Genomic DNA, 144,179 nt, shown 5'->3' on the forward strand with positions numbered 1-144,179 from the left:
ACAAGAAGAAGAAAGGGATTGGATGCACATTCTGGACTGGGAAAACAAACTGTAATTATCATGTACAGTAGAGATCTGGGCCATCTGCAGTCAGAATTCTGTAATGACTTCTCTGAGCTCTTACCACTTCTGAGTTGGCCGAAGTCTCTATAATACTGATGACATTGCTGCACTAAATTGTGTATTTGAGTATCACTTCTACTCTTCTGTAAATCCATGAAGATCAAAAAATACTTTGTTTCATATTTGAAATCTCAGTTGTGACACCATTGTGATTGCATCAAAAAGGTTATAGAAGAGATTAAAACAGAGAGAAGAGGAAAGGAATAAATAAAAAGAAAGGAAGAAAAGAAACATGCTAAGAGAGGTTAAAAAAAACTTCCCAGCACCACAGCAGGTTAATAATAGAGCTGGCAGAACTCAATTTTCATAAACCCAGACAACTGTACTTTGTTACTCTATGAGTATTCCTAAGTGACAACATAAAAATATTTAGAATGCTGGTTAGAAAAACAAAACTAATGAAACTGGAAAATGAAAAAAAAAAAAGAACTGCATTTCCCTTTTATTAGAATAGCTCATGGAAAGCATCAGGTTTGAATACGGTTTGTTTCAGGACTTCCAATTTTATCATGTGGTTTCAAGCTCCATTTGTTTGCAAGCCTCGGTTTTGCCTTCCTCTGGGTTCGATGTTATCTCCAGGTTGATCTCAAAGTACCAGCATGGCTGTGGATATTGTCCCAAGAAAGAGTGATTATTACTATCAAAACCTGCTATGAAAGATTAAGTCTGCATGCCTCTAAACACACAAATTCTCCTGCCTAAAAGATTGGGTCTTGCTGTTTGACTTACTCAGGGCCACCCAAAATACTCACGTGGTTCAAAATACCATGTTGGGTTTCTTAAAGAAAATGGTAGGAGTCTTAATAGGAAGGAGAACAAAGGATGCTGGACAGTAAAAACAACCACCAAGAAACACCTTCCCCCACTACAGTAGATTGTAATCTCTGTGTGGATGTTGACAGTGGCTTAATCAGATCATGTTTTGCCAGCGCATAGCATGCTGCCCATTAGTGATGTGTATTTGGTACCACGTAATTGTTTGCTGCTGCAGTTGCTCTTAATTTTCTCCTGACAATTTGGAACTACTCTGTTAGCTGCTTTCTTCTGAAATCATATCTTCTCACAGACTTGGTACAACCACCCATACAACATTTGGATCCCATATGATGAAAGCTCTATGTTTTAATTGCTAGGCCTAATGATATATTTAGTTTGTATCATAGAAATATCAAGTTAATTAAAGATAGTGAGTGATTAACAAAACTTGCTTTATAGGTCCTGTTCTGTAGATCTGAATGTCCACCTTGTGTCATGCTGTTGTTAACTTTTTCCCATTGAGTGCATTGTATGTTCTTAAGCTCCACATTTTTCCCTTTAATGCGTGCAGTGAGTAAGTCTGAATTAGAAGAGGTCTGTCTTGGTATACTGAATCCTCCACACCTTCTCTGAGACAAGGAAGCTAATAAACTTAAAAGTTGGTTTCCCTTTCTGCTAGATCCTGCTGGGCAACTGTAAACTATGGCACTATTTATGTCAACAAAGTATAATCAGCAAAGGGCTAATCCACATGCTATTACCCAGAGTTAACTGTAACAGATCAATTTCTATGTATAGTTTTGAAAACTTGTCAATATACAGCAGCCACAGAACCCCTGAGCTTAACCAGATGTGAGAATCTGGCTGGCGCTGTCAGTCCCTGAGGAGGCCTTGGCCAAGCTTGCAAAATCTTTGACCTTATTCTCACCCTCCAACAACAGGAGCAATAATCCAAACTGTTTTGTCTTTCTTGTATTGTAGCTCATTTTTTTTTTTTTCCTACAGAGGTGCAATTTCCGTTTTGTAATTTTTCTTTCTGCACTTTTTCTATCAATTTTTTTTTCTCGGAACTTGGTGAATAGAAGAAAATGCTTTTTATTTAATTCTTGAGCAAAAGTAGGATAGGAAGATAAAATGTCATCTTGGCAGGTTGAAATAAGTCAGGAAATGTGTGTTATAATACCTTACAGATATATAATATTTCAGTTTACAAATCTATCCTGTGTTCATCAGCTCAAACCTCAGCAGGTCTCAGTGGGATAGGAGGCTCAGAAAGTTGAAAAGTGTGCCTGATATCACGTGCGTGTGGTGGTTCAGGAATATATACCTAACACATACCTAGCATCACCTCCAACGCCTTTCCGCAGCTGTCTCCCTACAGGCCTTAGTATCACGCAGATCATGTGGAATAAGGTAAAACATATGCAATTATTTGCTTATTTTTAATTGCTGTTTCCATTTACTTGATTTACTGTTATGTTGTCTATACTGTTGATCTGAAGTATTATATTAGATAATATTTCTTTCTCAATAATTTTGCTTCACAAACATAGTTCTAACTCCTTCATACGCAAATAATTAAGCAACTTCAATAATATTTCCAAATCACATACTGAGGCTTCTCTGCGTATGGTGCTGAGTCATCAATGTTAACACTAATAATTAGAGTTCAAGGTGAGGGGCTGTCCAGGGGTCACACCACGAGAAGCTGTTTTGGGGTAAAATGACACAACCTGCACCACCTGCACTTAGTCAGAAGAAGAGCATTGAAATGGTGCCGTGAACAGCTGTGATCCTGGAATTAGAAAAAATAGAAGAAATAAATGATAATTTCCAGCTTTAAAATGTTAAGAACTCAAAGTGAAGCCAGAACTGATAGGGAGAGATGTATATGGATATTGGAATCTATCTGAGGCCAGTGGGTCCGGTTTGTGTCAATAAACCACGCTGACCTCTGTGGCAGCAGCCTTGGTAAATTGCAAAGACTCAGGCAGGATGACTTCCTGGTGCACTCCATGAGGATAAATCTTACACATAGATATCCCAGAAGTCCCACTTCTCCTCTGATCCAGTAAAGCGTGAGTGTCAGAAAGACACTAGTCCAGAAGTCACTGAAGGGATCATGTCGGTTCAGGCCAACAGTATCTAAAACATCTAAGTCATGGGTCCAGCATAGGAGAGACTGAAAGTATTCTAGAATATGCACAACTGTGGAGCAATTAGGCCATCTTTGACCTAACCTTTTCACAATACTGCTTGGCAGAGAGATGCTGCTTCCTAGAAAGAATATATAACTTCAGCTTCTCCTGGAATACCATTTAGCTTTCTCAGACATCAACTGTGTGAGACATGGATATCTCATGAAGTGTATTTAGATCATGACACATGTTAAACATGTTGGGATAAACATGTAAATGTGTGTTTCCCTCAATTCATTGAATGATTCAATTCCCTCCACATACTCAGTTAAAATATCAGTGCAAGAAGTGAACGGTGATGATAGATTAAAAACACTTGTGTCTACTTCCTTTATTATTTATTCTCCTCTAAAATAAAGAATAATAAATTAATTATATATTTGCCAGACTCTTGTGTGGATGGGTTAGGCCACATGACCTACTTCTGACTTAGCAGATCACTGGAGTACACTGCACCTCCAGGTACATTCTGGGAAACATTTTTCTCTTTAAGAAATAGATGTCACTGTAACCTACAAAGGACTGTGAAGGAGATGTGTATGTTCTTAGTCAAATCCTAAAATGGCAACTGGGTACCTATTGATACCTTTCATAATTCTTCTGAATCTCAGGTTCACTTCAAATTTATGGAACGTTCTGTTTGAATACCCATGTGTTCCCAACTATAGTCCTTACACGTGTATCTTAAGAGAGCTTCCTCTTTAGTATTGCGAGGTGACCTTCTTGTATTCATCATTAATTGAGGTGGGATACAAATTCCATAATGTCACCGAGTTCTTAACCCACTTATTTCACTGGGTTAAGAAATAAGCTTCATTAGAAAAACTAACAAGACAAGGGGCGGCAACAAAAGAGAAAAGACAAGTTCCTCTCATCGCTCATTTTATTTCTGGAGGGGTAATGCCCATGTCCTGACAGATGTGCCAGCCTCTGTTGCCTCCATACTCACATGCCAGGCAGGGAGCACCCTGTCCATCAGTCTGGGAAGGACTGCTTGGCCACTTGGTCGTCTGGGTTTGCATGGCAGCTGTTCAGTTATATTAACTCAGAAAGTAGGCTTCCAACACCCAGGAAACATGGAGGCCGCAGGAAGATGGTGGCCTTCCTGCTGGGAGGTCAAAACTACCATCCTGTAGGAGGTTGGCTTTGGGTGCTGCTCTTCCTGCTGGGAGGAGGAGGATGTCCGTGGTTCCCATTGGCTCATGGTCCAGGCAACACAGACCGAGTGCTAGAGTGATTTTTAGACAATCCTGCCTCTTGCTTCGTGACCTCTTGTACAATCTTATGATCTGAGTGCAGTCCTAGGATAATTCTCTTTAATGTAATAGTAATAGACTTTGTCCAATATTCAGGGATTATCTCTGTTCTAGAAATGACTATTTTTATTTTCATTTTTTAGATCCTTGAGAGTGAATTAATTGAAGCTAGGCAGTAACTTAACTTAATCCAGCAAAAATTTTGCTTAGAATTACAGTCTTCATCCCCTGGAGTAAAATGGCATTATTTGTTTCCTGCCCATGAGATAAATGACTCCAGAAAGATTCTCCAAGTCTCCGAGAGAACAGGATTCTGTACACAGAATCTAACATCAATCAAGTTTTGATTGGACATCATGGCAGTATTAGCTTAAATAAAATAATGGTGATACTTCAAATACACATCCTTAATCATAGAGAGATGATTTTGTGTAATAGTATTGGAAGAGGTGTCCAGGGACATTTAGAAAGTGAGATCAGATGGTCTTGTAATATTACAGATATGTTAATGCCCATTTTAACACATCTAAATTGGTGAAATTTCTATTGATTATGAGAAAAATGAATTTCCACAGGTCTTCATTCACATTTATGAATTCTACTAGTTCTTGTTCTTTCTTAATCTAGTATAATACTGGCATATGCCAAATGAATCATATGTTTTCATTTTGGCATTATATCTACTCTTATATTATGCTGTTTAATTTATATGTTCATCTACGAGAAAGCAATACATACGATTTTATAATTTGATAGGTACACTGATGTTCACTAAAAACATTATGAGTTCTCAAAAATATCAGCAATATGCTTTCTATGGTAATTTAACAACTCAGAACCTAAATTATAATTTGTTTTATTTAAAATTACAATAATTATTTTTATCTATGCACAGTTATTGTAAAGGAATGCTTTTATACATTATACAAACCTCTTCCTTTACTTTAAATTCTTTTATAAATCATATGAACAAATGAATTCCCATTCCCAATGTCTACTTTAAAAAAAAAGAATGTTCTCAATGAGGGAGAAAATCATCTCAAGGAAAGGGCAGCCATGATGCAAACTGGTGTGTGTGTTTGTGGCACCTGTGTGACGTATGAGGTGTGTGCAGTGGTTGTGGGTGTGGTGCACAATGTGTCTGTGGGGTGTGTATGTGGTGTGTGTGTGTAAATATACCCTAATTCTCCCATTGGCCCTAAGCGGCCAAAAGGTGAACAGCACGTATATGTAGTCAGAAGTACAAGAATTCTCAGGCAATGGATATATATGCAATAGATTGTTTAGTTCAATTTAAAGCTTCTGAATTGAGTCAAGGGTAAATATTTAAGAAGCACATTGTAAAAGAGTGGCACATTTGTCAATCTAGTTTATCTATTTTTAAAAATAATCATCTATTTAAAAGCCAATAAATATCAAAGTTAAGATTAATATTTCTATCTCTAGTAGATATGCATGAAAAATGTAGAAAGTGTATATAAAATGTAGAAAAAAGGAAAATGTAGGAAAAAGCACAGATACGCATGCACAAACAAACCATATATATGTTATATATATATATACACACACACTCATACACACACATATGTTACTGCTATAGGATTCATATCATTTTATTAAATTATCCTAGCTTAGAATTATTCTTATATACAAATATCCATGTAATCACAACATATATTTTATGTTATTTCAATATAACAATGCTTTTATTATTATTTTTCTATTAGGTAATCTTTACATGCATACAATAAATAGCTATTTCTTATTTCTATTAATTTTAAAAAATGTTGGTGCATTAGTATCACTGGCACTCATATAAACATAATAATACACTATTTTGTTATTGATACATTTTCACAAGAAGTTGTTCTTATTACTATCCCAAAGTATGACTTATTTGGGTTAAAGAAAAGTTTTAAAAACAAAGTAAAAAGTACTTTGCTTCTTTTTTAAAGATAATAATACTGTCTCTCTACATATCTTCTGTTCATCTATCTTTAGTAGAATGTTATCTTCATACAATATCTTTCAGAAATACTGTGGTTCATTGGAACAGTGTAGAAAGCCATTTCAGCACCTAATATGATGCATCGTAAATGCTTTTCAAATAATGCTGGTGATAAATGTGAAGCAGCTATAGTTTTGCAAAAGCTATTCCACATTTAAACATCCCAAAGAGTTTGTTTTTCTATTTTCCCTATGAGAAAATTCCTGCTGAAAGGCCTTAACTATGGCCAAGTTTTGGATGGCAGTCAACCTAAATTTTCTCTTTATTAATGTGGAGTGATTCAGGCTTTCTGATCTCAGCCTGAACATTTCTGCTCCAGCCTTGATATTTACATCCTGTAAGTACTTGTAAACAATTACCATATCCCCTACTTAGTTGTCTGTTAGCCAAGCTAAACAGATTGAGCTCTTTTAATCTTTTCTCATAAATCAATCTCTCCACTCCCTTAATTACTCCTGATGTTCAGTTTTGAACTTATTCCAGTATGCTCATCATATTTCTAATACTCAGTTTCCCAGAACCAAAGTAGTTTTTTAATGTATTCATGATAAAATTTTGCTTATTCAATTAAAATAACTGCAGTAGAAGATGTTTTCTGCGGTGTTTAGCTCTCTGTATGGTTGCAGAGCGGAAACACCACCATCACGAACTTCATTATTAAACCTATTTCTTTTTCACTCTTTATGGCCTTGTGCCAGACCACAGGGCTAGCATCTGAGAAGTAAAGGGTAATGGCTTTAAGATTACATGGGATGGGCAAGGAGACTGTTCATCTAATTAAGAAAAACAAAAAAGATACTGTTTCAAGATGTAAATAGGAGAATGAATTCATTTTCACACATTAGCTTGGCAAATAATTTCCCTTTAGGTATTGCAAGCCAAAACAAGTATTTCCCCAACAAATCAATTCACATTTAAAATAAAGCTCTACTATTATCAATGTATTTTTTGTTGCTGTTCTTGAAATAAATTGTTTTGTTGTTGTTGTTGTTGTTGTTGTTGTTTTAATGGAGACAAGGTTTCAGCCTATCGGTCAGGCTGCGGTGGAGTGCAATGGTGCAATTATGGCTCACTGTAGCCTCAAAGTACCAGTCTCAAGCAATCTTCCCATCTTAGCCTCCCAATAAGCTGGAACTACAGGCCCATGCCACCAAGCCCGGCTAATTTTTTAATTTTTTTGTAGAGGTGGTGTCCTGCTGTGTTGTCCAGGCTGGTCTCAAACTCTTGGCCTCAAGCGATTCTTCCTGCATAAACCGCCATGCCTGGCCTAAATAAATTCTTTATGAGAAATCAAAGCTATGATTTCGCTTTCAAATTATTGTGAACTTAACACAAGCCATTTAATATCACAAAAAGGAAAGAGAAGAAGAAAAGTTTGACTTGGCTGTGGTTCTGTAATGCAGCAGGCAGTGTACTAGGAGCCCCCAGGGTCTCACTTACTGCTGGTAACCCAGGGGGATGAAACTGACAAACATGAAGACCTGAATGAGGTTGCAGTGCAAGAAAGGCTCTGGGATGGCAACTTGCCACCAAGAATATTAGGAATGATTAAAAATGTAGAATTGAGTTGGCCCGGTGGCTTACGTTTGTAATCCCAGCACTTTGGAAAGCTGAGGTGGGCGGATCACCTGAGGTCAGGTGTTTGAAACCAGGCTAGACAACATGGTGAAACCCTGTCTCTACTGAAAACACAAAAAATAGCAGGGCATGGCGGTGCACCACCTGTAATCCCAGCTACTCGGGAGGCTGAGGCAGGAGAATCCCTTGAATCCGGGAGGCAGAAGTTGCAGTGAGCGGAGATCACACCACTGCACTCCAGTCTGGGCAACAGAGTGAGACTCCGTTTTTTTTTGTTTTTTGTTTTAAATGAAGTAGAATTATTTTATAAGTATCAGAATTTAATAAAGTCTTTATTATTTATTTATTTATTTTTGAGACCAAGTCTTGCTCTGTCTCACCCAGGATGGAGTGCAGTGGTGCAGTCTTGGCTCGCTGCAATGCCCACCTCCCAGGTTCAAGTGATTCTCCTGCTTCAGCCTCCCGAGTAGCTGGGACTACAAGCCTGCGTCACCATGCCCAGCTAATTTTTATTGTATTTTTTGTAGAGACAGGGTTTCACCATGTTGGCCAAGCTGGTCTTGAATTCCTGACCTCAAGTGATCCACCTGCCTTGGCCTCCCACAGTGCTGGGATTACAGTCATGAGCCACTGCACCCAACCAGTCATTATACTTTATTGTTAAACTCTGCTTTAGAAATTTTTTGAAGTCCCAGAGAGTTATAACCATTTAAAGAATCTAGTAACATAACTAGAAAATCCGAAAGAAATCCAAGCTGTGGGAAATGAAAGGGAGGTCTCTGACAACAATTTAGTTTAGTATAAAAATTTATTAAAATCATAGGAGCCTCCCCAGTGATTATTTCTAGAAGTCTGAAAAAGTCATCTTCCTACTTTCCTTTTCATGCTTCTTTAATTCTGTCACATATTTTGCTGGAGCTTTACAACTTTTCAAAGCATTTTCAGAGATTTCTAGTAATTTATTCAATGAATCAATATTTATAGAAAGCATGGTGAATGTTAATGATTATTTTTGGGGCTTGATATAAGTGGAAATACACCGTATAAGAAAGGCAATTATCGTAGAGGGAAATAATTCCTTCTCCAGGCTTGAAGGTGGCTCTGGGTGCACATTATTGATATCTTTTCTCAGCATGAGGTTTTAAGATTTACAAGTTGCATCATATCTCCACCTTCAGTTTATTACACTCCTTTACTCTTCCGGAATGTCTTAATTTTAGTCACATGAAGCGGACCCCAAGAGAAGGATCCAAAAGGAAGAAGTTGATTTTAGAGGTGATTTCAGGAAACATAGAAGGGAAACTTAGAGGTGGACGCTGGAAATAAAAGGAAGGTAAAAATGGGTTTGTTATACCTGTTTTCACAGTGGGTGACAGGAGCTTTAATCCTGTTAGGGAACTTGAAAGTCAGTGTAAAACAGGCACTTCAGAGTTATCCCTGTCCCAGGAGTGGGAAGAGACTCATTCTTAGAGAAGTGCAGCCTGGAGGGGTCAAATCACCAGCCCCTCTGGCCTGCCATATAAGCAAGAAAGTGGGGTGCAGAAACCAGAAAACCTCTCAGGAAAAGAAACGCAAGTGTTGGCAATGAGAACTCAGGCTGGTAGACACTGGCATGGAAGGGGTGAGGGATATGGGCAGCACCCATCCTTCTGCAGCACTCACCCGCCCTCCTGAGGCCACTCGTGTACCATGTTAAGGTCCTTCCACCCTGTCATCAGTTCCTCAAAGGGGTGGTCGGTCACATATGAGAACGAAAGAAATAAATGAGAAACGAAAACCTTTAGCAGGAAGTTTAATGGGACAAGCTACAGTTCCTGTTGCAGGCCTTGGAACTCCCAGCTGTAGAACCCCACCATGTCCAGAATTCCAGCAGTTCTAAGTCACTTGTGGATATGTCTGGCTAGGCTGAGAACATGAATGTGTAATGCTGTCTATTCCAAGTGAATGGAAATTGCTTCTGATTCTCCTTCCTGGTAGAGATTAAAAAGAACACATTTGCTGGATCAATACCTACATTCAAAGTGTGAGAGGGCATGTGGATTCAGTCAAGTAATGAGGGAACATCCAGCTAGCAGTTGCTATTGGAGTTACCACTTCAAGTTTACGGTTACTTGCTGGGATCTGGTACCATAGATTCATCTTGCGTCAACAGGGACCAGACCCGTGAATTAAATAGGGATAGGATCATGGCCACCATTTCTGAGCTCTGTAAGCCTTTGTATGTCTCTGTCATTCTATTTAGAATACAGGACTGATTCTGATTTACTAAATTGGTCAGGACTGGAGCAGGGGACAGGTACAGTTTTAGGGGATTCTTTTTGTACTATTGTATTATTATGTTACAGGTAAAGAAGCCAATGTGACTGAGGGTTTGACAAATGTAAGTATATTCATCTTGATCATAGGTGATCATAATTTCAGCCTAGTAATCAAGGCTGAAATTTACATCTTGCAGGATTGGTTCTGCAGGCCCACTGAAAGATCTATGATATGGACACGGCCCCAACTCTATTTATTGCCTGGTTCCCATAGCCTCCACTCTAACCAGAGGCCATGACACAATTGTGAATCTCCTGGTATAAGGGTCACTTCAGACCCTGTATCTAGCAGTCTAGATAACTCCTGTACTCTAGTAAATAGCTCCAGGGAAAAAAATGGATGAATTACTATTGCTCACATTTAGTGTGCTCCTGCATTGCAAGGCTTAAAAGTAGCTGTTTCCTCCTTTCATTGATAGGCTCTGAGTCTGAGAATTGTCTCAAGTCTGAAAACTCATTGAAGAATAGTAATTTTTCTAAGGGGTGACATTAGCTACTAGCCCATCTGCTGTTCAATATTTTTTGTTGCATAGATCAAGTAGCATCTGTTTGTCTTTCTACACTACTGCTAGGCTCCCCAGGGTCCATCAGACATCATCACAGATTGTGGGGTCAGGGGTTTGTGGTTACCGTTCTAGCCTCATTGCTCATTTCACAATTATGCCCACCTTGCTTTTGATGCTTGAGTGCAGCCACCAGCTCTATGACCACCTTCAACACAAGAAGCCCATTTGCACAGGGATACCTCTTGTCATCCAGCCTGGTCCACAAAGGAGAGACACCACTGAGCTTCTCAATGATGGCAGTGCCTCCTCACTAGGCTTTTCTTACTGCTTTAGTAAAGGGACTCTTTTATGGTCCCTTCCAGGACATACCATTACCTGGCGGGTTCTCATATTTTATCCAGTAAAGCAATTCTAGAATGCCTGCTCCTTGAACCCATTTCATTCCTTCCACAATACTCTCAAGAAAACGCCGGCTGGGCACGTTGGCTCACGCCTGTAATCCCAGCACTTTGGGAGGCCGAGGCAGGCGGATCACGAGGTCAGGAGATCGAGACCATCCTGGCTAACACGGTGAAACCCTGTCTCTACTAAAATACAAAAAAAAATTAGCCGGGCGTGGTGGCGGGCGCCTGTAGTCCCAGCTACTCGGGAGGCTGAGGCAGGAGAATAGCGTGAACCCAGGAGGCGGAGCTTGCAGTGAGCCGAAATCGCGCCAGGGCACTCCAGCCTGGGTGACAGAGCGAGACTCCGCCTCAAAAAGAAAAAAAAAAGAAAAAAGAAAAAAGAAAAAAGAAAACGCCAGGATCTCCCCATCACGTTTCCAAGCTTCAAGGAGCACTTCCTGCTGCACATTAATATCAGTTTAAGCATCCTTACCAGGAATTAAATAAGAGGTGTATTGGAATAAATGTGTCTCTCCAAACTTCATATGTTAAAATCCGAATCCTTAACCACATCATTAAGAAGTGGTTAGGTCATGAAGGTGGAGCCCTCATCAATGGTATTAGTGCCCTTATAAAAGAGATCCCAGAGAGCTCTCTCTGTCATATAGGGACCTGGTGAGAAGATGGAAGAGAATCCTCGTCAGAACGGAATTGTGCTGGCTGGCACCCTGATCTCAGACATTTAGCTTCCAGAACTGTGAGAAATCACATTTCTGTTGCTTATCAGCTTTACATCCTCTTCTCTCTTAATCTTGAGCACAAAACATCCATTCTAGGAATCCTTTTCCAGTTCTTGACCGCGTGTCATAGTGAAATGTGACACGATAATTGTGGAAAATCCTTGTTTCTCTGAACCTGGGATAAAGCTTCCCTCTGGATGCTGCTGAGCCTCTGAACCAGTGACTGGTCTAGAGCAGTGAGGAGGTGGGAAGGGGCAGTAGGAAGCTGGGGGCAGATATGGGAAACAGAAACATCATCTCATGAGGCAGTTGTCTCAGCGGAGGCCTTTCAATATCCTACACATGGAAGTTGCTGTGCTCTCACAAGTAGTAGTGAACCAATTCTAAACCAGAGAGCTCATGGGAACCTGGGTGTTCAAGGTTCTTAAGCCAATACACCCAGATGTCTCCACTCGGTGTCTCAGGGTTCCACTGCTTCCCTATCAAGACACCAACTTCAGTGTAGGAGGCTTGCTGGGCTTCAGTGTGCTGCCTTCTTTTTAATTATGTTATTTGCACAGTCAAGCCCTGGGGCTGTTTTTCCAGCAGGCTCTGCCCTCTGGTAACAGGAGATGAAGGTCCTTAAATTTTCCCGTGACTCTATGCCTGAAGTATAGGTAGATTGAGTCTGTAATTTTATTTTTTCAATGAGTTGATTGCATTTAACTGCAAATTTCTCCACAGTCTTCTGCAATGCCATGGTCTCCATATATCTTGAATGCTAGAGATCCTGCATGAACCAGTGAATTCCATCCCAATTCACCACAATTGAGTTTCTTATTAGTTGTGATGGTGAAGCATGCTAGTGTGTATCATTACTCTCTTTGAACACCAGTAAAGGGGTCCCTGTTGCCATCTTGCTAGCAAGCAGTCTAATTTTTAAATCTCATTCTGAGTACCTACTTCCTGTAGCTTTTTCTGCCACCAACTGTCTGAGATTAGTTACCACCAGAATAGAATCTGATCCGGGGACTCCATTGCAAACAGTTTATTCTGAGAGTGATTCCAAGAATCTTCAGTAGGGGAGTGGGAAAGTGAGAGAGTGGGGAAAAAGCATTTAATGAATTTTACTATCAAGCACTTTGCAATTGAGGGTAATAAGGGCCTGATCCCACCGGAGAAGTCTTGGGTGTTAGAGTCGAACGGCATCGCAGAATTATCCCATCTAAGGAGCAAAGAGAATAAAACATGCACATCAATTCCAACTGGTCTTTCGTTAAAGGCTGTTTTTGAGGGACATAGATTCCCTGGTACTTCAGGCATGAACTTGGTCTTCAGACACAAGAGAAACCAGCAGGTAAAGACAAGGAGGTGCTGGCATTTGGAAGCTGAGCTGATGTGCATGGAAGTACTAAGATCAAGGGAATCTGGGTAGGACACTGCCTTTTGGCTACACTTGGATAAAAGGCAACCTAAAAAGTAAAAATAGCGTGTTCTAAAATTACAACCTTATAGCCTTTGTATTCAAGCCTGCGATGCTAACATATATTTATCCATTCTATTCTTAGCGCTACTAAAATTTCATTTCAATAGACGCTTCTTATCATTAATAGTTACAAACTAGTTTTATATATACTACTTCCATTTGACTTGTCGTGTTATGAAAAGTCCTATAATTTAGAAAATTTCTGCAATCTATTGGAAGAATAATATAAAATATAAACATAACATCAAAAATAATAAAACTTCTTGCTAAATAGGAAGATGTAACCAGATTGAGAAAGCTTATGATGCTAGATAGAAAAGTAACAATTTAAGAGGTAAGACAAGCAATTTGCATATACGAATATGCCTGGCTGAAAACACACATATGAATACAGACGTGGACATACGTGGGTCTAGGTGTGTGTACATATATATAAATATAGATAACATTTCTGTGAAAAATTTAACTTTATCTTAGTTGGAAAAGAGAAAGAGAATATCACTTTAAGTTTGTGGTACTGATAAGGGAGATTTATACCATATTATGGTTATAAACACACACACAGACACAGACACACACACACGCACACACACACGCTCAGACGTAAATATACATAATTGTCCTCAAAATAAGAAGGGTTGAATATTCAGACCAACTGAGAAGTCGTTCTCTGTTGTTGAGATGCATTCTTAAAAATATATTTGCGTATCTGTTTATCAAAAATCAGTAAAATCAGACATATTATTTGCAAGGAATGGCATGTTCCTGAAATTTTATTTATCTGTATATTCACTTACATAAATGAAATATAAATAATTACATATAGCTATATATAGTTATATGTATAGATTCCTATTTAACTATATAACTTTCTGCTTATAGTTACTAAGTTTCCTGCGGGGGTTACATTTTAGCTTTAGAATTCCACTGAAAAAAATTCGAAAGACTTGGAAATCCTAGGGCTGCATTCAGCTGACAGTACAGAGACCATTACTAGCATTACTCGTCCTACTGTCCAAAAGACTTACAAATTCGATTGAGGCATCTCCACTTTCTATCCTGAAAACCACCCACCTATACATGACACTGTGGCAGCTCTTTGCCTAAGTGAAGGTGATTATCAGGTAATATCACTTGCAGTAGCTTGAAATCATTGGTGATGGATTTACATTTTAAAAGGCTGAATCAGATATGGAAAGCAATTTAGCACGGTCAATACAAAGTATATGTACATTGTCTTGTTTAATATGAAATTTTAATATAGTGTGGTGGCGGAATCTGTGCTGTTAGGTGATAATATTTGGCTAACAATAGCTGAGAGGGGAATTGCAGAAGCATAAAATGTCAGCTGGAGGAGACATCATAAAAATCTAATGAAGGAATTGCCTTTGGATAAGAGAAAAGTCCAGAAGTGTGGAGAGTGTGCTCAGAATACTGGTCTCTAAGATATATTTTCTGGAGTTTTTCAACACATACTTCATGCATGGCTAGCATGCACAGTGCCAATCCATTCTAATTCTCTGTGAATATCAACAAGAGTTTTACAAGACAGTGTCAAAGTAGGTTAGTTGAGAGTCATTATTCATCAAATAGCAATGAAGTCACCTAACTGAAACTTAAGGCAGATATCAGCGAGAGAAAACACCAGAAGAATACACATAAAAATACATCAGATCAAGGGTAAAAACAGGAATATCCAAGATGTAGGTCAGGATTTTCCCTTTCAAGGTAACAAACTGAGCACATTCTGCAACTCTTGCCCCTGGTAAAATAGCATAACATATTTAAATACAGAAATAAAACCATAATTGAGTTATAAGTGTTGGGAAGAAGAAACTGTCATCTCTGAGGCAGCATCAGCATGGATAGCACATTCCATGCTCAGTAGATGTGAGAGTCTAATGACTGTAGCACTAGGTGGTCTTAGGTATTGGAGAGGTCTATGAAGCACAGAGATCAAGCCAAAATCTACCTGAATGCATTGCATTGGCCAACGACAATAATATGAAAACAACGAAAGAAAAGTCAAATGAAATAGAAGATAGGTCCAGATGTTCCAAACCTCATCTAACACAGTAGTTCTCAACCAGAGGTGATTTGCCACTGGGCATTTGGCAGTGCCTAGAAACATACTTCATTGTCACAACTGAATAGAATAGTGGAGGTAGCTGCTGGCATTTAACAGGTAAAGACAAGAAATGCTGCTAAATATCTTACAATGCGCTGGGTGGCCCTCAACCCAAATAATTATTTGACCCAAAATGTCAGTAGTGTCATTTTTTTTTTTTAATGCTAGGAATTCTGGAAGAAAAAAAAAGTGCAATGAGTGGTAAGTGTATTATAGAAAATTATTAGATAATGTTATAGTCAACCTCCAAATTTAAGTTGTGTGACAAAAGAGAAACATACTTTTACTCAAATAACCATTCAATGCAGGTGATCTTGGGCAGTGAATAAGAGGCTTTTCTCCCTTGGTTGATTCAGGGATTCAGTCTCTTTCCATTTTGTAGCTCCTTTTTTTTTAATCAGGAATGGCCCAAGAATCCTGTGTCTGTAGCGAGATGAGGGGAAAGAGTAAGTGAATGTGGCATATCAGCTTCTTAAAAACCCACACGTCACTTCTGACAGGTACTGATGTGGATACTTCTAGTTGCAAGAGGCTTAGGATAGTTAGTTCCTGGATAAACAGCTATGTTGCAGTGAAACTCCCATACTATAGAAAGAGCATGGATTTTGGGAACAACTAGCTCAGTCAAGACTCCATCTGCCCCTCTTACAACAAAATAACTGCATGAGTTACTTTTTACTTGTACAGAGAACATTTTCCATCCTTTCCAAGGAAGACAAAGCAAAGTCCCATCCAGTGTCTGTGTCCAGATCAGCCTTGAGGTGGATGAGACGAATCATCAACTTCCTCATCTGTTCTACATGAAAGTTAGATGACACATCAGTCTCCCCATTGTTCTCACCACCAAAATCAAATTATAGAGTGATGGAGCTTCAGGTAATACTGCATAATACCCAGGAGTCACTAGGCCATATGAAATGTGCTATGCAGGCAGGGGGAGGGCCCCCTGCCCTTGCAATGAAGGAAGTTCCCTGACAAGTCTCTGAATCTGCTCTCTGTAAGGAAGTCTCATTGATTCCAAGATTCTTCCACTATACATCCTGTCTTCTGTTTCCAAACGCTGGGAACTTCCTCCTTGTTCAGTTTCTTCCTAGACCACATCTGAAAGAATACCATCTTGGAGAATGCCATCTTGGAGAATGGCAGTTTCCCAGCCTGATTTTGGGTTTTTCACCATCATAGGATTACTTGGGCCAGACTCATGGTATCCTTGGGAATATAATCCCCACAAATGCCATTGGCCTGAGCTATTTGCTTCTGTTTTCAGTAACCCCAGGTAAAGTCATTGTCTCTGTGTAAATCTCAAGTTGGCCAATTTCTTCCGCCTATGTTTTCTCTCTTGTAAACCTAAAGGAGACCACTTTGAAACCATTTAAAACAATTTGGTGAGAAGGAAACCATTAATCTGATCTTTGCCACAGGGCTTAGCTTCCCTGTTTAAGTGATGATTCCTCCCGGACCTTGCTGTTGAAAGTTTTTACTTTCAGCCTTATTCATTTCACTCTGGTATTCAGCCAGGTTCCAGTTTTACAATGTGCCGCATCTCTGCATTCTCTCTCTTTGGCCTTTACTTCTTATCTCAAACAAATTGACTTTTGCTCAATTTTATCTCTTGTTGCATCGAGAAGCTACCATCATGTGCAACTAATAGTTTTCTAACCTCGTATCTTGAATCTATGGGCTTGGCCAACAAGTGTTCTGATTTCCAAGTTATCACAGCTGGCAGCTATTGTAATGGGTCACCACACACATATTGTGACCAATCTTTATCTTCTCAGACCCTGGTATGTTTCCTGACTGTTCATCACTTGATTATTAAAGCGATACTGCATGTTTTCTTTTCTTTGTGTATTTGCACTCTGAGACCTATGGAGTAGTATGTAAGAAATAATAGTCACACTTAGATACATTAGACTACAATTCAGAATTTTGAAAATTAAAAAATACTAAAAGTTTTACAGAGCAAGAACAATAACAGCTCACAGTTATTTAGCCTTTTCTATTTGAAGGCCTAAATATCTCTTTTAACTACATAATTTAACCATTACAATGATCTGAGGAGGTAACTAATATTATCGTTACGTTACGGGCATGAAAACTAGGGCACAAATTATTTAAATAGCTTCCTCACATAATATGTATATATAGTAAGTGGTATATCCAAAATTCAAATTCTTAATTTTTAATCCTACTCTATGCTAATTTTTCTAGTACCTTCAAAGGAATAAGAATCAGATATATAACATATGCTTCATTATCTCCAGTGAATGCAGAAGACAGTTAAGAAATATTGTTAAAGTATCAAGGCATGATAAATTTTATCCTGTGTTTTATACACAGCTAAAGGAAAATTCATGTTTGAGAAAATATATTACTATTTTAGATATGTAAGGGATTCAAAAACATACCACAAAGGTTGGTTTAAATATCAGTAAATATAGATGTAATAAAAGATATACAATTATGCACTGCAAGGCAATTACATTTGACCTAAAAGCGTAGCTAACAACAATATGGTACAGTGTGAAGTAAGAAACTGAGAACAGGATATGTTATAGGTATTTAGTGTCTCTATATGGTTAGAAAAATATAAAAGTTAAACATGAAATATAAAGATGTGTTACTATTGAAAGAAGAAAAATCACATCTATAAAAATTCTTGGAACTGAGTGGGTGCTAAATAACTAAGTTAGGTGAATTATTTAATAAAATAGATGCAAATGCGACAAAAACAGATGGACCTTAATAAAGTTCAAAAGTCAGACTGTGTGGTGATCAGATGGTTGAGTATCCTGACAGACCCACACATACAGGGTGTGTGTATTGCATTCACTTACAAATTCTTGCCCACAGCTCTTCACTGAATGTTAAAAAGAAATATTGGTGGCAGAAGAAGAGAAGTAAGAGTGACCTCCTGTGAGGAAAATCTGAGGGCAGGACAGATAAACTGTAAAAACCCCTCCAGACACTCTACGTTTTACAGTGAAAACGTGTAGTGGCCACTTGCTGCTTTGGTGAAAGGTGACCATGCCAAGAAACACAAGGGCAAGCCCAGTGGGCCTCCTGGAGTGCCGGAGAATGGAGACATCCTTTGGGGCACTAAAGCCCAAGCTCTGCTAAGGGAAGGCCCTGATACTTGCCTCAAATGAGTTGAGTTGAATTCAAGCTGCACTAAATTTAAATCAGCAACAAAGCCCCAGTCTATCTCAATTAGAGACAATGTCTCAAATCAGCAAACCAGAGGCCTGATAAAAGACAAGCCATGGAATTTTCCAGACAATGTTATTTATTTAACTTCCTGCTGTTCTTGTAAACATTTAATCAACCATTACATGATTCCTAAAGAAGCAAGAAAATATAACTCACACTTAAAATTTCAACAGAACTAGTCACACAGATGATCAAGATATTGTAATTATCAGAGAAAAACTTTAAAATAATGATGTTACATATTTGAAAGGATTTAGTGAAAAAGATGGGTAATAGGTATGAACGTAGCGGCAAATTTAAGAAAACTTCTCTAACCATGCTTGACATAGTAAGCACTTCATAATTATTTGTTGATTACATTGAAAATAAAGATTAAATTTGTACCCTTCATGATAATCCTCTGAGCAATGGAATAAAATTCATATAATTATATCAGCAGTTCCCAACCTGTTTGACACCAGGAGCTGGTTTCGTGGAAGACAATTTTTCTACCGACTGGGGTGAGGAGGGGATGGTTTCAGGGTGATTCAAGTGCATTAAATTTATTATGCACTTTATGTCTATTATTATTACATTGTCACGTTTAATGAAATAATTATACAATTCACCATAATGTAGATTCAGTGGGAACCCTGAGCTTGTTTTCCTGAAACTAGATGGTCCTATCTGGGGGTGATGGAAAACAGTGACAGATCATCAGGCATTAGATTTTCATAAGAAGAATGCACCTAGATCCCTCACATGTGCAGTTCACCATAGGGTTCAGGGTCCTGTGAGAATCTAATGCCATGGCTGATGTGACAGGAGGTGGAGCTCAGGCGGTATTAGTATTACAAAGGGCAGTTAAGAGTGGCTTTGTAACTTTTGAATTTCCATTTAAAACTCTACATTACATTACCTTCTGTGAAATTTTTAAATCCCTTGACTTGATCTTTGTGAACTTTTCAAACTAACTCAACAGTTTCCTTGATTTAAAATAATGAATTTTTATTATTTTTTATTTTATTATTTTATTTTTTATTTTGTTATTTTATAATTTTTATTATAATAGAGGCAAAGTATAGGAAGGAAAGCCACTGATTTTTTACCTTCTTACTATCCATTCAGTCTTTCTCAAAGCCAGATAGAATTAGTCACTACCTTTTTAAGAAAGTTTAATGTTTTTGCTTTTTGAATGCTATTTTTTCCTACCATATATATTTTTATTTTATTTTTATATAAGGTGTATGGTAACCATAAGTTTCGTACCTACATATAAGACTAGTTAAGACCAAACTTAGCAATGACAGGCACTAATGTGTTGCAAATAGTTTTGTTTAATATGAAATAAAGATTCTGCAGTTTAGACATGCAGTGTATTAATGAAATTAACTTAAATCCATCTCAAAGCATGTGTTCTCAAGTATGGATGACCAAGGCACATTGATCTAGATGAGAAACACTTGTTATTCGAAGGTTCTCCTTCCTAGTTCTACCAAATGTTAAACTTGTCTTCTGTGTCACCCTGGAGCCAAATATTATTCAGACAGATCCTACAAGGATGATGTATTAGTCATTTCTCACACTGCTAATAAAGACATACCCGAGACTGCGTAATGTATAAAGGAAAGATGTTTAATTGACTCACAGTTCAACATGGCTGGGGAGGCCTCAGGAAACTTACAATCACGGCAGAAAGGGAAACAAACATGTCCTTCTTCACACAGTGGCAGCAAGGAGAAGCGCTGAGCAAAAGGGGCAAAAGTCCTTTATAAAACCATCAGATCTCCTAAGAACTCACTCACTATCACAAGAACAGCAGCATGGGGGTAACCACACCTATGATTCACTTACCTCCCACCAGGTCCCTCCTATGACATGTGGGGATTATGGGGACTGCAATTTAAGATGAGATTTGGGTGGGGACACAGCCAAACCATATCAGATAACATGATATTAATGTTAAGTCATCCAAAGACAATAAAGAAATTCAATATTATGAAATAAGACTCTATCTGAGATACTACTATGGTTATGAGAATAATTTGATTGAATGTGTGCATATGTGAGCGTGAGTGTGTGTGAGTGTGTGTGTGTATGCATAATTTAAAGGGAATTTTAAAAAGAAAGTTTCAAGTAAGTTTGGGTATTAATTAACTTAATTATTGTCATAAATTTAGAGAATTCCAAGGTGATGACTACTCGGCTAGTACTTCATAGTAGAAAGAGCACAAACTTTAGTGACTAACTTACATGGAATCCAATGCTTGTTGCACAGTACACCAGTTGTTTGACTTTGGACATATGACATAACCCTCTCATGCCTCAAATTCCACATTTAGAGCATGAGAAAAATAGTAAGTATAACATAATGTCTGGCATAGAGAAGAAGGCTCTTGGTAAGTGTTAGGTCATTTCCTCCCCCACTTTTGCTCTTCATGGAATAGGCAAGTCCTAGCAGTTTGGTTAAAACTCTTGGTTTCATTCATTTTTTTCACTTTGTAAAAATACTCAGATTCTCCTTAGTGCCTAAATTACTCAGTGAGTTAAAAGAAAGTGTCATTGAAACCTATGTTACATTTATGGATCTTTTAAGCATATAAGCACTGCAGTTATTTTATTTACAAAGATGCTATTATTAACCTACTATAAATCAAGCTTACAATGGCTCATTCTCAACTGCACAATGTAAAAGATAATAGAAGACATTATTAATCTTTACTTACATTGAGAGAAAAAAGGTCATATGTTCATTTGAGCTTACAGAGAGGGCATTGTGGCATATTGGAGTAGAATTTGGCTACCTTGCAGGTTAGTCCAAATGCATGTACCTGCCTCAGGACCCAGTGAGGCTTCCTGGTCCTCTTCTCTGATTTGGGGCCACCATACCTATGGTATAGGCTAACGATAAGCCTCTGTTTATAAAAAAAAAAATAGAACCTTAGCTATACAGAGATAGGAGAAACTTAGATAATAAGAACACCTCTGAATTTATACATGAAGGTCTGGAGTCATAAATAAGTAAAACGATTTGCCGGAGGTCACATGGCAGAATCAGGTAGGAAACTCCTGCATGCTAGTAACTCCTCTTTTTTCCACCATATCATACAGGAGAGTTTTCATTCTTTTTGTGTTCTTATGATTCCATGCACTGGAGCATGTAACAGAACTATTGAATCTTCTCAGACTATAGAAAATTTGAAGTCTTAACTTTGTTTTAATCTATGGTTTAGCTATATATTCAGAAGTCGTTATGGGCACTATAACTCCCTCTTTTACGCTGTAAAACATTTTACATGGTGCATATTTTATACAAAAACACAAAATAGGTGATCAGTAAAAATTGAAAGCTCGTTTAATTTTGAAATAAATTGTAGATGATATTCTCTTATAATAATGAAATACTTTCAAAATACCCCAAATTATTTTTATGCACTGAAAGTTAGTTGTATTGACTACAGCTCATAGCAAAAGTGCCACTGGCAAGAATTTGGAAATCTTTGTTATATAGGGGCTGTTTTAATATGTGTTGTAATGGTATTTGCACACAGCAATGCACTTGTAGAATATTACTAGCTTTAGGCTTTCTCTAACCCTGAACAAACTCAATTCCCAAGCTCCCAGAGCAATTTTTAAGCAGAAAGGGAGAAGGCAGATCTGAAGACATACACAGTAGTGATCCCATACTAGGTGAAAATCAGAATTGAAAATGGTAGGGTCAAACACTATTTAATAGTTGTGGCACAATATTCTGACCACTATTACTTTGACATGCTGGGGTGGAGGGTAAGCAAGGCTATCTCAGTGGAAAAGAGTACTGTCATTATGATGTGCTCCAGATTTCGAAGCAAAAACTTACATCATAGCAATATTAATAGTAAGGATACGCAATATTTATTAATCACTTACTATGTGCTTTTGCTGAAAAAGTGTTCTTTAGTTCTGAGATACGTTTAATCTTTGGAAGAAGTCTGTTTGATATACTATAAATTTTTCTATTTTTGTCCAGAATAATACATCTATTAATGGAAACATCAGGGACTAAAATACAATTATTTATAAATCCATAGTAATCAAATAATATAATATAGCATCTTTCTATATGAAGTCCCAGTAATCATTTTTGCCAATCTAAATATAAGAAAGAAAATAAAAATATGAATAATAAAAGCCATAAAAATATTACTTAATATTAGTGACTTGAGACATGGGCATATTTCTGGACTCTTGATGTTACATATGTCATAATTGCCCTGTTTTCTTGGGAAATAAAACTCTGAGGAAACTCATAAAAACATTTGTTTTATAGAAATATTTTGAGAATAAGAAAAATTTTGGTTTATTATTAGTTATATACACAGTCTAAGATATCAGAAATGTTTAAAATCATTTTAATTGTCTATATTTTCTATGTATTAGTCTACATTTTCTGAAAAGTTCATTTTATTCCATTTTTAAAAGCTTATAAATGAAAAATTTTAAAAGAGACACATTTAGTTGAGTATTGAATTCTGGAAGTAGATAATCCACAGGGAAAGCATGGACTAGTTCCATTGACATTTTACGGGTCCTATTGGATCTCAGTTACATAGTTCTTTTTTCGATCTTTAAGGGTTTTAATGGGTTTAGCAGATTAATAAAATTTGTTTTCTTCTAAATCTTTTAACCTTTCACTTTTTATTGCATGGTGCAGCACACACTGTTTTCACATAGAGGGCAGCTTCGTCCCTCTGAATTGCAGACTCTCTGCCATTTGTACAGCCTTCTCCAGACAGACAAAACTGAGCAGAGTCCAAAACATTATAATAACATTTGTCTCCGATGTTGATGAGGGCCAACACATATTAATTTGTCATTTGCCGCATATTATCAACCAGATTGCAGACTATTTCCAGACTGAGGCAGTTAAAAGCCTTTATTAAAAATGATGCTTCTGAAATCTAATTTATGTCAGCATGCATATATTTTTGTCTATTTTTTTGTGTGTTTTACAAGCTAATAATGTTTCAAAAGTGACAAACAGGAATGTTAGATTTATGAATCTATTTTTTAATTAATTTCTCTTATTACAAAGTCATTTTATTTCTCTTTTTGCTATTCCAGCCTTAAATATTTTAGAGGAAACCATACTACCAGGGGTACCATTACAGTAGTAGCTGGTAGTTACCATGACAATCGTAATTTTAAGGAACTCTGCCTCAGACCTTCATAGTGAGATAGTATCAAACAAATAGGATGCATAAAGGAATCAGGGTAAGTAATGCAATAAATATTTGAACAGAGCTTTTCTAATCCCACATATAGAAGCAAAGGGTAAGTGTGAAGTTTGTGTTTACATATGCGGCTATGCTAATATCTATAACAATGTTAATTTCCAAGTTATTAAAAATATATAAAGTTTTTTAATAAGGATAAGTGTGAATTGCAAAACAGTGCAGACTCAATCTATACATTCAACTTAAAATGTCTTCACAAAAACATTTTTGCTATAAAAGGGAAAGTAAGAAAATAAAAGGAAAAAGAAATCACATTTTAAACATTGAAGAAATATATGTCTGACAAATATTTTTACAAGCAAACTACATGACACCATCTGATATGTTGCTACATACTTGTATTGCGACATGAATAACCTATGACATTGGTTTTCGATTCCCTCAATATATGTTATTCACCCCGCTAATGTTACATTTTAAGGTCTGATTGTTGACTTCTTCTGGACTTCAGGCTTTGGTCCATATGCTATAAGTGCTATGAAGACTTAGAAGTACGGTCTTTGCATACTACAAGCTTAAAATATAATAAGGAAAAATACAAAAATAAATAACTATGGTATAATAAACCTTCCAAATTTATGGTACAAATAATAAGCAATATAGAAATCAGATGAAATTATCAAACTAGAATCTTTATTGTACAGGTCTGAGAAAATACTAAATGTCGGCTGGTGGCATCCGAAAAACTGAGCTTGATGCCTGTTGCTGCTACTTATTTTCATGTGTCATTTACAAAGTTCCTTTTTCTCTCTAAGCTTCATGCATTCATCAGATAGCAACCCTGTGTTGGTTTCCTCACGCAGTTATAACAGAGCACCACACACTGGAAGGTTTAAACAAGAGACATTTAGTTTCTTAAAATCCTGGAAAGCAGAAATCTGATATCACTGTGTTAGCAGGGTTGGTTTCTATTTTATTTTATTTTATTTTTTATTTTTTTATTTTATTTTATTATTTTATTTTATTTTATTTTATTTTATTTTTTGAGACGGAGTCTGGATCTGTCGCCCAGGCTGGAGTGCAGTGGCGTGATCTCGGCTCACTGCAAGCTCCGCCTCCCGGGTTCACGCCATTTTCCTGCCTCAGCCTCCCGAGCAACTGGGACTACTGGCGTCCGCCACCACGCCCAGCTAATTTTTCTATTTTTAGTAGAGACAGGGTTTCACCGTGTTAGCCAGGATGGTCTCGATCTCCTGACCTCGTGATCCACCCGCCTTGGCCTCCCAAAGTGCTGGGATTACAGGCGTGAGCCACCGTGCCCAGCCCAGGGTTGGTTTCTTCTGAGGCCTCTCTCCTTGGCTTGCAGATGGCTATCTTCTCCATGTCTTCATGTGGTCTTCCCGTGTGGTGCGTCTGTGTCTAAACCTCTTCTTCTTATAAGGACGCCAGTCATAGTAAGTTCAAGTCCATCCTAGCAGCCTCATTGTAACTTAATTACCTCTTTAAGGACCCAGCTGCAAATACAATCACATTCTGAGGTACTGGAGTTTAGCACTTTGATATATAAATTTGGGGGTAAAACAGCAGCTCATAAGAATCACTAATAGTACTCATGTCATATGAGTGTTGTTAAAATAGGATATTACTTGTGAAAATACATTGTAAACTTAAAATGGGTAATCAAGGTTAAATGGTGCTTAGGCAGGGTAGGCATCGACTGCTATCAAACACACAAAAATAGTAATTCTCAGGGACTTAAGACAATACAAATATGATACAAACCCATGAAAAATCCAATGTAGATGTTCCCAGTAAGCACACAATGAATTGAAGATGTAGGCTAGTTCCACCATGTTTTAAGGTCTTGCTGTCCTTTACTGAATTCTGTGCTTCCAGGCAAGAGGTGAAAAAAGATAGTATAGGAAATGTGTAGGGAGGACGTGTGAGAGGATCAGGCCCAGAAGTGGCAACCACCCTCCCACACACATTCCACATTCCATGAACAACAGTCCCGTGGTCCCAACCAGATATGAGGAGCCTGGGAAATATGGTCTAGTAGTGAACAAAGGAAGGAATAAAGAATATAGGTCTTCTTAATTGTGGTGAAAAATTAGTACGAAATTTTCCAAGAAAAATTAGCCAATCCTTGCCATAAAAATTGTCTGTACATTTATTTTAATTGGGCTTTGAAACATAAGTAGGCATCCAAAGATGAAAATGGGTCAGTGGTTACATTCTAAAGAAAATGATATGACCAATAGATAAAAAATGTATGATTCTTTAAATCAAGGAAGTACAACGTAGAGGTGAAAAGTCTGTAGCTAGGGGCTGGGGTTTATATCCTGCTTCTCCCATATTTTTAGCTGAGAAGCAATCCATTGTTAAATTCTCTAAGCTTCAGTTCCTTCCACAGTCAATTACCCACAGTATTACCTTATTGCTACTATAATATAACGTCTCATAGGTATTTTTGTTAGAATTAACATGGAGAATATGAGTAATTTGCACATCTCATGTTGTATTGTGAGCACTTAATTAAGATTCAATAATGTTGTGATGTTCCATGGCAACAGCGGACAAAGATCTACTGATAAACCAGTGTATTTTTTCATCTCTGTTTCCTAATTTGGTCGAAGTTAGTATCTTATTAACTGAAGAAGTTATAATGAAAACTGTGAAGATGAAGGCAGAACAAATAGCTTGGACGATCACGTTAGATGCTCACACTGAAGACCCAATCAAGTACTATTGCCACTAGTGGCTTGGCAATAGTACTTGATTGGATCTTAAGTTTTGAAAAATTTTAGTAGTTTATGGTTCAAGAGTTCTAGGGAAATTTCACAAAGATATTTTTCAAAATGGTGTCCAAAACTACATGTATTCATTCTGAGAGGAAACTTACCCAACTCATCTCACCCAGAACCCATGTCAATGAAAAGATTGACTTGCTTAATTAGACTCACACAGAGTTTTGATTCTGCTGTAAGGTAACCTCGAAGTCCAGTTGAATCTTTGACAAAATTCAAGCTAAAGAAATTTTGGAATTTCACTATGAATACTTCTTGGCATTAGTGATAACTGTTGGAGGCTAGACCTTTGTCCATAGACTGGCTAAAAAGTGAGTTAACTTCAAAAATAGCCCCTGAGAACATTCATTTGCTTGGGCACTTACCAGAGAAGCACTCAGGACTTGGACACGATTATAAATCAAAATGTCAACACTATGAATTCCATGTAGAAATAAAGAGGCAGCCAGAGTGGGCTCTGGAGCACAGCTGGTGGAGGCGTCACAAATCCGATGACCTTAAGCGTATGGCAACTGTTGTCTTCCAGCTGGGACTTCTGGGTGTCACTCAGTGCTGTTATCCCAAAGCAGATTACCACAATTAGCTCTCAAATCATTTAAGGCTCAAACTTCAGAAAATCTACATAAGCAAATGAGCATGTACCTAGAGACCGTATATTTAACAAAACACATGTTCGGCAATATTTCAAAACAGATCTATATAAATTTCCCAAACTTTGTATTGTAATGTAAAATATAACTTAGACCATTTCTACCTACCTAAATATTCCTAAGAGAATTCAAATTGTTAACTGAGTTTGGGGTGATTTCTGTATCTCTTAACTGTAACTGTGAATTTTAATATATATATTTTTTTTATTTTCCCAGTACTAGCAGTAGTAGGGATCAGTCAAATTAGCTAAACCAGATTGAGGAGTCAAAAACATTATAATTATAAAAGACTCAGTGGCTTTCGGGTTGCAAATGTTAAATTTACTCTCTGATTATCTATTATATGTTGTAAAGGTGTACATATATTTAGTAACATTTACCTTGTAAGAAATATCAAAAGACAATAATAAACATATTATAATAAAAAATCTCTCTTTTGGATAGTAAATGTTGCATTTATCCTCTGATTATCTATTAGATACTTAAAAGGTATATATAAATTTAGTAACATTTACCTAGTAAGAAATATCAGAAGACAAAAAAATAGTTAAGCGTATTAAGATAATAAAAAAACTCAATTAGTTTCTTCTAGATAGTAAATGTTAAATTTACTTTCTGATTAGCTATTATGTATTTAAAAGATATATTTAAATTGAGTAACATTTACCTAGTAAGAAATATCAAAAGACAAAAAAAAGTAGTTAACGCATGTGGAGCCATATCAAATGAAACTTTTAACATTGTATACTTCTATCAGGATAGTCAAAACATATATATTTTTAAAGTCTATTTTTGTCTTGTGTTGTGGGAAATGGTGGAAAATACATTCCAAATTTGAAGCTTATTAAGCAAAGCAAAATAGCATTGGCAGATGGATACGTTATCCTAAAAGCCGAGATAGCTGCTTTTTCTGGCTCAGGAGAAACTATCTTTTAGGCCAAAAAGTATATAGGCTTCAAATTTGTTCATTTAGGAAATACTTATTGAGTGTCTAGTGCCTGTTTGAGTTTTGTCAAGCCATTGGGAATATAAAAGTAAACAAAGCTCCTTAATGGAGCCTACCTTCTAACAGTGGCACAGTGAAAATAGATAGATAATTTTCTTTACAATTTCAGCATAATATGTCATGGTAAGCAAGCTCCCACCAAAATCTGTCCTTCTTTTTCAAATGTACATGGGGTGTGGCCCTTTCTCTCACACTGCAAGGTGGGCAAAGCCCATGTGTGCCTGCTTCTCAAGGCTTATAAGTTAGCTCCCTCCTCCATCCTCTCTTCAGCTGCTACCAAGGCAAGACTTGGAAAAAAAAGAAAAGAAAAGAAAAGAAAAAAACTGCAAATGAAATAAACCTCTCATCCTGAGTCCCCATGAAAAGAACAACCACCCAGTGACCAGAATTATTCACTTCGACCTAAAAGGTGAGAATAACATAAACTTATTAGACTCGAACCGTTATACATCAGGTGGTCTATTTATATTTCAGTTGAACTCAGTTAACTATTACACATGGGGAAAATATGACAGCATAAGGGGAAAAGGCATGCCTAGGCTGTTGGAGTGGGGAGGAATTTAATTTGGTCAGATAAGCCCTTCTCATAAAATGACGTTGATGAGTAATAGAAGATGGTCTAGGAGCCTTACCCTCCACTCGGGCACCAGGTGTCCCTTGTTCTCCACTCCCACCCCAAGGACAATGCTCCATCCCTTCGCCTCTCACTCTCCTTTTCATACGTCTCCCATGTACCCTTGCCACTGACACACTCCCATGTTATTATATAACTCACTTTAAAATTCCATTTATTCCCTCATTTTTTTTCCTGCAGGTACTGTCATTATGTCTACAACCGAAGTGCTAGAAAAGTCTGTCCATGTTTATTGCCTGTCCTTCCATTCTTCTACAGATGCTCTCTATTAAGTTTCTGTCAAGTATACCAAAGACTACTTAGTCTTATGACCACTTCTTGATCCTCACCCTAAAAAACCTGTCTGAGGCATCTGACAATTTTCTTCCTTGAAACGTTGACTTCAGTTAGTTTTCAGGATGCCACACTAACCTGGTTGTTGTTCTATTTTTCTTCCGATTTCTTCTCTTCTATTTGGCTTGTTACTCCTTATCTCCTTGTCCTTCTAATGTTGCACTACTCCAGTGCTCAGATCTTGAAAATTTTTTCTATCCTTCCTCATTCCCTAGTTTATTTCATTCTGTCTCATGAGTAGATATGCGCTCTGTCCTCTGATAATTATTCAATTGGAATTTCACACTTAGATCTTTCACAGGGGTGCTAGATTGGTGTAGCCATTTCCTACTATGTTCAAAACTGAGTCCCCAAGTTCCCTCTATCTGATTCTGTTGTAATTCTTCCATTCTTAGTTGTATTCATCCACCTTCCTGACATTATTAAGGCCCACAAATTTGATGTTGCCAGAGACTTCTCAATTTCATCACCCTCAGTCTCTTATTCTATTCCAATTTGTCAGTAAATCCTGGCAGCTTCAATATATAGAATTCAGGCACATTTCACCCTCCCAACTCACTATCGTCTCTTACCAAAATGCTATAATACCTCAGTCGTTTCCAACCTGAGCTCATTTCCACCATTTCACCTTGCAGTATCTTCTCAAAAATCAGCCACAGCAGTTCAACTAAAATGCCATTCCTCACTCCAATGTTTATAATGCCTTCTCAGCTCACTCAGAGTAAAATACAAAATCTTGCGACTCTAAACCCTACATGACTTAGTGTCATTTTGCCTCTTCTACTTCCTATTTTTTCTGCCATCCCTCTTGGGCACCAGGGCACTCTGGCACCTTGGAAGAGCCTCAGATTTAATTAAGTTTCCCCCAGGATTCACTTCTCATGGAAACCACAGATGTCAACATGGTGAGGGTTCTCACTTTCAGCAGGTGTATTCAAAACTCATCTTCCCAGTGAAGCTATCCTTGGCCACCCTATCTAAAACAGTAACTCTCAACTATGGCAGTTCATGCCCTGCCTCCCTGCTTTATTTATTCTTTAGTCCTTACTTTATTTATTTATTTATTCCTGTCCTTATTTATTTAGTCATTACTGTCTACAATGTAAGATCTTTGTACATAGACACAAGCTTGTTTATTGTTTCTGCTTGTTTATACACTGTGTGAAGGTAGAGTTGTCTGTTTTTTCACTTTTGTATTCCCAGTGTCTAGAACACAATGTCGTACATAGAAGATGCACAATAAATATTCATGGAATGATTGGCTGAAATAATTAGAAAATATTATAAATTGTGCATTTTATCATTGTAAATACTATATTTATATATCCAAAGATAACATCGTCATCTTTTTTTTCTATCTTGCTAAGTTATGAAATACCAAAATACTTTCAAAATGTATGAATGTATAGTTTTAGTCCATTGTGTTGAAGTTTGTATATCAAAATATCATAAAAATACAACAAACATTTAAAATAAATTCTTCCATTTTCTGTAAACCATTTTCCACCTATTACAGGCAGTAATGCTAGTATATCAGTGCTAAAATGCTAGATTCCAGGCTTTTTCCAAAGCAACTTTAAAAAGATGAGTGTCTGGTTATTCTTTTTTCCATGGGCTCCACTTCAGAAACAGAATTTAATCAAAATTGGCTTCCATAGTCCTGACATGATTGTATGCCATTTCCTAACCAACCTGACACCGTACGGGGTTTAAAATCATTCTGGGATTGGAGGATTCACTTTTCTATTCATCAATTATAATTTACAATAATAATGCTCCTGCCTTTGTAACTTACAATGGTTCTTTAAAAAATCACAAACTTTCTGAAATAATCAGGTTACCTTCTGAAGTTGCAGGGGTTTTTTTTCATTTAAGTGAACACTAAACATTCTGCTGTAGATGACATTTTCTAAATATATGTTTGGAGATAAAGGCATTTGTTCTCTTTGTTCTATACATGTGTTTTCTTTTTATGTCTGAAAATGAAAACACACAATTAAAATGCTTCTCAGTAAATTTATTACTGCCAAATTCATAAGTTAAATAAAAAATCACATATTTGGAAATGTCATTCATAGGTTATTTCACAGTAGCAAGTACAAAGGTATAAATGCCTGGCATTTAACAAGGTTCTATTCTTTCTTTAATTCCTTTTGATGTTGAGGTCTCTATAAAGATGAGAAAACCAACCTAAATGGATTTCACTTTAAAATCAAAATGAGTTGTGTCTGAAATTTTCTTGTATCTGTGACAGTTTAAATCCCTCCTGAACATTCTATACTTCTCTGGTTTTATCAAAAGAAACATGGCAAAGAGGTTAGAGTATTTTCACTCAATCAGATGATGGTAGTGAAATGGAAAGAGAGTAAGGATACTGTGTCCAGAAGTGGCTGTGTTTTACTGCTTTGTGGGCCCTGCAACCACTTTATGAAGGCTGAGGGAGGGAGTTTCAGAGTGCAGGTGGCTACCGGCTTGCCTTCAGTACCGACCTAAGCACTTACTCTGAAAAAGAGGCCAGGTGGCCCCCGAGGAATTATAGAAGGAAACCATGTAAAAGTTGAAATAAGAAAAGCCTAGGGAATAAATAAAAAAACATGTGTTCACAAGGGCGAGCACTCCAAGGAATGCCACCTCAGCAGAAATCTGGTAACTAGGCCAGGCAGAGAACGTTCTTCCTAGGTGAAATTATTCTTGCAAAAATCTTTCCTATCTCTCCCTTAACCTTCAATTCTGCTATATTTTTTAATGTTCAGAAAAAAAATTAAGTATAAATTTTAGAAACAGACTCAAATTCAGCAAATTTGATGTTACGTATTTATAAAGCCATTGACTGCAATTCCCCCAACTGGTTAATATATAATCCTCCTGATGAAATTGACAGGTAATTGATGTTTTTATTTTCAGTTTGAGCATTCATCTTAGTATCAGTGTAATTTAGACTACGCAATAATATAACTGCATTAATGAATAATTTTTTAATTATATTTTAACATTTCATATTCAAATTTTACAAGAATCCTTGATGAAATAGTCTCTTTTAATTTGCTTAGATTTATGGACATGATATTATGTGTCAGTTGAGGGAAAACAGCTCACCAAGCTTGACCTATGCTTAAGGCCTTGTGCTAATTAATCAAGAATAGGCTGCAGCTCCTCTTGCTAATGACCTCATCAACAATGGGTATAGTTTCAGGATAGAAAAAACAAAAGGTGAATCCTAATTATTATTTTTTTCAGTTTAATTTTCTCCTTGAATAGTGTGGGGAGGCTCTGGAAGCAGACTGGCTGAGTTCATAGTCTAAAAATAATAACTCATATTTACTGTGCCTTTGTCAATGACAGGCATATGTGAAATACTTTGTAAATGAATCATCTAATTAAATTATCACAGCAGTGCTAAGTGATAGAAACTATTACTATCCTCATTTTTTAGACAGACCAAATCTTAGCATGGCTGATTCACTTGTTCAAAGTGATATATCTAGTAATGGCGAGGTCAGGATATAAACCCAGGCATTCTGGTTCTGGACTCAGTACTCTGAATCTGAGTGCAGAAGATCATTGATACATGTTAGTTTCTTTCTAGCTATACAGTTTTCAAAACCCTTTTCAAAGCATGATTGTTTTTTATTCAAAGAATATTTTTTATTACATAAAATGTTATATATACAGTTGGGCTTTTATTTGTTGTCTACCTGGATCTTTCTGTTCTTCAATACACCAAAGGTAAGATTATGTTAAATATGGTGCATTTCTTTCCAGGCCCATTCGTCATTTGGTTATAAATGTATATGACCATCCATAGTACATTAAGAAATGTATATACATTCTTCAACTTGGTTTTGTTATCATTATGTCTTAAAATTTACTTTAGTTATCTATGTTAAATTATATAAATATGTCAAAGTTTACCCATTCTGCTATTAATATAAAATCAGATTCTTCATACATTTTACTAAAGTAACTGATTCTTTAATGAGCCTACTTTTCACTTTGATTTTTGCATATGCAAATTGTAGGCAAAAGTTCCTCATAGTTACTCAATCTATTTTTCCTGCAGGAACATTTCCTTGTATAGAGACATGACAATAAGTCTGTTAAGTAGGAGGGCATGTGCAGTCTTCTGCTAACTGGGAAAAGCCTGATAGTTCTCCCTAGTCTCAAGAGTAAAGAGCCTTTTTGGACTTGATTTCTGCCATATCATCACCATCAGTTTATATGTCAGATTTCTTGTTTGTTTTTTAAAAATATTTTCTGCCATTATAAAGGTTACAAAATAGTGTTCATTAGTGATTTATCGTATCTCTTCCTGATGACTGTGTAAGTTGAGAATCTTTTCTATTAGTTATTCAGGATTTCTTTTCTATAAACTCATTCATTCACTTATTTATTTAAGATCTGAAGGGAGTTAAGAGGAAATGCTAGATGAACACGAGAACATAATGGTAGTGATTTCAGGGGTGAGGTTGAAATCACAGAAATTACTGTGGGAATCATTAGCATAAACATGGCACTTAGTGTTATATAAATGATATCACACCAAGAATGAGTAGGGAGAGAGGAGAAAAGCTTCAAGGCTTCAGCCTCAATGCTTCAATATTACGAAGTCTCAGAAAAAGGAGGGATAGCCACTAGAGAGAGTGAGACAAACCAAAAAGAAGAAAAAATGAAGACAATTTGATGTTTAGGAAGGCAAGAGAATGCTCTCAGAATGAGGGAGAAATCATCTGGATAAACATAGCTGAGAAGACAAGAAAGAGGAGGACCAACATTTGATCATTTGAGTTGACATTTTGAAGACTGTGGATAAGAGCAGCTTTGGTGGAGTGGGGGAATTCAATGAGTACAGACACTTTTTTCATTCAGTTTTTCCTTTATTTTCCAGCTTTATTGTTACAATTGAGAAATAAAAACTGTATACATTTACTGTATACAACATGATCATTTTATATACATGTATACACACAGATTATGAAATGATTACTGAAACCAAGCTAATTAACGCATCCGTCACCTCATATAGTTTTGTGCATGTGTCAGAACACTTAAGACCTACTCTCTTAGCAAATTTCTAGTATATGATGCAGTATTACTAACTAGAATCACCATGCCACACATTAGAGCTCCAGAACTTATTCATCTTATAACTGAAAGTTTGTAGCCTTTGACCAACATCTCCCTATCCCCTACCCATACCAAGCCCTAGCCCCTGGCAACTACCATTTTACTATCTGCTTCTACAGGTTTGACTTTTTATATTCTGCATATAAGTGAGATCATATAGTATTTGCCCTTTGGTGTCGGGCTTATTTCACTTAGAATAAAATTCTCCAGGTTATATGAAGCACACTTTTTTTTTTCCAATTCATCCATCAGTGGACACGTAGATAATTTCCATATCCTGGCCATTGTGAATAATGTTGCAATAAGCTTGGGAATGCAGGTATCTGTTGAAGACACTGATTTCCATTTCATTTGGATGTATACACCCAGAAGTGGGATTACTGAATCATCTTGTTATTCTGTTTTGAATTTTTTGAGGAAACTCTTTACTGCTTTCCAAAATGGTTGCACTAATTTACGTTCCCATCAGCAGTGCACAAGGCTTTCCTTTTCTCCACATTCTTACCAACAACTTGTAATCCCTTGCCTTTTTGATAACATGTTCTATACATGTGTTTTATTTTTATAACACACTCACATCCTGACATGTGTGAGGAGATTTTTCGTTGTGTGTGTGTGTGTTTTTTTTTTTTTTTACATAAATAAGGTGTTATAATGAAAGGGACAATTTCAGGAAGGCATCATCAATGTGTGTATATTTCTTTTTTATTATTATTATACTTTAAGTTCTGGGATACACGTGCAGAACGTGCAGGTTTGTTACACAGGTATACACGTACCATGGTGGTTTGCTGCACTCATCAACCCGTCATCTACGTAAGATATTTCTCCTAATGCTATCCCTCCCCTAGCCTGCCACCCCTGACAGGCCCCTGTGTCTGATGTTCCCCTCCCTGTATCTATGTGTTCTCATTGTTCAACTCCCACTTATGAGTGAGAACATGTAGTGTTTGGTTTTCTGTTCTTGTGTTAGTTTGCTGAGAATGATGCTTTCTAGCTTCATCCAAGTCCCTGCAAAGGACAGGAAATCAACTTTTTTATGGCTGCCTAATATTCCATGGTGTATATGTGCCACATTTTCTTTATCCAATCTATCACTGATGGGCATTTGGGTTGGTTCCAAGCCTTTGCTATGGTGAACAGTGCTGCAATAAACATATGTGTGCATGTGCTTTTATAGTAGAATGATTTATAATCCTTTAGGTATATACCCAGTAATGGGATTCCTGGGTCAAACGGTAGTTCTGGTTCTAGATCCTTGAGGAATCGCCACTCTGTCTTCCCCAACAGTTGAACTAATTTACACTCCCACCAACAGTGTAAAAGTGTTCCTATTTCTTCACATCCTCTCCAGCATCTGTTGTTTCCTGACTTGTTGATGATCGCCATTCTAACTGGCTTGAGATGGTATCTCATTGTGGTTTTGATTTGCATTTCTCTAATGACCAGTGATGATGAGCTTTTTTTCATGTTTGTTGGTCGCATAAATGTCTTCTTCTGAGAAGTCTCTGTTCGTATCCTTCGCCCACTTTTTGATGGGGATGTTTGTTTTTTTCTTGTAAATTTGTTTAAGTGCCTTGTAGATTCTGAATATTAGCCCTATGTCAGATGGATAGATTGCAAACATTTTCTCCCATTCTGTAGGTTGCCTGTTCACTCTGATGACAGTTTCTTCTGCAGTGCAGAAGTTCTTTAGTTTAATTAGATCCCATTTGTCAATTTTGGCTTTCCCTGACATTGCTTTTGGTGTTTTAGTCATGAAGTCTTTGCCAATGCCTATGTCCTGAATGGTATTGCCTAGGTTTTCTTCTAGGGTTTTTACAGTTTTAGGTCTTACATTTAAGTCTTTAATCCACCTTGAGTTAATTTTTGTATAAGGTATAAGGAAAGAGTCCAGTTTCAGTTTTCTGCTTATGGCTAGCCAATTTTCCCAACACCATTTATTAAATAAGGACTCCTTTCCCCATTGCTTGCTTTTGTCAGGTTTTTCAAATATCGGATGGTTGTAGATGTGTAACATTATTTTTGAGGCCTGAGTTCTGCTCTATTGGTCTATATCTGTTTTTGTACCAGTACCATGCTTTTTTGGTTACTGTAGCCTTGTAGTATAGTTTGAATTCAGGTAGTGTGATGCCTCCAGCTTTGTTCTTTTTCCTTAGGATTGTCTTGGCTATACAGGCTCTTTTTTGGTTCCATATGAAATTTAAAATAGTTTTTTTCTAATCATTTGAAGAAAGTCAATGGTAGCTTGATGGGCATAGCATTGAATCTATAAATTACTTTGGGCAGTATGATCATTTTCACGATGTTGATTCTTCCTATCAATGAGCATGGAATGTTTTTTTTTATTTGTGTCCTCTTTGGGCAGTATGATCATTTTCATGATGTTGATTCTTCCTATCAATGAGCATGGAATTTTTTTTTTATTTGTGTCCTCTCTTATTTCCTTGAGCAGTGGCTTGTAGTTCTCCTTGAAGAGGTCCTTTACATCCTTTGTAAGTTGTATTCCTAGGTATTTTATTCTGTTTGTAGCAATTGTGAATGGGAGTTCACTTATGATTTGGCTCTCTGTTTGTCTATTATTGGTGTATAGGAATGCTTGCAACTTTTGCACATTGATTTTGTATCCTGATACTTTGCTGAAGTTCCTTATCAGCTTAAGGACATTTTGGGCTGAGATGATAGGGTTTTCTAAATATACACTCATGTCATCTGCTAACAGAGACAATTTGACTTCCTCTCTTCCTATTCGAATATCCTTTATTTCTTTCTCTTGCCTAATTGCCTTGGCCAGAACTTCCAATACTATTTTGAATAGAAGTGGTGAGAGAGGGCATCCTTGTCTTGTGCTGGTTTTCAAAGGGAATGCTTCCAGCTTTTGCCCATTCAGTATGATATTCCTGTGGGTTTGTCATAAAAAGTTCTTATTTTGAGATACGTTCCATCAATGCCTAGTTTATTGAGAGTTTTTAGCATGAAGGGGTGTTGAATTTTTTTGAAAGCCTTTTCTGCATCTATTGAGATAATTATGTGTTTTTTTCCACTGGTTCTGTTTATGTGATAGATTACATTTATTGATTTGCATATGTTGAACCAGCCTTGCATCCTAGAGATGAAGCTGAGTTGATTGTGGTGGACAAGCTTTTTGAGGTGCTGCTGGATTCGGTTTGTCAGTATTTTATTGAGGATTTTCGCATCGATGTTCATCAGGGATATTGGCCTGAAATTTTCTTTTTTTGTTGTGTCTCTGCCAGGTTTTGATATCAGGATGATGCCAGCATCATAAAATGAGTTAGGGAGAAGTCCCTCTTTTTCTATTGTTTGAAATAATTTCAGAAGGAATAGTACCAGCTCCTCTTTGTACCTGTGGTAGAATTCAGCTGTGAACCCATCTGGTCCTGGGCTTTTTTTGGTTGGTAGGCTATTAATTACTGCCTTAATTTCAGAACTTGTTATTGGTCTATTCAAGGATTCAACTTCTTCCTGGTTTAGTCTTTGGAGGGTGTATGTGTCCAGGAATTTATCCATTTCTTCTAGGTTTTCTAGACTATTTGCATAGAGGGGTTTATAGTATTTTCTGATGGTAGTTTGTATTTCTGTGGGATCAGTGATCTTCTCTTTATAATTTTTTTGTGTCTATTTGATTCTTCTCTCTTTTCTTCTTTATTAGTCTGGCTAGCAGTCTATCTATTTTGTTAATCTTTTCAAAAAACCAGCTCCTGGATTCATTGATTTTTTTGAAGGGTTTTTTGTGTCTCCATCTCCTTTAGTTCTGCTCTGATCTTAGTTATTTCTTGTCTTCTGCTAGCTTTTGAATTTGTTTGCTCTTGCTTCTCTAGTTCTCTCAATTGTGATATCAGGGTGTCAATTTTAGATCTTTCCTGCTTTTGCCTGTGGGCATTTAGTGCTATAAATTTCCCTTTAAACACTGCTTTAGCTGTGTCCCAGAGATTCTCATACATTGTGTCTTTGTTCTCATTGGTTTCAAATAACTTATTTATTTCTGCTTAATTTCAAGAGACGTGGAGTCAGGGTATTTTTAAAAACTTGTTGGTTTTCATAGTGGAAGAAGTGTATCATGGGATGATACAGTAAATATATAAGAAAGTTTATTTGCAGAAGCAACATTCTTGTGTAGGTGAGAAAGCATGAGAGCCACTGAAAAAACAAATGGTTAGCCTTAGAAAGCAGTAGAGATAGTCATCCATTGAGACGGAAATGAGGTCAGAGTATGTGACTATACAAGGGGAAGGTGGTAGGGTTGGGGATTATGTGGAAGTTATTTTCTGATTTTTCCACATTCACATTTAAGATACTTAATATTGCAAAACAAAATTGTTTACCTCAGATCCCTATTATCCATATGTAGTGTGGTAGCAATGTCCTTTCCAAGAGAAAGTTTATGAACAGAAGCTGTGACCATTTTCCAGGTATAAGATAAAGCATTGGAAAACCTTCTTAGATAAAAATCTGCCTTTTTCATAATATTTTTTGTGGGCAATAGAGCTATTTTCCTTAATATGAAGCTATCTGTGCTTCACTGGTAAGTAAGTGAGGAATTGAACACTGATGCTATTCCATAATAATGGTGTATATTGAAACAGATTGATAGAGCTTAAAATTGGAAACAGAATTTAAAAAAAACTTTGTGTCATTATTTTTTAATTTTCTTCAGGAAACATAACTATGTTCCCTAAGCTAATGGAACACCTTTGAATTTTCATACTTATTCAGAATTAATAATTACATATTTGATACGGTTTGGCTCTGTGTCCCTACCCAAATCTCATGTGGAATTGTAAATCCCCATGGGTCAAGGGAGTGACCTGGTGGTAGGTGGTTGGATCATGGGGGTGTATTTCCCCCATGTCATTCTTGTGATAGTGAGTGAGGTCTCATGGGATCTGATGGTTTAAACATATGGCACTTCCCCCCTCACTCACTCTCTCCTGCCGCCTTGTGATGAAGTTGCTTGCTTCCACTTTACCTTCCCCCATGATTGTAATCTTCCTGAAGCCTCCCCACCCATGTGGAACTGTGAGTCAGTTAAACCTCTTTCTTTATAAATTACCTGGGTAATTTATAGTAGTGTGAAAATTTATAGTAATTTATATATATAATATAGTGGGTAATTTATAGTAGTTCTTTATAGCAGTGTGAAAATGGACTAATTTCTTTCTGAAAGAAAATCCTCATTTTTGTAATGTGGAGAGATTAGTTATTTTTAATTCATAAATTGTTTATTAAATTACTAAAAATAATTATTTTTAAAGTAATTTTTTGGCATATTATTTTTTAAATGAACATATCAGTGCCAATAGGTAGTCTGAGGGAAGGATACAGAAATCCAGAGGTACTGATAATTATGTTGAGCTGTTCCTGGGTATATTGGAGTCTTCATTTCTCTATGCCAACCACACTGACATAACCTTGCTTAATAAATGGCTACAGACACAAAGACACTATATTCTTGCATCATCAGCCCTCTGCTGACATGCCTTATCACTGCAATTTGTCTCACCTTTCGTTGTGTGTACTATCTTTCTGAAGTTTTATCTAGTCAACTGCCATAAACTGCTGTTCTAAAACACATTTTTCACATCTAATGAGAAAGGTGATTTTGCAAAAGAAAGTTAATGGCCTCTGTGCTATGCCTTCTCTCCCTCAAACCTGCACAGCGGTAGCATCAAATGTCTTGAGATAGATAGAGCTGATATCATGTTTGCTTTGGATACCTTCAGAGCTACATAGTGTGACACAGCCTTGGAGAGGGAGGGAAAAAATGTAAGTATTATTTGGAACTCCGGGGAGGATGAAGAACTAAACTCACAACTGAAAATATGTAATAATCTACACTTGGCTACTAAATGTGGAGAGTGGTGATTTTTTTTCTTCTTTTTTCTTTCTCTTTCTCCCCTCCCTCCCTCCCACTCTCTCTTTCTTTCTTTCTTGCTTTCTTGCTCTTGCTCTCTCACCCAGGCTGCAGTGCAGTGGCAAAATCATGGCTCACTGCAGCCTCCACCTCCTGGGTTCAAGTGATTCTCCTGCCTCAGCCTCCGGAGTAGCTGGGATTACAGGCATTCACCACACCTGGACAACTTTTGTATTTTTAGTAGAGAAGGGGTTTCACTATATTTGCCAGGCTGGTCTTGAACTCCTGACCTCAAGTGATCCACTCGCCTTGGCCTCCCAAATTGTTGGGATTATAGGCATGAGCCACCACACCTGGCCGAGAGTGGTGATCTTTAATGTCCATTTGGTGGAAGAAAGAAATGGGAAAGAGAACTGATTGGGAGGAAACGAAACCGTTAAACCTCTTGCTTTAGCTCCTTGAGAGACAAGATGGACAGGCAGAAATGTTGTAGTGGACTCACCTCTACTTCCTGAGTGTGGAAACAGAAAAGAACACAGCGTAAGTGAAGGACATCATTCCCCTCTCATACTGCATCTTTGGTGAGTGGTCTCTGACGTTTGGCCACAGGACTCTTTCCTTACTTTTAGAGGCAATCCCGTAATCAAGTTCTTTTCACCTCTGATGCTTTTATGGTTCATGTTCACTTTCTCAGGCAAGGTTGAGAAGGAAACATGGTCATTTGTTCAGAAAGCTTTTTTGTTCTTTTTTTCTCTGTGGATTTGCCAGAACCATTGTGACAGGATTCAGCAACGGCAACTGATGATGCCCGACTGCCCCCTGCTCTTCTTTGCATCCCTACCTTTCCACCTGCTGATGCTGCTGGAGCCAACTTGGCTGTGAGGTCCTCAGGAAACGCCCATGGGAATCCCTGCAGGGTCCCCGTCTGTTCACCCGCCTCTTGGGAAGATCCAGTCGCACACCTCTTCGTCTCAACAACATCTGCAATCCATGGGCATAGCACAGGGTCCAGGCTCACTTTGCTCTTGCTCTGAGAATTCCCCAGTGACATGTTGCACTGCAGCCTTCGCCTTACATGCTTTATCTTAATGCCTTGATTCTCTCTGTCTCACTTATCTTTAATATTCTGACTAATTTGGAAAAAATCATGGCTTTATTTGGCCTTTAGAGTGTCCCCAAGGGTTATTCAAACAGTGAATGACTCCTCTCACGAGCCAGGAAAGTAGATATTGGAGTGTGGATTATATTCTGGAAGCACATCATTTCCCAGAGAACTTGACATCACTGTTTTTCAGATTTGAGTGTCTGTCTACCAGGTTTAATTTTTTAAAAGAAATTCTACTTGGGATAGCATGCTTGACCTTAAAGCATGACCTTACTTGTTATGAGAAGAATAGGGGATATTTTTTTCTAAGTTTCATTACATGATAGAATCTTGAATGGATATCTGTGTGAATCCAGTGGGACAATTTAAGGAGGGTTTTCAATACTTGAAAAATTGTAATAGACTGCATGAGTAAATCTGGCCAATTGCTGTATCAATGGGCTCCCTCTAAAAGGCTCTGTGAAAGACATTCTTCTCTCAGGCTCAGGGAGACTCATTGGCTACCAGAGTTTTCACCCATTTTGCCATCACTCAACAGCAAAGATTTCTCCCTATAGAAAATAGGGATCCAAGTATTTAGTCAGAAGATAAACAAGGAATACAAACATATGTTAAATAAAATCTCATAAGATATTTGGGAACATTTAGGGTAAAGGTAGATAAAATAATAAAAAAATACTTAAATGTTTTGGAAATGACTATAATTTTAAACACGTATAATTATTGGGTACTGGGTTTAATACCTGGGTGATGAAATAATTTGTACAACAAACACCCATGACACGTGTTTACCTATGTAACAGACTTTCACATGTACCCTTGAACCTAAAATAAAAGTTAAAAATGTGATGTAACAAAATATAGTGTACACTACAGAGCATTTTACCTCAAGGCATTTCTCTTCCTCGAAAGATGAAAGTTGCCCAAACAGGCCAAGGGCCTGGTGATTCTCTTAGGTTGGTACCTGCTATCCCCTGACCTTCTTTTCTAAGCTATTGTTAATGTTCTTTCAATTTAAGCTTCTTGGCTCCTTCGGTTTGGTGAGTTTGCTTCCATCCTTTCGTATTCATTGAGATCACGCATTACATTAGTGATTTGGTGGCTCCACATATGAAGGTCAGAGAGTAATTCATCAGAAATTGCTTACTTCTTGGGAAACTGCATCCTGCTTCCCAAATGCCTACTACGTATTCCGTTTGAGTGTCATGCAAATGTCACAAGCTCATTCTGCTTCTAGAGGAAAAAAAGTAGTCTTCAGTTTCTTACATAACACTTGTCAATAATTTCTATGATTCTGAGCTGTTCTGTAGCTCAGGAAGCACCATGGTTCAACCTCAATATTTTGGAACTTTGAAGTTTCTGTTAGTCTTGTTTGTTTCATGTTTGGCTACCTAGTTTTCATGGATTTTGCCATCGCCAGGCAGTACTTGCATAATGTGGAGAGCTAGTGCGGAGTTAGCCGGGAATCATCCTGGGGCTCCGTGGGGGTTAGGCAGGGGTTACATGCGGGGCTTGTTGGAGGCCTAACTTTTGCTGCATGTTTTACCATTGAGAGGTGAAGCCAGCTGGGCTTCTGGGTCTGGTGGAGACTTGGAGAACTTTTCTGTCTAGCTAAAGGATTGTAAACACACCAATCAGTGCTCTGTGTCTAGCTAAAAGTTTGTAAATGCACCAATCAGCACTCTGTAAAAACGGACGAATCAGCACTCTGTAAAATGGACCAATCAGCAGGATGTGGGCGGGGCCAAGTAAGGGAATAAAAGCTGGCCAACCCAGCCAGCAGTGGCAACCTGCTCTGGTCTGCTTTGAGGTTTGTTCTTCGGCTCTTCACCATAAATCTTGCTGCTGCTCACTGTTTGGGTCCGCACTACCTTTAAGAGCTGTAACACTCACTGCGAAGGTCTGCAGCTTCATTCCTGAAGTCAAGTGAGATCACGAACCCACCAGAAGGAAGGAACTCTGGACAGATGTGAACATCTGAAGGAACAAACTCTGGACACACCATCTTTAAGAACTGTAACACCACTAGGGTCTGTGGCTTTATTCTTGAAGTCAGTGAGACCAAGAACCCACCGGAAGGAACCAATTTTGGACACACCATGATGTGATGCAGAGTTGGGAGCAGCGGTTTTGGAGTGAACTAGCCCTGGGTTCAAGTTATGTTCTAGCAATTTCTTAGGTCTGATTTCTTAGAAGTAGGCCCTGTCTTGACAACTCATGGGCAAGTGATTTTGAGGAATTCCTTCTAGAAAAACCACTAAGGGAGTCAGGGGAAAGGGAGGGGGAAAGAAGGCAATTTCTGTTGTGAGCTCAGGTGAATTCCCAGCCCCACCTTACTCCACAGAGAGTTCCAAAGTACAACTTATACCTCAGAGTTTGCCTCACCTTAAACCAAGGGGCAGTGATTGTCTTGTTTCAGTTAAGAAAATGGGTACCTCCATTTTCTGTAAATGTAGGTGGCTCCTATCAAACACACCCATGGAAGAAAGAGCCAGGTGCCAGCTATCAAAAGCAAGGCACTCAAAAGACGGGGGGATGAACGGGCATGTAAGTGCGCATGGCATGCGAACACATACCATGCAAACGCACATGCACATATAAATATACAGAGACATCACACATGTACAGATACCACATGCATGCACATATGTATATGCACACACAGAGACATGTATACATGCACACTTTGCACACCAACAGATATGCACACAAGCATGCCATGCACACTATGCACATGCACACACACATGCAGATCACACAAACATGCATACGGTGCACATGTGTACACACTGATGTCCAATGATACAAAGGATCTGAGGGTGTCTGGCCAGAGCATTGTAGTGTCTACTACAACCAGTTAGTAGCTGTCATATTGGGGCATAGTTATTTAATTCATCCAGATTGCAATTCAAATCAAATATAAAAGCACATATTACCATGCCAGGCACGGAGTTGCAATTCAGTAAATGATAGCTTTTATTAGTACTGTTACCAAAAAAAAGCCTTATTTCTGTCTTTTCCTTCTGCCTTCCTTGTTATGTTCTTTCCCTCATTACTTCCTCCCCAGGCTTTTTTTAATTTTTTTTTCAGATCCATCCATTCCTTCCTATTTCCACAGGCTCATTCCAAGGTACATTCTTGAAATCCTACCAGGAGCCTCCAGCACCTTCCTAACTCATCTCCATGCGCCTAATACATGTTTTTCTAATCCACGTTGTACAATGCCTCGTGGCTGATTTGTATGCCTGTAATCACCCATCCCTATAATCAATCCCTGCATTAATTTTCCAGGTCACACAGTCCTCCTACATCCCTTGGTCTTGGTAATCAAGTATTGCTCTAGCATTAAAAATGGCCGAATTGAGTATTTCAACATTTCAGCCCCAATTTTCTCTGATGCTAAATTGGTTTTGATCTTTTGAAGAGACCCCATGATTGTTGACGTCCAAGACTAAATGCCTCCTTGGGCTTCCCCTCTATTCTTTTACCCCCCAACCCTCCATTTTTAGTCTAGGGGCCTGTTTTGAAAAACCAGGTCTTTATCTGGAGGGCCTGCATCCTGCAGAATGGTTCTAGTTAGTCACCTCTGCAGTGGCACTGTGAAGTTGGGAATCCCATTAAAGGAACATCCCAGGGGGTGTCAGCAATTTTCAGTCATGATTTATGCACTGCTCTGCTTCATCCAGCAACGCCATTCCTCACCCAAATTCTTCAACTTCCTGTACCAGCCTCACAGCTCCTTCCTCTGGATCTGATTGCCTTGCCAATTTGGCTTAAGTCACATTTTCTTCACTTTCTTATCAATAAATTCAGTGTATTTTCAGACTGTTGTAGTTAAATGCATGTATGTGATTGGTGAGGACTCATGATCTTCTTTAATGGAGGACCCTCCAGCTGGCCTACAGGACCTTAATGGGCAGGGCCAAGAAGTGAAATGATTACCGCATCCTACTTGCCTCTGTATACACAATACCCACCATCCTCCCTGTGCTTAGGACAGTTTGAAAATGCCTTTGAAAATTAAAACTGCAATTTAGTGTGAAAAAATGAGCATAACTCTATTTCTCTTTACCAATCCACAGTCCTTCTTGCCTGCCAGGTTAGACCAATGTTGTGTCCCCAGTTTTTAGCACAGAGCCCAGATGGCACATGTTGGGATCTCAGTACATGTTCATCCTTGAATGGATTAGTTGGTTTTTTTTTTTTTTTTTTTTTTCCCCACAGCCTAATTGCTCAACTTTACAGAATGCTAGGCCATCTACCTCTTAATTCTTCTGCCGAAAATCACTTAGCTCAACCACCATTTAACTGGACTGCTCTGTTTCGGTTACTAGAGTATTTTCAGATCATATCTTGCGTACTTGAGATAAGCATCTTCCTTAGCTGAAATTTACCTTCGGGTCAGCTTTTAGGGGTCTTCGGTTTTAATGAACTCTTGACCTCATAAAGTCATTAAGATTCTGGAAACTGGCCCCGTTTGATGTGTTTACAGATCACAACAGCCCTCTGAACCTAGTCGCTCTTAGTTTTATTTTGCACGTGCTTTCTGCTTTGTTAGTCACTTTTACTCACCAAACTTCACTGTAGCCAAAGGTCTTTAAACACAACTACTTATACATGCTGCATACTTCCACCTCCACAATAGACCTTGTACTTTATTAATATATAAGGTTTTTATGTTCCCTGTACAGATAAAGCACCTCACATTTTTTTCCAAGAGTCATGTAACATTTTGTTTTCTCTGTGAAACAGTCCCTCACCCCTGAAGTTGAAGTACAATGATATTTTTTCCTCTACTCTGCAATTTTACCTTGTTTAACAGCATTAAATTTTACCCTGTGTAGTTCTTCTTTCTTCGTTGATTCTTATCGTTTTCTTTCTTGAGAGCAGGGACCGTGAAGTTTTTTCTTTGTTGGATCACTCACTTGCTTTGGTGAGTGCTGGTAAATATCATTGAGTTAATGAATAAATAAATGAATGATCCTGCAAGTAGTCTAGATATACAAAAATATGAGAAAGATATGAAATTTTTAATAGTAGAGCTAATAATAAAGTTCTTGAATTAAGGGGAAAGTAGTTTTGAAATAAAAATTGTAAAGATAAATAGACCATTATCCATTTTGGTTACTTTATGTTGCAGATTTTAAAAATTTGGCTGGATCACCAAGAATGATGAATTTACATAGTGAGGTGTGTCATGATATCAGATGGCTCAGCTGGCAAAGCAGATTCAGGACAGGGAGATCAATACCATTATTGGTGTAAATGAAATAGGTTTATATTCTTCACTTAAGATTCTCCCACATATATGATTTTGCCCTTTTTTGGCTTCTTTGTAGAATTCAGCCTGGTTAAAATGGACTACTGAATTTTATTCTATTCTTTGCCTAACAAATCCAATAGCCATTGTGCTTATTTCAGGACAAACTTAAATTGTCAATTATGAGCAATAGTAGAGATATAGGTTTCAATCTCAGTAGAGCATACAGAACTCAGACAAGACAAGGCTGCTGCTGGTGTTCTTGACACACTGATGACCTGCAGGGTTTTGTTTTGTTTTTTTAAAAGTCTGGTTTCTTGACGTATACAACAGCTCACTACACTAATTTGAGATTTAGTTAAATATTATTACTTCAAATCTTCCTATTTTTATCTATGCTATCCTAATCTTCTAATTTTCTTTTTTGCTTAATGATTGCATGGTGTAATTATTTAAACATCTTTGTGAATTTTGGTCTCATTTTAGATTTACAAAATCTTTCTTACTCATTGATTCAAATATCAATTAGCTATTTCCACAATAATACTGTATAGCATCTATCCCATTCTGAATGACTTAAGGCAACCAAAACTTATCCTATGATCATGAGTCTGCAGGTTGACTATGGTTCAGTTTGATCATGTCTGTGATCTGCTGAATGGCTCCACTGCAGGTTACAGGTCAAATGTACATGACACCTGTTTACTACCTTTGATGAGCTTATTTACATAAAATTAAAAAGGTAGTGTGCAGTATGTTGGCCTTTAATTCCAATCATTAAAGAGAGAAAACAACCATGATAATATTAGTTTGTTTCCAGTGTCAAGAGCAAGAGATGTGTTGACATAAATGTAAATACTGCACCAGAAGAAATCTGGACCCTCTGATGCCACTTTTAAATGACATTACCCTTAATGCCTGTTTCAAAACGGCACTTTGGATCCAGTGTCCAAGATCTTATAAGCAGAATACTTCCCACTGGGTACACTGGAATGTATTTGCTTGTTTATTTCAATGATTCAAATTTATTAAAGAAATAAACACACTGTTTCTTTCAGTAGCAAACCTAAATGCCTTTGGAAGTGCATCATAATCATACAGTTGAATGATTTGTTGCCTGGAAAATGGATTGTCCTAATGTTACTAACTTCAACTTTCTTCTAGACCATTTACCCAATACAGTACTGGCTCTTATGAAACTTGTGAATAATCTGTGCTTCCAAGTGCCACAATTCCATCTCTATAGTATTTTTGACAGATGCCAACTGATTGACTCATTAGGTATTGATCAAATGTAGCAATTTCTCCATACATTCCTCATTTTGGAAATGTCTTGTAATATATACAGCTTAGCTACAAAATATATTCCAGAGAATGTCAGTTTAAAACACATATTGTAACAGAAGTGGCTATTGCTCACCCACATAGCACTGCTTCAGGCATAGTTAGGCATAGTTAAATCTATTAATCTATGGATCATTAGTTAGCTTTCGCACCATTTATATGGCCTACATAATAGAATCCTTGTTTAGCAGGAGAGCCAATGAAACAGAAGGTTGTATGAGCATTCTTCCTAAGACCAAACATCCTGAGCTAAGATGCAGAGCTCTGCAATCTCTGTCAACCTTAAACTACTCATTGTGTATACTTTTTTTTTTTTTTAGAGAGAGAGAGAGAGAGTTCTTATACTTTAACTCTATCACAATCTTTCTCCAACAATGTCTTCTAATTTTCCCAGTGTTAAGACTTCACCACAATCATCTAGGATATTCTTTCCTTGCTTTCTAGATGCTCCATTTACTGTGACTAACCAAATATTATTTCTTTTCAATTTTATGTGAAATTCAGCCTAATCCTCCAGGTTTCCTCTGTTCACATTAGTCCTCAGTGACAGCTGTTCCTTTACCAACTGTTGGCAACATCTTTCTCTCTTTCTTTTCTATTACTTTACTGTGTTTTGTTGTTGTTGTTTTGTTTTTTGTTTTCCTTACTCCTAGGTCAAAGGTTTCATGTAATGTTATATCTGTATGTATATGCGTGTGTGTGTTTTCATCACAGAATGTAACACATTTGTTGTTTTTGATTATTTAATAACTATTCCAGAATGAATGTTTTCACCCAGACTCTAAAAGTGGTAATGACACAATTTTCTGGAAAACATTTTTGTCTGGCAGAATGAGAAGATGGTATTTTTCTTTTCTTGAAATATCTTTCTAAATATACAAGGGTAACTGTAGTTCCATATTTGCAGAAAATTATTTTTTCCTCAAATTATAATCTCTGTTGACAAATATTTACTAGTTGTTACAAAAAAAGCACAACTCAGGTATAATTAAGTTTGTTCAATTCTAGTATCCAAATCTTCTTCAGTTCTTTTCCTCCTCTCCTCTCCTGCTATCCACACTGACTCAGGCCCTGACCTGTTTTGCGGCTATCTTAAAATCATCTCAAATAAGGCATTAGCTTCCTGCATCCCTTAATTTCAGAACATTTCCCACAAGCCATCATAGTTTTTCTATAAATGAAATATAAACATATGTATCACCAGCTTTTGTGTCCAGATTAATATGATCTTATTTCTATTATATCTTGTTTTCATTTTTTGGTGTATTAGATGGTTCTCATGCTGCCGATAAAGACATACCTGAGACTGAGTAATTTATAAAGACAAAGAGGTGTGATGGACTCACAGTTCCAGCTGGCTGGAGAGACCCCACAATCATGGCGGAAAGCAAAGGAGGAGCGAAGTCACGTCTTACATGGTGGCAGGCAAGAGAGTGTGTGCAGGGGAGCTACCCTTTATAAAATCATCAGATTTTCTGAGACGTATTCACTATCATGACAACAGCATGCGAACAACCCATCCCCATGATTCAGTTCCCTCCCACCGGGTCCCTCTCATGACATGTGGGGATTATGGGAGCTACAATTCAGGATGAGATTTGGGTGGGGCACAGCCAAACCATATCACTTGGCAAACCACTTTGGTACTTGTATTAGCTTGCCAAGGCTGCCATAAAAAATACCACAGAACCGGTGGCTTAAACAACAGAAATTTATTTTCTCATAGCTCTGTAGGCTGGAAGTCCAAGATCAAGGTGCCAGCATGTTTGGTGTCTTCTGAGACTTCTCTTTGGTTTGCAGATGGCTGCCTTTTCACTGTGTCCTTCTGTGTGCATGTTCTCCTGGGGTCTCTTCCTGCTACTGTAAGGACACTGGTCATATTGGATTAGGGCCTGCGACAATGGTCTTATTTTAACTTAACTGCTTATTTAAAGTCTCTATCTTCAGATATAGTCATACTGTGATGCACTAGGGTTTGGGGGGTTCAACATATCGGTTTTGAGGAGACACAGTTTAGGCCCTTCTATTACCATGTACTGAGAGTTTTTTAAAGTTTGCTACCTGAAACTCAGTAATTCCATTTTAAGGACTCCTGAAAGGAGTAATTCAAAATAGAGAGGAAAATGAAACGCTTCTTACAGAGTTATACTTAATGCATCATTATTATACCTGAGATAAAATTCAACATTACAATATACTTGTGTCTCTAGATTCTCCCCTGTAATCTACCACTCTATGTTCAACCACATGGGTCTTCTTCGAGTTCCAGGGATGACCTCACATTTAATCCACAAGGGCTTCACATTTGCCCTTTGCTCCTTCTGGCTTATTTCCTGTCACTTTTTTTCAACAAGATCTTATCTTATATTTAAGACCCCTTCTTCAACAAAATACTCCCTGATGGTCTCAATATAAATTAATTTCTTCATTACATCACTCCATAGTACCCTTCACTTTTATACCATTGAACTCATGGCAATTAGTAATTACAAAAGTAGTTGTACCATTATTTGTGTCAAGTTTGTTTCCTGCACTAGATTAGTAGATCCAGAGGGAAAAGGCTGCATCTTCTTTCTTCAACTGTACATCATAGGACCAAGCATATGTGAGGTACGAAACAGATATTTGCAGAGTGCATAAAAGCATGGCACCCACCCCACCCCACCCTGGCCCCATTTCTATTTGCTGAATCAATAAATAATCTCCAAGTTTTAGGTCAAATAATTCTGTATGATGTAATTTCTTTTTTGGCAAGGCAAATTAGATTCGTCCTCCTCAATTCCTTAATAACTTGCACACAGATCCTCCTTACACATCAGTTGTTTGGAAAAGAAAAGCTTTCTAAAGAGATAGGAGAACCATGACCGGGCAAACCAGAACTTTAATTTTTACATTTATTCTTACACTTTGTAAGAATGAATGCCAATTTCTTAGATATAAGACATGATCAATTTTCTTGGCCTTGATTTTAATACCTCTCTTGAGAAGAAGTAATAAAAATACAGTCTCACTAGGTCATTTTTCCTGAATTTGTGCCTGATCCTCTAGAAAAGAAGCAGTAATAAAAGACAAATTGAAAGTAAAGATAATGCTTTATTCAATTTCCATGGTGCAATGAACACTCCAAATATTCATTGCAGCCAGGCTGCTGAATAGGGAAGTAACACTAGGAGTGGGGCCTTTGGGTTGGCAAAAGCTATGCATTTAGAACCCACCAAATTGCCTACTGGTGTCCTTGGTAGAGAATGAATGACTTTGGCATTTTTCTGTGCAAGTCACACAGTGGACACTGGCAGCAGTAGTAGCAGCGGGATCTTTGACAGTCATAAGGGCCGTGATGGTCATTTCTGACTTTGAGAGTGACTAAAGACATCATGAGCTAGTTAGTAGAGGATAATGATGAGCATACGAAGAGTAGATGGAGAATTTTCCCTTCTGCTCCCCATCCCTGGCCACCCCATCCCATCCCATCACATGGCATCTCATTCCATCTTATTTCATCCATCTTAGTCTCATACCATTTCATCTTATCCCATCTCATCCCATCCCATCCCATTCCATCCCATCCCATCTCATCCCATCCCCTCTCCTCCCATCCCATCCCATCCCATCCTATCCCATTCTATCCCATCCCATTCCATACCCTCCCCTCCCCTCTTCCCCTCCACGACCCCCTCCCAGCCCATCCCATTCCATCCCATCCCATCCCATGGCACCTCATTCCATCTTATCTTGCCGATCTCATTCTCATAACATTTCATCTTATCCCATCCTATCCCATCCCATCCCTCCCCTCCCCTCCCATCCTATCCCATCCCATGGCAGCTCATTCCATCTTATCTTATCTCACCCATCTCATTCTCATACCATTTCATCTTATCCCATCCCATCCCATCCGATGGGATCTCATTCCATCTTATCACATCCATCCCATTCTCATACTATTCCATCTTTTCCCATCCCACCTTACCCTGTTTCATCTCATCTCTTTCTAACCCATCCCATTCCACACCCTCTACAGAGCTATATGGGAAGGATTTATTGAGACTGAACTTCCAGCCAATTTAGTGGATATGAAACAAAAAAAAATCTGGTAGGAGTTTTTGTTATTTTCTTATTTCTACCAACAAGATTATATGGCCTAGAAAACGCAAGTTATAAAGGAATATCTCTGTTACAGGTATTACAGATGTAACACAGATGTAAGCAACATCTAGAGTTATTGCAAAACTGGGCTTGACATAAGTAATTCTCATTTAGAATGAGAATTGTAGATATTTCTAAAGGTATTTGTTTAAAACCTGAAGAAATATCACTATAACCTGCATTCCAAATATTATAGCAATTCTGGTTGTACTTGTGCAAGAAAATCTCTGATACGTTGAGAAATCTGACATATTTCCTGGCCATTCTTGGCCCTGAATTTCTTGAGCTGAACTAATAATATCTGTTAATAACTAATCTACCTTTTCTCTATAGCATCGACGTGCACGAAATGTTTTCTCAATATCTTCCCTCTACAAAGCTCCGTATAAGATAGAGGGAAATTGGAGAGAGTTGTGATTGCATTGTAAGACCTGTTAACACTCAGAATTAGCTATTCTTGTTCTGGCAAGCCTGTTGATTATTACCAGAAAATTTTCACTTGTTCTGTTTCTCCCTGGTGTTCTCTCTCTCTCTGTCTCCTCTTTCAAACATTCTCCATAAGTGGACAGAGGCCATAATGAGATTTCTTCTCCAATATTTATAGTGGATGCCAGGCCACCTGAAGGGAAGGAGGAGCTACTACACTAAATAATATTTTGTCTTCACTGGCGTTAAATAGCAAATGTCCCCTTATTTTCTGCACTATTGACATGATTAGACATTTTGGGGTGAAAGGAAATAATTTTTTAGGCAGTTTTTTTAAAGTATCCTCATATATCATTGCTTAGCTTTCATTTTGTTTTGTCTTTTCTTTGATTTTTTTTTACATTTGAGCTATTAAAACATTAAAATTAGCTGTCAGCTGCATCAAAATAGTGTTGGTTTTTTAAGATGCTGAGAGCAGTGGGGAAGGGAGTGAGGGAGAGAGAGTCCCCTCCTTGAGGACACGCAGGCTTGCATGAGCTTTCTGTCCAGGAATCCCACTGGGTTCTGTGGTAAAGAGCAAGAAAACGTCCTCTTAGGGATCTGACATGAAAGGGAGAAATCTACCTTTGAGAAATATGCCCCGAGCATTCTCCCAAAGGACACGTCTGCAGATAAAGCAACTTTACCAGAGCCTTCTCTCTGCTGGAGAAGGGTACTACCTCTTCTACTCTCCACAACCAGCCCCCTCTAGCCTTCTTATCTCACTTTTGAGGGGAAGGAAGCAGGGGCACTGACCCCAAAAAAGATAAAATGTGTCCATCTTATTAAGGAATTGCCCAAGGTGAGAGCAATTACATTATAGTTAGACCCATGTCTAACTATATTTCCCTGGTGGAAGTAATATTTCCCTGGTTGAAGTAATTACTACATTTGAGCCCAACATCTTAAAGAGATACAAATATACCACTGTGTCAGTCAGGGTTCTCTAGAGGGAAGGGACTAATGGGACAGAGGTATATGTGAAAAGGAGTTTATTACAAGATCACAAGGTGAAGCTCCACAATAGGCCATCTGCAAGCTGAGGAGCCAGGAAGCCAGTCCGAGTCCCAAAACCTCAAAAGTAGAGAAGCCGACAGTGCAACCTTCAGTCTGTGGCCAAAGGCCTGAGAGCCCTGGCAAATCACTGGTGTAGGTCCAAGAGGCAAAAAGCTGAAGAACTTGGATTCTGCTGTTCAAGGGCAGGAAGCATCCAGCATGGGAGAAAGATGGAGGCCAGAAGACTTAGCCAGGCCAGCCCTTCCACGTTCCCCCACCTGCTTTTATCCTAACTGCACTGGCAGCTGATTGGATGGCACCCACCCATATTGCTAGTGGGTCTGCCTCTCCCAGTCCACTGACTCTAATGTGAATCTCTTTTGGCAACACCTTCACAGAACAGTACTTTGCCTCCTTCGGTCTAATCAAGTTGACACTCAATATTAACCATCACAACCACAAAACATAGAATATCTTCATTTGCCCTCCAAAATGATAGAATTTTAAAAGAGGTTCTCATTTTTTTTTTTTTTTACCAAAAATCAGTGTGTATGGCTTTTTGAGAAATAGAGGGGGTGTAGAGAGAGAGAGCAGGAGAGAGAAAGAGAGAGACAGAGAAAGACACAGTGAGAGTGAGAGTGAGAACTGAAGGAGTTGTGTTTCTTGTCTACATCCCAAAATTCGTGGAGATATTTGCACTGAATGTTTTCTCTAGAGAAGAATATGTAAATCTCTGGGTAAGTCAATGCATTCTAATATTAGGCCTAGTGGGTGGTTTTCATGTCTACATAGTGTGAGCATTTTACATTTGTTTATGTTGATGATGACTTGCCTAGCTAAAAGCATCAATATTGAAATACCAAGCCTTATTCTATGAGGCTCTGCAGGGGAAAGAAAAGAGAACACTAATTCAATAATGAAAAGAACAGCCTCCTTTTTTTGGACCTTGCCATGTACTCCTCCCTTATGTTGAGTATTGTGCACGTTCCATGCAAGGTTTTATGGAAACGTCAACAGGAATGTATAAGGCATGTACAATTTTTATCTCCAGTTCACAGATAAGAAAAGTGAGATGACTTATATTGATTGTACAGGGATATCCAGTTGCTAGGAGAAAGAGCCTAGGCTCAACGCAGATGTTCTGACTGTCACACGCGCCAAATTTTATCAAGTGACACAAAATAACATGACACAGAAAAGAGGCTAGACAGGTCGATGGACTGAATGATGCGTTGTGGAAATGGCATACATATAAATTTGGATTTGCTTGCTGAATAGAATTTGTGCAAATATATAAGTAGAGACATTTTTAGGTCTAGGATGTTTATCCCTAGTTTCCTAAAATTTATATTCACTGCTTGTATAAATTAGAAGTTGTCTCATGATCACTGAAAGGAACGTACAGGTGCATTTTAATTACATGAAACCACTAATATTGGGATTTAATGGACTAGTGGACTGATGATAAAATAATCAGGACATTTGGATTTTTTCATCATAATTTAACTGAATATAATAGCAAAAAATGGTCCTTCCTGCATTTCCGGGAAATTAAGCTATGGTGGTTTACAACTCATATGAAGGTTTTAGAAAACACAAATAGAATAACATCCATCCAGGAAAAAAGTTGAGCGCTTACCTGTGCATGTGTTTGTGTGTGGAGACATTCTCAGTTTCAGTTTATAGTGTGAAGAAGACATAGCTTTTCCTGTCTTAGCAGGAAAGTTACCCTACCTCTAAACATCTAATATCAATATGTTTAAACACAACAGGAGCTCACACTAAAATATATTTTAAATGTGTATTATGTTTTGAGTGACCAGAATTAATAGGACTGTTGTAGTTTTAAGAAAAACTGGCGCCGGGCGCGGTGGCTCATGCCTGTAATCCCAGCACTTTGGGAGGCCGAGGCAGGCGGATCACAAAGTCAGGAGATAAAGACCATCCTGGCTAACATGGTGAAACCCCGTCTCTACTAAAAATACAAAAAAATAGCCGGGCGTGGTGGCGGGCGCCTGTAGTCCCAGCTACTCAGGAGGCTGAGGCAGGAGAATGGCGTGAACCCGGGAGGCGGAGCTTGCAGTGAGCCAAGATGGCGCCACCGCACTCCAGCCTGGGTGACAGAGCGAGACTCCGTCTCAAAAAAAAAAAAAAGAAAAAAGAAAAACTGGCTAGATCTTAAGATTTGTGCATTTTTTTAAAAAAAGAGATACTTTGCCCTTTGTACTAAATATTATATTTGCAAAACCCATACAAATTATTTTCCATTTGGGATCAATTTTTTAAATATTTCATTAAAATAAAATGTCAATTCTATGTCTAAAACAATAAAAATAAAATTCACTGTTGCCTTTTAAAAGATCACAGGCTCATAAAAAAGTTTGTTTAAATTAAACATAAATCTTCTTCCCTCCTCCATCCTTTCATCCTTCACTCCCTTCAGCAAAGCAGAAAGCAAAACATGCCCCCGGCCCCACAATACCTCTCTACAGCACGGTATCACTGGCTTTTATGTTTACCCCCAGTTCTACTTGCTACATGCATATGCTTTATTTTCTTCTTTGTAGGAGTAAATCTCTGCGTATTTCAACAAAATCAATCAATTTGGTTTTAGCTTCTTTTATTTCCAGCCTTCCACCCCTCAACCCCAGCTGTGCCAGTCGGCACAGTAAGAACCTGAATAAAACTGGCAAAATAGAATTATCTTTGATGGGGAGTGAAGGAAGAGAGGCTGTGAAACTCAGATGTTAATGTTTTTCCTGTCACACTAGATTTCATTTTTCAAGTCTTTGTAACACGGCCTTCTTAAATTGCCAAGTTGGTATCTGTCTGCCTCCTGTGCCAAAATACTGAGCCCTAAGAAGTCAGGGCCTTACCTCATGCAAAAACACCGTGTTGCATTCCTGCATTCTTCCGTGGCAGGATTTAGGAAAGGAGCCTTCCTTTGAAAGATCAACTTAACTCAGACTTTTCCTGAAATCTTTATTTGGTTGTGATCCAGGTATGCAAGTAGAAAATGCCCCTTGTGATCTCTGAGGAAGTGAGGATGTGTGTGCATATTTGTGAAATATCCAAATGTGTGTATCAGGCTTTAAGTAATCTGTGACAGTTGCTGCTTTTTATCACTCAAGTGCTTAGAGATGGCTACAAAAATGCCAGCAGGAAGCAAAACCCACATGTCATGTTTTGTCCCTCTAACAGCTTGTATCCTTCTGTGTGCTGCTAACTGGACTGCATTTTCACATGCTCACTTTCTTGAGTTATATGGCTTAAAGTACAGGTAAATGTTTATAATTGAGTGGTAAGTGAACAATTACTGTAATATGGTGGGAATCGATAACCATTTGCTCGAATTTTCTCTATGACTCACAACAATCTATGACATCTGTTCAATGATGTATATTAAATTACTCTTCAGATGCAACTGAATTAAATTACCAATTTGTGTTTTATAACACAACTTGCCGGCTAGAGTTTTTTCCTTCAAAAGTCATCTTTTTTTTTTGTTTTCATTAACTTTGACATTTATATAAATATGAAGAAAGATGGTGCATATTTTTCTTAAATTAAAGCAGATTGGGTCTAAAACGGACGGTTCTCCTGCTAATTGCTGTTTTATTCTATCTGTGCAATCCCTTGGGTATTGTGGCTATCACAGAGAGGCTTTAAGCACAGGCATATGGATCCACTTACTAGGCTTCACACTAAATTTGTTCAGTGCTTGATCTTCCATCTCTCTAATGGCACTTTTTTTTTTTGTCACCAACACATTCATGGCCTACAGTTGACTGCTTTTATTGCTTTTAATTTAAGTCTGAAATAGAAAGTGTCTATTAATCAGCGAGTGAAGCCAATCATGAGTAAGGATTTTATAAATTCTTTACAAGATGGATAATAGTTACATCAATTGTCCCACCTTTGTCATCTTGGCAGAAAGACAATCATTTAAGTCATTAAGGGAACACCTGTAATCTGGAAATTTGGAAGGCAGCAACTATTTTGACAGGCCAGCTACATTTTTTTTTTTAGGAGCAAGAAGTGTATTTTAAAATTCATCATACTATGGTTGTTGTATTCACTTTTGCAGCACAGTCGAGGAGAAAATGGTGGGTGACTATTGTGTGTGTTCCTCTTAAATCAGAGTAGAGTCAACTAATCACTGAAAATGAATTAAAGGCTTTGAATGTTCTGTTCTCCCTTCTCTCTTTCTCTCTCTCTCTCTCTATATATATACACACACACACACACACACACACACACAATTTAGCTTTTAATTTTTATGGGTACATACAAGGTGTATATATTTATGGGGTACATGAGATATTTTAATACAAGCATACATTGTGGGTCTGTTATATATGGCTTTTATGTTGAGGTATGTCCCTTCTCTACCAAGTTCTTCTTAAAGGTTTTTATCATGAAGCAATGTTGAATTATATCAAATGGATTTTCAGCATCAATTGAAATGATCATATGGTTTTTGTCCTTTATTTTGTTGATATGATGTATCACATTGATTGATTTGCATATGTTGAGCCATCCTTGCAACCTAGGGATGAATCTCACTTGGTCATGATTAAGGCTATTTCTAATGTATTGTTGAATCTGATTTGCTAGTAGTTTGTTGAGGATTTTTGCATTAATTTTAATCAGAGATTGTGTCCTGTAGTTTTCTTTTTTAGATTTGTCTTTGGTTTTGGTACTAGGGTAATATTGGCTTCATAGAATGATTTTGGAAGTACTCCCTCCTCATCTATTATTCAGAATAGCTTGAATAGGATTAGTATTAATTCTTCTTTAAACGTTTGGAAGAATTCAGCAATAAAGCCATTGAATGCTGGGCTTTTCCTTACTGGAAGATTTTTTTATTATGGCTTCAATCTCATTATTTATTATTGGCGTGTCCCGGTTTTCCATTTCTTCATGGTTTGATGTTGGTTGGTCATATGTGTCTAAGAATTTGTCCATTTCTTTTAGATTTTCCAGTTTATTGTCATATAGTTGCTAACAGTAGCCACTAATGTACTTTTGACTTTCTGTGGTATCAATTTTAATGTTTCTTTTTTCATTTCAGATTTTATTTATTTAGGTCTTCTCTTTCTTTTTTCTTAGTTTGGCTTAAGGGTTTGTCAATTTTGTTTAACTTCTCAAAAAAACAACCTTTTGTTTCATTGATCTTTTGTATTTTTTTCATTTCAATTTCATCTCTGATCTACACTATTTCTTTTTTTTCTCTTAATTTTGGCTTTGGTTTGCCCTTGCTTTTCTAGTTCTTTAAGAGGCATTGTTAGGTTGTTTCTTTGAAATTCCTCTTCTTTTTTGATGCAGGCAGTTATAGCTATAAACTTCCCTCTTAGTACTGCTTCTGCTGTATTCCCATATGTTTTGGTATGTTGTGTTTCCATTATCATTTGTTTCAAATAAATTTTTGATTTCCTTCTTAATGTCTTCATTGACCTACTGGTCATTCCATAGCATATTGTTTAATTTCCATGTAATTATATATTATCCAAAATTCCTTTCATTATTGATTTCTAGTTTTATTCCATTGTGGTCAGAGAAGATAATTGATCCTATCTCATTTTTTGAATGTTTTAAGACTTGTTTTCTGACCTAACATATGGTCTATCCTTGAGAATGATCCATGTACTGAGAAGAAGAATGTGTATTCTGCAGCTGTTGGATGAAATATTCTGTAAATACCTATTAAGTTCATTTTGTCTATACTGCAGTTTAAATATGATGTTTCTTTTTGATTATCCCTCTGGAAGATCTGTCCTTTGCTGAGAGTGGGGTGTTGATATCTCCAACTATTATTGTATTGAGGTCTAACTCTCTCTTTAGCTCGAATAATATTTGCTTTATATATCTAGTGTTGCATGCATGTATATTTAAAATCGTTGGATTCTCTTGCTGAATTGACCTCTTTATGATTATATAGTGACCTTGTTTGTCTCTTCTTACAGTTTTTGTTTGTCTTGAATTCTATTTTGTCTAAATGTAGTTACGCCTGCTCTTTTTTGTTTTCCATTGGCAAGAAATATCTTTTTCTATCCCCTTATTTTCAGCCTATGTGTCTTTATAGGTGAGGTGATTTTCATGTAGACAGCATATTACTGGATCTTATTTTCTTTTAGTACATTCAGCCACATTATGTCTTTTGATTGAGAGGTTAGTCCATTTACATTCAATGTTGTTATTGATAAGGAATAACTTACTCCTGCCATTTTTTATTTGTATTTTTGTTGTTTTGTAGTCTTCTTTTCTTTCTTTCTTTCCTTCCTGTCTTCCTTTTAGTGAAGGTGATTTTTTTCTGGTGATATGATTTAGTTTCTTGCTTTTTATTTTTTGTGTATCTGTTGTATGCTTTTTGGTTTGAGGTTACCATGAGGCTTACAAATACTATCTTACAACCCAGTATTTTAAGCCGATAACAACTTAACACTGTTTACAGAAACAAACAAACAGAGAAACAAAAAGGAACCTAAAATAACTCTACATCTTAACTTCATCCCCCCTGCTTTTTAATGTTTTGTTTTTACCTATATCTTATTGTATTGCCTGTCTTGAAAAGTTGTTGTAGTGATTATTTTGACTGGCTCATTATTTTTACTGTCTTTCTTAAACACCACATTTAGAATGTTATAATATTCTATTCTTCCGTGTACTTACTATTACCAGTGAGTTTTGTATCATAATAATGAGTATTTCTTATTACTCATTAACATCATTTTCTTTCTGATTGAAGTAATCCCTTTAAGATTTCTTGTAGGACAGGTCTAGTGTTGATTAAATTCCTCAGTTTTCTTTTTTTGTGTGTGTGTGTGGGAAGGTCTTTATTTCTCCTTTATGTTTGAAGGATAATTTAACTGGATATACTCTTCTAAGATAAAAAATTCTTTCCTTCAGTCCTTAAAATATGTCATGCCACTATCTCCTGTCCTATAAGCTTTCCACTGAAAAGTTTGCTGCCTGACATAATGGAGCTCCAAAGTGTTAGTTGTTTCTATTATCTTGCTGCTTTTAGAATCTTTTCTTTATTCTTGATCTTTGAGCGTTTGATTATTAAATACCTTGATGCAGTCTTATTTAGGTTAAATCTTCTTGGTGTTCTATTACCTTCTTGTACTTGGATATTGTTATCTTTCTCTAGGTTTGGGGAGTTCTCTGTTATTATCCCTTTAAGTATAATTTCTAACTATCTCTTTCTCTATCTCCTCTTTAAGGCTAATGACTCTTAGATTTGCCCTTTTGAAGCTATTTTTTAGATTCTATAGGCACACTTCATTGCTTTTTATTCTTTTTTCTTTTGTCTCTTCTGAGTGTGTATTTTCAAATAGCCTTTGAACTCACTAATTCTTTCTTCTGCTTGACCAATTTGCTACTAAAAGACTATGATTCATTCTTCAGTATATCAATTGCATTTTTCAGCTCCAGAATTTCTGTTTGATTCTTTGTAGTTATTTCAATTTCTGTATTAAACTTATCTCATAGAATTCTGAATTCCTTCCCTGTGTTATCTTGAATTTCTTTGAATTTTCTCAATGCATCTATTTTGAATTCTCTTTCTGAAAGGTCACATATTTCTGTTTCTCCAGGATTGGTTCATGGTGCCTTATTAAGTTATTTTGATACAGTCATATTTTCCTGGATGGTCTTAATATTTGTAGATGTTCATCTGGGTCTGCACATTTACTGGTCTTTGCATTCTGGGTTTGTTTGTATCCATCCTACATGGAAAGGTTTTCCAAATATTTCAAAGGATGTGGGTCTTGTGATATAAGCTCTATCTGATTTAGGGGGGCACACCAAGCCCAGTAAAGTAATGCTGTGATCCTTGAAGACTTGTAGAGATATTGCCTTGATGGTTTTGGACAAGATCTCCAAGAATTCTTGGGATTACAAGTCAGAGACTTTTTTTTTTCCTACTCTTAGTTTCTCACAAACAAGCAGTATTTCTGGGTCTGTTCTGAGCCACCTGGAGCTGGAGGAGGAGTGACACAAGCCCTTCTATGGCCAGGACCACAGGGATTGTGCTGGGTCAGACCTGAAGCCAGCATAGCACTGTGTCTCACCCAAAGCCTGCTGTAACCACTCCCTGGCCACCACCTGTGTTCACTCAAGGTGCTGGGGCTCTACAATCATCAGGTGACAAAGCCAACCAGGCCTGTGTTCTTCTCTTTGGAGCCACAAGTTCTCCAGGCCTTGAGTGGGTCTAGAGGTGCTGTCTGGGAGTCAAGGACTAGAGTCAAAACCTTAGAAGTCTACCTGGTGTTCTATTGTACTGCAGCTGAGCTTACAATCAAACCACAGGATACAGTTCTCCCCAGTCTTCCCTCCCCTTTCCAAAAGCAAAGGAGTCTCACTCCATTGCCATCACCACCCCAGGCCACAAGGAGTACTGCCAGCCTACAAACAATGTTCCCTTAAGGCCCAAGGGCTCTTCAGTCATCTTGTGGTAAATACCATGTAGACTTTGACTCATCCTTCAGGGTAGTGAGATCCCCTCTGGCCCAGAGCAGATCCAGAAATGCCACCCAAAAACCAAGTCCTGGAATTGGGGACCCCAAATTCTGCTTGGTGCTCCACCACCACACCGTGGGCAAACTGGTTACTAAGATGGAAGACAATGCCCCCTTTACATTTTCCTCCACTTTTCTCAAGCAGATGGAGTCTTGTCCCATAGCTACCACAGCTTGTTATGTGCTAAGTCCCTATTGAAGCTCGCAAGTCTTAGAGTCTTACTCTAGGGCCAGGATGTCCTGCCTGGGTATTGCTTCTGGTTATTCAGGGCCCAGGGGCTCTTCAGTTAGCAGGTGTTGTATCCTACCAGGGCTAGGTCTTTCTCTTCAAGGCATTGGGTTCCCTTATGGCTCAAGGTGTGTCTAGACATTTTTTCTGGGATCTAAGGCCAGGAAAGAGAACCTTAAATTCTGACCAGTGCCCAATCCTGCTGTGGCTGAGCTGGTATCTAAGATGCAAGACAAAGTCCTCCCCACTCTTCCCTCTCCTCTCCTCAAGCAGAAAGAATGGGTCTTTTTCAGAGCTCTGATCTATGCAGCCTGGGGTTAAGGGAGAGGTGATGCCAGCACTCCCTTAGCCCATCTCAGTAGGTTGCATGATCCCCCACTGCACTGGCTCTGGCCCCTGTTCAAGCATTAGGTCTTGCATAGGAGTTGCAATCTTTGTGGCCTAGACTGTCTTTCAAGTTTATTTAAGACACCAGAGCACTTTAGCCCACAATGGTTAGACTTCTGGAAACTGAAGTTCCAATCACTGAGATCAGCTATTTCCCTTTAGCTAGGGCTGGTTTAAAGGCTTCCTCCATGGGTAGGCATCAGCTGCATTTGGGTTGATTTGCTTTCTGCTATAAAGGGGTAACACTGAGTTCAATGCCTCACAACTGCTGGACTCTCCCTTTCCCCAGCACACAGAATCATTCTCTGCACCATGCTGCTTCCAGGGGATGGGGGAAGGGTGGTGCCAATGATTCACAACTGTTTTTTTTTTTTTTTTTTTTTTTAACCTCTTCAGCACCTCTTTCACTGATTTCAAGTTTAAACCCATATTCTTATGAAGATGCTTTTTTGAGTGTAGGTAATTGTTAGATTGGGGTCCTTCCAGGTGAGGGGGAATTATCAGTGAAGCCTTCTGTTCCACCATCTTGCTCTGCTCCTCCTCTTAGTGTATTTTAAATGGCTTGATTTTTCACATTTCTCAATTGAGACTTATAGAATATAAACTGTTAGTTAAACACTCAGTGATCTATTTCCTTAAGTTTCTAAGAGAGAGAGAGAAATGAAGCATTGTCCCTTGTCTTTCTTTTTATGTGCTGGAAAGTCTTTTAAAATTCAAATTACATTTTATTCAGAGAAGAGATATCACAGCTTACTATAGTGATGATAAGTGTGTCCAACCCTACCCATATGCAGAGTTGTGTGGATTGAAATAAAATTATTAAATTACAATTTAGTGAAATCGATCTGAGGCCCTTAAGAGGTTCTACAGAGCTCAACTTACTTTCAGTTGTACAGGTAAAATGGTGGGATTTGGGTGGATGGTGAATTCGTTTTCCAAAAACTTTATTTCCAATAATAGCACAAGGAAATGCATCTCATGGAAAGAAGTGTATATTATTATTTAATGAGAAAGTCACCATTATTTAGAAATGCAGAAAGGAAGACTCCCTGGTAATATTCTATGGGCTGGAATTGGCAAGGAGAGGGTTGCTTCTTGGCCAAAGGAACACAGGAGTCCAGAATTTTTTAACTATCAAAACTTGAAACTATTACCACCTGTAAAACCTTGTGTCTGTGCCTTTTATCCCTGTTTCTTGATTTCCCCATCTTATACATGAAAGTGTTGAAATAAATTATTCCAAATTCCTTTCTGCCTTTAAAATATACTGACAATTCTGATTATTGTTCTTACTACCTCTTTCTTACTCTTTCTTTTCTTCTTTGCCTTGCTATAGTATTCCTAGAAGTCAAGAGTTGGAGAAAATGGGTATCCCAAGATAAAGTGGGAAAACCATGTATAAGAAACAATGTCTATGAGCACTCATTGGTTTTACAATGAGAGGCCAGGTAGCAGCTGCAGGGTTACCGTTCACTACTTTACACACCCTCTGCTGTCATCGCAGTATCTATCCTTGTTCTTGCCCAGCCACATCCTATCTCCCCTGTAGTTAGAATGTACTTCCCTGTCCACTATCAGATACGGTCACATAACCTGTTTTGGTCAGTAGAATGTTACAGATGTCAGATCTATGCAAAGACTTTAATGTGGTTTGTTGGATTAGACCATCTGAGTTAATGCCCAGGATGGAGGCTGCTCCTCCAAACTTGGTCAAGGAAAAAGAAGGTACATGGAACAGAACCACATCCTGAAGCAGAGCCGTGGTCCATGAACAGCCTACACATAGGGTAATCTTATGTGAAACCCTTATGTGAAATCTTAATTGAAATTCAATAAAATTGTAATGACCTACCATAGACCTGCCTCTCTTCTGGGTATTTCCCATGTATAGAAAAGGATGAGGACACCCCAGAGCCTTTCTTCCAGGAGGAAAGGAAAATACATAAAAGTTGGATGTAAGTGGTGCCGACTCAGCTCCTTGCTACCTGGGGTTTCTCTCTGTGCACAGTCATGAAGGGCAGGACAGATGGGATGAAGGAAATCTACAGGACACCTACCTGTTTTATACTCACTGAATATTCATCAACATATTCAACCCACGTGCTTACTTGAAACGTTTCCAAGTATGCATCCTCAGTGTACACATAAGCCATTTCCAGCAATGCAGGCCCATTCCGCCTTCCCTTGTTGTCAATTTTTATTCCTGTGCAAACCTCTCCCAAAACCCTCCTGTTGCTCTTACAAGGAGGATCTACCACTTACTTAGACAACCAGTAACATCATCAACCGGTTACTTCTTCTTTGATATTACTGATCTCATCTGTGATGCTTCTGTACTTAAATATCATTATAATGATGACAAGGACCCCTTATCCACATGGAGTGGGACAGATGCATTTTAGTTTCAACTGTATGCTCTGCTGTGTTTGGGCAAATCTAGCTGTGTAGTTGGCTCACCTGCAGGCCTGGTGTTACACAAATGCAGATATTTTTTAGTCTCCAGTGTTCTTACCTGGTTCCTCCCATCCTGATGACTGGTAAAAGTTTTTCTGAATCTCCTCATTTCACGTATTCCTATTTTATTCAAACAGGGAAATTGGTGAGAAGTGTAATTCTGCCCTACTTTTATTTTCCAAGCCAATAGATTATCCTTTTTAATCAATATTAGCCCCAAGCTCCGAACAACAATATATCTTTCAAAATATATTCTCTTTTATAGAGGAAAGCCCACAATTTAGGAATGAAATTGTTTTCTGGCTCTTATCTTAGGGAAGAGGAAAAGAAAAAAGGAACTATCTTTGACTTTATCCAATAAGGTAGGTCATCACCTAGCAAGGCCCTGAGAAAATGAAGCACAATATAGTCTAGGGGCAAAGATATAGAACAGTGTCAGGAGAACGATAAGTTTATGGTGGGGCAAAGAGTGATAACTGATGATTATCAATGTCTCCTAGTAATGAGGTCAGAATGAACCTAGAATGAACAGACATAGACATTAGATTTTTCACAGAACAATTTTTTATTTAATTGAAGCCCATTGTAGAAAATTATTCACTTTTTACTGTGTCAGGATATAGAGACAGTTACAGAGATTTGGGGATATAAATGTAATAGTGCTTTTTTTTTCCTTCTTTTGCTGCAGAAGAGTAAAAATTTTTCATAAAAAATGTGTAGACTAGTGTTTGGGAAATTCTTGGGCAGAATACTCTGAATGGGAGATAAAAAGGTAAGGATCCAAATATAAATCACGAGACAAAGATCTAAATAAAACTTCCAGTTTGTTAATAAAGGAACTCAACGCATTCAGCAGAAATTATTTTTAAATTGGGTCCTGCTTATATAAATCCCTCTTGAAAGAAGCACTCAACTCAGTCATTTCTAAGGCCTTTAGGTAGGTCTGTTGAATGAGTAAATTAAGCACAATCTAGTCAAACCAAAATATTCATAAAAATATTCCACTTTTACTAGATAAATGCAGACCATGTCCCTCAAATCAAAGCTGCACCCTTGTCAAACAATGGCAGACCAGAGTTGTTCTTAAATTAACAAAATATATTTGATTAATTGTAGGGTCATTCATTTGTCAGTAAGTCCACAATTCTTGATAGCAGTCCTTCTAACCAAATAATTTGGATGTGTGTGTCTACTATGTATGATGTCAGCCTTTGTTATTTGACAACACGTTCCGTTTCTAAATATCTTTTGTTTTCTTCAATAGATTTTAGAATTTTTCCAGGGGAAATTGGTGCCTTAGTAAATAAATAGGTAAAACAAGAATTATGACTGTTAGAATCCACATAATGAATGAGTCCAATGTACCATTACATATGGGAATCCTAAGCATGGCTATGTTAGTTATCCATCCATTCATTAAACAGTCAACAAAATGTACTGTGAACCTGCTATGTGCGCAGTCACTGACTTAGGGGCTGGGAATATTACAGTGAACAACATGTATACAAAACCCCTGCCTTCATGTTACTTGTGTAAGCTATCATGTCCTCAAAGGATCAATATTTAGGGTATTCCTACTTTGCTTAGCAGTCCTAAGAGAGTGTATGTGTATACACTACATCAATATTTTTGCCTTTTTTAAAGAATCACAATGTGTCAAACCCAGTGCTAACTGCTGGAGATAGAAGGAGGAAGATATTATGCTCTGATTCTTAATGGGGCTCATAATCAATTAGGTTTAATAAAATAATCACACTCCAATACAATGAGGACAACAATCAATTCCAGAGACAGCATAAGCAGAGACGAAGGGAAGAGTATATTAAAGGCAAGGGTCTATGTCAGTGAGGGCATCTCAGAAACTGACTTTCTTAGTTTTTAAGAATTGTTCTCTTTAAAAGTGTTTTAAATATGTAAAATATCTTCATGGTAAAGCCAAGGTAAATAAAGTCAATTCACAGAAATATAAATTTCATTTCTGTCCTGTCACCCACCCACACGTAGAACTTGTGAAAGTTGTCAGAATCAAAATGGAGCCACTTGTGTTAAAGACTGTGCCAAGTGGCATCAAGGACGGCCATGAATGGAGGGTTCTTATGCACAAATGCCTGATAGCAACAACTATCACAAAAGACTCTGCAAAAACCACAACCTTGTGAAAGAAAGGCCCACCAAAACCTTACTACACACAAAAAAACTTCTGTGAGGGCATCTGCACAGCAACTTCCTGTCTAACCTTGGACCGGCACCACCCTTGTTATGGATCCTTACAGCTAACAATAATTATCACAAAATAATTTTATAATCGTCTTCATTTTTCCTTTAAAAATATTTGTCTTCCTTTACCTACCTGAGTATGCATGTAGTTTACTATGGTATGTATATTGTCATTATAATGCCCATTTTCGAATAAATATCCTTTTCTTTTAGAGAGCCTCTCTCTGTTTTTTAATGTGACAAACTCAACTCTTAAGCTAAATCTTAAGGAAGTATTTTACAGCTTCCTCAAACAGTCATTGGTTCTGTTAAATATTCAGACTTCCAGGTCGAATGCAGACATGCTGAAGGGGTGTTAGATTCCACTATACTTAAGAATAAGACACTTGCTGAAAATGCAGTTTTTGGGGGATGCTCAAACACCCCTTGTCCACAGATTTTGGTAAGTTGGTTTAGACAGAGAAGTAATGTAGCAGTGATGGGGCAGGGTGGCTTAAAAGAGAGGCATTCCCTGGGCCCACTGCAGAGGTTAGGAATTGAACAATGAAACAGGCTTGGGAAGGCATTAAAGGGCATTTAAGCGGGAGAATGAGGTAGATTTGTATTTAAGCATTTTAGAAAGATGAATCTGGACTCCTTATGGAGCACAAATGAAATGATTCTTTAAGTTTGAAAGAAAGGGGACCAGAAAAGGAGCAGGCTCTGTGGTCCAGGGAAAAGAGGTGAAGGTCTGAGCCAGGGCAAAGAAAAAGAAGTGTTTCCCAGCTCAGCATCTCCTCCTCTTATCAGACACAAAAGTTTTCTTCAACCTAAAATTCCATTGACAAATCCAGCAATCACTTACAATTTTGATATTCAGGCTACTCTTGCAAATCATCTCTTCATGTGTTGTTTAAAAGCTTAACTTGTTATTTTAAATAGCACGTTCAATAGCTAGAAAATGAATTATTCAATCGGTAAATGTAAAATGAACTTTTTCTTGGAAATAAGCAAATAGCACATAGTTTCCTTTCACCTGATATTTCTTCTACCTGGTGTATAAATATGCTGTGATTGTAATTAGGTGCCTAGAGCATGTATTTAGTAATTATTATATACAAATACATATTCTAATAATTTCATTTTTTAAAATACAGTATTTGTATATTTCAAGCTCTTCAGGCATCAGCACACATCCAATTCTAATTTATATCGGCCAATTGATATATTATTTTTCACATCTATAAAATAAAGATAATATATGCATATGTAAGTTTGGCAAAATACCTAAATATGAGCAAGTATTGACCAAGACAGCCTTAATGTTCCCCTCAGGTTAACTAATCTTTAGACAGGTTTCTTTCTGACTATTGGACCCTGACCTCCTTTATCTTAGAGCATTTACTTAATAAAAAAACTTGGCAGTTGTAAATTTTTTTCTTTGCTCCTTTGGGATGTAAATCTTCTACAACTGAAGGATGCCTTTTACAAGGACCTGGGAGCCATCCTATGAAACGTAATCATCAAAAAAGACAAGGATCCCTATCACGCAGTATCTAGCGGTGGAGAGGAGCCTAAGTTCAAGAAGAGGCAACTAGAAAACATGGATGGCTAATTGCATTGACCAATTTTCTCCCTAATGTCTTCCAGCATTTTTCCCAGCAGTTCACCCCAGTGCTTAAAAACGCTGCCATCTTTTGTTTCCATGTAGTTGAGTTCAATCTTTCTCCTATTACAATGGTCTTGAATACATTTCCCTTGTCTCTTTAGCTGGTTCAGAGCAATTTTTCTTTTATAGTTCATTCGTGAACATGTAACAAGATACCCTCATTGTATACATATACTCTAGCTATACATACACACACATCTTATATGAAAACACTTTGTTATTTCATCTATTTTAGAAAAGAAAATAAGTAGTGTTTAATAATATTGTTTATGTCATTCTAAATCACAATACATCTATCATTTATTCAACAAACATTTATAAGGAATAAAGTCGGGGGAGCTCACTATACTATGCATAAATCAAAGGCAGCAATAAGGAACTTTGTTCTGTTTAAGAGAGCCTCATCCTTCACCCCACCATATCATCTGAGTTGGGAAAAGCAGAACCCTTGTATTATTGTCCTTTTGCTGATCTTGCTCTGGAGAGGTAAAAGAGAAAACCAGTTCTTTAAACATTTGTCTTCTCTTTAAATGCAGACATCTGGAACTATTTCTTAATTACCTGTCATTTTATTTCTATGACTCGAGGTTTGCAAATATCATCTTTAACAGTAAACCAACAACAACAACAAACTCCATAAGAAGTTTTGATTTGCTTTTTCGGTAGTTGCCTTTATGGAATTGTTTTCCCTGAAAAAAGTATTGAGGATACATGTTTTTCTTCTAAGCAATTTAGGGCCTGTTCAAAACCAAGTACAAAATTGTGCACAGGCGCTGACATCCTCACCTTGAAGATGTTGACCCTGACGTAATCCAACCCCTGATAAAAGAGAGAATTTTTATTTTGCTTTCTAATTCTTCTTGATTTAAAAACAAGTCCAAGGTAGGTAGTTAAGCTGTAATCGCTTCTAATGACTGTGACATTTAAGAACAATGACCCTCTACAATGAAACTATTTGGTCATTCATAATTAACCTTTTAGAAGCTTAAAGCCTCAATTACTTCAAGGAGAGACAGAACTTCAGAATACAAACATGTCTGTGCCTTCAGTGATAAATGGAACAGGATAATCTACCCAGTGACTTTCTGAAAGAAGAATATTTACTCAGGTGTGGAATGAATATCATATCAATAAACAATGAAAATGAGAATTGTTCATTAATTAACAATATTGAGTCTGAGTTAATTACTTAATTTTATGAAAGAATTTAAAAAATGAAAATCTCAAGGGAATTAACTTAAATGTGTAAATAGATTGGTCTATCAAAAATGTCTCACAGATATTTACTTAAGGAAATAATTTTGTTTTCTGTATATGTTCTTCAGTAAAAGAGGAATTTCTACTTCCAGATAAATGTCTAGTGAATTTGACTTGAATGTGCATTAGCATAAACAAATACATTTTTGTGTAATATAGATGGCATTTAATTTGTTTGTATTTCATAGATAGGTGCCTAAATTTTAGTGCTATATATAAGAAAATTCGTATTTAAGCATTTCTTGAATGTGTGTGTGTATTTATTCTTAGAAATATGACTCTAGAATGTGATAATTTAAATATTTCAATCATTGAATATCTTTACCTTTTTAATTTTTTTATGGGCTATCCATTACTTAAAAAACATAAGATCATATTATTCTTAATATTCAGAGCAGATAGGCTTAAGAAAGGCATATGAATGTCTAACATTATTACTAATATCTAAAACTTTCTGTACTGGTCACTGGTACAGTCTGTGTCTTCAATTGATGCCAAAGATTATTTGGTTTAATTTAATTTTGACATTTTATGCTATTAGTATATGTTGTCTGTACACTATGTGGAGTGCTGTGCTTGACACAATACAGAAAAAAAGCCCTTAAGCTGCTCAGGATGTTTGTTTTTACTCTCAGCTGCTGCCTGCTAAGTGATTATGGCTACCACTGATTTCATTAGAAAAAAAATTGATCATACTAAACAAATCATGGCATTTCCTCCTTTTTCCCAACATAGGATTGATATTTACAGTATTTATATGTGCATTTTCTTTTCAACTCTCATTATCATAACCCATTACCTTGCTAGATTTAGAAGACATCTGTATTTATAGGTCTGCATTAGATCAAGTTTTGCTTCTTTATGCCATCATAATGCTGTTTCTTGGCTGCTTTGTGAAAATCATTCATCAGATAGTGATTGTTTCATATAAGCAGAGCGGTATGTGTGGGATGAAAAGAGGTACCACCGGGAGTAGTCTCTGTATAATTGCTCAGAATATGCTACCTGAATTCCATTTGTCTTCCCGGGAGTTAGGTGATAAGAGAGATGCTTGTTTATGCATCACTCGCCTAGATCATATTGCAAGAACTAAGAATCATATTTGCAAGGACAATTTCAAAGTGCCTGGCAAGACTCACCATAGTTTTGGAATGAAAAGGATGTTTCCAGGATGCATGGATAATGTGTGTCATACACATTTTGATACAATTTTGTCGGGTGTTTTGTAATACCTTCGATGTAGAAAATTGCTCCTCCTCTCCTTTGCCTCCTTTCTGTCTGCCTCTGTCAGAGCCTTGCTGGATTCTTTGAGAAGCCCATATAAGTTGCAGCTGGCAGAAATAGCAAACTTCCTTGTGGGCCTTTGAAAGAAAAGTACTGCAAATAAAGGACGTAAAATAGTTCCCAGAATGCTGCCTAGATGGAATCGACATTAGCATCTCAATGCCACAATATTTTCACTATTTTATTGAAATCATATTAACCTTTTGCAAATTATAATGTAAAAAATAGAACTGTGTAATAGACATGAGGTTTTAGGTTTCATTTTCTAAACAGTGGCCATCAAAATTAATAATACCATGTGATGTAAAAGGCAAAAATACCCGGATAAATCTAGCGTCATTATTGGACATCAAGCTATACATACAATTTCCAGGAGAATTTAAAAATATAAAGTATGTGATTTAGAACCCTAGCAATGCAGGACAACATAAAAGAAAGCTATTTTAGGGGCATTATCAGAGACAAGTGAAACAAGAAGGTGCAGACAAGGAATCCTACTTAAAGAAACATAAGATTTTAGATGTAATCAACAATGTTATCACAAGCCATTTAATTAATACCACACAATTTAAATGGATCAAGTTGGTGTAAATAACAAAAGGGGGGGAAAAATAAGTTGATCTTACCAGAAACATGTAAGTTAGCCCTTTTATGCTCCCAAATGAAGAAAACTCACTGATTAACTGAAGCTGTAAGAAGAAGTATTAGAGACATACTTCACAGAAATATAAAATAAATAAAATCAAAGGAGTTTGCCACTGTGTATACAGACTTCCTGCAGCTGGTTAAAATAAGAAGTGATATTGAAATATATTCATAATAAGCATGTATTAATATTTCTATAGTTTTTTCTATTTTAAGTGTCTTTTGAAATATGCTGGATTTAAAAATCTAAAATACGTGATATATTTTAGTATGTTCGTATTACCAGGAATTGAGTCACAGAAAGTTTACATGACTTGCCTTAATCTTGCTTACACATCTGTCACCTCAATCATCTTGTAAGAACTAGGGTTTGTATTTGTAGGTATACAATCTCCGTATCAATAAATATAAGAAACAGAAGATAAATATCCAGGTAAACACTTGGAAAAAGGGAATAAAGTGTTCCCAGTTTGTTTAGTTAGAGGCAGTGGTTTCCACTGCAATTTTGAAATTTAAGAAATGGACTTTTAAAATGTTTTTTCAAATACAAGATTTTGACTGGTGTTATAAGCACTAAGTTTCCTTACCCAAGTTTCTACATAAATTGAGTACCAGGTGCAAACCACAAATATCATTGACAGTAATTTATTTGAATTTCCCCAAACAGATACTATAAACACAACTGAAAAGAAGCAGGCTATCATAGGCACATTTTGCAAGATTTACCGACTTACTCCTTTCTCTCCCCTTCTCTCCTCTGCTCCTCCTTCTCCCCACTTTATTCCTCCAAGTGTGGGTGCTGCTAATTGCCAAGTAATATTGGCAAATTAACCTCTATGAACTCCAGTTTTCTATGAAAAACAGAGGAAAATACTATCTCTTAATAGTGTCATTTGGGGCGTTTAAATAAGTTAAAACACCTGTGATAAATGTTGTTCATTCAGGTCGGGCCACCCAGGGTCCTCCGCTGGTTTGCTTGGTTTGCATTGGTTTATGCTTTTTTTTTCTGTATTGTGTCAAGCACAGTACTCCACATAGTGTAGAGACAAGCTGGTGCCTGAGGAGTCCCTTCCACGTGCTCCCTCCTGAGGCTTGCTCTAGAGGTGGTTGAATCTCCTCATAAGGAAAGGTCTAGAAGTTCCCTCCAGCTCATACAAAACCATGTTCTTTGTATCAAGGCAAAAACAGCTCTGAGGAGCTCCTGCTGGGATCTGGCTAAAAGCAGAACTGTGGCCAGGTGTGGTGGCTCACGCCTGTAATCCCAGCAGGTTGGGAGACCGAGGCCGGCAGATCACGAGGCCAGGAGTCCTTTCTTTAGCTTGCTTTTCTCACTAATTATTGAGTCTTTCCTGAGGGCCTTCGCTTTGCAAGGTGCATCATAAAAGCCCTGCTCCTAAGGAACCTGATCCAAGACACCGTGTACAACAGTGCAAACATTCCCTAGGACATTGTAAGTTCCTAATAAGTGTTTATTACTATTATCATTATGATTACAGGTTGAGTATCATTTATCCAACGTGCTTGAAATCAGAAGTGATTTGGATTTTGGACTTTTTCTGATTCTTGTAATATTTGTATAACCATAATAGGGTATCTTTGGGATGAGACCCAAGTCTAAACACAAAATGCATTTGTTTCATATACACTGTATACACATACTCTGAAGGTAATTATATACAATATTTTTAATAATTTTGTGCATGAGATAAAGTTTTGACTGCATTTTTAAATGCAATATGTCACATAAGGTCATGTGTGGAAATTTCAACTTGTCATGTAGGTGGTCAAAAATTTCTGATTGTGAAGCATTTCAGATTTCCGATTTTTGGATTTGGGATGCTCAACCTGTAATTCCTACTTCAAGTGAAAGCACTTGATGAACGCTACTATTTAATAAACACTGTGCATTGTGTGAGTCTCCTCCCTAGACATCAGTGACAAAGGCCAAGGCTTTGGAAAGCTCATAGTGGCTGCACTGCAGGCAGGAGTTGGAGATTAAATGAGGAATATCAGAAATTAGCAGCCTAAGGAAATACATTGGCCCATGCCTTTTAGGAAGATTGTTGTTAACTGAATTTTCATCTTATTTTTATAAAAACATCTGGTTAGGCATGAGATTATCTTTGATAAGCCAGTTAAATGTTCATAATACATGTACTTCTCCTGATTTTCATATTGTATTTGCCTATCAAAATCTTGGTATTTGTACTTCACTGATACCTTATTTAACTGGCATTTTCAAATCAGCTTCTTAGCACAATGGTGGCCTTGCTAAATGTCTTATCCAATTAACCAGTTGGCAGGATGAGTTTTTTGCACTAATGGTTTCTTTTTGGTGTTGTTGTTGTTTATGGCTTTGTCAACATGTCATGTTTTCCAAAATGTATCAAGATAAACTGTCTGAGAGGTTAAACCTTCCCAGTTCAATGCTTGTCACCAGCTGTCTTCCCAAGGAAATACTCAGGACAAGGACATAAGAATCACATGTTTCTAGAAAGTATATCTATTTGCTTTATCAAGATTTCAAAGACGTAAATGGAGTCTACTTAAGCTCAATGCACTGTGATTCCTTTCAGTAGAGATGTTTGCATAATATGTATAGTAATCCCTCAGGCAGAGGGCAAGATAAAAATGCTTACTGAGCTGAGCTCTGGGAAAGTGCACAAGAATTTATCTAAAGGTCAATGAATATTATAAGAAATGTTGTTTGTAACTAAATGTGGTTATGATAATGCAATTAAAAAATTATACCTAAAACTCAGATTTGAAAAAAAAAGAATCTGTAACATCTGATTTTGATCTTGACCGCCTCATCTACTAGAAAACATGAAGGGGGTTGAGCACAATTGGCTGCAACTGCGCTTTCTTCAACAAGGGTTGATCCCCTCCTGCCATGGGCATCCTTCCTTGGAAGCTCTCTTTCAGCCTACCGGACCCATGTTTTTCCTTATTGCTCTATCATTGCTAAATAATTCTTTATATATTAAAATTCCCTGTTCTATGTGATTCCTGTCTCCAGATTGGATACAGGCTTATCCAGTCTTTTCCTATCTTTTTACTTTAACCTACTTTTGCCTTGGTATTTAAAGTACTGTGTTACTTGTATGTGGCATATCATTAGGTCTTGCTTTTTTCTACAATTGACAAATTATGGGATGCTTAGATCAGATCTATTCAATTTGACTAGTGATTTGGTTAGGTTTTCATCTTCCATATCAATATATATTTATTATCAGTCCATTTGTTCTTTGATTCCTTTTTTCTCATTAATAGAATTTTTTTAAAAAATTATTTATTGGTTTGTTAACTTTAACTCTTTATTATTTTAATGGTTGTTTTAGGTTTAAGGGTATATTCATTTAAGTCATCACAGTCTATCTTAAATGATAGTTTCATGTATAGTACTAGAAGCTTACAATAGTATTACCTCCTTTCCACAGATTTGTGCTATTTTTCTGATATAACTTATTTCTGTTACGTATGTTATAAACCTTTTGCTATATGGTGGTTAACATTTGCTTAGTCAGTTATCTTTCAAATATTTAAATAAAAAATAAAATAAAAATAAAATAAAAAATAAAATTATAAAAATAAAAAAAAGTATCTCTTTGTACACTTAGGTACCATTGTCATTATTCTACATTCCTTTGTCTAGGTCCAGATTTCCAACTGGTATCATTGTCTTTCTTCCTGAAGAACTTGTTTTGACACTTTTTATAGTGCAGATGTGCTAATGAAAATTATCTGAGAATTTATATGTCTGGAAAATATTTGCCTTCAGCTATTGAAAAATTTTTCACTGAGTGTAGAATTCTAGAGTGTTGAGTCTAATGAGCATAGAATTTAAAGAGATTTTTGAACTGTATTATTTACTTTCTGGCAAAATCTAAAAAACAAAAACAACAAAAAAACCTATTGTCAACTTATTTTATTTCTTTTTTTCTCTGGCTCCTTTTAAGATTTTCTCTTCATCTTTGGTGTTAAGCAATTCAATTATCATTAATCTTGGTGTAGTATTCCTCATGTTTATAGAGGGCTCACTGTGCTTGGATTTGTGGGCTTTAATAATTTTCATCAAAATTGTAAAATTAAGCCATTGTTTATTCAAATATGTTTTCTCTCCTCTCTTCCTTTTTGGGGAATCCAATTACCTGTCTATTAGGCTTCTTAAAGTTGGTCCCATAACTCACTGATGCTATGTTCATATGTAATTTCTTCTTTGTTATTCACTTTACATATTAAGTATTATTTACTTTGTAAGTACATACATAGCACTTAAGTACAGTAAGTATTGTTGTGTCTTTAAATTCACTAGCCATATTCTGCAATATCTAATCTGCCATTAATCTCATCCAGTATATTATTTATCCTAGACGTTGTAGTTTCTATCTCTGAAAGTCCAATTTGGTTTTTTTTTAAATATCTTCCATGCTTACAGTTTATTTTTAGAGCATGTAAGATGCAATTTTTATAACTGTCCTAATGTACTTGTGATACTAGCAAGTTCTGGGTCAGATTTTTTGTTTCATTTTATTTTTAATTGACTGTATATATCTATGGGGTACAGTGTGATGTTTTAATACTTGTATACGTTGGGTATGATCAAATCATGCTAATTAGCATATCACCTGAAATATTTATTATTTTGTGATGAGAACATTTAAAATTTTCTCGTTTAACTATTTTGAAATATGCCATATATAAGTATTAACTAGAGTCACCGTGTTGTATAACAATACCTGAACTTATTGCTCCTGTCTAACTGAAACTTCAAACATATTGACCAACATCTCCCTTTCCTAGTTCACCACGAGCCCCCAGACCCTGGGAACCACCATTCTGCTTTCTACTTCCACGAGTTTGAATTTTGTAGGTTCCACGTATCAGTAAGATCATACAATATTTGTCTCTCTGTGCCTGGCTTGTTTGAATAACATAATGTCTTCTCGGTTCACATATGTTGTTGCAAATTACAGAATTTGCTGTTTTTTTTTTAAAGGCTGAATAATTTTTCATTGTGTATATATATCACATTGTTTTAATCCATTAAACCAGGGGTCCCCAAGCCCCAGACCACTTCTGGTCTATGGCCTGTTAGGAACTGGGCTGCATAGCAGGAGGTGCGTGGCAGCCCAGCGATCATGACTGCCTGAGCTTTGCCTCCTGTCAGATCAGTGGCAGCATTAGATTCTCATAGGAGTGCAAACCCTATTGTGAACTGTACATGAAAGGATTCCAGGTTGCACACGCTTTATGAGAATCTAATGCCTGATGATCTGAGGTAGAACAGTTTCATCCTGAAACCATTCCCTGACCCAACCCCATCCATGGAAATATTAACTTTCATGAAACCAGTCTCTGGTGCCAAAAAATTGGGGACCACTGCATTAATCCATTGATGGACACTTAGGTTGTTTCCATATCTTGGCTATGGTGAGTAATGCTGCAATAACCGTGGTAGTGCAGGTTTTCTTTTAACATACTGATTTCAATTCCTTTGGATATATAACCAGAAGTGGGATTGCTGGATCTTCTGTTAGTTCTATTTGTAGTTTTTAAAGAAACCTCTATACTGTTTTCCCGAAATGGCTCTACAAATTTACAATACCACCAACAGTATATAACAGTTCCCTTTTATTCACATTCTCACCAACACTTTTATCTTTTGAATAATAACTGTCTAACAGGTGTGAAGTGGTATCTCATTGTGGTTTTAGTTTGCATTTCTCTTATGACTAGAGATGTTGAACATTTTTTGGTTATCTTTTGGCCATCTATATGTCTTCTTTGATAAATGTCTATTTAAGACCTCTGCTTACTTTTTAATCATTATTTATTTTCTTGTTGGGTGTTTTGAGTTACTCGTATATGGACTGCAAATATTTTTTCCCAATCGGTGTCAGTTTTGATTGATTGGATATTCTCATTTTAAGTCATGTTTCCTTGCTGTTTTACATACATGCTAATGCTTGGTTAGAGTGAGATTTTGTGAATTTTACCGTGTTAGGGACTGGATTTTAAAGCATTTTTCTAAATATTATTGATCATCTTTCTGGATTGCAGTTTAGTTACAGAAATAATTTGATATATTTGGGTTTGCCTGTAATATTTGTTAGTAGGGCCAGAGCCATGTCTAGTCTAGGGCTAATGATTTCCCACTACTGATACAGAACTCCTCTCTGTGCTCTATGTAGCCCTGTGAACTCTGTGTTTTTCTGGTCTCCCTGGTAGAAACAGATACTATCGCCAGAACTATGTGAGTGCCTGGTAGTGTTTCCTCTCATTATTTTGAGTGATCCTTTTCACTGTCTTGGGAGTTTTCTCTTCAAGCGAGAGCTGCTCAGTACTCTGCTGAATGCTCAAAAGGAAACCTTTTGCAGATCAATAGAACTTTCTCTGTGCACCGCTCTCCTCTGGCCTGTGAAGTCTCCACTTTGGTCTCTGACTCTTTCTCCTCAAATGAGAAGGTGCAGTGTGCTCTGCCTGGGTTCTTCCTCCTTGATCATGGCCTGGTCACTCTTTCAAGAGAGTAAGCTGGGATAACTGTAGGACCCAACCTTGTCTGTTTCCTGTCCCACAATGTGTTAGAGTTCTATTGCTGCCATAACAAACTAACACAAACCTAGAGGCATAGAACAACACCCACTTATCACCTCACAGTTCTACAGGTCAGCCCAGGGATAGCAGGACTCATTTTGTTTTCTGCTTGCAGTCTCATTAGGCTGAAATTATGGTGTGGGCAGAGCATGGATCCTTTCTGGAGGATCTAGGAGACAATCTGTTCTCAGGCTCCTTCAGGTTCTTGGCCTGGTTTACTTTCATGTGGCTACAGAAGAGTTATTCTCAACATTTAGAGGCTTCTCCTGGCTCTGAGCCCCATTCAAAGTCAATCATAGTGGCTCAAATTTTATCTGGTTTCTAATCCTCTGCTGCCTCACTTCTCCTTCCTCTTCTGCTACCACATTGCTTATACTGACCCTTATGCCTTCTGCTGGAATTACACTGGGTCTCTCTGAAAAAACCAGGATGATATTCCTATCATAAACTTGGCTGATCAATAACTTTATCTGGAATGTTTCTACAATACCATATGTGTATTGTTTTTTGAATGAATAACTAGAAGACAGTGATCTTGAAGGGTCATCTTTAGAATTCTGGCTATCACATTCAGCAATCACTATCCTTTTTCTGATTTCCAATGCCTTGAAAATAATGGTTTCTTATTTTTTTTTTCTGTTTGATTGTTTGTTTGTTGCAGCAGCATTACAGACATATTTGCCATCACTCCATCTTGGACAGAAGTTGATCTCAATGGTCAGGCTGTTAGGAATTCTCTGTTATCTACCTTCTAAGATGGTGTCCTTCTGTTGCTATAAGAAGTGGAAAAGGGGTTGTTAACATGTTAGGAAACTTTGTCCTATTCTTAAGATTGTGCTTATCTCAGACATTAAATGTCTGGTTGAATCTAATTCCTGCTGCATTGATACCTGCACAGGTGCTGCTGGTCCCATTGGTTCTTTACATTGACACTGTGTTATTTTCTGTGCAAATCCATTGCCTTGGCTATTCAATCCTAATCTCTAATGTAGCATTATGCATACAACTGTGTTTTTGTTTTCATTGTTTGTTGTTTGTTCTAACCTTGGTTTACTACTAGAGAACTGAGACTCTGAGCAGACCCAAACCTTCTTCCCAACCTATTGGGATCTCTACTTGGAAACAGAAACTTCTGAAAATTCTAAATGCCACACAGCAGCTGTGGATAAAAGAATGTCACTTCAGGCAAGGCTGTATTTTACCTTGCCCCTCCCAGTGCTGTGGTATTTCTCCCACCTTGTTGGTGTGGACCATAAGATTGTAGAATTTCTCTTGAATGTTTGCAGCCTGGGGCCAGCTTCCTCTGCAGAAGACAAACACCCTAATTTCTTGGGTTGTGGTCATGGTCCAACTCTTAGTATGCTGGCTTATGATTTGTCTTCCTCCCACCAGTGTTAAAATCTTCTCTTGTTCCTGAACTAGAAAGAGGGACGTTTTTTGACTTCTTCCTGAGCATGAAAAACTTTTTTTTCCTCTAGTATGTCCTAATTATGATTTAGAATTTCTAGGCTTGCTTTGACTATGCAAAGAGGAATAAAAAGAAAGGTATATTGATAAATTTGAAATATATTTCATAAAATACCCCACAAAAACATTATAAAATTGCAATTTCTTCATGTGAACACATTAATACCTTTCTGTCCTCTCAAAGAATACCTATGGCATTTCTGCAACTAGACCAAGGCTTTAAACAAGTAAATTCCTAAGTAAATTACTTAGTAAAAGAAGTAAAATAGCAATATGACAGAAAGTAAGAAAAAACAGCACAGAAAATAAGTTGACCTCATTATTGAATTACTGAATTCAGACAGCAATGCAGCACAGAGAAAATAAAGACACCAGGACAGAGGCTTCTGGTAAAGAGTTTTCAGTGGCAAGAGTGACTGGACTCCAAAGCAGCCATCTTGGTCACCTGGAAAACAATCAGTTATTTTGTTTATGACAAGTAATGTACACTATTATTACTTCATTGAGAAAATTCCATTAAATGTTTCTCTATGGTTCAGCACTTCTTCAGACTGTAACCTTGTGCACTATGAGACACAACATAGAAGCAGGAAACCCAGTGTTCTCCTATTTACATGCTTTTAACTACATAGAGTTGTAATATTGGCTTCATTCTTGAAGTCAGTGAGACCAAGAACCCGCCAATTCTGGACGCAATATGAGCATGTGGGCAGACATATTGCATTCAAAAAACACTTTACTGGAAGTCACACAAATTTTTAAAATTCCATTTTTTCATAATAATCAATATAAACTTTGTAAGACCAGATTGGTATCTACTTAAAGTTGACATATAAGGAGAGAAAAATGAACCATAAGAATGCATTTTAACAGGGAAGAAAATCCTATCATGCAGCAATAGTATGGTGCTTTATTCTAACTGATTGAAGCAAGGTGAGAGATTTGAAGAATGGTGTCGTGCCCACATAGATCCATATTGTAGAAAAAAAGAAATGTTTAGTGTTCAGGGAGGTTGATGCTAGAGCTGGTATTCTTCCCTATTTTCAAATGCCAAAACTAGAAAGGGATTTAGAAATAAGCATCTAGAAACTGCACCCCCACCTCCATTATCATTAGTGTATGGTTAATCCATTGGAGGAATAAGAATGCATTTTAAGAAGCTTGTTTTCCCAACTCAGCAAAAGCTGTTTCCACACTTACATTGTCTATTGGCAAAAGTTTTTAATAATACTTATCTTTTGACATTTTATCCATTTGCCCTTTGAGTTTATTTGCACCAGCTCTGTGAACCCGTGTGATACAGAGCAATTTACTGGGTATTTGTTCTGTAAATCAAAACCACCTCAAAGGTGCTTTTGCAACTATATGGGACTGTACTTTTTTCTCCAAGATGCCTGTAGAAAAGAGACAACAGACAACCACAATGGAAAGATACAAGTGTAAATTATAGTCTAAGGTCATTTCCTACTTATGATTTCCTTTCTTCACTTATGTTAGAACAAAATCTGCAGTGTCACACACCTCAAAACACACATATAAGTATCAAATCAATAAGAGATACCTATGCAGCATATGCTTATTGTAAGGAGGTGGGAGAAACTTACTCTTTCAATTACTTTACAAACAAATTTGAAGGAGACTGTGTTAAATGGAATGAGCATAAACTGTTAATATGTTTTTCTTTCTTCCCTTTTACCATTCTTTCAAAAGAATAGAAAACACCCAGATGTATGCGCAGTACTGGCTGATTTCCAAACTCTGTCATCAGATTAGTATTCAACTTAGTGTTCAGGGGTTTAGCCATTATAATTAATCATTCCTCTAAGTGCAGAAAGATACTTAATACTCTGTCCTGACTCATTATTTAGATTTTTTGTTCTGTAGTGAAGGGCCTTAGAAAAAGATTAATTAAGTCAAACACTTTGGGGTTATTCTCCCATCATTGAAAAGAGGATTTACATACATAACTGGCATTAATGTTGGGCAATATTCCTCCTATAATGAAACAGATGACTCTCTAACTTAATTTATCCAGAAAAAAATAAGACACACCAGATTTAACTTAATGAGTGTTTCTAATATTTTACTGTTATTATGTAACTTTTTGTACTGCAGTAATAATCAAACAGTTTATATACTTTAGGACATACATGGTACGTTTTAGGAAAAACAAAGGCTTACTTCAGCTTGGAAATAACTAACTTCGTAACCAAGTTGTGGCATCATCCTCGCTGAATCTCATTCTCTCAGCTAAAATATGATGAGTTAGAGTGTATAATCTCTGTTGCTTATAATTCCGACATACTGTAATTCAATATATAACATATTTAGATCTGAAACAAGCTCAAAACATTGGAAATCCAGAAGGACAAAGTCTGGAACTTGCTATTGGGGTAAATGAAAAGATTACCCGTGTTAGTTTTGCCAGTGCTGGTTGAAAGTGTCTGAAATCTGTCCTTCAACATGGAAAGACAAATTACTTTTCAGTATTTCTGTTTCTATTTATGAAATATCCATTATTATGTTGAAATGACCCAGACACTCTTGCATAAAATAGGGAGGAGTCCATGCTATGAAAAGTGTCTTGCCCTAAAAAAATTCTCGATCCTCATTCTGTATATACTCAGAAATACTGTCATTGAGGTGGACTAGAGAGACACAAATAGCTTGTCCAACATTCTAGCCCTCTTATATTTTTCCATTATCATATTTATTTTTTCCAAAGTATAGTTCTTTACCTGGAATATTAATTCTTTACATACCTCAAGAGGGTCATCCAGCCACTTAATTAAACACATCGGTCTTTAAAATCCCTACTTTAGAGAATCCATCATCATCAACTATTTTTTTCCTGTGGCTTAATTTTTCTTTATAAACCCCATTTATCAAATCACAAAACATACATAGGTGTGAAAATGTTTATATTCTAAAGCCGTGTTGATGTTCTCAACCAGATGCATACCCTTTTTTTTACTTAAAAATGGAATTTCAGATAGGTTTATTCTTTGCCTATAAATCGAAGAACAAAGTATAAATCAATATTATATTAAATATGTGAACTTTTAAAAGTCTAAATAGTTGGAGTAACATCATGGCTTGTTCATTTGTTTTCAATTCAAATTTTGAAATGTTAGGTTCTTTATTGACCCTGGTCTATCCAGAAGAATCAGTTTGTCTAAATCACCAAAGATATTCAAAGATGAATCCAAGTTGAATTATTTCCCAGATGGAAAGATTATGGCTTAGGGAACTTAGTAGACAAGCTGCAGCAAATAGGTGGCTCTTTATCTCATGTGTATATTTTTCTGATCAATTAGATTATAACTTTTTAAATGCAGTGAGCAAATTTTATATTTCTTTAATAACCCATAAGACAAAGATTGGCAAACTTCTTTTCTATAAACGTGTAAATAATAAATATATTTCCATCTTCATGGGCCATACTGTCTCTGTTGCAATTACTATATTCTGCTGTTTTAAAGCAAAATCACCCATAGATAATATGTAAACAAATGAACATGGCTGTGTTCCACTAAAACTTAATCTACAAAGACAGTCAATTTGGCCTGTGAACAATAGTTTCTTGAGTTTCCCATATGGGCATAGTATTGCATAATAAAAATGAACTTAAATGTAAAATCAGTATAAGACTTTATTTTCTTTTAACAGTACCTGTTTTCATAACAATGATTTATTTTACCATTTTATATAACTGATTATGTAAGATCTACTAATGGCACACAAATCCACATCAAAAATACCTGTTAACATAAATATATGTAAACTAATGTCAACCATATACAAATACAACAATGTAAGAAAAGACTAGAAGGCCAATAGTAGCAGTGTAGTTATTGTAATACAGGAGTTTTATTGCTGTTTTCCAAAACTGCTTCAATGTACACTACATTTATTTTTATGAAAAAAGTAAATATTTTAATAATACAATAGATTGAGACTGTACTACATGAATTAACTATGTGTAAACATTAAAATAGATATTTATGGTTCATTACTGGGAAAACAATATTTTAAAATACATGAAAGGCATCCTAGTTAAGAAAAATACTTTCCTTACCATGCAATTATTTTAGAAGGTCTAATTCCAAATTATGATATCATATTACAATAATTCTAGGACTTTATGACTTAAAAACTTCTTCTGATTTTTAGCACTTTGGCAAGACTATTTGAAGTTATCCATAAAATCACGTACAGTAATCAGCCCTGTGTGGTTACTGTGAGTCAGAGGCACTGACTACTTCGTCATGAATTTCTTAACTTGAGTCTTTAATTTTTTTTTTTAAGCCAGGGTCTTGCTCTGTCTCCCAGGCAGGAGTGCAGTGGCACTATCTCACCTCACTGCAGACTCTAACTCCTGGGCTCAAGCGGCCCTCCAACATCAGCCTCCCAAGTAGCTGGGACTATAGGCATGTGCCACCATTCCGGCTAATTTTTTTTATTTTTTGTAGAGACAGGGTCTGCTCTGTTGCCCAGACTGGTCAGGACTCTTGGCCTCAGGCGATCTCCTGCCTCAGCCTCTTAAAATGCTGGGGTTACAGGGCCACCACACCCAGCCCAAGAGTTTTTAAAAGTTCTTTGTGTGCAAAAGTCCCTAAAGAATGCTGAGTTTGTTTTATGATTTTGTTATAACAATAAGAACTCAAAAAGTTACATCAGAAAATATTATTATAAAGTAATGTAAGAGGCTGAAATACATCATAATTTTCAGTGCATTAGAAATATATTAATGTAAGAATCTGTGATTTGAAAATAAATACAATGGACACACTGTAGCCATGGGTTCAACATCCAGGGATTCACCAACTGTACATTGTAAATATTTTTAAAATAGTAATACTACAATAAAAAATAATATAATAAAAAGCAATACCATGTAACAACCATTTGTATACATTTGCATTATATTATGTATTATAAGTAATCTAGAGATTATTTAAAGTATACAGGAGGATGTGTGTAGGTTATATGCGAATATACTACACCATTTTATATAAGGGACTGGAGCATCTGAAGATTTTGGGTATCTGCAGGACTCCTAGGACCAATTTTCCAAGGATACCAAGGGACTACTGTATGTCCACACATGCTTATTTTTGTGTTTGGACATTCACTCCTCACTGTACTCCGTAATTCCAAAATGTCCCTACTGGATATTGATTATTCAATTAGAATTCAAGTTACTGGAAAGAATGCCTGAATGAAACATCTTGAGTGTAAGAAAATACTTTTTCTGCAATAGAAGATGAAGGCTGTAGATTTTTCCAAGATTTTTTTATGACTCTAGAAAATAAAGATGAGGATTAACATCTTAGCTATGATCCTTTGAGCTTTAAGTAACCAATTCAACCTATGTGAGTTTCAATATAAAAAGGAATCTGTTATAAACGTATAGGTGTGTTCCACAAAATCTGAAGTCTAGTAGGTGTATCAAATTTTGACTAAAGGCTTGAGATATTATTGGCAATCTTGACAGTGCTCTCACTAAATCTCTTACCTGTGCTTGGCTTTATTCCTGTGTATCTGTTCCCCTACCACATCCTTTACTCACATTGGTAATCTGATTTTTCATCTTCTTTGTTTATATGACAAATTCGGGTTGTAAGAGGGGCAGTATGTACATGTCTTCAACTACATCCACACAGAAAGATACTGTTCCAAAATCCAGGGTACAAATTTAGATTAGGTCAGCCTATATGGATGTCCATCTCTGTACCAATCCACTATAGAATAGCTGGGACCATAACATCATGGGACACCTGCTCCTGTTATGACCATCCAGATTAGGAAGGTCAGCAGTCATCAGATATGAGGTCTGATAACTTGTTTGAAAAAAATAAAAATAAAAATTAGGGGGCAGATCATGAGGTCAGGAGATAGAGACCATCCTGGCTGACACGGTGAAACCCCGTCTCTACTAAAAATACAAAAAATTAGCTGGGCGTGGTGGTGGGCACCTGTAGTCCCAGCTACTCAGGAGGCTGAGGCAGGAGAATGGCGAGAACCCGGGAGGCAGAGCTTGCAGTGATCCAAGATCACACCACTGCCCTCCAGCCTGGGCGACAGAGCAAGACTCCGTCTCAAAAAAAAAAAAAAAAAAAAAAAAAGTTCTCTAATGTAGCATGTATTCTTTAAAAAACCGTCTCCTAAATTATTTGAGAATTCAAGAATGAAAGTACAAATTGAAAACTATCATTACTCCCAGTACCTGCATCCAGATATACCATTTATTAGGTGAGGAAATAACCTGTTTTCCATATAACTTAGTGAGAAATGTTATGAATGTCTTATTAGATTTCTTAAAAATGATGATACAGCATTTCTCATTTCTAATCTAATGCTTAATGTTACTGCATTTGTTAGCATGCAAACTTTTTTTTTCATTTTGGTGCCAAATCTCATTTGTTGATGGTATATTTTATTTTAATACAGAATTAGATATTTTTGTTACTATTTTATTGAGGAATTTTGTAATTATGCTCATAAGTGAGGTTGTTGTTTTCTTCTCAAACAAGTGAGATCATTCCATTTTTTTAAATGACTTCACTGTAATATTGATCTCATGTCCAAGGTCAATTTTTTACTTCATTTTACCTCTCAACAACAGCATTTGCTCAGCAAAGTTGTTTTTCCTTTTCATCACACTTTTTTCCAACTTGCTAATTTTGTCCATTTTTTTTCTCTTGCTAAACGGGCCACTCAACTTCAGTTTCCTAACCTAATCTTTGTGAACTCAGTCCCTGGATTCTTCATGTCTTCACCTACCTTCCTTTGGTAAATGTTTCAACTCATTTAGAAACTGAAATTTCTAAAACTTATATCTCCAACCTGGACCTCTCTCACAAACTGGTTCATCCAAGATATCCACTCGTATATAATTAAAACATATATTTTCTGTTTTCCTTTGTTGGGAACAGGCCCCTAAATCTGGCCATAAACAAAATCTCTGCAGCACTGTGACATGTTCCTGATAGCCACTGATGCCCACGCAAGGTGTTCCTAAGCCACAAACAATAGCATGAGTGATCAGCGCCTTAAGGACATGTTCCTGCTGCAGATAAATAGCCAGACCCCATCCCTTTGTTTCCCGTTTTAGTTAATCTATAATCTATAGAAACAATGCTTATCACTGGCTTGCTGTCAATAAATATGTAGGTGAAACTCCGTTCGTGGCTCTCGGCTCTCAAGGCTGTCAGCCCTCTGATTTCCCACTCCATACTCTATATTTCTGTGTGTGTGTCTTTAATTCCTCTAGACCGCTGGGTTATGGTCTCCACAACCGAGCTGGTCTTGGCATTCCTTAATGAATCTAAACATATTATTTTTCAAACCTGAGATAATTTGAAAAATTGTGTTTTGTGTCATGTTTATTTCATGTAACTACATTATAATTTCCTCATATTCACAAAGTAAATATCTGAAAGCACATTATAAATTGTACAAAATATTTGATCTCAATATCTTTTATTTGGTTCATCTAAAATGTTACTTTCAGACATTATAAAGAGTTGTCAGTTTTTCATATCATAAACAAAATTACAAATAACAGATTTATGAATATATCCTTGATGAAACCTAGCAGTCAGAAATTCTTAGAAAATAAATTCATGAATCATAGAAGAGTTTTAATTTTTTATACTGTGCAGTTTTAAAGACATTTCAACTAATTGAATTGCCCTGCAGAGTTAAAATTTATTGATAGCAGTATATGAGATTGCCAAAAATCTCACAAAAATATATGTAAAAATGTTAATACTTTTAAGAGTTATACATGAAATTACCTGTTGCTTAGTACTTATTATTGAAGGTTTTTTGCATGGATATTGGTAAGATATTTTTAATTTTTTTTTTTTTTTTTTTTTTTTTTTTTTTTTTTTGGCGATGGAGTCTCGCTTTGTCACCCAGGTTGAAGTGCAGTGCATCTCGGCTCACTGCAACCTCCACCACCCTGGTTCAAGAAATTCTCCTGCCTCAGCCTCCTGAGTAGCTGGGATTACAGGTGCATGCCACCACACCAGGCTAATTTTTTTGTATTTTTAGTAGAGACAGGGTTTCACCATGTTGGCCATACTGGTCTTGAACCTCTGACCTCAGGCAAACCGACCACCTCAGTCTCCCAAAGTGCTGGGATTAAGGTGCCCTTCCTTAATTTTTTGAAATACCCAATATTCAGGAACTGTGAAGAATCTTTAGATTTTACCTATAAATTAATATGCTAGCTTGTCACAGTTCCTGGATGCTGACAGTGAACATAAGATTCCTTAGCCAAAGACAAAGGACTTCATTACTCACAGCAATAGCAGAAATTACATAGACATCAAGAACCAGTCAACATTTGCACGTGGCAATGGACTGTGCTACAGGAAAGAAATCATGGTTATAGAACCCAAATATTTTATAAAGGGCAGTAAAACTGCCCAGCCTTCATCCAAAGGGAAACATTGTCTTTATCATATTGAACAGCAAACAAATTTTGTGTTTGCTTTAGGAGAAAGACTCTCTCTATCTTCCAAAGTTATTTGCCCAACACCTTTAAAAGATCGTCTAGAACAAATGCACTAAGGCCGCGTTTGTTTGCAAAGAGAGAGAGTCCCAAGGGGACCATGAAGAATGATCTCTCAACATTAGTCATAGATTTTGCCTGCAGAGGAGGAGCAAAGATAATGTTAGATTTTTTAATTTATTTTTTTCAAATGTCTTTCTAAACGTGTGTGACATTTTATTACCTATGAATGTCAAATCTATCAAAATTTGTCATACCCTTTTTAATTTTTATGTCTCACTATACTGAATATTTTATATTTTGTTAAATACACAAATTTTTTTTTAACTTTTTAAATTCTTTTTTTTTTTTTTTTTTTTTTTTGAGACAGAGTCTTACTCTGTCGTCCAGGCTGGAGTGCAGTGCAGCTATAGTGGCATGATCTCGGCTCACTGCAACCTCTGCCTCCCGGTTTCAAGCGATTCTCCTGCCTCAGCTTCCCAAGTAGCTGGGACTACAGGCACATGCCACCATGCCTGGCTAATTTTTGTATTTTTAGTAGAGACGGGGTTTCACCATGTTGGTCAGGTTGATCTCAAACTCCTGACTTGGTGATCTGCCCGCCTCGGCCTCCCAAATTGCTGGGATTACAGGCATGAACCACCATGCCAGGCCTAGGTTTTTAAATTCTTATTCTGCTTTTTGGCTTTAAAAAGGTACAGCCCATCTATGAGAGCAAACAGTTACCTACACTTTTATCTAGTTGACTTTCAGCTATTAATTTACTTTGGATTTCCGGTAGTGGCTTTTAACATCATTGTTTTCCAACAGTTATCCAATTGGTCAAGTGACATTTATTTAATAATTTGTAATTTCCCTTTGATTTGAAATAATTCCTTTATAATGACAATTTCACTGAGCTATACATTTCTCTCTTTCTGCATTTTAATCACACTATTGTGAATTTATAAACTATAAACTATATTAATACTGTTCAATTTTTTCAGTAAGTATTTGTTAGATGAGACACTGCACAAATGGGACAGGTGGTCACCAGTATAATTTTGGCCTTCAGAAGGCTGGCGATGAAATGGAAGGCATAAGGAAGAAATATATTTATGAAATATGGAAGCTACAGGTACTGATCATAACAGAGGCATCTAAACAACCCAGGATTGGATTGTATGTGCATTGTTGTGGCTCAGAGAGAACTTTACATGGAAGTAACATGTAAACTAGAGGGTAATTGAAGAGACTCTAACAGTGGAGGACACGGAGCACAGGTTTTCATTTGTCATGCCGGGGAAAGTAGGTGGGAAGTGGGAAGATCTGAGGGGTGTTAGACAACAAGGTCCAGATGGGCAGGCAACCACAGCACTTTGGATGAGGGAAATAAAAAGCCAGGAAAGCTTGTTTTCAAGCAGACGTTTATTCCTCAATTTGCATTTCCAAAGTTGACTCTTGGCATAGCACTGAGAGAAGGTGAGGTAAAGCTGAGAGCGGCTTCCTGGGAGGGTGTGGAGGATCTGGAGACAGCAGGAGCGGCATGAAGGCAGTTGTCATAATTCATGCAGAATTGGTGGGTAACTTTACCTAATTATTGAGAATGGAGATTTTTTTAAAAAGCAGACAGATTTAAACAATGATGAGGAAGTTGAAAGGGCAGGATTTGGGAATAGGCTAAATCCAGGGAGGAGCATAAAGGGAGAAAGTCTAGAGTGACATTCAGATTCTGCTTGGTTAGTAAAGATGATCATCGGTGTTAAAAATATTGAAAGGAAAAGGTCTGTGTGTATGTGAGAGGTGAATTTCCTTGTCATTATTTTTATATAAAAAGTGTCTATTATCATTCCTTAGTATTCCAAAAGCATTTTGAAATATTTCTGATTTTAAGTGCACACACACACTCTAAAAACCCCTCTCCCTCCCAAATCTAGGGAGATTTTTGTTGGGATTTCATAAAACTTAATGATCATTTAGTTATTATTGTTAATGTTACAGGAAAGGGGTCCCAATCCAGACCCCAAGAGAGGGTTTTTGGATCTCGTGCAAGAAAGAATTCAGGGCGAGTCCATAGAGTACAGTGAAAGCAAGTTTATTAGGAAAGTAAAGAAACAAAAGAATGGCTACTCCATAAACAGAGCAGCCCCGAGGGAGGCTGGTTGCCCATTTTTATGATTATTTCTTGATGATATGCTAATCAAGGGGTGGATTATTTATGCCTCCCCTTTGTAGACCATATAGGGTAACTTCCTGATGTTGCCATGGCATTTCTAAACTGTCATGGCACTAATGAGATGACCAGAAGTCACTCTCGTCACCATCTTGGTTTTGGTGGGTTTTGGCTGGCTTCTTTACTGCAAACTGTTTTATCAGCAAGGACTTTATGACCTGTATTTTGTGCTAACTTCCTATCTGATCCTGTGACTTAGAATGCCTTAACCATTGGGGAATGAATCCCAGCAGGTCTCAGCCTCATTTTATCCAGCTCCTATTTAAGATGGAGTTGCTCTGGTTCATATGCCTCTGACAATAACAGTCAATCTTTACATTCAAGGGTATGATATGTTTGCCTATTTATTGTTTCTATACTTCAATTGTGGTTTTTGTTGACAGTTTTATTTTCATCATATAAGCAATGGTCATTATTTTATAAAATCATTACTTTGTTTGTAATATGCAAAACATTTTTCAAATCAATTTTTATGGTTATTTCTGTTTCATAACATGTTGATTATGGTAAGTAAATTTCTATGTAATCACATTTCTTAATTCACACAAATTTTCTTTCTTTCTTTTTTTTTTTTTTTTTTGAGACAGAGTTTCACTCTTGTTGTCCAAGCTGGAGTGCAATGGCATGATCTTGGCTCACTGCAACCTCTGCCTCCCAGGTTCAAGCAATTCTTCTGCCTCAACCTCTCTAGTAGCTGGGATTACAGGTTCCCACCACCTTGCTCAGCTAATTTTTTTTGTATTTTTAGTAGAGATGAGGTTTCACTATGTTGGCCAGGCTAGTCTGAAACTCCTGACCTCAGGTGATCCACCCGCCTCAGTTGATTCACACAAATTTTCTAATAATATTTGTATTTATCTTTTGAGTTTTCTACTTAGAAAACTATAGCTACAGAATCTGCTAATAATAATACATTTATTTCTCTATTTCCAACAGGGATGCCTCAAATATCTATTTCTGCTATTATTCAGTTAATTAGAACTTTTCAGACATTGATAGGTAATAATGAAAATAGAATCATGACTTCCTCCTAGAATAAAGAAAACATCTTCCAAGTGTCAGAATGCTGTTGGCTGTTCTTTTGTCACAAGTACTGTATATTATGGTAAGAACTTGGCCTGCGCTTTCAGCTTCCTAAGAAAGTTCATAAACACCTTTTTCAGATTCTTTCACAATGATTTTATACTTTTCTCTTTGACTTTATAATGTAATGAACTCTATTAGTGCATTTATAATTATGGATTTTTTTTATTTCATGGATAAGACCTAATTGTTAATTACATATCCTAATACAGAGTTAAATTGTATTTATTACTATTATATTTAGGAGATTTATAACTATGTTCATGAAGAAAATATATATTTTACAATTTAAAAAATATATGTATGTATTTCAACATTTTTTGATCTTTCCAAAATGACTTTATTGCTATCTTTTGAAGGTACAAAAGTCAATTCTTAACCTTCACCTTGTTCACTAACAGTATTTAGAACTACTAAGCACTTCTTCCTTGTGAATACACTTTCTTCACTTGGCTTACAATATATCATTTTTACCTGATTTTCTTCAGTCCAAATTGCCAGTTCTTTGGCGTTCTTTTTCTGGTCTCTCAGCTTTCTGCTGATCCCTTCCCATGGGCAGGCCACAGGGCTGATTCTCCATAACTCTTTGTCCATCCCGTTCTCTGGGTTGACCTTTGATTTAAATAAATTATACATATATATGTATAGATAGATAGATAGATAGATATATGCTGAATACTTTCAACGTTTTTCTTTCTATTTTTTTTTTTTTTTAATCTTTGGACCTCCACATCTTAGTACTTTGATAACTTCTCGGATGTCTAATAGTTGCCTCAAACACAGCCTGTCCCAAACTAAAATGATATCCCTGCTCTAACAGTTTTGTATCCACAGATTCCCTTTTGTCAGTTAATGACAACTCAATTCTTCTCTTCTTGTTTTGTTTTTTTTCTTCTTTTGATTCACTTGGTTTTTGTCGTTTTAGTTTTGTTGAGGTATAATTGATGTCTAAAAAATTACACAAATTTAATGTAGACCTTATGATTTTGAACATATGCATACAACCATGATACTGTCACCACAGTCAAGGTCCTAAACATGTCCACCACCTCTAACTTTCCTTGTATTCGTGTGTGTGTGTGAGTGTGTGTGTCCATGCATGCACTCCAATGGCTTCCCGTTTAACTCAGAGTGAAAGCCCAGATTCTCTCTACTCCACGCTGGCCTCTAGCCTCTGTGAGCTCACAGCCTAAGCACCCCCTTCACTCACTGGGCTGCAGCCACACTCACTCCTTCTCTGTTCTGGTGCTGCTTCAGGATCTTTTGATTTACTGCTTTGCTTTCCAGAAAATATGTTTCCCCTAAATGATGAGAAGATTCTCTCCCTCATATCCTCTAAGTCTGTAATCAAGCAACATCTGATCAGCCTATTTTAAGATGCTACTCCCCAGAATAACCTCCCTCCTCCTCCAGCACTATCCTTCCCTGACTTGCTTTATTTTCCTCAAAAGCACTCATTTCCTTATATCATATGATATAATTTATTTAATTAAATTTGTTATCTATGGATAGACTTCAATAAAATGTAACCTTCATGAAGGTAGCGATTTAATAATTCCCGAATAAATTAATGAGTATTCTATTAAAAAGTGTTTCTAATGCCCCCCTCTCTAAAGGAATATTTATTATAAACAATATTAAATAAATTTGTTTTGAGAAATTTTTGTAAGAAGCAAATCTGTTTAATTTTATTTAACCATGTTATTTGCAAATGTATTGAATGCCAGAAGTGTTAAACTCCAAGAGATATGTTGGACAATTGCATTCTAGTGCAACGATTGTAGCTGCAACCTACAGATATTTACTCCTCACCACTGAAGGTAGTGACTCTTCAAAACATGATGTTATCACTACGTATACTTTAAGCATCTTGAGGGTTGACAAATACTTAAAAACCATTTGTGATGCAGTGTATTCGAATTTGTGTGCAGGTGCTGCTGGTGCCCCACCATATCTCTGTGCCCAACTGCTTCAGTGAATGCAGCCCGTCCTCTATCCAGCATTCGATTGTCTCTGACCAAGCAATATCTCTGGCCCACTTTGCCTGTAACTGAGGCCAGCTGAAAATACCTCATCACGTGACTACAAGACAGGGATGTTATTTGGAGACTTGTATTTTTTTCCTGTTCCTACAGTTCCCACAGTTCCCCAGGGCAGGTAACCTATAGTCATCCACCATCATAGCTGGCCGGATAACCCACCCTTTCTTGGATTCTTTTCTATCCTATCTCATGTCCCTATCTCTCTACCAATGTTACCTTCACTCTTCCCCTAATTACTTACCAGCCTTCCAAACCTCACCTCAGGATCTCCTTGAGAAGGAACTAAAACAGGAGTAATCATTACATATTTTTAAACCAAAGGTTACTGAAAAACATTTAGTGCTAACATCCCATTCTACAATTGAAGAAGTCTTTAATCTTTCCTATTACCTGTCTATTCTTTATGATCTTTTAATGGCTCATTCTTCTCGTCCATTTTTTCTTGTGTTCTACTTTTATCTCTCTGCCTTTCTGTATAAGAAACCTTTGAGAATGCCTGTACCATTTCAGTCCTGAAACCAATACTCAATAGTATTTTCAACCAGCAATCTTTTTTTTTTTTTTACTTTTCTTAAATTGAGTGTTTTCCTTGAAAGAATGGTTCTTGGTATTTATACAGTTTTCAATTCTTGGGTGGGGAAAGATAGACAATAGGAGTTGACTACGTAGATAAAAGAAGCATCTCGTTTTGTCAACATTTACAGATCAGTAAATGTACAGAGAGGTGAATTATTTTTTGAAGACCATAGTGTCTATTTGTCATCAGACGAGTATTAGTTCTTGTTTGCTCATATAGCTCTAAGCCATGTTAACTGTAACGTGCTATTTGTAAGATATTACAGACTACAAGGATCACAAGAAGAATTTCAGTTTAAATTTTGAGAAAAAGTAACGAAGGTTTTGGTAATATTATGTGACAGTATTCTGTGCATTTTTATGTGACCATTAACCTTCCACACACGTATGATTTCTCTTGCAGTTGATTTACAGATTATCTCTTTTTATTAGGGTTGCTTTCCTATTTTAAGATCAGACAATGGCATAAAAACATCTGTCACTTATGCAAGTAAATATTATAACCTGATTTCAACTCTACCTTTTAAATTTTATCTTGGGAAAAGGCAGATAATTATTTTGTAGAAATTGTCTATCCATGTGAATGGCTTTATGCATTGCATTTTTACATTGTTTTCTGAATATTATGATGTTTTCACATCTGAAAAAGCCTTTCTGGAAGAAATTGTCTTTCCAGGGCTAGCCAATTCTTAGACATAACAAGGCCCAGCCAAGAGCATGTCTTTGATATGCAAATAATTCATGAAAAGCCATATCTTCTCTATCTGACCTGCACACCTCAGGAGGCAATATTCTTCTACCTCAATCATTATAGGGACAGGTGCTAGGCAACTAGGAACCACCCCTAGCAGGTGTGTCCAGTCTTTTGGCTTCCCTGGGCCACATTGGAAGAATTGTTTTGGGCCACGTATAAAATACGCTCACACTAACCACAGCTGATGAGCTAAAAAAAATTGCATAAAACCCTCCATGTTTTAAGAAAGTTTATCAATTTGTGTTGGGCTGCCATCAGAGCCTTCCTGGGCTGCATGTGGCTCACGGGAAATGGGTTGGATGAACTTGGTAAAGCACAACAGAATTACGCAAACTAGCCATTCATAATATGTTCACCTTGGCCCACCTTGTGTTTCCCACAAAAACCCCAATAAAAGCAGTGGCCAGACCTTTCCCCTGGCTCTTGTCTTCTGCTTTATTAATGCCCTGGTGCCTTTACCAGGTAGTCTTCTTGGCGTGCCGTGCCTCTGTCTGTAGGACTTATCAGTGTGTTAAACTTTATGGTCCTGAGTCTTGTCTCTGCCTCATTTTGTGGGCACACTTGACTGAATGTATCATAAGAAAAAATATGAAACACTTTCCTATCTCAGAAGAGCTTGCCTCATACCACAGAAAGAGTAAAACAAGCACCATGTGAATTAGGGATGCTGGTGCAAGAACATCACCTCCATTGATTGTTAAGTAACAATTTTGATCTCACAGTTTCTTCACATGGAGAATGAGCCCCCAAATCCTACTCTAGTACATATTGAAGGTTTAAATAAATTAAGTAAATTCACTAAAAGTAAGTAAAATTAAGGGTCAGGTGCAGTGGCTCACACCTGTAATCCCTGCACTGTGGGAGGCTGAAACTGGAGGATTGCCTGAGGCTAGGAGTTCAAGACCAGCCTGGGCAACAAAGCGAGACCCCCATCTCCTAATAAAGGCTATTTTAAGTAAGTAAGATTAAATAAAAATACTGATGTAGTGGCTGGCAAATATTTGACTTCCAATACATTTGAATTCCTTTAATTCCTGTTTTTATACCTTATCCAAAATTTTTGTAAGCAGAAAACAGCTTAGTAGCTATTCTATGTTTTACGTGATGATACATGTTTAAGATTATCACTTTTTAAATTTTTAATTTTTGTGGGTACATAGTGAGTGTATATATTTATGAGGTACATGAGATGTTTTGATAGCGGCATGCAGTGTGTAATAATCACATCATGGAGAATGGGGTCTCCATCCCATCAAGCATTTATCCTTTATGTCTCAAACAATCCAATTATATTCTTTTAGTTATTTTAAATGTACAGTTAAATTATTACTGACTATAGTCACCCTGTTGTGCTTTCAAATTCTAGGCCTTATTCATTCTATTTTTTGTAACCTTTATCTATCCCCACCTCCCCCTCCCCCTCCCACTACCCTTCCCAGCCTCTAGTAACCGTCCTGCTCGCTATCTCTGTGGGTTCGATTGTTTTGATTTTTAGGTCCCATAAATAAGTGAGAACATGCAATGATGTTTGTCTTTCTGTGCCTGGCTTATATCATGTAACAAAATGACCTTTAGTTTCATCTGTGTTATTGTAAAAGCCTGAATCTTGTTCTTTTTTAATGGCTGAATAGAACTCATTGTGTATAAGTACCACATTTTCTTTTTTCATTCATCTGTTGATGGATATTTAGGTTGCTTCTAAATCTTGGCTATTTTGAACAGGGATGCCATAAACATGGGAGTGCAGATATCTCTTCAGTATATTGATTTCTTTTCTTTTTGGTATATATTCTACAAGGATCATATAATAGCTCTATTTTTAGATTTTTGAGGATCCTCCACACTCTTCTCCTTAGTGGTTGTACTAATTTACATTCCCATCAACAGTATAAGAGAGTTCCCTTTTCTCCAGATCCTCGCAAGCATTTATTATTGCTTATCTTTTGAGAAAAGGCACTTTAACTAGGGTGAGATGATATCTCATTGTAGCTTTGATTTGCATTTCTCTGATGACCAGTGATGTCGAGCACCTTTTCGTATGTGTATTTGCCATCTGTATGTCTTCTTTTGAGAAATGTCTACACATCTTTTGCCTTTTTTTTTTTTTTTTCCGATGGAGTCTGGCTCTGTCGCCCAGGCTGGAGTGCAGTGGTGACATCTCGGCTCACTGCAAGCTCTGTCCACGCCGTTCTCCTGCCTCAGCCTCCCGAGTAGCTGGGACTAAGGGCGCCCGCCACGAGGTCTGGCTAATTTTTTTGTATTTTTAGTAGAGACGGGGTTTCACCATGTTAGCCAGGATGGTCTCTATCTCCTGACCTCGTGATCCACCCGCCTCGGCCTCCCAAAGTGCTGGGATTACAGGCGTGAGCCACCAGGCCTGGCCTTTTGCCCATTTTTAAAATCAGATTATTCGATTTTTTCCAACAGAGTTTTTGAGCCTGTCTATTGTGGTTATTAATTTCTTATCAGATGGGCAATTCATTTCTATGGAAGTTTTCAAATATAAAGATGTTAACTGACCTGTATTGTCCCGGTTTGCATCTGAATAAAAATAAATATATTTGAGAAACAAAAGATTTCTAAATATTTTGTGAAAATAATAGATGGCTTTGGTCGTGAAGAGTTAATTCTTCTATAATCAGGAGAAATAAGAAATCATTTATAGAAGACTGGAAGATGACTTCTAAAACAAAGTAATAGAGGCATTAAAAACAACCTTAGAGAAGCTCAGGTTTAGAATTTTCTAAATTTCAGGGGGGAAATAAAGACACAGTGGGTTAAGTATCTCATTCATCTTGTTCAATCTTTGATAATTAGAGAACAGACTAAAGTTCAAGTGTTTTCAGATTTATATCACCGTTTTGTTGTTCCTATTGCTGTTGTGGTGGGAATGGTTTTTATTTTGTTCACCCCACACCCTGTTTCCAGGTTAATTGGAATTAAACAGCTTGGGAAAATTTAACTTTTTAAATAGTTTTAAAATTTGGATTCAAAGATACAAATCAGAATGCATCAACATAGAATAAACTGTCCTTTACTGTGATACTTCAAATCCCTCAAGCTTTAAGTAATCAAACTGTTCGCACGCAAAAATACATAATTATTTAAGTGAAAATTGATTGGGTAACACCTGTGTGAGACTTTTTTTTTTTTGCATAATTTAGGAGTTGATGACTATCTTTAAAAATGTAAGTCATGTTATTCAGTTCCAGGATAAATGTTTTAAACAACTCTAGGGAAATATTGAGCGATAGTGTGTATTAAATTTATTACTAGAACTCTTACACTGAATGCTACATGAGATGATTTAGTGTATCCTTTAGTAAGGAGATATCAGTGAAGAGAAAGCATAAATGAGTTTACAGCCTGCGACAGCTTGCAGAAACTCAAGCAGTGTACACATTACTTTAGTAAATCTTAAACACTGGCAAAGGCTTTTAAATTAACTCTTATAATTGGTCCAACCAAATAAACAATAGCTAGATGAATAAAGCTGGTTTTTACATTGTAGTCATATATGCTATATGACTAAATTAACTATCAATTTCAGTAAAAAATGGATGATAGTTAGAAAATATGGTGATGGTGCCACGATCCCTTGATTCCAAAACTGTGAGGTTGTGTAGTCACATGTTCTGGAGTCCCTTGAAAGGGTCTGGATGGAGGGCCTAGCAGGGCAACAAATCCCACCGGTGGTTTGGTCTCAGTGGGTGGCTGATGTAATTGGGTAGAAAATATGACAATTTTTTTTTTTTTTGAGACAGAGTCTTGCTCTGTTGCCCAGGCTGGAGTGCAATGGCTCTATCTTGGCTCACTGCAACCTCCACCTCCCAGGTTTAAGTGATTCTCCCACCTCAGCCTCCCAAGTAGCTGGGATTACAGGTGCCTGCCACCATGCCCGGCTAATTTTCGTATTTTTAGTAGAGACAGGGTTTCACCATGTTAGTCAGGCTGGTCTCGAACTCCAGACCTCAGGTGATCCACCCAACTCAGCCTCCCAAAGTGCTGGGATTATAGGCATGAGCCACCGCACCCAGCAAGCATTATTTTTTAATCCTGAAATTAAAAGATTACTTCCAGCATACAATGATTTATTTGACTGGGTATTTACTGACAAAAATTTTTTCTTGGCCAAACTTTAGTCAGGCTTCTGCATCTTCTGATAGACCCATCTGTGAACTTCCTGGTAAAATCTAATTTCAGCAAAAAAACCCTGCTAAGTCACTTTAGCAAGAACTCTCCATCCTTGATATCTGCTCAGATACCTCATCCTCCACCATACCCCAGGCGATGTTGGATCACCCTGGCCTGTTTTCAGCAAGAATGATGTCCGCTTGGCCTAACCAAATTCCCCTTGACTTTGATGTTATGTCTCTTTAATTTACTATCCACTGACCTCCACACTTATTTTTGGCTATAAATTCCCACTTGCTCATGCAGGATTCCAAGTTCAGCCAAATCACTCTCCCCCACTGCAGGATCCCACTGCAGGGGTCCCTATATCTTTTGAAATGGCTCTGAATAAAGCAGTCCTTTCTATGATTTGACAAGTATCATTTATTTATTTATTTATTTTTCTGTAACATTACTGATATGGTTTGGTTGTGTCCCCACCCAAATCTCACATTGAATTGCAATAATCCCCAGGTGTCAAGGGCGGGGTTAGGTGGAGATAATTGAGTCTTGGGGATGATTTTCCCCATACTGTTCCCCATACTGTTCTCATGAGATCTGATGGTTTTATAAAGGGGAGTTCCCCTGTACACATTCTCTTTCCTGCCACCAGGTAAGAAGTGCCTTTGCTTCTCCTTTGCTTTCTGCAATGACTGTGAGTCCTCCCCAGCCATGTGGAACTCTGAGTCCATTAAACCTTTTTCCTTTATAAATTACCCAGCCTCAGGTATCTCTTTATTAGCAGCATGAGAACAGACTAATACAATTACCATGGTATTGACTGCCATTCAAAGCCAATCATTTATTGTTTATTACCATATGGTTAAGAAATAGATAATTTTTTCAAGTACTTAAAACCTACTAGTTTTCTTAAAATTAATATACAAACTTCAGTGATCAGGAAACAATTATCTTAGTTCCTTAAAATTGCAAAAATATTTCTATCTAATTATTACAAATGTTTGGTTTTACCTTCCTAAAACGTTTTTTTTTTTTCTATTTTGACTGAGATTGGAGTGATTGTTTGAAATTTTTAGACTAAAGGGAGAAAGCATCAGTATACAGTATATTCAAATGCAGGCCACTACTCTGTGGTATACTCTGATAATGAAGACGGACGAGTTAAGTTGCTAAATATTGTAAAGTAGAACAAAGAAGATTTGAAACCATTTGGTGATAAAGAATATTCTCTATTACTTAGAAAACGTAAAAAAAAATCGATTTCCAAATATGTTTGTATGAATGTGTATGATTCTGTAATAGAAGAATATGAAAATGTTAACTATTAACAGTGTACCTACCAAAATAGGTGCTTATTATATTCTATTGAATTAAGAGATTTACACTTTTGATATATTAGAGATACACAATCCCAGAATAAGCTGGTTCTATCAGTTGAAGCCTCCACGACAGCTTTTGCACCTCGTTGAGAGAGTGAGGGAGAAGCTTCTAGACAATAGTGGCGGTAGTCGAGTACTGATGAGATCTCTTCTCACAGCAGCCGAGACATGGGATCAAACTCAGTGTCCATCAATGGACAAATAGAAAAAGAAAATGTGTTATGCAGTAATATTCAGCCTGAAAAAAAAGAAGAAAATCCTGTCATTTGTGACAACACGGATGAACCTGGGGGAAGTGATGCTAAGTGAAATGCATGAGACACAGAAAGACAAATCCTGCGTGATTACACTTATGTGGAATCTAACAAAGTTGAACTCATAGAAATCCAGAATAAAGTGGTGGTTACCAGGACCTGGAGGAGGAGGGGGTTGAAGAGATGTTGGTCAAAGGATACAAAATTTCAGTTGGAGAAATAAATTCAAGAGTTCTATTATATACGATGGTGGCTATAGTTAATAAGAATGTATTGTATCTGAAAAATCACTGAGTAGATTTTAAGTTTTCTCACCACACACACACACACACACACACACACAAAATAAGTATGTGATGTAATGCATATATTAGCATATGTTAATTAGCTCAATTTAGCCATTCCACAGTGTATACATATTCCAAAACATCATGTTATATGTGATAACTATATACATTTTTTGTTAATTTTAAAAAATGAGAATAACAAAACCCCACTAAAACTCCAAACAGATTATAACCACTAAAAGAAATCATGATAGATGAGCTTGGGGACAAATCACCAATGCACACTACCAGAGTGGTATCAACGTTCCTTCAGGAGGAAAGAGAAAGAGGCAATTTGACATGTGACGAACATGAGACCTGGATCACTCCCAGATTACAACCCGGCCTCCAATGGAGGTGGGCAGGCAAGTTATACATAGTTTCCCATCATACTCTAAATTGTGTATAATTACCATGAATCCATGGTTTAAGATGAGGCAGCTGGGGGAATCTGAAGTCTATAAAACCTCCAAAATGCCTTCCACAAGAAAGCCCAACATTGACGAGAGACCACTTGAAAAAGACTCTAAATTTATCAGAACCAAAGCAATAGGGTCAAAGGAAAGATACAGTCATGTTTAAAATGAGCAAAGGAAAATGCAAGACAATTTCAAATGGTAAGTGACCCTATCTTAAAGAATTGCTGAAAATTATACAAGAGCCTGTGGGAGCTGTGAACTTTAAAAATCTTTCCTGAACCCACCCCATCTTCTGAAAATTTTGTGAAACTAAATTCAGGTGAAAACAACGAGAAAAATCTCAATGAAATTCTATACTGTGTCTTTATAGAAAGAAAAGAAGAAAGAAACCTCCAATAAGATATGCCACAGAAGAAATGGAAATGTCAGTGAAATTTCAAAACAAGCTAAAATAAATTAAGAAAAGGATGAAATATATGAAACCTGCATATATCTAAGTTAAAAATAAAATGAGGTGATAGTGCACCAAAAACAATTTGATTTGAAATAAATGAATACAATTATTTTTAAAATGAGGACTAACGAAGGCATGCAGACAATGCCTTCAGAGAAAGGAAGAAAAATTTTAAAATCATAGAAAAATGAGAGAGAGCAAACGGATTAAAGAAAAAGTGCCTTGTATAGAAGAATATGTTTAAGGAATGTCAAATCAATCTATAATAGGTTACCTCATTTATAAAAGCCAAAGCAATAAATAAATAAATGTAAAATTGTAAAGTTCCTCAGAAGTATATTCTATATGTAAGATATGAAGATGTATCTATGTATATATATGTATACTTTTTTTTTTTTTTAAATAGAGACAAGGTCCCACTCTGTTGCCCAGGCTAGTCTCAGACTTCTCCAGGGATCAAGTGATCCTCCTGTCTTGGCCTCCCAAAGTGCTGGGATTAGAAGTGGGAGCCACCCCTCCCAGCCTAAATATGTCTCCCTTTAAAATACTTGTTTGTTGTCCTTGATATGTATGATTTTTGTTTCAAGAGGAACCTTTGAATCCTTCCTTTATTTCCCAATTCTCTTAACTCTTAACATTAAATTTGTTGCCCAAAGATGTTTATTCTTTCACCAGGCTCCTGGCATGTATCTCTTTTGAGTTTTATTTTAATACAAATAAAGCTCTATTTGTCCAGCATACTCGAAGCTTTAGACAAATCATTCATTTAATAAACATATATTGAGCTTCCCTAAGTGTGTGTGAAACTGCAATAAAAAAGATACAGCGCCCCAGCCTTCATGTATCTATCTCCCACCTAGTGAGGATGTGTTGTCATTATTCATTTGCTCTGTAATTATCCGAACCTTTGCAAACATTGTGATTTCCTCCAGGGTGTCTGATACCCTGCTACGGCAGCTGAAGCTGCTTCCACTTGGAGCATTCTACAGTATGAGACAGAGTCCAGGTTTCAGAACACTTGGTCTGTAACATTATCTCTGGCTCATACTAAATATATAACTTAATCTTCCTAAGCCTCATTTCCTCTGCTGTAAGGAAGCCATAATAATATTTTCCTCTATGGGTTTATTGTGGGGATTAATAGGGCAACATATGAAAATGCTTTGTAAACTTAAAGCACCATAGAGGTTTAAGGTTACACTACTGTTGAAAATTTCCACATCAAACTCAATGCGTCTAGTATGGAATTTATTTAATAGTCATTCAAAAAGCATTTAATGAGTGCCTGCTAGCTTCCAGGCTGGGTTTTAGTTGTTGCTTTTCCTTATAACCACTCCCTCTCAACTCTAATATTTCTCTCATGTGCTAAGGCCCATATTTTTGCCCTCATAGCTGTCATCTGTTTATTTGTACATTTTTAAAGACTCAATGTCACTTTAAATCATTTCTTCTTAATTATCAGTATCCAGTATTCCTGGCTCGCTGACGTTTTCTTTGTGAAGTATCTGACATCTCTTCTGCATTTCTTTTATTTCTGCATCAATTTAAGGAAACCACAAAAGACACCTCTTAATGATTGTACAATTATGTTTAAAAATCACCCTATTGTTTTCAAAATGAAACAAACATGTTTTAACTATCCACTTTTACCAAATTTGCTAGTAGAGTGACTTATGGCAAAATATATTTAAAAACTCAGCAATAGAACAAACATGGAAAGTACTTTTAATATCTAATATCTACAGCACAGCTAGAAGGGTAGGTATGCCAAACTTTGGGCATGTGTATAAGTAACAATATTCTCATAGAGCAAACTAAACATAGATATAGAGAATTTTGCATAATGACCCAAAAGAGAATCCCTGGTGTTCAGCGTGGCTCCCTTTCATTATTGACCCAGAAGGTGAAAAGAAATTCACAGAAGGTAAAAGTCAGTAGACATGAGCTTTTCTCTTCACTGGGGCTATCAATACGTACACGAAGGTGAAATAGTGCTTTGCTGTGGGCTGGAATTTAAATGAGATGCAAAAGCTGAGGGAGATGGGTGAGAAGGCCCTCCTTAAAATCAGAGGTAAGAAATACCTTTCGGCAGGACTCAGTGCAAAAATATCAGGCCATTGACACACATATACCCACAAACACAATTTAAACATGAATAAATATCTGGACACTGAAGGATAAAAGTAGTGCTAGAGATTCATAAGGGTTTTGTAGAATTAAAGACATGCTGTCCCCAAATCTACCTTTTTTTTCCAAGAGAAGGAGTCTCAAGAGAACCTCTCTAAGATAGAGTCCTGGTCAGGTGAGTCCCAGGGAATCTGCATTCTCTGTGAAAGTTACAGTCGGGAGATAATAAGGGTGTCAGGCTTAAAAAAAAGCCTACAAAAGAAAACAACAAAAATAAAAAAAACAAAGAGCAGTATGAGCAGAAACAATCTACTGTTTCCTCTTTAACACAACAAGGATTCCTGAGTGCTCATGGACTCAAAAGTGAAAGATAACTCATCTCAAACCACCTTGAAAAAGTGAGGTGGTCATAGCCAAGAGCATTGCCTTTGGGTGAAGAACACCTAGAAATACGTGTCTATGACTATATGAGCAAATAGCCATCACTCAGGGCCATCTATGTAAAATACCAAAACTGGGAAAGAAGAAATCACAAATGACATAGGACTGATAATGAGGAAATTAGGAAATTTTGATATAGAATCTATTAAAATAATTGTTTAAAATGCCATTGCTTAGTTCTATAAAACTAAGTTTGCAATCCTAAATGAATTCAATAATTTTCTAGGAAAATATAAATTAACCAGCCTTACTTCTACAAGAAATAGAGAAAATTATAAAGAACTACATCCAAATAAGTACCAGGCATAGCAAATTTCAAAGCATATTCCACCAACTATTTAAGACATAAATAGTCTTAGTATATCAAATAAAATATCTAGGAATACATTTAACATGAAAAGTAAGATATTTGCATTAATAAAATGTAAAACATCACTTTTCCTCTACTGGAGAATTGAAACAGAAAAAAAACCTTTAATTCTTAAAACTGAAGCTAAGATTATGCTGACATTTTAAAAAGCTCAAAAAGATAGGACAAAGAAAATCACAGACCAATCATTCTTTTGAATAGCAATGAAAAAAATTTCAAGTAGGAAACAGAATCCAGCTTCAACATGGTTTTGATACCTCATAAGCAAGTAGGGTTTACGATAGTAATGCAAAGATGCTTTGGACTTAGAATATTTTATTGGACATACTAATAAATAGAACTTTAAAAAGATCTCATTATATACTCAACATGCAGTTTAAAATGCATCACCCATTCTTTATATAAAGTTAAAAAATGGATAATTACTTTTATAATGGGTAAAATGTATTATCTCTTTAAAGAAAATACATTTTATTATTTTCTTTACATTTCTTTACATTTCTTTACATTACAATAAAATACATTTATTATTTATAATGGGTAAAATGTATTATCTCTTTAAAGAAAATATAAAAATTCCTATAACAACATGATCATAATATTAGAAAGCATACAAGATCTTTGTGAAAGTATTCTCTTTAAATTAGGAATCATAGAATATCTTCTTCATCATCCTCATCATCACCATCTTCTTATTACTATAAGCATTGTTCAGGATGTACAGACACTTGAAACGAAAGAATAAAAAGCCTCATAAAAAACATAAATTTTTAGCAAAAAAAAAAAAATGTAGAAGGGAATGAAATGGACATTTTTGACCTGAAAAAAAAAAAAAAAGTTCAGTGATTTGGCTCAACAGCATAATGGAGGGGACAGAGAAGAGAATCGGTCACCTAGAAGATGGGGCAGTAGAAATTACCCAATTTGAAGAACAGAGAGAGAATAGACTGGAAAAAAAAATGAACAGAGACTACGGACTAGTGGTACAGTAACAAAATATTTAATACACATGGTTTTCAGAGTTCTAGAGGAAGAGAAGAAAGTGGGACCAACAAAGTTTCAAAGACTTAATCAGTGAAAGCTTCCATGTTTGTCAAGAGATTAAATTTACATATTACAGAAACTGACCAAACCGAAATAGAACACACCCAAAGAAATCAATCAATGCCAATGTACGTCATAGTTGTTTTTTTTTTTTTTTTTTTTGGAGACGAAGTGTTGCTCTGTCACCCAGGCTGGAGTTCAGTGGTGTGATCTCGGCTCACTGCCACCTCCGCTTCCTTGGTTCAAGCAATTCCCCTCCCTCAGCCTCCCGAGTAACTGGGATTACAGGTGCCCACCACCATGCCTGGCTAATTTTTGTATTTTTAGAAGAGATGAGGTTTCACCATGTTAGCTAGGCTGGTCTCGAACTCCTGACCTCCAATGATCCACCTGCCTCGGAGACCCAAAGTGCTGGGATTACAGGTGTGAGCCACTGCGCCGGGCCGCACATCACTATTAATCTGCTGAAAACAGAAGACAGAGAAAATAATAATGAAGAATGCCAGAGAAAAGTGACAACTCGCCCATAAGGAAAACACAATAAGAATAACCATGGATCTCTCAGCTGAAACTGTGGAGGCCAGAATGAAGAGAGACCTAGTTTTCAGATGTTGAAAGGAAAGAATTGTTCACCCAGAATCCTATAACCAGTGAAAATATCTTCCGGAATGAAAAGGAAATTAGGATATTTTCAGATGTAGAAAAACTAATAATTGTTCACCAAGCTTCTTATTCTAAAGTGCATATGACAAGGCGAAGGGTCTGGAACAGCTAAAACAATCTTGTTAAAGAACAAATTGGGAGGAAATATTCTACCCAATATTACTTATGGCTATAGTAATCAAGACAGTGTGATCTTGGCTGAGGGACAGACATATGGACCAAGTATCAGAATAGCAAACACAGAAATAAACCCACACTATTATTTCCCAACTGATTTTTAACAAAGGCGTAAAAGCCATCTAATGGAGAAAGCCCTTTCAACACATGGTGGTGTTCCAACACATGGACATCCATAGGCCAAAAAAAAAAAAAAAAAGAAAATTTGACTTAAGTCTTACATCTTATACAAAAATTACCTCAAAATGGATCATAGAATTAAATGTAAAATGTAAAACTTTTAAAACTTTCAGTTGAAAAATAGAACATTTATGGGATACAGGACTAGGCAGAGAGTTCTTACACCTGACAACAGGATGAAAGAAACAAGCTACAGAGTGGGAGAAAATATTTGCAAATCACTTATTTAACAAATGACTAGTATCTAGAATTTATAAACAGCTCTCAAAATTTAACAATAGAAACATCAAACAGTCCAATCAGAACATGGCAAAAGTCATAAAGAGACATTTCCCTGAAGAAAAAATACAGATGGCAATTGAGCACATGAAAAGAAGCTCAATATCATTAGCCTTTAGGGTAATGAAAATAGAAACCACAAGGAGATGTCACCACATACCTATCAGAATGGCTAACAGTAAAACAAACAAATAAACAATACCAAACCCTGATAAGGAAGGAGAGGAACTGAATCACTCATACGTTGCTAGTGAGAATGTAAAATCATAAAGCCACTCTGAAAAACAGTATGTCAGTTTCTTAAAACACTAGACAACCAGGCAATTGCACTCCTGAGCACTTATCCAAGAATATTGAAGACATGTTCACATAACAAGCTGTACACAAATGTTTATAAGTCTTATTCATATAACAAAAACTGAAAATAATCCAGCTGTCCTTCAATAAATGAATTATTAAATAAACCATGGTGTGTTCACACCATAGACCACTACTCAGCAATGCAAACAACAGACTATGGATACACGTGACAACAAAGCTGAGTCTCCGGAGACTTATGCTCAGAGAAGAAGCCCAAAAGGCCTTACACTCTGTGATTCTGTTTATATCATATTCTTGAGATAAATTATAGAGCTGAAGTAGAGATTAGTGGTCTCAGTGGGACCAAAGGTGAGGCAGGAGACACTGGGTGTGGCTACAGAAGAACAACAGAAAAGACGTTATGATGTAAATATTTTGTACTTTGTATTAATATCAATATGCTGGTTGTGATATTGTATTACAGTTTTGCAAGATGCTATCATTTGGAGAAACTGGGTAAAGAGTACATAGGTTCCCTTCATATTATTCCTTATAGCTATAGTTGAATCAAAGATGATCCCCCCAAAATATTTTTAATAAGTCAGAAGGGAAGTATTTTGAAAAATTTATTATTTTAAGGTATTATATTTTTACCTGGAAAGATGATAAATAAGATACAAATTAATTTAGATTAAAATATAACTCATTTAATTGCCCAGCTACAAAGTTATATATCTTTTATGTAGATAAACAGTGAAATAGAATATATAATCAATATAATTAAAGAATAAACACTGGTCAAGAATTTTTAAAACACTCCAGAAGGACACAATCTTGCAATAAATCAAATATATTATGTTCTAGAAAATGAAATCTCATTATATTGTAAAACATCTCTTTTCCCTAAATCAATATATATATTTTATGTACTTCCAATAAAAATGTCAATTAAAATCTGTTTAAAACATCGGTGGGATTATGAAGTCCTTCTGAAAAACAAATAGGGTAATACTTCTCATAATGAAAGATAATTTTAATATTTGGTAAATTTTTTTCTTATTAAAGAGTGTTAGTGACACGTGTGTGTGTGTGTGTGTTTGTGTGTGTGAAGAGACAGGAAGAGAGGGAGAAAGAAAGGTAAAAGCAAGAAAAGTTTGAGAACTAACCAATAATACTGTAATACATTATGTAATTAGTATATGTAAGACATTTCAAGTCATAGAGAAAAGATCTCTTATTAAATAGCATGGCAACATTTGAGTTAAAAAATACATTTTAATTTCTATTTTACAACTTCTATTAAAAGAAATTCCAGAATTATTGAATAATGAAAGAAACACATAACTAAAGTACAATAAAATAAATGTAGCATATTTAATTTTAATTTACTTTGTCAGTGGGTAGGTCTTTTTCAACAACATACAAATTCCAGAAGGTATGGTACAACGATGATTCATAAATTCAAACTAAATAATTTTTAAATGCAATCATTGTTTAAAAGCATGACAGCTGGGGACAACTGACCATTTAATGCCCAGTCTCTGAGGCATACTGCATGCCTACTGGAGAAGAATTGTTCCTCATGCACATGTGTCTTCTGGTTGAATCTGGATGACCTAATCCAGATGGGGTTCTGCTGGGTGGCTCTGTTGCAGCCTGCAGACCAGCGGGGCTTGGATTCTGGCTGTGGTCGGGCTAAGGTCTCTCCATACGTTTATTATGGTGACCAGGGTAGGAGGACAGTGGCAGTAGTGATTAGAAGAAACCTCTTCTAATTGTGGATCACAAAAGGCCAGTATTTTAGAATAATCTTTTAAACAAATTTTAGTTCTTCACTGTTGTCACATCTACTAACTCATCTTTGGCCAAAATGAGTCATGTTGACAAGGACAGAGTTAAAGGGCAAAGAAGTACACTCTCTCCTGATGAAGAGAGCGCAGAGTTTCCATGTGTTAAGACTAACCAGGAGAACTGAAAAGTGTGGACTAATTTCAGCTTTTGAAAGTGAGCGTGAATTTGCAATTCATATTATATTAAAAAGGGAATGTTCTGTGTATATAGTTTCTACAGATCCATTGGAATTAAAGCGCAAAAGGAAAATTAACAAAAGATATGACTAGACAGTTTTCAGAAGATAGTCTTTAATTATATGCAAATATGTTGTATTTCATTCATAGTAAGATAAATATAAAAATTTGGCAAAGATTTGCTAAATGAAAAACAAAATAGAGCTACCTTTTATTGTAATATGTGAGGCATTCTCATACATTACTGATGGGCTGGTATGCTGGCATAGCTACAGAGGAAATTTACATAAACATTTACATATATGGTTTATCTACATCGTTTACATATGTATGTTTAAAATGCACATAATCTTAGACCTAGGAATTTTTTTCTTTATACATATTTATCCTACACATATATTTCCACATTTGCTAAATAATTCTACACAAAGTCATTCATAGCTATGGTTTATTTTAAACAGTAGAAGATTAGAAACATCTAAATAATTTTCCACTTCTGACTGGTGATTTAAACCATGATGTATCTACACAACTATATTCAGCCTTTAGAAAAAAAAAGTGGCCTGCTTTGCGTGTACTGAGGTAGAATGATCTTCCCTGCATATTAGAAGTGTGGAAAGCAGCATGAGAATTGAGTTTATAGTAGCCTCATATTTTTGTAGGAAAACAAAGCAACAGAGAATAATTTTTGGTTTGTTGAAAAGTGGGTAAATTTGTAGAATATGCCTGAAGAATAAATAAGAAATGAATAAAAATGCTGTCTCAGGAAAGGGAAACTTGGAAGCAATTAGCAGCTGTCACTGAGGTGAAAGCTGAGAAAATGTTATTCCCATCAGGAACCATCTGAAGAACCTGGATTCTGTTTTTAAGCATTTCAGGAAAATGTGTCAGTATGTGTATACCTAAAATTTTGACTGTAGACCTTGTGGTAGTTTTCTGTTTCTGATCTGATTTAACCTGATAGTGCTGACATGCTTTTCATATATTTTATGATATATGCATCTGAGAAAAATAGTAGACATTTTTGTATGTAGATTCCCACTGGCCATTCTTTCATTTTTTAAAAATTACCCAGAATTATTCCACTGATGATTTTAATAATGATGACAATTCTGATTATAATAATTTTCTTGCTATCTTTCTGCCTTAGAAAATTATCTGCTCCAAAATTTTATAATACTCTAATTACTTCATTATAATCTTCTAAAGATGTCAGACATAGCAATTGAAAGGAGACTTTAACAAGAATAATTATTTTCTTTTCGAGGAATTTCTCCCACTTCAGATTTGTTGACCCATTTTCTTGAAAGAAGATGGACATAATGAACTAAACTATCCGGTATTTTAAAACTATAGTTTTCTCTTGATATGCTAAAACATAAAATACATTTCACTCAAGCCCTTGTTCCCTCTTAAGATGTTACATTTCTTTTAACAGGACTTTGTCATTACTGTCTGCTACTGGCTTATTTATTTGGGCTTCTATTTTATACGATCTAAGTGAAGTTAAAGGAACTTGGTCCAGTTACTTCTGTAGTCTGTTATAGAAAATCTTAAAGAATAATGAAATAATTTAGAAAGAAATAATGATGACTGAGTGGTCTAAATTCTTCTGTGGATTAAGTGATAAATCAACAACTTTGTGACCTTGAGGAATGTATTGAAGTTTTTTATGCCTCAGTTTCCTCACTTATAAAATGTAGATAATAATGACTTCTTAGACTTGTGAGACACAGATGAAATATATTAGAACAATGCCTGAGGAGAAAATAATTAGTAGCTAATATCGTTATTTTTATCAAAATTCTTCTTAAATGTTACTATGACACTTTTCATTTCTTCTGCCAGGTCTTGTATTTATCTCAAAAGAAAGGTTTGTAAATTTAAATAATTCATTACAACCAGTTTAGGCTTAATAATGAACTGAATAATGAACTCTGCTTTTATAACATTTAGGACTTCTTATTTGGATGGATGGATAGATAGATGATAGGTAGGTAGATAGATAGATAGATACATACATACATACATACATACTATACATTAACTTGGTAAATTAATATACTATCATATAATTGCTGTTCATCTCTCCAGCTTCTATCTCAGATATTTTCTGCCCTGCTGATACTTCAGTATTCTATTATCTTATTTAAGCCACTAGAGGAAGTGAACAGGTGTAAGAAAATGATTTTTGTAGTTTTCCATAAAAAATTAGTTTATCTTCTTTCCCTTTCTTTAATGAGTAAATACACATTTGGGTTTCAGTAAACTTGTGAATTTGAGCAACAATCTTCCAAGCAATTTCATCAGGTGGTCTTGAATGTTCTTAAAGAATAGTTCTGGCTTCAAAAGTGGCAAGATATTTTTGGAAAGAATAGGGACACAAGGAAATATTAATAGAAACATTAGTACTGCACTTGAAAGAATTATCTACTAGAAGCAGAAATCCAGGAATTCAGAGGGAGATAGTTGTGTTCCAATAACTCCGTAATCCACTCACCAGTAAGAAAACATCCAAAGCAGAACAATAACTTCTACCTTTGCAACACACGTTCAATTTTATACAAGTTATTATATTTAATCTTATTAAAATTTTAGTGTGAATTAGTGTGCACATTTCGTAGATGGGAAATTGAATTCAGAGGATTTCAGTGATTAAATATTTCCTTGAAGTCTCCCTGAAAGTAGGTTTAAAACTTAACAGATTATAGTTTTTGATGTAGACCTCAAATAATTGAATGATGAACATTGGTGGGGAAAATAAATATAAGGGAAGAAAAAATAGGATTCACTTAAACTATATTTAGTACTACCATAGTACTAATCATAAGAAATAAGTTTCTTGTAAATAGTAATAGTCTAAACTCAAAGATACTACACTAAGTAGAAAAACACTTTATTCTAAAGTTAACGAGTAAATGTGAAAAGTTATTATAATACCATCTTCTATATAATGCAAATCAGATTACATTACATGTATCTTATATTCATTCAACACAGAATTGATAATACAGATAATTAGGTATATGTTAATGTGTAAACACTCATTTATATAACAATTTTATATTCATAAGCACATAATTATAGAATAATTTTGCCTTCCAGTAGAAATATGTATTATGTTGTTTACTTCTCAGTAAGAAAAAAAAACTTGTTAGAATTTTTTAAAAGCTCAAAAAAATTGCTAGGAATCCCATAGTATGAGAACCTCATTGTCATTAAGTATTCAGATTGAAAGTGCATTTACTTTACAGAACCAAAAGCCAGTGACAGCCACAGGATACTTGAAAGGAAAGGAAAGATAGTCTTTGGATCACTGAGGATGCATCATATTAAACCAAGCATCTTTCTATTATGAAGAACTGAAAGCCCTTGTTGCAAAGTCAGAGCCATGCAGGAAAGGCTAACACTAGCCTTGAAACTCTGAATCAAAAAACAAAGACAACTGCAAATTAAAACAAGATTTGTTGGGAGTTTTGCTAAGCATTCTCCAATTAAATAGAGGGAGCAAAAAATAATGAGAACTGACCTATTTACAAGAAAGTTGATTAGAAACTAAATATAGAACACAGACTAAAGTATCCACTAACAAATTTAGCACTGAATTCTAAATACAGACTCATGGTCTCAGAGGGAAATCAAAAAACTATTAAATTAACATAAGGCAGATTTTATAGTGTAAATTGTTAAATTTATAAGACATTTTCCCAGTGGTTTATCTCACAATGCCTGGTTCAATAATGCAACAGAAATTACCTAAAAACAATACTTCTAATAGTAATAAAAACAAATCTTTAACATAGTTTATACACTGGACTGAAAGCTCATCTGTTTTTCATGGAGCCACTAACCACCAATGACGGTGAATAAGCCACTTCACTTTCTTCCTCCCATGTCTGGAATGCGCTCTCTAGAAGGTGAGCAGAGTCGATTAGAAAAACAGGAAGTACCTAATACTGAGAGTCTATGCTTTATGATAAACGGGCTGGTAGAGAGGCTCTGATTTAGTGTCACTGCTTTTCTTGTCAAAGTAAACATCAGGACATTAGCAAAAGTAGTGTGGGCAGGGCTTTAAGAGTCTATCTAAGCTGCCCAATAGTTCTCACCTTATAAACCGATCTTGTTTTTTAACAAGTGGTGCTTTCTAAATAACTTCTTTTCCCCAAATATTTACCTTTCTTTCTTGTAATCCCATTTTCTTCTTCTCATGGAATCTTGCAAAAGAGGACAAGGACCCTCCATTTGACAAACAAACTTGTTTTCAATTTTTTCCCTCAAAGTTGCCAATGCATGAGATTATTATTTGTTTAATAATAAAATATTAGATCGTTGGCCAACATATTAAAATTCCCTCACTTTTTCCTCCACAAATGTTATTCCACTTATGCTAGGTGCCCAGCACTTGGGATAACAAAAATGTTGCAAGCCAGATACAGATTTTAGTAGGTCTCTATGGCAGCATCATTTTACCTGCTTCCAGGAGGATGAGGAAATTTACCTGTCTATGAAGCTTTTTAGGAACAGGACTTGAGGCTTCAGGGCCCTGATGGTTTCCTTGAGTACTCTAGGAATTCATTAGTCTTGGCCAAAAGAAAAAAATAGCACTCTTTTTTCTTTTCTTTTTCTGAAAACAAGCTTTTCTATATTAAATGGAACAAGTTCCTTTATGCGATTTTCAATGAGTCCATGTTGGCCTCTGATAGATGGATAGACATAAATCAATATTATTACAATTTGACTTGGAATCTCAATTATGTTGATAAATAGAGGTGCAGGAAGTATCTGAAAGTTCCCAGGCTTTCAGCTACGTTGTCCCAAAATTATTAATTATTATTTTTACTTTCTGATCTGCAAACCATTCCTAGGAAAATAATTTAAAATAACATGTTTATTATCAAATTTAATAGCTTGTGGAAATGCAGCTAAGCAACCCATGTTTGTGAGATAGATACATAATAGATGGATGGATGAATGGATGGATGGTTGGATGGATGGATGGATGGATAGATAGAGAGAAGATAGATACATGATAGATAGATGGACAGAGATGAGAGAGAGAACAGGGAAGTGCCAACTCTTGAAAAGTAAATCTAGGCAACAAATGATCTCCTTTCCAATTCATTACTGGGAACATTTGTTTTATCATATGTAGTCACCTGTAAAGGGTATTGAATTAGTATTTAATTTCCAGTAAAGCCACTGAAAGAAACACCAAATATTTTTCTCTTGGAGATTGTTTTATTTAGGCTACACATTTTAACGTATTACATTTGCTTACAGTGTTTTCTGATTTAACCTAGACAGAACAAACAAATAAGGAACTTAGCCTCTCAATTCCTATTTAATTTTGAGATAAAGCAAGTGAAGTTTATATACCTGTTTAGGCAACAGTGAATATTAAGACATATGCATCACATTTGTGTCAAATACTTACATGCTAGGATAGTGGTAGATAGATATCAGTCTCTGATACTCTAATGTTTTTATTCTGTACTATCATAAAACTTTTGAATCAATATTGGATTTTGTGGGGGTGAGACTGGGTACATTGTTTAAATTCCATTATTAAACAGAAGATCGTCTTTAAGCTCTAGAAAGAGATTTCATATCTACAAACACAGTGAATTAAAAACATTGATGTATCTGTTTATCTGAGTGCACTTGTACTTAAAGAACAAAACTTTAATTTGATATTTTACTCTATATATAGGGCTAACATGGTAAATTCAGTTGACTATATTTAGCTTGATATATATTGACTCAATCAAAATGTGCCAAATTACACTTCCCTTTGTGAGTGAAAATAATTATGCTTTACAAAAAAAAAATGACCTATCATGGCGCTACAATGATGGGAACTGGGGACTTTTGAAGTTAATAGTATAGAACTTGAGTTATTTATTTAATTGGTTCCAGTCTACTGCAGTGTTTAACAAGCTCAGATAAATGGGCTAATCTTTCACAATTAGTCTATTAAAGTCTGGTTATTTTTAAAACTTTTATCAGTTGTAATCACAGGGTTTCCTAAGGCAGAAATTGTCTAGCACCTTTATACATAGAGGACATTTAATTTGCTCTTTGGCTATTTGCTCTATGAACTTTTCCTTTAGCACAAGGAATTTCATAATAACAACAGACATCTGAAAATCCAGATGGCTTCAATGAATAAAATAAGTTAATCAGTTATTAGTGACTAAAAGGGATCCTTAATTTCTATTGAATAAGCATTTCCTATTTTAAAATGTGTAACATCACCACACAATATAAAACGTAATGCAGTGACAACTTTTAGACGGGGCTCATAATGGACATTAATCTGTAGCATGTTTATTCTTGCATGAGGATGCTATATTATACCAAGTTTATTCTAAATATGGGATTTTCACTTATTTAATCCCAAGTGGAACCACATGTTTAAACTTTTATACTTTTATGACTTATTGAAGGAAAAAAACATTTATGAATTCATGGTTTGAAAATCTAAACTTTCATTTTATATAGTCAGTCACAACCAACTTTATACAATGGATGCATGGAAATAATTGACACACTGTCACCTGAAGGTCAGACATAATAACTAAATATGTTTTCCAGTAGAGATTAAATGCTCAGAGCACAGGTTTAATGACTTGTGATCTTCTAATTGATCCCTGGCCCCTTCCTCTCTCTCTTAACTGTCTGTGACCTTTGACAGACACAGTGTCGTATTCAGTCCACCGTTTTTCCAGTTTTATGTCTCCTCTAAAGGCACTTGCAGTTGTGCTTTTTTTCTTCCTACTCATGTGTGAACTCTTTTTCAACATGTGTGCTTGTAACTTTGTGCTACTAGATTTTGATGAAGTTTCAAAATAAAACTTCTCCTTACTCTGATTGCCTAATAGATATTTGAAAATGAAGTTGATTTTCTAATTTGGTTACATTCATTCCAGCAGCTAAACTCACACATATGCTCCTGTACTCTTCACATTAGACTCCCTTGAAAGCTGAAATGCATGAACATTTAAAGAAATACTCAACAACACTACCAATTTTAATGTGATTAAATTCAGTGATGGCAATTTAAAAATAACAAGTGCATTGTCTGCTAACCCTCTAAGAGCAAGAATAACTCAAAGTTTGTGCCTGTGGTTAAATTGATTTAAGAATAAGAATAATTGTAGTTCTAAGGGTGATGATAATAATATAGAAAAAGAGAATAGAGGACATATTAAATTATCCATTATGAAGCATTTTAAATATCATTACTGACATTTAAATGAGAGATCTCTGATACAAGATGGTGAATTCAATTATAATTAAATGTATAAAATAATTGAATAACAGCAACATTAAGACTAATAAGAAAATTACATACTCACACTTTTTAAAAAGTGGAAGAAAAATCTCCATTGACCAAATATATGCTTCCATATCTGGTATCTTTAGCAGCATATGAGTGATTAAGGTCTAGAACTTAATCATGGTGCACGTGCAGGGTCTTGACCAAAACAATGGGGCCTGTGAGAAGGGGGCTAGGAACTCAAGAACCTGTAAAAGAACTGCTAGAGTCAAATTTTTATAAGATAGTGGAGGAAATGCTTAAGATGACCCTTTAATGCTGCTGTTCAATCCCATAACTTGCCTGAATAAAATTCTTTAAAGAAAATGTCAACTATTATCAAACACATGAGGAAGACCAACTACTGGTCTTCCAGTAATTTCAATGTACAGAAGACAATGTGATGAGAATAACCAGAGAAGCAATAGGCAATGTGTCAGAAGGGAAAACAACAAATATATCATAGTTGGAGAAGGAAGAAGTATTTGAAATGGGAGTTTATGGTCATAGGTATTATCTTTATCTATAGTGTTCTAATATGATATAAAAAGAATATCCATATTTTAGAAGTATGCATATGTATGTGTGTCCTTATACATATGTAATGTATATTTGATACAATGTATTAAAATATGATATAAAATAATATCCATATTTTAGAAGTATACATATGTATGTGTGTCCTTATATATGTAATATATATTTGATACAATGTATTAAAATATGATATAAAAGAATATCCATATTTTAGAAGTATACATATGTGTGTCCTTATACATATGTAATGTGTATTTTATACAATGTATTAAAATATTGGCAGTAATTGACACTGGATGGTAGTTTATTTGAATAATTATTAATTTCTAATTAGCCTCAGTAAATATGAAGTTAATGAGGAAACAGGAGATGAGAAGTCTGTGACCTCCTATTATGCTTAGAGACCCAAAGAAGCCATGAATCTTTTTAATATAACAGATTGGAAACAGCTCCTAGACTTTTATAATATGCTAACATTTATATTTAAAATGCGACACTTAATATTATTCTCCCATTTTAAGAAAATGAGTAGCAGATCTTCAGTTTTGACATCACTTTATTGATGGAGAGAGAAAGTTGGGCATTTTTCTTTTAGGTACTGTCAAAGTAGCATACTTTACATGGTCTACTTGTAGCATGTGCATTTTATAACTTCTGAAAAAAGAAACGGAATCAGTACTTGCAATGTCCAATTTGCTCTTTGGAAGTTATCAACTTACTTATAAATTATTATGGCATAACCTTTAAAGTAATTAACAGGGTGCCTTTCTATACTTATTTTCTCATGAGAAACTGTTGACTTTTTTGGCCTTAAAATTTAGACAACAACGTCATTGTTTCAACTATGAAGTTTATTCTTTTGTCTGATCAAAGAGATAGAATAAATGGTTGAGAAAGCACATACTAAACCCCCAGGCACCTCTATTGCCTCAGGTCGAAGATTTCGGGAAACAGATCCTGTACTTTAGTAGGGATAATGTAATTATTTCAACTCAGGAAAAACTGTATTAGAAATATAAACTCTATGTTATAGAATTTTCAATAAAATGTAGTCATTATATTTAAATGAGACTATGAATATATGCATAATGTGGAGCTTTAAAATTCACAATTACATGCTTTTTACTGTATTTTATTATTATTTTGGAAGGCCTTCCTGTGCAAGATAGCCTATTAGCTACAGTTAAGTAAATTGAGGACTTTGTTACAGTTAAGTAAATTGAGAACTTTCCAGAGCCAGAGGAACACTGTTTCTCAAAGTATATTTCCCAGAACACTCACTGAAGAAGATAATAATATATATTCTGGTGAGCTGTGATGTTATCATAATTGTCAAAAAAATTTCACACTGTTCAGCTCATATTGGACATCTCTGAAAAGATACATCATCATCATCAACACACAAAAACACACACGTTCTTTATCATCTTTTTAACTTTAACTTAGCATTTTCAAAATTTTCTTATCGAGAGAGATTTGTCTTAGCTTTGACTGTCATAACAAAATATCATAGACTGTGTGACTTAAATAACAGAAATACGTATTCTCACAGTTCTGGAGGCTACAAGTCCAAGATGAAGATGGTGGCCAATTCTGTACCTAGTGAGGGCTCTCTTCCCAGCTTGTAGACAGTCATCTTTAACACCTTTATCGTTGAATGAATAATATGTTCAGGTGGGGCAAATATCAAACAATATTTAAAAACAGATAGAATATCTTTTTCCATTCAACATAATTATCAGACCCAAAATACAAACACAAATGAAAACAAACAAATCAATGTATGTGCCACTCCTTCACTTACAACTTATAAGCCCTTTCCATCTTCACAATATTATCTATTAATATTTGATTTTTTTTTTACCATAGTTTGTTGAATCTGCTCTGCCATAGAGACTGTGTCTACTCTTTTGCTTGGTAAAAGCAAAAGTTTCGGTGAAAATACTTGCACGTATTTCCACATAATTGTTAAATTTCTAGAATTTTAATTGCTAGATAAAAGTTACATGCATGCACCATATTTTTCACAGATAATTGCCAAACTGCCTCTGTGGGGTTATAATATAGGCAATTACTGGCTTCAAGACACTATGTTATTAAATTTTTATGTTTTTGCCAATGTGATAGGTAAAATTGTGTATCTGTGTGGTTTTAATGTGCGTTTTTCTTATGAGCATGCCTGGTGCTCTCTTCAAATAAGAGGGTTTCTGTTTTTGTTTGTTTTTGAATCGGCAACATTTACTACTTATTCTATTGGGTGGTCAATCTTTTATTGTACATTTACAATAGCTATACATAGTTCAGGGAAATTGGTCTTTTGACATTAATATGAGATGAATCAACTTAATCTTTATTCCCTGACTTCTTGGTTAAATCACAGGAGAAAAGCCTTTCTTATTTTAAATGCTTATAATAATTCACATAGGTAGTACTTTGATGATTTTATTTTTAACATTTAAAATTTTGATCCATTAACAATCATCTTTGATTATAGCAGGAAATATGGATGCAAATTTATTATTTTGCCAGAAGGCTAAACAACGCTGTGTGCACTATTTTAAACCAAATGTCAAATTTTCTTAGCTTCCAAAACATTCATTTGATATGCCAACAAATACTAATTCCTATGTTTATTTAGGTTTATCTCTGGACTGCTAGTATGTTCCTTCTTCTACTAGTCCATTACTTTGCTATACCAGAATCACCACATTTTATGTTTTTTAGTTTATACAGTATGTTTCCATTTAGGCTAGTTGTAGTGACTACTTACTATTCTTTTTTTCCTAGAGTTTCCCTTGGTGTTATTATTTGTTTATTTTCTTCCATATAAACTTAAAAATCAAACAGTTAAAAATAATTTCTCTTGATATTGTAATCAGGATATTGTTAAATTTATGAGTTAACTAAGGGAGAATTATTTCACAATGTTGAAAATCTTATCCAACATCATTTTATGTCATTTCTCTTGTTTAAGGTATGTTTTGTGCTGATAAGAAGCTTTTTAAAATTTACTTCATATAGTCCTTGGAGTATCATTTTATACCTTGTTATTTTATATAAATAAGCACATGCATTTGTATTTGTGTTCATATACATTTATGTTTATATATATATTTAATACATATCGTATAACTAAATGTAAAATATATATAAAATTATTTTAAAAATGAATGTTGAGTTTAATGAATTCTTAAAGAGTGAATGCCCAGATGGCTGATCTATAAATCAAGTATATTTTATAGAGATGTTGGTATGGCTTGGTTCTGTGTCGTCCCGACCCAAATCTCATGTGAAATTGTGATCCTCAATGTCGCAGGAGGGGCCTGGTGGAAGGTGATTGGGTCACGCGGGCGGATGTCCCCCTTGCTGTTTTAGAGATAGTGAGTTCTCTCGAGATCTGGTTGTTTAAGTGTGTAGCACCTCTTCCTTTGCTCTCTCTCCTGCTCTTCCATGGGCAGATATGCCTGCTTCCCTTTGACTTTTGCCCACCACTGTAAGTTTCCCGAAGGCTTCCTAGCCATGCTTCCGGTTCAGCCTGCAGACCATGAGCCAATTAAATCTATTTTCTTTATGAATTACCCAGTCTCAGGTAGTTCTTTATAACAATGTGAGAACAGATTAATGCAGATGTATATAGCTCAGCTCTAGATTTAGAGCACAATGGCTGTAGTTCATTTATTTTAATTACTGTATACTATACATTTCATGAATGCACCACAATTTTGTGGATGACCATTTAAATAGTTTCCAATATTTGATTTTTATGAGCCATGCCATTATAAATGTTTCTGTACAACATTCCAATCCACATGCGCATAAACTCTTTCAATACATATACCTAGGAACACAATTACTAGAATTATAGGGTCTGGGCAGCTTTAAATATACACAAGTCCAGTGTTTTCCATGATTTCTATTCAAGACCTTATATTTGAACTACAGTCCTCTCCAACAAGTGTTTATTTGCCATTACCATAAAGTCTAAAACAAACAAATCCCAAATTGACTCTTTCGTCTTTTCTCACATCGGAGCCTTCTACAGTGCTTCCTCTCTCAATGATCAAAGCCAGTAACCTCTGAATCATTCCTGACGGCTCCTTCTACCTCTCTGCCTTTATTGTCACATTTTGTTGATTTTCCTCCTCTATATCTTTAAATGTGTCCACTTCTTTCCAAATTTGTGACCAAACCCCTGATTTAGGCTCCCAACTTCTATTGCTTACAATGCTGATGCTTGCCTCTAAAGAGTTCCTACCGTATCTTTTCTTGACAACCCTCATCTCTTCATAATATAATCTTATACATAATATAATGTAGGAAAACATTATATTATGTGACCTATGATGTTAAATTGTATGTATAATGTTTCCCTATATATGCATTTATATATAATGAATGCATATATGTATATAAATGCATATATATTTATAAATAAGTGCATATACATTTTTATATATAAATGCATATATGTATATATAAATGTATATATAAATGCATATAAATGTATATATATGTATGTGTATATATATGGTATCACATAGAGTATATTTAATAAAAAAGCTTTCTTAGTGGCCAGGCATGGTGGCTCATGCCTGTAACCCCAACACTTTGGGAGGCCGAGTGGGGGGCGGATCACCTGAGGTTTGGAGTTCTAGACCAGCCTGACCAACATGGAGAAACCCTGTCTCTACTAAAAAGTACAAAATTAGCCGGGTGTGGTGGCACATGCCTGTAATTCCGGCTACTTGGGAGGCTGAAGCAATAGAATCGTTCAAACCTGGGAGGCAGAGGTTAAGATGAGCCGAGATCATGCCATTGCACTCCAGCCTGGGCAACAAGAGCGAAACTCCATCTCAAAAAAAAAAAAACAAAAAAAACCTTTCTTAGAATTTAGACATAGATTTTTATTGTATGCCTCTTGTGCATACAAAATAAGAAAATAAGTGAAATAAGTTTAAGTTATGATGTTAACTTCATATTGAGTTCAAGTCTCCCAAATCACCTTGCTACTCAGAAATATCAGTGCCATATATTTTCACACAACATCATAGCATCTACCTTCAAGACAGTTGGGGGTGCAGCATTATCAGCAGACTGATAAATTGATGTCTGACACCAAAACAATAGTCCTTTTTGATGCATAAATTTTTTACACCAGTTCTTAATGGCTTTACATTTTTTCATCTATCTAGCTATTTGAAAGTTTATCTTGACATCAATTCCATTGTTTGCTGTGCTATTTGCAGTACTAACTCAAGCAAGATGCAGTAGAGTTTTATCAGCATATGGATATCTTACTTCCTTAGGACTCATAAAGCACTTTCTTGCTACTTTGGAAGAGAATGTGAAATTGTAATCATTCCTCCAATGACAAATATTTCCTTCACTGATACTAAATTTACTTCCTGCTGCTTGAGTTCCATGCTTTTCTATAGAACCAATAACTTATTGTTTTAATGCTGACTCATAGTATGAGTTTTTAAATATATTTTAGTTGACAAATATCCTAATGTAGAACCAAAAATATTCAAGTCAGTTAAAAATGACACTATAACAAACTCTGACCTATGTCTTTCTAGGCTAAGAAGAAATACATGCTGCCTTTGGCTTACTTGATGACAATCGTAAGACACATTCTGAGTTCACACATATTAAAATGTGAAAATGTGTACATCTCATATTTGATAAAATCTGGCATTTTAAAATTTATAATGTTTACCAGGTTCATGCCAGTGCACAAAAGTAAATACAAAGGATCAAAGAATGAGTATGTAAGAAAAAAAATCAAGCGAAGCAAAAGATTATCATTAAGACAAAACATGAAATGATTCAGCTTGCTTTTAATTCCCTTTATTTTTATATGGCTTACATGCAAATCTCTTCCAAAGAAGCACTTACTGATTGATAATCCTGATCTAAGTGTTCTTAAGTGGTTGTAAGTAAATTTCAAAACTTACAAATCACTGCAAAGAGTCTCAACTGTCTTTCATTATCCACTGATGAAAGACGGGGTATGATGTTAGTGCCCTGCCTGGGTGAGTAACATGACCCTGTTGGGGTACATGAAGACGCTCCTTTGTCAGATCCTCCAGGCTCAGGATTTCTCTCGCAGGGTGCTTTGTTTTGTGAAGTCTGTGAATAAAAAAATAAGTTAAAAAAGGTATACAAAATATCTCAATGCTAATTCCAAACAGTAACATTTTCCTGGCCGGGTGCGGTGGCTCACGCCTGTAATCCCAGCTCTTTGGAAAGCGGAGGCGGGTGGATCACGAGGTCAGGAGATCGAGACCATCCTGGCCAACACGGTGAAACCCCGTCTCTATTAAAAATACAAAAAATTAGCCGGGCGTGGCGGCGGGCGCCTCTAGTCCCAGCTACTCGGCAGACTGAGGAGGAGAATGGCGTGAACCCGGGAGGCGAAATCACGCCGCTGCACTCCAGGCTGGGCGACAGAGCGAGACTCCATCTCAAAAAAAAAAAAAAAAAATTTCCCTACAGTCATAATGTCAATGATTCTGAAATGAAGCAGTCAACTTTGCTAGGATAAAAATTTGCCATTCAGTAGCCAACTGTGCCTATCACAGCCACCCAGCCTTAGCAGTAGGACAACGAATAGCAGCAAGACAGGCCGAGGAAGCCTCGCTTTGGGATGATGCCTGTGGTAGAAGTCACGAGATAAAATGAAGATAAGGATGGAGGTGTTCCCAGGAGCCGTGAAAAATGCGGGGAAAAACAGAAGCACTGTGTCCCCTGACTTCAGAGGAGGGCACACAGGGGATATGAGACACACAAATTCTCACTTGCCTGCAGTAGCTGCAACTCTCACTCTGTACATTATGCTCACCTTTTTAAACACAGCATCCATCAAAATTCCCAGTACATTGTAGGTGCTATTCTATTTTGAGTGATGTTTAACATTGGTTGAGATGATATTTAAGAAAAATTTGAAAAGGCAAGTAAGTAACTCCTGTCCGTTTGTATATTAAAACATTTTAAACAACAAAACTAAAATATTGTAGGCTGGTGTGGTAGCTCGCATTTGTAATCCCAGCACTCTGGGAGGCCAGAGCAGGAGGATCACTTGAGCCCAAGAGTTTGAGACCTGCCTTGCCAACATAGTGAGACCGTCTTTACGAAATAAAAAATAATTAGCCAGGTGTGGTGATGCACGCCTGTGGTCCCAGCTACTTGGGGGGCTGAGGTAGGAGGATTGCTTGAGCCCAGGAAATAGAGGCTGCAGTGAGCTATGGCTGTACCACTGTACTCTAGTCTGGGTGACAGAAACACTATCTCCAAAACAACAACAACAACAAAAATGTGACACTTAGGTAAATCATTTAGATACATACATGAAATATAATAAACAGGAGTTAAAAACACCCAGGGCTATACATGACCTGAAAATTTTAAAAAGAAAACTTTATTCAACAATGCGGATAAAAGCTGAAAAACTTTGGCTAATTGGAGAAAAATAATCCAATTAGAGTTTTACAGCACAAAATATGAAAAATAAATTTGCAGGTAAATATAAAGTGTAGAATGAGAAAAAAATTAGGCCAGTCGACAAAAAGAATGATTGTATCTTCAGAATATGATTTCTTTTTTTAAATCAATACAAATATCTTCAGATAAACTTCAAGCTACTTTCAAAATTATCTTTCCTGAGATATAAATTATATACAGTAAAATTCATGTTTTAAAATGTACAATTCGATGGTTTTTAGTATATTAGCACAGTTGTGCAACCATCACTGTTATCTGATTGCACAATACTCTTCTCATCCTATTACCAGGTATTTCTATTTCCTGCCCTTCTATAGCCTAAGAGTCATTAATCAAGCTTCTATCTCTATTGCAGACATTTCATCATATAATATGTGGCCTTCTATGTCTCTCTTCTTTCACTTAGCATAACATTTGCAAGTTTCACCAAAGTGTAGTATGTATAAGTACTTCATACCTAATTACGGCTGAATGACATGTATATACTACATTTGTTTATCCACTCACTAATTGATAAGCATTCATGTTATTTCCACTTTGCCTATTATAAAACATGCTACAATAAACATTCAGGTACAAGTGTTTGTGTATACACAGATATAGACCTAGGAGTAAAATTGCTGGTTATATGGAAACTTTAAGTGTTTGAAGAACTGTTTTCTGAAGCAGCCTCTGTAACTTTTTTTTTTTTTTTTTTTTTTTTTGAGACCGAGTCTTGCTGTGTCTCAGGCTGTAATGCAGTGGCGTGATCTCGGCTCACTGCAACCTCTGCCTCCCGGGTTCAAGCAATTCTCCTGCCTCAGCCTCCCGAGTAGCTGGGATTACAGGAATGCACCACCGTGCCTGGCCAGTTTTTTGTATTTTTAGTAGAGACACGGTTTCACCATACTGGTGTAATGTGTATAGGCCAGGCTTGTCTCGAACTCCTGACCTTGTGATCCACCCGCCTCGACCTCCCAAGTTGCTGGGATTACAGGCGTGAGCCACCAAACCTGGAGCTTGTACCACTTTTCATACTCACCATCAATGAAGTTGAATTATACTTTTTCCGTATTCTCACTGACATTTGTAATTCTTTGCCTTTTTGATCACAGTTATCTAGGTTGGAGTGGAGTGATTATATTGAAGTTTTGGTTTGCATTCTCCTAATAACTAATGATATTGAGCATCTTTATATGTGCTTATTGACCATTTGTTTTTCTTCTTTGAAGAAATGTCTATTCAAATAATGTAGTATTCTTCAAATATGATCAATATGTCTCTAGTTGTCAGCCTACGTTATAAAATTTGAAAACATAAATCATTGTTCTACTTTTTTATGAACTATGCAACAGTGTAGCTGAGTAATTGATGAGATAAATTGATATTTACCAGTATGATCCAGCAAAAAAAAATAAAAATTAAATTATTTTGAAACTGCTCATGAATAAATGAATCTAGGCAACAAGTGGGTGCATGGCACAATGAGAGATAATAAGAAATTAGATACCCGCTGATGGAAAATGTCTCCACTTAAGAAATAGTCTTCTCCAAAAAGTGAAACAGTCTATTCAAACCTCTACACTTAACTACAGATTTCAAGGAAATATAGAAGAAAGAAAATATCAAATTATACTTTAAAAATAACATCAGCAAAACTCAGATCTTGTGAAACTCTGCAAGACATATGACCAAGTTTATTCAACAAAAAATTATGCAAGACAATTTAAATGAGAGGGATGATACATTTCAGTATTTAAAAGAGACTTGTCAATTGAGCTAAAAAAAAAAGTTGTCAAATAAAATACACACTATCAAGAGATTGTTAACATCAAGCTTTCCTAATAATATCAAGGTTGTCAGCAATCAAGTGTCTCAGAAAAAGCAGGGTAAGTCTGGAAATTTGGAATGGGCTCCACATTTCCTTCCTTTCTGTGTTAGAAAGATAGTGTCCTGCGCAGAGAAACAGACTAGATTTCCAAGTGAGGTTTGTAGAATTACTTCACATGACATGGCTTTGCTGGGAACCATCCACACAGCAGCTCTCACTGGTTGGAGTCAGGTGTTTGGGGATTTCCTAATCTAGTGTTGCATGCTGGTGTTTCTACAGATCTGCAGTTTTGGAGGCAGCCCTGACCCAAGACTTCACTAAAAATGGCCTTCCTGGTGCTTTCTGCAAGGCCCTAGCACTCTAGGCCTGTGGTGGGCGTGGTAGACTAGAAGGTCTCTGAAATGCCTTCCTGGTCAGTCTCTCGTTGTGTTGACAAATAGCACCTGGCTTTCTTCAGTTCATACTAATACTCATCAAATGCAGCTTGGGCCATACTCTTAGTTTTCTCTCCTTAAAAAAAAAAAAAAAAAAAAAAAAAAGGCTTTTTTTTGACCATTTGTTTATGCTGGAGTGCAGTGGCGCAATCTTGGCTCGCTGCAAACTCCACCTCCTGGGTTCAAGCAATTCTCCTGCCTCAGCCTCACTAGTAGTTGGGATTACAGGTGCACACCACCATGCTCTACTAATTTTTGTATTTTTAGTAGAGACAAGGTTTCACCATGTTGGCCAGGCTGGTCTCGAACTCCTGATCTCAAATGATCTACCTGCTTCAGCTTCCCAAAATGCTCGGATTACAGAAAAACCTTAAACAACAACAACAACAACAAACTTTTTTTTTTACAAGGCTGTTATTTTTTGAAATCTTTGCATTTTGCTTCCCTTTGAATAATAAATTCTCTATTTAATGATTTCTTTCTACTCACAGTTTACTATAAGTCGATAAAAGAAGCCATGTGACACCCAGAACACTTTGCTGCTTAGAGATTTCTTCCACCAAATGTCCGAGTTCGTTTGCTCGTCAGGTCTGCCCTCCACAAAGTCCTAGGACATGGACATAACTCAGCCCAATTATTTGCCACGTTGTAACAAGGATGGCCTTTCCTCCAGTTTCCTGTAGGATATTTCTCATTTTTGTCTAAGACCTCTTATTTCTGCCAGCAGTCTGGTCAAAACCACTTAGGTATCACTAAGAAGACAGAGGCTTTCCCTGTAGCTCTCCTCTTCTCCTGAATCCTCACTAGAATTGCTCTTAATGCTTCTTTCATAGCAATCTAGGCACTTTCTCTTCTGCATTTCAAAAGGGTTTCAACCTGTACCCACTACCCAGTTCCAAAGACACTTCACATTTTTAGGTATTTGTTAAAGCAACCCTCTACTCCTCTGGTACCAGTTTTTGCCTTAGTCTATTTTGTGCTGCTATAACAAGACACCTGAGTGTGGGTAATTTCTAAAGGACAGAAATTTATTTTCTCCCAGTTCTGGAGACTGAGAAGTCCTAGATGAAGGCACTGGCAGATTTGGCTGCCTGGTGAGGGCTGCTCTCTGCTTTTAACATGGTGCTTTGTTGCTGCATCCTCCAACGGGAGAAATGCTGTGTCCTAAGATGGCAGAAGGTGAAAAGTGAGTGAGCTAAAGGGCTGCAGGAAGCCTCTTTTATAAGGGCAACTGATCCCATTCAGGAGGGAGGTGCCCCCATGGCCCAATTACCTCTTGAACATTCTACCTCTTAATACTATCACATTGACAACACCTGCATTTCAGAGGTGACACATTCAAACCACAGCAATAATTACTCATGCAAACCACAGCCATAAGTATTCTGTCATACTTACTGCTTGAATTTATTATTCTGTCACTTTGATTTAAATTATAGTATATGCTTTAGACATGAACCAATATTGAACATTTATGTTTACCTTGAAGTCAAAACAAATCCCACCACACTTCTTCCAATATCTTTTTAAAATCAAACAAAAATGCTTTTTCAAAAAATAAGCTGAAAATTTCAGAGCAAGCATCTAATGGAAATGAAGTGTAATGATGAACTTAATATGTTTCCTACAACCCTTAATTTTTATTAATGAAAATAGCACGAGTGGCCCTCCTGGCTTAATGGCAAGTTATTAGTATAATATTCCTGGTACATCCAACAATGAATCCTAGTAACTTTAGGATGAAGCTAGGTTCTGACATCTGCTTATATTTCAGTAAATTCACTCTATCTTGTTTTATATGTGAGTAAAGATATTGTTGAAATAAAAATCTTCCTGGCTAGCTGATTGCTTGGCATGTTTTCAGCACAATGGATCTTACATTGAAAAACAATAAATGGACATAAACATTTTCCTTAAATTCAAGCCCATTACACCTGAAATGCAACACTCTGTCATTTGCTGATCAGTATTTCCGTTGACCTCTGTGCCCAATGAATACAGCAGCTTGATTGAAAAAATATTTGGAAGACAGTATTATATTATTTGCAGAATGAGGTAATTGGAGAAAAGCTGACAGTAAGTTTCACAGGGGCCATAACCAAGTAGTAGCTGGGGCGTAGGATGAGCAGTGGAAGAGAGAAAGAGATAGTAAAAGAAAGGGAGAGAAAGAGAGAGAGGCGAGAATATGGAAATGCTAATAAAGTCACAGGGATGAGTTCTGTTTATGTGAACATTCTCTAGTTTTATTGTTATTGTTGTTATCTCTATATTTATTTTCAATGTGGCTGTTAGGTGCACCAAATTGTATTCATCATAATCTTTGGTTCAAAATTGTTAATGGCTCATCATGTCCCTCATTAATTAGTTAAAATATGAATCCCCACGGACATAGCTAACAGTTCAGGAACTTAAAAGAACATGAAACGGCCGGGCATGGTGGCTCACGCCTGTAAACTCAGCACTTTTTGGGAGGCCGAGGTGGGTGGATCACGAGGTCAGGAGATTGAGACCATCCTGGCTAACACAGTGAAACCCTGTCTCTACTAAAAATACAAAAAATTAGCCGGGCGTGGTGGCGGGCGCCTGTAGTCCCAGCTACTCGGGAGGCTGAGGCAGGAGAATGGCGTGAACCCGGGAGGCGAAGCTTGCGGTGAGCTGAGATCACGCCACTGCACTCCAGCCTGGGCGACAGAGCAAAACTCTGTCTAAAAAAAAAAAAAAAAAAAAAAAAATCATGAAACCCAGCTACATAAGCACCAGTGTTCATCCCAGACCTGATACCTCTGCTTTCTCCCAGAAGGAAACACTGCCTTCAAATACGTGTTCATCACTACTTTTATGTTTAAAGTTTCTAGCATATATACTTACGTCCACAATGTATATTTTTTGGTGACAGTTGCTTTTGAGTTTTATTACAAAAAAAAAAAAAAACCTATTTTACTATATGAAGATGTCTATGCCTGGGTTTCCTCACTGGGTAAGACTCAGTTTTCTCCATATTATTACATGTATATGTAACTCACTTTCCATCTAATAATATTCCAGCACATGAACAAGCCGTAATTTATGAACATTCTCTCATCAGAGAGCAAATGTTTCCAGGTTTTCGTTATTGGATGTGCTATAAAACTTCTTCTAAATGTTTCTGGTCACATGCACAAAAATTTTCTCTTGATGACATGAACTAAGTGGCATGGCTGGGGAAAAAGGGATACGGACAGTAACTGAGTATGATGAAAAGTTTCATGTCAGTTCTTAATCTCACCAACATATGTATATGTATAACCTGTTGATCCACTTCTTCACTACTATTTGCTTTAGTCACAATTTTTGCCAGTCTAGTAGGTATAAAATAATAACTCATAATGGCCTAATTTATATTCTCATGTTTACTGAAAGAGCTGAGCATCTTCTCTCTTTCCTGGCTGAGGCTTTTATTATTCCACCATGTTTTCTTTCTCTTGTGGTTAATGATGTGCTCTTATAAAAAGTTATGACTGTGTGTGTTTTTCTATTTGAAACCATATTTACAAGGTTTAACTCCACCTTACCTGGGATTAATGAGCTATTCTATTTGTATTCACTTATGCTTTGGGCTGAGTGGATGCAGCTTGCATACATTTAGTGACCAAACACTTTAGTTTAAATTATTTGAGAACGTGACTATTTGAACTTATAAGTACCACATAACTTTCCACAAATTATTTAAATATATTTTGGAGAAAAATTTGAGTTCAATTTTAAATAAAAATTAAATACAGGTTCAAAGCATTTTTATAAACTCTTTTATTTTTATTTATTGATTTATTTTAGACAGAGTCTCGCTACATTGCCCAAGCTGGTCTCAAGCTCCTGGGCTTAAGTGATCCTCCCACGTTGACTTCCCAAAGTGTTGATATTACAAACATCAGCCACTCACTTGGCCTCTTCTGGTTATTTTAGAATCCTAATAAAAATTTGAATCTACAATTTAGCACAAGGCAATTATATGTGTATCTCTAGCTAGTAGAAATAAAAATGTTAATCACTAGATTTTCCTCTTTTTACTTTGATATTTTCAAAAATTTAAAAATATCATGAATTTTATAATTATAACAATGTTATTACTCTCATCAGTTGTTAATCAATACCCTGATGTCCATGTTGAGGATTTTCCTGCCTGCCTTGTCTGCTTCTCAAAGCCTTTTAAACCAGCGTAGCCACAGACCATAATATATCAAATCATTTAATGCCAAGTGTTGCCCCGAAAAATTGAGGGGGGCTATTATTTTTGTAATTTTCATGAATGATACATTTCTGCAATTAGGTTTTGAACTCATTCAAAAATTTATGTATTGAGCATTTTCTTTCTTATTGCCCTGGATTCTGGTGCTGGAGAGATAGTGGTGAACCCAACAAAGCCCCTGACTTTATGGAGCTTCCTCGTTAGAAGAGGAGAAAGAACGTGTGTGTGTGTGTGTGTGTGTGTACATGGGTGTGTTGGTGTCGGTTATTCATGAAAACAAAAAAAAGCAGTGTAAGGGAAAGAAGTTGGGTGAGCAGAGTGAATGGCTTATGTCTCTGACTTCCATTCTCTTTCGCACATGGTCCCAGGCCTACCTCCTCCACTTCCTTCAATATCACGTTCATTTGGTAATTCTTCAAGGAAGCCTTCCCAGGCTTTGTGAACTGGAAAGGGCCTTACTATCCTATCCACTTTTAAGTAAATTTTTAAAAATGGAAACGAATTACTCGGTGAATTCTAAATAATTATCTGGTAGGTGAGAAATAAATACAATGATATGGCGTTCTGTTTTATGTAAAAAGTGTGTTTCTCTTTCCCAGTTAATCTTTACTGTATAATGAATTTGAGAGTTTGAATTTCTTGCAGGAAGTTAGACAATAAAACATCGTCTCAGGAAAGGTATTTTGGGGAAAAAAAGAACTTCAAAGACTACAAATCATAATTATGACTAATTAGAAGTGAGGTTTTGAATCTCCCCTAGCATTCACCAGTTATTGAGGGTTCACAGAAATATAGCTAACCCAAATTTAATTAATGCACAACAAAGAGATTCACTAAAGGGGTGGCATAATGATAGTCAGAACCCATTTATTAGTATTAAATAGGCATTGGTTATTGCCATATTGATGTTCTTTTGCTTACCTATCCAATTTTTAAAAAGACGAGGTGCTTTGTCCTGACATATAGGCATGTTAATATATTGAAGATGTTTCTTTATTTTCTCTTTTAAAGAGTTTTTGCTGTGACGTAACAATAACTGATTTTCCGATTTATTCCCTCAGTAATTTAGTTGCTACTCCATTTCTGTGAATCACAGCTAAGTAATTAATCTTTTACCTAGGAGACAGCACTGGCGATGTTAATAAAACACAGGAACAGGAATACATTTATGTAAGAGAAAGGACAGAAAAGACCTGTTTTAGGATGTGATTAAAAGAGAATGTTTTGGCAGGCATGAAGAGAAATAGAAGGCTGATATCAGTGCATGGAATATCTCATTACTGCTTAATAGTAGTGTACAGAAGACACACGGGGGGCAGCATTTGGCTCACAAGAAATATACTTGTTAAAAAAAAAAAAAAACACACAGCAAAAATGAGGTTGGAAAAGCATTCATTAGGGTATGGGCTCTATATATTGCCTTCACTGTGAAGGTTGTTCAGGGGGGCTGGGAGCATAGTCCACAGACAGCATAGCATCTCTTTCTCCCAAGATGCACATTATGCTAATTAAAGACCTGTGATTAAGATCAAGTGAGGTTGGCATGCCCATTTTGATCACAGTGACTGGTTCAACATGAAGGAAAAATTCACCACTCTCTGATGCTTCTGCAGTCTGAAGTGGGGTAATGCTGTGAAAGGGTGTGTTTTGCCTGTTCTGTAGTCATAGGAAGACAGTAAGTTTTGATGTGGTTCTTAGGCAACCTGTAAATATTTAGAAGACCTTTAATCATTTTTGAAATGACAATTTTTAACATGTTATAATGTCTGGAAGCAGAAGCAGCAACGTATGGCATAGTTCTCTCAAAAGCTTATTTTCCTTCTGAAAATCAATGTCAACACCATCTCAAGTGTTGAGTGGAAACACAGAGCTTATAAAATAGATTACAGTTTGGGAGGCCAAGGCAGGTGGATCACCTGAGATCGGGAGTTCTAGACCCGCCTGACCAACCTGGAGAAACCATGTCTCTACTAAAAATACAAAATTAGACAGGCACGGTGGCATATGCCTGTAATCCCAGCTACTCAGGAGGCTGAGGCAAGGGAATTGCTTGAACCCGGGGGGCGGAGGTTGCGGTGAGCCGAGATCATGCTACTGCATTCCAGCTTGGGCAACAATAGTGAAACTCCGTCTTAACAACAACAACAAAATAGATTACAGAAACATATATTTTACTGACATATGTAAGCAGTAACTATATGTTACCGAAAGAGTTAGATAAGAAGTAAAAAAATTATTTAGCTTCAGAGATACTTGCCAGTCCCAAACGTGTTCAATCATATACTGTGAGTCCTCCTAAAGAATTACTGAAAGTGATAGAATTTTCTGCTGTTTTCCTACTATCAAAATATATTTCAAATAGGAAATATGAAAATATTTCCTCTTTGGAATTTGTTTTCCTTTTTCTTCACTTTTTAAAATTTGCAATATTCAAGATCAACTAATTCCTCTAGTGTCCTTCAAACCTTATATGGAGGCTCTAAATTGAGCTTTTTATATAGTAGTTGCTCTATAATTATTTGTGTCCACAGAATACCCTTGTTTTTGATCTTGAAGCTCTAAGTAATGTATTGCTGCTGGACATGTAATTCCTCCCAAAATGTTGTACTATGTTGAGTGTCAGGCTAACGTCAGGGAAGCAGGCTCTGGAGGCAGGTATGACACAAATGAGGTGAGGTGCATACCTTCTGGGTCACAAGTGCTTTATCTTTACAAAGAAAGGATTATACTAAGTGATTTCTAAGGCACATAATTTTCCTAGGTTGGTGCAAAAGTAATTGCAGTTTTTGCAATTAAAAAGTAATTATAACAGTCAATGCATATGATTTCAAATATACAACAAAGTCTTATCTAGTATAGCATTTTCCCACACAAACCTTTCATGTTTAAAGTCCTCAAGTCCAGAAACATGGAAAAAAAGAAACACAAACTTCGAATATCTCTTTATTAACACTAATGGTCAAAAACCTCAAAAATTTATTTTTTAAAAAATTCACTTTTAAGTAGATTATGTTTATAAGGAAAACAGGTGTTTTCTTGGCTTTGCAAAGAAACCAATCTACATTAAAATAATTTTTCCATGATAACCATAAAACTTAATACCACATGCAGGAAACTTAGGCTGTTTGTTCAAACAATTTAAAAGAAAAAAGCCAAGATTAGTTAAAAGATTAAAATTGATAAATTGGTATTTGAAAATAACAGAGTTAATAACTCTCTGGCCAGCTATTCTAGTAAATGGATTATTTTCAAAACAGCTAGTGGTTTAACTCAATACATTTTTTTCATGCTTTTGTGAAAATAAAAACTGATTCATGAATGAACCAGAATCAATTCTTTTTTAACTTAACAATATAAATACTTGTGATTTATTTTCTTTATTTTCTATCAGAGATGAAGAGCTATTAAATCACATGGATGAGAGATTTACCTTTCCTGTCAGAGATCTAACAAAATGCTCTCTTGTTGTAGTAGGAAGTGTAGGGAGTGGAAGAGTGTTTGGAAAATACCGAGAGATCCCGTGACCAGGGCCACGGCTCCTAGAGGATGTTGAAATCTTTACTTAGGTCCAAATGCATCAACACTAATCTTGACTACAGCCCAAACTACCATTCGCTGCAAGAAATGTATCTCTGACGGAAAAATGACTGCATAATATGAAGGTAGGCAGACACTTCATTTTCAGAGATACCCACAATTTTCCAAACTGGCTTGTTCTTTTTTAGTTAATTGTCCATATGCAAAGTTCACCAATTCTCCAAGCTACAATTCTTAGTCATTCTCTGTCAATTAGACCCAGATGGCAAAATTAAAGGCCCTTCACATTATGGCACAACAGTAATTTTAGTTCATCAAAGATTCTTACCCCATGCTGTTTTTTTCACAATTAATATTTAAGTTCCTGTTGGGCAAGTGCTTCATGAACAATGACATGTACTCTGTAGCTGGAGGATCCATCTTCTTGTCAAAGCTGATGGAGAAAAGAAAAGTGGTCTGCGGACATGATAATTACATATTGCCTGAAAAGGTGGAAGGTGAGCTGCTACAGATGGGAAGAGAGATGAAAGAAGCTCTCACTGCCAAAGAATTCTGAGAAAAACTACCAACTCTGAGTCCTACTGTACTGCAGTCCCCAAGCCCAAGAGAGGCGAAATCAAAAGAGCTGTAGGGTTTGACTTTTAACAGCAATTAAGAACAAACACAGATAGTATTCAGATGATGAAAGTCATTAAAGAGCACACCCACAAACATACAGTTCTCTATTTGGAAGCAGTAGCCATTGATATAAGCATTTTCCATAATCATTCTGCATCCGTTGTTTCTGAAGCTGAGGAAATACAAGTCTCCATTGCTTAGGAAATATATATTTCCATTAAATTGACCAGAATGTATTTTCCCCATCAGTTTTAATTATAAAAACACCTATTTTATTTAATAATACTATGTAGTTATAGATGAGAAAGTAGTCAGCAAAATATTTCATCTCAATTCATTCTTGCAACAAAAACAAATGGTTGGATTTATCATTGCAATTTCAATCAAGGAAAAGAAAAAGCTTCAAGACATTCAGTGATTGATTTGATCCTACAGTTAGTAAGAGACAGATTTGAGGATTTAAAATATATCTTCTAGCACCAAGTTCAATGTTCTTTCTCCCAGTCCAAATCTAGCTCCCAAATCCTTTAGGAAATACATTATCCTGTATGCCTGAATTTAATATTCATTTTTAGTGATGTTAAATAGAAGGGAATAGAAGTGGCCACTTACAAATAAAATATTACTTTACTCCGTATCTTCCCCTGATTTTAAATCCTAGGAGTAATGTAGCAGAAAATGTTGATGGTCTTTGTTTAAAATAGTCATGTAATAAGTAGAAACAATAATGTAACAATCTCTAAAATGAGTTATTCAATGATGAAAGGTATTTGGCATTTAAAAATGCTTAAAGAAAGAAAAGACAAAAAGAAAAGTATATTTAGGATAAAATATCCCTGTGAAAATAAAATTTCATTAAAAAAGAGAAAACAACAGACTCCTTATCTTTCATAACTGATTTCTTCTGGGGAAAAAAAAGATAAAGTTGACTTTGCTGTTTTTCAAAATATCTTTTTCACAATTCCATAATATTAGCATAATTTTTCTCTGAATCATCATGGAAATAGTGACGGTGGTGATGATGATAATGATGAAGAAGAAGGTAGTGATGACAATACCAATGCTAAGTAATAGTAATTAACTACTTGACACGGCCATGTAACAAGAATTGTGCAAAAGCTTCATCTAAACTAGGAGGAGTTACAATTATTATCACTATTTTAATGAGCAGGGAAAGGAGTCAGAGAGATGAAGTCACTAGCATAGGTTCACCGCCCCAGCAAGCAAAAACACTAGATTCAAACCCATACACCTGACTTCAGATTTCCTCTTTTTCATGTGCATCAAGAGTTGTATGTAAAACAACACCACACAAACAAAATCAAATATTCACTCATGATCATTACCTAAACTGAGATAGTTAATCAAAGAGACTTAGCAAAAGCTTGAATCATTAGAGTTTTAATCTAATTTTTTTCTGTACATTTTGTATATAGAAAAGACATCATCACATATTACATTGAAAGTTAATGGTAATGATTGTATTATAATTATGAAATTAGGTCATTAATTAAAACTTCCAAAAGTTTGTAGTACATTTTACCAAAAGCGTTACCTCAAGAAACTTTTAAGATTAATTATTTATATCAACTGGTTAGAATATGTTTTTTTCTTTCCCTGACATAAAAACATCAAAAAACCTCTAACTGCATTTTTATTAATTCTTTAAGATATGGCCTAATTTTCACTGCCTTATACAGTTTTTTTAAACACTACAGCTGTATTCAACAACACTGCATTTAATTTCCCATCATTCATTGTACATAACTCCATTATAGCATTTATGCTTTTCATTGCTGTCTTAAAGTACACCTGTAACCATCATGCTCTACTTAGTGTATAAACCAGGTAATTTTGAAATAGGAACCTTATTATTTATTTGGCATTCTCAGGGCTTACCATAGTGTCAATTCTATATTAGATTCCAAATTAATACTAATTAATTTACAATTAGGTCCCAAACGGAGCTTTTCACGAAGTAGGTGCTTTAAAAAAGTTGATATTATTTCTTTTCTCTTAATTTCATTGTATATTTTGTATCCTTTACAACATGGTGTTCAAAGGGAGGTATTAATATATATACTTAACTGTCTTAAATTATAGTTTATAAAACATACAAAAGGTCACATGAGGAAAATACATTTCAAATCTAAAATCGCTTTGAATTAGAACCAAAATAATAATAATAAAAAAACACTGGGGACTGTTGTGGGGTGGGGGGAGGGGGGAGGGATAGCATTAGGAGATATACCTAAGTCTAAATGACGAGTTAATGGGTGCAGCACACCAACATGGCACATGTAGACATATGTAACAAACCTGCATGTTGTGCACATGTACCCTAAAACTTAAAGTACAATAATAATATAAAAACAAAACAAAACAGCAGAACTTAATACCTGTATTGATAATTTGAAAAAGGTCAGTAAAAACCTCAAACACAGATTTTCTTTTTTTTTTTTGATTTTATTATTATTATACTTTAAGTTTTAGGGTACATGTGCACAATGTGCAGGTTAGTTACATATGTATACATGTGCCATGCTGGTGTGCTGCACCCATTAACTCGTCATCTAGCATTAGGTATATCTCCTAATGCTATCCCTCCCCACTCCCCCCACCCCACAACAGTCCCCAGAGTGTGATGTTCCCCTTCCTGTGTCCATGTGTTCTCATTGTTCAATTCCCACCTATGAGTGAGAACATGTGGTGTTTGGTTTTTTGTCCTTGCGATAGTTTACTGAGAATGATGATTTCCAATTTCATCCATGTCCCTGTAAAGGACATGAACTCATCATTTTTTATGGCTGCATAGTATTCCATGGTGTATATGTGCCACATTTTCTTAATCCAGTCTATCATTGTTGGACATTTGGGTGGGTTCCAAGTCTTTGCTATTGTGAACAGTGCTGCAATAAACATACGTGTGCATGTGTCTTTATAGCAGCATGATTTATAGTCCTTTGGGTATATACCCAGTAATGGGATGGCTGGGTCAAATGGTATTTCTAGTTCTAGATCCCTAAGGAATTGCCACACTGACTTCCACAATGGTTGAACTAGTTTACAGTCCCACCAACAATGTAAAAGTGTTCCTATTTCTCCACATCCTTTCCAGCACCTGTTGTTTCCTGACTTTTGAATGATTGCCATTCTAACTGGTGTGAGATGGTATCTCATTGTGGTTTTGATTTGCATTTCTCTGATGGCCAGTGATGGTGAGCATTTTTTCATGTGTTTTTTGCTGCATAAATGTCTTCTTTTGAGAAGTGTCTGTTCATGTCCTTTGCCCACTTTTTGATGGGGTTGTTTGTTTTTTTCTTGTAAATTTGTTGGAGTTCATTGTAGATTCTGGATATTAGCCCTTTGTCAGATGAGTAGGTTGAGAAAATTTTCTCCCATTTTGTAGATTGCCTGTTCACTCTGATGGTAGTTTCTTTTGCTGTGCAGAAGCTCTTTAGTTAAATTAGATCCCATTTGTCAATTTTGGCTTTTGTTGCCATTGCTTTTGGTGTTTTAGACATGAAGTCCTTGCCTATGCCTATGTCCTGAATGGTATTGCCTAGGTTTTCTTCTAGGGTTTTTATGGTTTTAGGTGTAACGTTTAAGTCTTTAATCCATCTTGAATTAATTTTTGTATCAGGTGCAAGGAAGGAATCCAGTTTCAGCTTTCTACATGTGGCTAGCCAGTTTTCCCAGCACCATTTATTAAATAGGGAATCCTTTCCCCATTGCTTGTTTTTGTCAGGTTTGTCAAAGATCAGATAGTTGTAGATATGCGGCGTTATTTCTGAGGGTTCTGTTCTGTTCCATTGATCTATATCTCTGTTTTGGTACCAGTACCATGCTGTTTTGGTTACTGTAGCCTTGTAGTATAGTTTGAAGTCAGGTAGTGTGATGTCTCCAGCTTTGTTCTTTTGGCTTAGGATTGACTTGGCGATGCGGGCTCTTTTTTGATTCCATATGAACTTTAAAGTAGTTTTTTCCAATTCTGTGAAGAAAGTCATTGGTAGCTTGATGGGGATGGCATTGAATCTATAAATTACCTTGGGCAGTATGGCCATTTTCACGATATTGATTCTTCCTACCCATGAGCATGGAATGTTCTTCCATTTGTTTGTATCCTCTTTTATTTCATTGAGCAGTGGTTTGTAGTTCTCCTTGTAGAGGTCCTTCATGTCCCAGATTTTCTAGAAAAATTTTTATTACTGTTTTGCCTTTTGCCTACAAAAAAAAACATTATATGGCCATGCTCTGAAAAATGCAACTAATTTCATTTGACAGCATTTATTCTTTAAAAGTTTTTCCATGCATGGTTTACCTCCTCTCAAGAAGTTTAGAAGAAAGGCAGTGAAAAAACACAACAGTAGAAGGTTTACCACATGATGAAAAAACAGTAATAAGGCTAACTTCTTCAAATTCTGAGAAAAGGTGTCATGAGAAAAAATGTTTATATAAATTTTCCAAGTATTTTTTTGAAGTTATATTCTCCACCTTCTGTGTCTACATCTTCATAATGAGGTCTAGAGATACATGGGTTAATTTTAAATAAACTGAAATAGTACTATTTATTAAACAGTGTAACTCACATTTTTCATGTAGGTTTTTGCATTTAATAGCATATATATCTAATTTGCATAAATCCAAGAGCAATGAACTATCTGAAGAAAAACCATTTACAAGATATGAACAGACATTTGTTAGAATTTGGATTTTAAAAAATTGGGTATGGTTGTGTGTTTTGTCATAATTTAATATGTAATTCCCATGAGTCAAAAATTAGGTCATGATGAAGTAGTAAATTAGCTTAGTGAAAAATTACTATATTTTAAAAATTTGTGTAAAATCCCTGTGAATCTTTAAGTCCAAATAGCAAGTTAATACATATCAGAATGTTTTGATATAGGAAACAAAGATATAGAAAGCATACTCAAATTATATGCCTGATTCTTCACTTTCTAAGGATTTTGTTGACTACTATGTATGATTCTACTTAGAAAAATATGATTTCTGTAACCTTAAGCGTTTTCTCATCTCAACCCAAGTGCAATCAGTTGAACCATTAGGTGTGTGCACACTACCCAAAAAGCTATTTGATATTCTTTGTAGCTATTTATTTCTTCATGAAAGCCATTCTGAAAGTCCTGACAAGCTTGGGAGTGATTAGACCCTGGCTGTAGTTTCTCATTTCAGCTGGATCAATAACTTGTCCATAGGACACAATTCTGAGACCCCGTGGTACCCCTCATGCTGATCGTGCAATTCAAAGTTCATGAGTAATACATCAATTACTATGAAACAATGTGAAATAAAAGTTTTATGCCTATTCTTAGAGAAGTGTTAGATTAGTTGACAGCAAAATAAAAAATTAAAAAAAAACTAACAGTTTTAACAGCCTGAGCCTTATTAAAATCTAAATAAAGTACCTACATTTACAATAAAAAAAAGTGTAAAAAACCCCACATACATTCAAACAACGTCTGTTAATACTGGATGCAAAATAGAGAAACTACATTTGATGGCTCTAAAGTCACTTAATTTAATTTGTAGAAAGAAGCTTAAAATAAAGGAGAAATTTTCATCTGAATTTAAATCTTTAGAGTCTTCCAGTAGATTCAGGAAAGTGTGCTGGCAAATGAACCTCCCCAGAAGCTAGAATACTACAAGAAGGAATTTTGCAAAATGTGATTTCTCTGACAAAGCTAATAAACTGCAGGTAGGGCACATTCCAGGACTGAAAATACCCTGAACAGAATCTTCAGATGGGGCAGCGTCCCATCCATTTACTCCCACTGTGCCAAGATATTACAGATCTGTGTTTATCAACAGAGAATGCATACCATCCACGGTTTTTCTGCCACCAGCCACAGTGGGGGATGACATCAACTTCAATAAAATTACAAAAAAACACGAGGTAAGAAAGAAAAGGATTGGAAAAATCACTGCTGGATTTTATTATGGTTCTTGAATCCACAGGCCTTAAATTCTGAGTTTTCTGGAAAGGCAGCAATTTTATCTGTAGCAACATTATTTACAGCTGACTACTTCCATCATCGTCTAAAAGGTTGTTTGCTTCCTCTATTCCTGTTTTTAGAATGCAGCACGCTTTCTGGCACATAAGGATATATGTATATTTATATCCAAGTCTATGTCTCTGTCAATGTCTACAACTATATACATAGATATCCATCTATATAGAAACATACAACATAGATATATATCTACATCTATATCTAGAAAATACAGCTTTGGAATAAATAGCTACATATTATAGAAAATATACAAAATATAGAGGCATACATATCTAAATATATAGATACATGCATAAATATTATAAATACAAATGTAAAAATGTGATTGCTTAAATAATAATTTATGCTATTTGAAGAAGCATTCCTCAGTAACTTTTTAAGAAACACAAATTAGTCAACAACACAGTATACCATAGTCCCTCCTCATCCGTGGTTTTACTTTCTGCCATTTCAGTTACCGGAAGTGAACCTCAGTCCAAAAATAGCTGAGTACACCTCAATATACTATTTATAGAGAAAGACCACATTTATATAGCTTTTATTATACTACATTATTATAATTCTTCTCTTTTATTATTGTGCCTAATTTATTGTGCCTAATTTATAAATTAAACTTTATCCTAAATATGTAGTCATAGGAAAAAACATAATGTATATAGAATTCAGTACTACCTGAGGTTTCGGGTATCCACTGGGGGTCCTGAAATATATCCTCTCTTGATAAGGGGTGGTTACAGATATATATTGGGGGCCTACGAATTTGGCAAAAGTGGAATGGAGGACAACTAATGCTACATTATACTAATACTACGTTATTATAATTCTTTTATTATTGTGCCTAATAAATTGTGCCTAATTTATAAATTAAACTTTATCCTAAATATGTAGTCATAGGAAAAAACATAATGTATGTAGAATTCAGTATACCTGAGGTTTCAGGTATCCACTGGGGGTCCTGAAATATATCCTCTTTTGATAAGGGGTGATTACGGATGTATTTTGGGGGCCTACAAATTGGCAAAAGTGGAATGGAGGACAACTAATGCTAGCAAGTACCATGAAAATGCCATTCATTAATTATGCCACTTCAGAAACAACTTGACAATAAGTATATAAAACGTGGAGAGAGCCATGTTCTCTTCTATTCACTAATTGTTCCATCAGGTAATTATTCTAAAAGATATATAAATCTTTTAGGTATAAGAAAAGGTTTATTGCAGAGATGTTTATGAGATCATCATTTATATGCCAAGACTTGGAATCAATCTAACTAGCCAATTCTGTTATGAGCGTTTGATAAATTACAGTATATATACACAATACCTTTGTATATAGCCATTAAAATAATGAACATTAAAGTTGTTAGTGATATGAGAAACAGTTTAAATAAGTTTTTAAACAAATTATAGTCAGACAAAATTATAAATATTTTGATATATATCTGTCAATGGCAAAAATATTTGAAAGAAATATAATAAAATATAATTTTTCCCTGGATGAAGATCAATGGGTAATTTTTCTTTTTCTTTCTCCTTCTTTGTTTTTACCCTTTTAATCTACCCCAGTCCTTCACATTTTCTACAGTGGTATGCTGTACTAATATGATTAGTACTCTATTGTTTTTAAAGGAAGATAACATTGCCATGAAAAATAGTACTAAGTACTGTATGCTGGGCATGGTGAATAAAACTAGATGGGTTTTTGTCCTCATGGATTTTATAGAGTTGTCTAGAATCCAAAAGTTAATTAATAAACATGCTGGCTAGGGAATAATGATTCAGAAACCCGTGTTAATGCCTTGAGGCTGTTAGGGAAGAGAACAGCCTCTGTGGCCTGTTCTTGGGAGTAGGCAGGGAAAATGGGAGAGCCTGGAACCCATGGATCAGGTTTCTGAGGAGCTGATGAGGTGTCAAACCAGGCCAGGCAACAACTTGATCTCTGTTCAGGACCTGGGCTTTGACCTGAGAGCCAGAAAATCTGCATAAGTTCTGAATAGAGGAATGATAAAGATGATTTCAAGAAGGATGAACTAAGCTGGGTACAAGGAGACCAATGAGGAAGGTAGCACAGCCATCCAAGTGTATTAG

Source organism: Pongo abelii, chromosome 14 (assembly GCF_028885655.2).
Source record: "Pongo abelii isolate AG06213 chromosome 14, NHGRI_mPonAbe1-v2.0_pri, whole genome shotgun sequence".
NCBI classification, from domain to species: domain Eukaryota; kingdom Metazoa; phylum Chordata; class Mammalia; order Primates; family Hominidae; genus Pongo; species Pongo abelii.